Source organism: Melozone crissalis, unplaced genomic scaffold (genome assembly GCF_028551555.1).
Source record: "Melozone crissalis strain CALT ecotype California unplaced genomic scaffold, PUWL_Pcris_2 ptg000004l_1, whole genome shotgun sequence".
NCBI lineage: Eukaryota > Metazoa > Chordata > Aves > Passeriformes > Passerellidae > Melozone > Melozone crissalis.
Window position 1 is genome coordinate 42061730 of NW_026535782.1, and position 115334 is coordinate 42177063.

At 51.9% G+C, this 115334-nt stretch overlaps 4 protein-coding genes across 9 annotated transcripts; all 4 read left to right on the forward strand.

Moving 5' to 3' along the window:
• The first annotated feature begins 14185 nt into the window (after positions 1 to 14185).
• Positions 14186 to 36387, forward strand: PDGFB (platelet derived growth factor subunit B). Of its 3 annotated transcripts, XM_054274307.1 has the most exons (8): positions 14186 to 14254; positions 19162 to 20038; positions 26603 to 26699; positions 29905 to 29988; positions 30478 to 30683; positions 32367 to 32508; positions 32914 to 33083; positions 34290 to 36387. In XM_054274307.1, the coding sequence occupies exons 2-7, from the start codon at positions 19883 to 19885 to the stop codon at positions 33048 to 33050; spliced, it is 822 nt and encodes a 273-aa protein (XP_054130282.1). In that variant the 5' UTR covers positions 14186 to 14254; positions 19162 to 19882; the 3' UTR covers positions 33051 to 33083; positions 34290 to 36387. The 3 variants fall into 3 exon arrangements, with proteins under 3 accessions (XP_054130282.1, XP_054130273.1, XP_054130291.1); XM_054274298.1 differs by lacking the exon at positions 14186 to 14254 and having other exon boundaries at positions 19074 to 20038; XM_054274316.1 differs by lacking the exon at positions 14186 to 14254 and having other exon boundaries at positions 19074 to 20038; positions 32914 to 33079.
• A 21292-nt stretch (positions 36388 to 57679) lies between these two features.
• On the forward strand, positions 57680 to 73693 carry CBX7 (chromobox 7). Of its 3 annotated transcripts, XR_008482825.1 has the most exons (7): positions 57681 to 57807; positions 59115 to 59158; positions 63149 to 63214; positions 63739 to 63805; positions 64405 to 64744; positions 67353 to 68068; positions 70182 to 73693. XR_008482825.1 is itself a non-coding variant. In XM_054271468.1 (6 exons), exons 1-6 carry the CDS (start codon positions 57739 to 57741, stop codon positions 67499 to 67501), a joined length of 732 nt encoding a protein of 243 aa, XP_054127443.1. In that variant the 5' UTR covers positions 57680 to 57738; the 3' UTR covers positions 67502 to 73693. The 3 variants fall into 3 exon arrangements, 2 of the variants coding, with proteins under 2 accessions (XP_054127443.1, XP_054127429.1); XM_054271468.1 differs by having other exon boundaries at positions 57680 to 57807; positions 67356 to 73693; XM_054271454.1 differs by having other exon boundaries at positions 67353 to 73693.
• Positions 73694 to 78874: 5181 nt separating this feature from the next.
• Positions 78875 to 89659, forward strand: CBX6 (chromobox 6). Of its 2 annotated transcripts, none has more exons than XM_054278695.1 (5): positions 78875 to 78995; positions 79157 to 79200; positions 79347 to 79412; positions 79623 to 79689; positions 87691 to 89659. In XM_054278695.1, exons 1-5 carry the CDS (start codon positions 78927 to 78929, stop codon positions 88660 to 88662), a joined length of 1218 nt encoding a protein of 405 aa, XP_054134670.1. In that variant the 5' UTR covers positions 78875 to 78926; the 3' UTR covers positions 88663 to 89659. The 2 variants fall into 2 exon arrangements, with proteins under 2 accessions (XP_054134670.1, XP_054134678.1); XM_054278703.1 differs by having other exon boundaries at positions 87745 to 89659.
• A 10761-nt stretch (positions 89660 to 100420) lies between these two features.
• On the forward strand, positions 100421 to 111071 carry NPTXR (neuronal pentraxin receptor). The gene is made up of 5 exons (XM_054278717.1): positions 100421 to 101180; positions 107881 to 108103; positions 108245 to 108489; positions 108803 to 108982; positions 109367 to 111071. The coding sequence occupies exons 1-5, from the start codon at positions 100608 to 100610 to the stop codon at positions 109589 to 109591; spliced, it is 1446 nt and encodes a 481-aa protein (XP_054134692.1). The 5' UTR covers positions 100421 to 100607; the 3' UTR covers positions 109592 to 111071.
• Positions 111072 to 115334: the final 4263 nt, after the last annotated feature.

A 115334-nucleotide genomic window follows, 5' to 3' on the forward strand; every position in this document is an offset into this window, starting at 1 on the left:
CTTCCTACTGCTTTCCTGTGATGCCGGAAGCCTTCAGGTGTCCCTCAGCTAGGACAGCCACCTGGGCTTTAAGGATGAGTCACCCTCTCTTCCCATGTTCTCCTCAGCCTTCCCTTTGGCAAGGACTGGCAACAAACAGCAGGAGTGAATCAGAGCCCAGGGTGGCTGAGGGACCAGAAGGCCATCCCTGGGCATCCCAGCATATGTGTCCCAGCTGCAGCACCACAGGGGACATTACCCATCACTGAGTGACAAGGACTGGTGATCCCAGCAGCAGAGAAATCTCCAAGCCATCTCACTGGAAGCTGCGCTTAAGTCCCTTCCTAAAAGCACTGAATTCAAACTGTGATCCCTTCCAGCACCAAAGGGACACTCTCAGAATTTCCTCTGGACAGAGTAAGGATCCCTCTCCTGCTCCAAAGGTTTGAGCCCAGGCCAAGGATAAAACACCAGTTCATGCTTTGGTCTTTCTCCATTACCCATGCTTTTCTCATTGTCTTTTCCCCTCTCATTTTCTTCTTCATACCAATGGGTAGACCCTGGCCTGGATGTCTGTGCCCACCTTGAGCTGACAGAGTGTCAGAGTGTCCCTCTGGAGCTGCCAGACCCAATGATCCATGTACCAGCTCTTGTTGAGGGGGTGTAGGCAGCAAGGTGTGGAGCTGGGGCACCACCACAGCCCGAATCTCCAGACAAACCTTGTCAGCCACATCTGCTGAGGAGACAAGCCCAGTCTTGCTCTGGGGCTCCCAAGCACTGTGCAGCTGAGCCTCTCTGCAGAAAAGAGGACACTGGGTCTGACTGCTTGCAAGTCTCCCATCTTCTTCCCTCTTCCCAAGAATCCTGTAACAGGCCCGTACCTTGCTGTGCCACATTGCAAGGATTGGTCACTGGAGGCACCACAGCCACAAAAACATGGGCTGGGGAAAAGGCTTGGCAAGCAAGATTTTCTGGGCTGTGTCATGCAGAGGACAAGGGGATTGGACGAAGCAGTCAGAGTGGTTGGGTTGAGAAAAGGCAGCTGGAAATCAGCCTCTCGTTCTGGAGATTGTTCACACAGTCACAGAAGGGACTTACAGTTTGGTAGAGCTGCTTCTCTGTGCCTCTCTTCCCAGAGCTCTACTCAGTTCAAACCCATCCCATCTGTGGGGGCAGGAGACAGACTCAGGGCCTCTGAGAGCTGAGGCCATGGCCTGGCCATGCAAAGCCTGCACAGCCCAGGCTGGGGAGGGCATGGGCAGGCACTCTGGTGCTTCCTGCTCCCTCTCAGGAGGTTAGTGCCTGTGCTGTGAAATGCTACCCAAATATTCTGCCACCTTTATCAGCCTCGGCTTTACTGCCCATTATCTTGCTCCCTTTTTCCGAATTGCTCCTCAGGTTACAGGTACTGATGTAAATCAGTGGGGTGTCAGGCAAGCAGGCTGGAGGACGCAGGTCAGAGGGTGGGGAAGGAGAGGGGCCATGGCTGGACTGCTCCTGGGGAACCCACCAGGGACAGTGGCAGCCCTGGGACCAGGGGTACCCAGGGGGACGGGTCTGGGGTGGCTGTGGCTGCCCCTTCTGCTGCAGCTCAGCATCAGGTAAGCTGCCCAAGGCCCACATTATCTCTGAAGAAAGGCAAACAGAAAGGGGAAAGTGAGAAGGAATTCCTCATCTGAGAGGGCTCTTATCACCTTTCCGCTTCCCTCCCCCTGGAGAGATAGGGCAGCAGCTCAATGCTCCGTTGTTCCTCAGGGGGCCTCTCCTTCCCTGCTCCCACCCCCGTGGGGATGTGACGGGGGCTCCCGGCCCCGCAGCTCTCCAGACACCCTTGGGGACACATTCCCTTCCATATCTGAGCCTTTGTGCCTGCCTAGTGTCCACCACAGCCCCTCTGGGCTCTGCAGGCCTCATCCAACACACCAACGAGCCCCAGGTAACTGAGAGCCTTTTGCTCTGCCTTGGGAGCACCGTGGTGGTTTCGTGTGCTCCCAGCACACACTCAGGTGCCAGAACACACAACACCTGCTGGCCCCAGCCATATCACCCTCGATCAGCAACAGGTAACTGAGGCCGAGGAATAAAGCCCAGGCTCTTATCAGCCCTGCAGCGAGTGGCAGGGTGCTTCCACATGGCCTAAAGCAATTAACCCTCCCAATTAACCCTCCACAGAAGCACAGCGGGTCAGGCTGGTGGGCTGAGGGCAGGTGGTTGGATGCCCCTGTGGCAGTGAGGTCCTCAGGGCACGCAGAAGAGCTGAAATAGTCCTTGGCGCTGCATGGGGGAGAGGCAGACATGAAGGAGAGCCATTCTCCATCCTGGCAGAGGCAGGGAAAAATGCTGGTCGCCATCATCATGGAATCTCAAGGCCCCTTGAACCCATGGCTGTAAGCAGAGCGCTTGGGAAAGATTTTATGCAGAACAGCAGCTGCCAGAAATGGTGAAGCTATTGATCATCAGGTTACAGAGTGGTGGCATAAAATCATGTGAATCCAAAGAGTGAACAGATGGCCAGCCTGAGCGGGGATGAAATTATTTTTTAGCAGATCTGACAAGCAGCTCAATTCAGTGTTAGTGCAAGAACCGGATTTGATTTGGCAGAGAAGACGGGGTGCTTGCAAGGCTTGGTAGTGCCACATTTGTTCAGTTCTCAGATTTGTCTTCATCCTGAGGTTGTTTCTCTTGGGTTGGGGATACACTCACAACTCGCTCAGCTGTGGTTTGATGCAGTTGCCCAAATATTGGTTTCCAGTTTCAATTTAGATGCAGTAGTGTATCCTGCCTGGCCTCCAGCTGCTACTCCAGACGGTCTTGGGCTCCAGTACCTTCCACGGCAGATCTGCCAGCCCCCTTCATGTGTCTCAGATACTCTAAGACATCTCATATGACTCTAAACCACTTCATTTTGGCAACAGGATCCCAGGATTATGAATACACTGAAGAAACTAATTTTGCATAATTTTTGCCCTTTTCTGACAGCACCTTTGGGATTTGAGGTAGGCAAATCTCCAATGAAGTGATTATAAATCGATCAAAATAAAAGGGTCTGTTCTGCACAGGGTTGGGGGAGAAAATCTTTGGAGAGACAAAGTCAAAGAAAGTGCAAATATTTCCACTCTGTTTTTCCATGCGGGATAGTGTGATTGACCCTTTTGTTGGTAACTGAGGTGTCTCAAAGAAACGCGTGTCTGAAGGAGTTGAGAGTTGAGAAATGCCTGTGGTTGATAGGCTGATTTGGAATCAAATTGATCAGAAATCACAAATGGAGCCTGAAGAAGATGCCAGCCAAAGGGAGTGACTGGCCCCATCACTGCAGGCACCAGGGCTCCTCGCAGGGGGAATCTCCCAGCTGAGAGCAGCCTGCCCTCAGAGCTGCCTCCTCTTGGTACCGTTACAGGAGAATGAACGCCTGGGAAAGTCCCCTCCTTTCTCCATGGAGCAGGAGACGGTGCCAATGTAGAGAGGCCTGGCAGAGCACAGGGGCAGGTTCGAGCAGATTCAGCCAGGGGCAGTGGGGCTCTGCAGGCTTTACCAGCTCCTGCAAGCACAGAGCTCTGCATGCCCAGGGTCTCTGCTGGCAGCACGCTTTGGTGGGCCTCCTTCTGCAGGCAGAGCTTTGCTGGGCCTCCTTCTGCAGGCAGAGCTTGGAAGAGCAGCTCTGCCTCCCCGCTTAGTCTTTATTCCCCTGGCTTGCAGGAGAAGGGTTTGGAGAGTGTTGTGAGGCTGTAGTTTGTGAGGAAGGATCCCAAAGCCTTGTGGAGATTTGCAGGCGTATCCAGGGGCACAGCGAGGTTCCACAGGGTCTGGGCCAAACCCAGGTCTGTGATCTTTCCTAAATGAGGGTGTCTCATAACGTAATGAGCCAGGCTCTCTCAAGAGGTACCCAGGGGCAAACTGCTCTCACTTTTCTCTCTCCCTGCCTGCTGCCCTGCCCACCCTCCAGCTCATCCTGGGCATGTTAAATGAATTAAAATTAAACGCATCTCTAATTTATCTCCATGCTATTCTCCCTGGAGAATGGTTGTCCCAGGGTGATCCCTCTGATAATGAGAACTGCTTTGGAAAATTAAAAAATACTTGTTACAGAAACCCCAAAACCAAGTGCCTTGAGATTAACGAAGAGGCTAAAAAAACCCGGTGAATGCAAATTTGCAGAGATTAGCAGCTGTTCAAATGCAAGATGATCACCCAATGGCATATACTTCCAGAGCATTGACTAAAACCCTACAGAACTATGAATAGATTAGGAAAAAATGCTGGCAATTGCTTTGACTTTGTGAGTGGTTTCATGGATATCCTCGCAGGAATTGGTGAGGCAGACACCCATTCTGGACTGGTAAAGCCAGTGTTTCAGAAACCAGGGTGGGACTCACGACCCAGACATCTGAACGTGAAATTGGAGGAATATTTGTTACTGAAATTCCAGCGTGTCTTCCAGAGAGCTGGGAAGAGGGGAAAGGAATTGACTGCCAGAATGGCTCCAGCCCCACTTTCTTTGTGAAGCTTCAGAAAAAAGCACAAATGACCCAATGCTAACAGGCCAGGGAGCAAAGGTCTTGCTCAACAGGCGTAAAAATCCTTGGCACTATGAGCCAGCACTTCATTGGGATGATAAAGGTGATAAAGGTGATAAAGGTGATGGGATCCCGTGCAGAGGACATTCCTTCACCGTGTGGCACAGCAGGAAGTCAGGCAGAGCAAATCACGGCCGTGTCTGGGGACTGAGAGTGTAAGAGGAGATCAGGTGCTGTGGCTGTAGGTGCGGTGCTAAAGCCATTAAACCCTGCAAGCGCTGCGCTCACGATGGGAAGAAGAGAAAAGCACAGCCAGCTATGGGAAAAGCAGATTGCCAAGGAAAGCCCTGAGCTCTATGGTGTCAGATATTTCCCAACAAGGGTCCAGGTGCTGCCCACACAAATGCAAGCGTAACCCTGTGGAATTCGGCCAGTTCCTCGCTGCGTGCAGACACCAAACCTCCCCCAAGCAGGAGCAACCCAGACCTTCTCGACGTCCTTGCCCCTTGCATCCCCTCATCCCCTGTGCCCTGTGCCCCCTTCCCTTCCCCAGGCTCAGCTGTTCCAGCAGCAGCCTCCCCGCTCGCTGCACTCTGCATGCCTGGCTCGGGTGACCTTTCCCGGGACAAAGGCTGCCATTGACAGGGGCAGGCCAGGCTGGCGGTGACACAGAGCCGGCGGTGACACACACAGAGCCGCGGACACTGCGGTCCCATCCCGGCAGAGAGGGGCCAGCCGGCACAGCTGGGAGCGGGGGAGGCAGCCTGGGAAAAAGCTCCAGCCGTCCATGGCACTCGGTGGCCTGTGCGTCACATGGGTGTCTCCGCGCTCCGACACGCTCCTCAGCCCCTTTAGTCCCACTGCAAGGTGCCAGAACCCCAGCACTGCACATTAAAGCCCATAACAGGACTTTAGGAGCTTACAGTGGTGGTAAAATCCTTCCCATGTGCCCACGCACCAAATCAGCTTTGCTAGGAAAAAAAAATCTTGCATAGTTTGGGAGAGATGCACACTTTGATTCACCAAATCCTTTGTGGCTGGGGTGCCGTGACTGTGTAACTGTGTTTTAGAGGGCACTTTTCACACAGAGTCTTTTGGATGTGGAACCAGAAGGCAGGGACCATTTTACCAACTGCACCCTGGGACTGACCCTCTCTGCAGAGCTTGGGATGTCTGCTTCCCCACATCTCAGCCACAGGATAACAATTCCTCCCTGTCTCACCAAGGGAAATAAATGAGTCAGTGCACACACAGCAGTTGCAAGATGGAAATTGCTATCTGAATGCTGTGATGATGATGAATATTACCATTGTTGCTAGAAGTGCTAATGCCATGCAGGACCAAAGGATCTGTTCTGTATAATTCATGGTCCCTCCCCCAGGCCCCTTCCAGCTTCCCTGCATTTTTACAGAAACATCAGTCCAAGTTTGACATTTCTACCCAGCACCACCTCTCAGCAAAAATCACAGGTCTTTATGATTCAGAACCCATTGCTAATTCCCTGCCTGGAGCTGAAGCAGCACCAGAGAACATCTCACTCCTGACAAGCTCAGTCCCTCAGCTGAAGGAGGTCAGCACCACTCCAGATCTAGGCTGCAGTAAAGGTGCAAATGAGAGGGAGGCCTGCTCCCTCGGTGTCCTCGCATGAGCATCACAGGCACAGGCATTTTGCTAGCCCCACCACAGGCTAGCTGCAACCTCTCAATCCAGAAGAAGAGGCAGGAAAACATATACATAGTATTAGTGTACTGAAATCTCTAGATTGGTAATTTCCATCAGTGCTAAAGGTAAAAAATAGCTCTGGAAACTTGTAGAGTCAGGCAGGAACCTCAGTGCAAACTTTAAATGAAGAAAGACACCATATTGGAAAAATAGACTGATCAGTCCAGCATAGCCAGGTTTTAAATGTGCCCACCACCCCTGGCTAAGCCAGCAGCTGGAGTGCCCCTGCACCTGACAGAAAAGTTCAAGAAGAAGGGACTATCCTCTCTCCAAATCCAGTGTTTTATTCCAAGCCAGTCAGCCAGGCTGCCCTTCAGACACCAGTGAACCAGCGTGTCTGGGGCCAGCAAACACCTTGCTGGCAATGTCTGAAAGATCTCACTGCCCTTATCTGCTGCTGCCCCGTCTGTTGGATGGAGGAATCCCAAAAACATTTCCCTCCCTCTCTTCCTACCATCCTCCATGAGAGTGGTAAATGTCCCTGTGCTCTTGTGTGCAGTGGGGTTTAAAGGTTTAGAGGTTTAAAGGTCCTTATCAACTGGTCCTCGACCTGCAGGCCACTCCAGCCTGAGTTCCCACACACGTCCTTGGGAATGTACCTCCCTCAGAGCAGGGAACAGATACCCAGGATTTGTTTTGCCTGCTGGGCAGTTTCCCTGAAGAGGTGGGAGAAAATGGGGGTTAATTCAGGGTTTCATTAACCTGAGAGTTGATTGCAACAGCAACTTGTCCTATATAGGAACTGTGTCAGGAAACAGGCAGAGGAGGAGGGGGAGCAGGGAGTGGGTTACAGCAACCCTGCTGCTTCTTCCAGACTCGCTTCCCTCAGCCGAGTCCCAGGAGAACAAAGCAGCTTGTGTGGGTTTGATTCCCAGCTCCAGCCCCATCCAGCTCCATGGGGGCAAGGGAAAGGCAGAGTTGTCTATGGCTGCCTCACACAAGGAGCACAGATAATCCCACTGGCCATGTGTCCCATACAGGGACACATGTGAGTCCACAGAGAACCTTCGGGCCACTTGCATGGCATCCATTCCCATGTAAGAAGTTATACAGCAAAATTCTCCCTGCACACACTTAGGTGGCCTTCTGGATGTGTGGAGCATCTTCAGCTCAGAGGCACAGCCACAGGTACATGTATCCCACACAGCTGTGGGGATACTTCTCAGTATGAAGAGAGAGGGACTGGGAATGAGTGGGTTTAGGATTGGTTTCTGCTGGTCTTGGCTTCTGCTGCAGCAGAGGGGCTGGTTCCTCCAGGCTGGCCGTGCCTTCTCCAGCTTCCTATGTCAGTGTGAGTGAACAGGTGGCAGGGTGGCAAGTTGGAGCTGATCAAGCCTAAAACAATCCTTGCAAAATGGATGAACCAGGGGGAAAAAAGTTTTAAAAAAGAGAATGCACAGCTGGAAGGAGAGAGGAGAAAGCAGGAGAGCTGCTTTCTCCAGAAGCTTTTTTCCAAGTGACTCGTGCCAGTTTTTGAAACCACACCCTCAGCCACAGACAGAGATGTAAATATGTCTGTTCCCAAGCAGAGCTGCTTGGTGGGGACACCTCTCCTCCCCAGAAGCCCCCCTTGGCTGCCCTGCATGGCTGTGGCCTGCCATGCTGGGGGAGGAGGGCAGGAATGGGCTTTGCTCAGGAGCTCCTGGAAACCCCTGGGAGCAACTTTGGGAATGTGTGAGAGCTGCAGAAGTGCAAGAAGGAATAGGGTAAGGAAGGAGGAATGGGGGAAGGAAGGAGCTATTGTCACTGGAGAGGGCTTTGTGTGACCAGCATTGCTGAGATTCCTGCATCCCTGCAGAGAGTCCTGCAGGGGGTGAGTGAGGGAGAAGGAGGAGAGGCCAGACAGGTGGACAAGAGGGTCTGTGCCATTCCTGGAGCTGTGTTTTCTTGAGATAAGTCTGACCTATTCGCAGTCACTCTGGAGCAGCAGCAGGAGCCAGCCTTTACGTCTGTCTTGACCTTCTATTGTGGCTCAAACATTGAAGGAGATTATGGCAGTGATCGAAAACTCCCAGACTTTGAGACATTCCCAGTATGGGTCCACAGCCATGCAGAGAAGCCCAGACTTGCTGCCAGGCCCAAAACAGCCCATCTGGAACGTCCTGTCCTGGCCCTATGCAAGGCAGATTGACCGGGGGGTCTGGGGCATCTGGGGGGATCTAACCCACAGCGTGTGCATCTAGGGACTGCTCATCTCAAAATCCTGGAGGACGCTCTCCAAGCAAGAGCCAACCACCCCCAATGGCTCAGAGTCAAGTCTAGGGCACTGTGGCACCCAAACATGCCAGAAGAATCCATCATGCTATTCTTCTCTGCTTAGTTAACACAAGTCCAGATCCAGGTTGTAAATAATTGTGGGGAGAGGGGAGACAGTGAGAAAAAGGATGGCAGAAAGATTGAGATGTAGCAAAGGTACCAAAATCCATGTTTCAGGTATCTCTGACTGGCTGCTTTCAGTGGAAAGAGGAGGTCTTGTTGAACCTTGGGGCACAAGGTCCTTCTCAAAGTGAGGGGCAGTGGTTGTACAGGATGTGTGTGCCATGGATTCTGTCTCCTGCTGTTCACACAGTATCTGGGCAGGTTGGAAAGGCAGAAAAAAGGGGACGTGTGCTCCTTTCACCACTTCCAGACTTTAGGGATCAGGGCAGTCAGCCCAGTACCTTTCCTAAAAAAGGGGCCAGGAGAAGAAAAGCAATGCCTTCAGGGAATATCTTCAGGGGGAACATGAAGAAAACACACGGTTTTACAGGTTTCAGCACAATTTTCAGAGCTGTGAAGAGAATACTGAATCCCCTTGCCATGCCTCAGGCGGTTGAAGGCATGCACCTGTGTTAGACAGTGCTCGTGCAGTGACCACGGTCCTCTGCTGGCACTGGTGGCTCTGGTGGCACTGGTGGCACTGGTGGCAGCATGGTGTACATGAAGGTGGCAGGCAGTCCCCTCTCCTGAGGTCAGGAGAGTTGCCCTGGAATGGCACATGTCGAGTACATAGGGAAGGGCCAATATTTGAGTGCAGAAGCTAAAGACCTGTAGGCTGGCCTTTATTTCAAGTCCAGCCAGAACTTGAGATGGCTGGTATTTTAAACACATTAGTTTTGGTTTTTGTTTTTTTTTTTTTTTAGCAGCAAGAAAGCATCTTTGGATCCCAGCTGGATCCAAGGGCTGGTGAGACGTGAGGGTATATCTGTACCACAGCCCTTTATCTGGATTTTTCCATTCTCTGAGGTATCTCAACCCTCCGTCTGCCCAAGATAATGGAGAGGCAGCCAAAATGGCATTTCAAACTCTTGGCTCCCTCTACCAACAATTGGACAAAGCAAAGAGGCAGGATGGGAGAAACTGGCTTTCTGGAAACTTCTGTTAGATGGCAAGGGGTCACACCCCCTTCAATAGAGATTGGAGTCGGGGGTCATTTTACATCTGCCTTTAATGAAGAATGGTGGGAAGGGAAATTTAGCTCCGATGAGCTAATTAAATATATATATATAATTTCCACTCTGCTAGCAAGGGGAAAAAAAAGCCTTGGACCAGCTGCTAGGTCATTGTTTGTGAATTTAAAAATAAAAGTTTCTTGGCATAGGTTTCAGAGATGGAGGCAGTATCTTGCGTTGTCATTCCAGAGAGTAAGGGAGAGTGAGGGAAAGAAGGATGAGGCCAGGCAAGGATAGTTCAGCATGATTACGTGTTGCTCAGGTGTGTCTTGGCTTTTGAGCCTCTTTTCCCTCTGGCTGGTTTAGGTAATCAACATCCTGCCCAGATGGTGAGCCTCAGCAGGGACAGATTTACAGGTCCCACACCCTAAAGAGGCTGGAAATATCCTGCTGTGGGGGTGGCTCATGCGTGGCAGTGCCATGAGCACAGGCGGGCTCACCTGGGACCCTCACCCCGTATAAGCTCCATTTCAGCTCAGGTCCAGGTACCCAATCCTGAGCTCTGTTGGAGGCGTATTTGTGCCCAGCCTCCTCCTCAGCTGACCTGGATCCTGACTGGTTGTTCCAAGTCTTTAGCTGGTGGTGGCTGGGTGTCCAGGATGCCCCTTGGGCCTGTGCTGCAGCCTTGTCTGCAGCCCTGTCTCCTGCTGCTCCTGACAGTATCTTCCCTTGCCTAAGGCTGGGACTGGAATTTCTCCCTGTTGTCACCTTGGTGGTGCTGATCACCTGTTGGACATGTTGGGCTTGTGCTTGGCCTGAGCTGTGCTGGATCCTTGTCCTGGGCTATGTGTGACCCAGACCCACACCTCCTTCTTGGGGGAAGGCCATGGACCTTGCACCCCACTGCCTCCCTAGTGACTTAGAGCACTACTGCATCCCTTTTTCTGTCCCTGTGCCTTCTCAACACTGGCTTTCCCATGTCCCTTTCCACTCCCTGGCTCTCCACAATGGGGCCTTGGCACCCCTCCCTATGTCTGCCTGCCTCTGGGAGCCTTTTTTCATCCCTGTGTCTCTGAAGCACATTCATGTGCCTGCACTGCTTCCAAGTTATGATCCCACCCTGGCTCCAAATTCCCTGTCCCTGCACTGTGACCTTAAGCTGGTCTTGTGCCACCATCCTCAGCCAGTTCCATGACCCTGCCGTGTGTTATCCAGTGTTTCACAAGGAGCCATCCACGGAGCCCAGACCTCCACGAGGTGTGAGAGCACACCTGGATGTTACACCCCGTTTAGCCCAGCTGTGCTGGAGGGACATCCATGCCTGCTCCTGTCCTGGCTGTCCTGGCTTCCTGGGCAGTTTTCCTAGACAGACCTGACACCTGCTTTGTGGGTCACTTCATTGCCAGCCTCATCTCTGTCTCTGCTTAGGTACTGAGGAGCTACACCTGGACCAGGGGGTCACACCTGGGCTGGAGTCACACCTGCAGTGTCCCCTCCTGTGGAGCAGCCCTCTCCTTGCAGGTGGCAAGCCAGACCACGGTAGGAAGCTCCTCTCCAGGAGCCTTGGTGCTGGATTTTCCCTTCCCACCCTGTTGCATCCATTAGTCTGATGCTTTCTGGCAGCAGCTGCACATGGAACTGGAGACCTGAACTTTTCCATTCCCCAGCCTCCAACCCTGCCAATCCCTCTGAGCTGGGAATGGGCACTAAACTCAGTCTCCAGCAGCAAAGGGGTCCCAGCTCTCCCTCTCACTTGCTGAGCCCCCTGTGCTGTTCCCTCTTTCTGAGAGGGAAGGAAGGGAAGCCTTTCTCTCTGCCCCAGTGGGTGCAGCCCTGCTTGGCTTCTCTGCAGGCTCACACTGTGTTGGTGGGCTGTGGCTGCCTCCCCTTCCCTGTGAGCCCCAAGTGCTGCTCCTTCCCCCTCCTGTCCCAGCAATGGCCCTGGCACACTCGCTGTGCTGTCATTCTGAAGACCCTGTCCCTGAGTGCTTGGCAAAAGGGAAATTAGCAATAATAATAATAAAAAAAAAGACTCATAATCCTCCCAGACACATTATGCAGCCAGGGAAAGAGAGCAAATCAGGGAGGGCCTGGCTTGCCTCAAAGTCCCGTTCCACCTGCTTGTCAACTCAGTGACCAAGCTGGGGAGGTCAGAGGAAGCTCTTGGGAGACATTGTTTGAAGCCAAAGGAGGGTGAGAAAAGTTTTCCTTGCTTTTGAGTCAGTGTCCCAGCCCACCTGCCTGGATTCCACTACTGGAAAAGATCTGTGCACCTCCAGACACCCCACAGACATGCTGGCAAGCTGGAGTTAGCTGCTGGTGTCCATCTTTGTGCAGAAAATGCTGCTGGCCCATGCTTCCCTTTCCACTGACACCGAGCAATGTGGTCAGGAACAGTCTAGGCTTTTTTCCTCTCCAGGAGCAGGGCTGAGAGGATTCCCATGTGTGCACTTAAGACATGTCTGTTTGTCAAGAGGTGTTGGCTCCCTCCTCACTGTGGTTGTGGGAAGGCCTTTTGGTTTAAAAAAGAAAACAAATGAATAGATTCCCCTGACACCCAGACTTATCAGGCAGGAACCCAAGGGAGTCCCTTGTTTAAACATCAGGAGTACATTGCTGGATAACACCCCTCCTCTCCCTCCCCCCTGGGCATTTCTGGGGGTTGTGTCAGGCTTCTTTCTGCTTTTATTTGTTCTCTCTGAGCTTCTTGCTTCTGGCTGGGCCCACCTGGAGGAAGTGGGAGGACAGTGAGGGTCCTACAGGCTTGAGTTTCTGGGCTGGAACAGCGCAGGGGCAGCGCAGCTCTGGGGACTTGCCGTGGCAGAGCTGTAGGAGGGGATGCCATGAGCAGATGGAAACATATGGACAGTGCTTGGGGCAGGTCAGGGCCATGACATCAGGAGGCTGAAGTGGGAGAGAAGGTTTCCTCTCTCCTGATCTTAGGTTTCCCTCCCTTTTCTGCACATCTAAGCTGGTGAGGAAAAAACCAGCATGCTCCCCTCCTCCCTGTCTTACAAAAACAGAGACTAGAGTCAAACTTGGAATTCCCCTCTGTCTCATCACTGGGGAGACAGGGTCCTGGTGGTGATCTCACCCCATCAGAAACCTTTCTGTGCATAAGGCTAAGCAAGCAATGAAGGGGGAGGACGGGGAGGAGGGGAGTTATGGCAGGAAACCAAGAACACATCAGACACTCTAAATTTAGATCTTTTTATTCAGCTCGGACAATATTCCTTGATTTCTTATTGTTCAGGAGAGGGCAGAGGGCAGGGGATCTATTGAAAGGCTTTGTCCTGAGAGATGCCACTTTGTCTGGATATAGGGGGGTGGAGGAGCCACACATCAGGCTGGTCTGGCATGGGGGAGAGGTGCATGTCCCACACTTCCAAATGGTTTGGGATGGGCTGGTGGGTGGGCACCTCTGGCACCTGTGAGGCAGAGCTCAGGCCTGCCCCCAGCCCCACGCTGCCAGGCCAGGTGGGCAGCCATGAGCAGTGAGCGGTGCCTGTGCTTTGGGGCAGCTCCCGTGGCAGCAGGCGTCGGGCCCAGGGCGTGTAGGATAAACACACACCCTCTCTATACGTCTCGCTGCCTTTCCGGCACTGCAGCTCAAGGGCTATTTTTAAACTCCCTCCTTTATTACACAGGCCAGAAGATAGCGCGGCCTACCTCCTGCCAGGCCAGGCCTGCTGCTCTCCCACCCACCCAAAACCGGGGGCAAGCTGTCCCCCACAGGGCATGGCATGGGGGCACCCTGCCCAGTGCCAGGGGTGGGCTGTGGGTGGGCATGACCTCGCTGCTGTCCCCCACAGGGCATGGGGGGCACCCTGCCCAGTGCCAGGGGTGGGCTGTGGGTGGGCATGACCTCGCTGCTATCCCCCACAGGGCATGGCATGGGGGGCACCCTGACAGTGACAGAGGTGGGGTGCAGGGTGGGCATGACCTCGCTGCTGTCCCCCACAGTGCCAGGGGTGGTTGCAGGGTGGGCAAGACCTTGCTGCTGTCCCCCACAGTGCCAGGGATGGAATGCAGGGTGGGCATGACCTCGCTGCTGTCCCCCACATGGCATGGGGGGCACCCTGCCCAGTGATAGAGATGGTGTGCAGGGTGGGCATGACCTCGCTGCTCTCTCCAGGCTCAGGCCACGGCAGGCACAGCAAACTGGGGTGTCTGGCTGCACTTGTGCTGCTGGTACAAGGGTACTGCTGCAGGCTGTTTGGTCCCACTGTGTCTGTGGGATGTCAGCTTTGCTCAGGGCCTGCAGCTCAAGGGAGGTTAAATGAGCTGAAAGTCGGCTGCAGCATCACCAAACCCGCCTGCTGCTGGTGTCAGCACCACCAGCTGGGTGCAGGCGAGAGGACCAGCTCTTGCAGGTAGCACGAGCAGGGCTTTCCGCCCTGACTGATGCCCTGACCCCCAACCAGGAGCGCTCTGAGTGGGTTTTGCTCTGTGACGTGAGCAGCAGCAGCAGGTGGCAGGGGCCGGGGGGAGGGAGAGCTGCTTGCTTTTGGTTTTCGACCCTCATCTTCGTTTCACATGAGTCATGTTACGTTCTGAGCTGAGTAACTGCTGGGGCTATTTTTACTCCAGCTCAGCAAAGCTTCCTTCTCGCTGCTGCCACCGCCACCGCCGCTCGCTGCGGACCCGGGGGCAGAGGATGGGGACACGGTGAGTGGCACAGGGCGAGGGAAGGGGAAGCAGTGTTTGAGGTGGTGCCAGTGGAAAGGGGGACCGCTGCCCACCTAATCAATTTGGAAACAAAAATAGTAAATGCCTTTTGAAAAACAACAGATGACCTGTGATGTGTGGCGTATTCACACACACATACGTATGTATTTATTATACTGGGAGAGGGGAAGGGGGGAGGGAGAGAAATTCCTTTCGAGTGCTATTCACCAGTCTGGAAAAATAAAGAAGGAAAGCAGAACATTTTTTCCTTTCATCAAAACAGGAAAGAGAGGGGGAATGGGGTGGGGAGCAGATCCATAGACATAATGGATGGCTGCCAGTGTAAGGAAATTGTTCCCTTCTACCCTAAACTTGGGGGTTGGGGTGGGGGAGAAATATATGGCAGCATGATCAGAGAAGGCAGCATCGCCTCCTCCCCACTTGATGCAGGAACGTGTGTGCACACGGGAAAGTGCTGGGAAATCAGTGGCCCCCAGCCTTGCCTTTTCTCTTTGAATCCTGCTCGAACTGCACATCCGCAGAGATGTGAAATGCCTTCGCCTTCTCCTTCATCCCAAAGCCCGGGGCAGGAAGGCACAGCCGACAGGAGCCCTCTCCCCCTCTGCCGTTGTCAGGGGCTGGGCTCTGCCCTCTGCATCTGTCTGCATGCTCGGAGCCCTTCCCCATCCTCTCCTCTCTGCCAGGTTCCTGCCAGGGATGGGTGAGATGAGGGAGGTGGTGAGGGGCTGGGGGAATCCCTCTGACGGAGAGACAGGCAGGGGGGGTGGTTCCCGGGGAAAGCCTGGCAGGTCCCATCAAACGCCTGCTCCCCAGGTGACACCTTCCCTTTCCCCTGGAGCCGCTGGCTCTGTCAGGGTTTTACTCATCCTTGGAAAGCATTTTCCCTGCCAGTGCCAGGGGCGGAAAGGCAAATTATGCAAGCCCTGGGTACCCTGAGGCTCTGCCTTTCTCCAGCCCCAAATACAAGCACCGAGCTCCGTGCCCGTCTCTGTCTCCTTCCTTTGGCCTCTCTTCTCCTTCCCTCCTTCTTCCTCCATTAAACCGCGCTCGGTCCTAGCTCAGGGAGGTCGGGGCAGCTCTCGTGTCAGCCCTCCGGGGCAAACGCTGTGTCACACAGCGTGAGCAGGGCGCAGTAACCCCGTCCCTGTCCCCTGGGACAGCCGGGACAAACCCCGCTCAGCCGGGGCTGTGTGTAACACCAAGTCGCCCACAGAGCGGATCTCGGGTGTAAACGAGGTGTAAAACTCGCTCCAGGTGCCTCCTTTGCGTCTCCCCTCCATTGACGGCTGCACCGGCAGCCCCAGGGCGTGGGCGCCGGGATTGCTCATCCTCCTCCCGAACCCCGACACCCGAGCAGCAGCAGCAGCACCTAAGTCACATACCCTGAGTGGGCGGGCTGACTACACGTTGGCTGTCAACACCTCCTAATTTCTTTCCATTGATTGTTTTCAAAATAGGACTCATCATGGAGAGGCTGAGACACCTCAGCTGTTCAGACTGAGTCTTGCTTTCCATTGTAAGCCCTGTTTTTCTTCCTGTTGTTTCATAATTCTCTACCTGCCCTCTCTGACAAAAAGGTAATAAATTTAAAAAAAAAAAATCACCCCTCACTCCATGCTGCTGTGGATGGATGGTGGCTAGTATGATCATTTTTTCCATCAACACGAGATGAGGGGAGAGCAGCCTTGCAGCAAGGAACTGCCCATTGTCCTCAGACACGTGTGGCTCTCCTCCCTGGTGATAACTGAATAACCAGGGAGATGAGTTCAGCTGTTTGCAGGCTTGAGAGCTGTAGTGGTGGGGAAAGTGTTTTAATAAGAAATCCTGGTGCAGGCTCTTAGGAAATCTTGTTTTGTTGTGGTTTGTCTGCGGGCCACATCTGTCAAGTCGTGGTGCTCTGATGGGACATTTTTATGGTCCAGATGCTTCATGTAGCCTCAAAATACCTTCCCAATATATGCCATGGTGGCTTCAAACTCTTAACCTGTGATATCTGGCACACCAATAGGCCAGGTGAGAGGGAGATCCAGTTATCCCCATTAGTTTTAGAGGTTTGTGGGACACATCTCAAACTAATTCCACAGAAGTAAGAGAATCAAGGGAGCCCCCAGCAGGCTCAAGGCACGGCAGTTTTAGGTGCATGCACCCCTGTCAAACTCAGTGCCAGTGAGACCGACCCACCCAGTCTAAAGACATCACTAGAGAAAAATCTCTCCCTGTCTTAAAAACAGAAAAACTGCTGAAGCCTGAGCAGCTTGAGTATCACTTTGCTCTATTTTCAGGCAGGGTCATAGGTAGATGATTAGTCAAATTCCAAACATCCTCTTCCTTGCTGTCTGGAGGTTCTACAGGGATTAGCTTTTTGTTTCTGATGTTGAGCTTCTAAAAACTGCCCAGCATCATCCACATGAAAATAAATAACTCTATTTCTATCCCATCTAGCATGTAATAGAGCCGGATATTCAAAAAAAAAAAAAAAAAAAAGCACACCATATCTCCCCCAAAATCAGGCCCTGCAGCAGCTCTTGTTGCTACCAAGCAAGAAATTTGCAGCAGTCCCTGCTAGCTTTCTGCTGAGACCTTCTCCTCTCTGGCAGCAGTATCTCTCGCTGCTGAGGAATTTGATCAGCCCTCCCACACGCAGGCTGTTCTGTCCTGGCCAGGAAGCCACTGCAGCGTGGGGGACTCCCCGCACAGGTGGCACCAGGCTGGTGGAGCCACCCCAGCCTGTTTGAGGGCAGAGATCCTCAAAAGGCACCTGGGCCTCCGGTGACGCCTTGGGCACCTTAAATACATGACAGGGTCATGGGCATTCAGGAGCCAATGTCCCCAGAGCCCTCTACAGACACAGAAGGACTTCTCAAATCCTCACCTTTCCCCCTGCTGACTGCCAAGGAGCCCAAGGCTGCAGCATTTCTTAGGCTGGTGCCATTTGGAAAGAGGTGAGATGGACTGAGGGCCTTTTAAAACCATTTTTTTCAAGCCCTCCACAGATTTCAAAAGGTGTTTCAGCACCCAGGCGGACATCAGGGTTGCAGCTACACCCCACTGGGGGGTTAGAGCCAAATTATCATCACTTGAAATGGCTGGTACGCTGCTGGCAGGCCAGGATGGAGAATGAGGGGAATTCTAAGAGCGTCCTGAGGAATTTGGGGTGGGACAGGGCTATCATGGCTGGAGCATCTAAGATAAAGTCTTGTTAAGGTCCCTGACGGTGGAAATGAGCAAAGGTATGCCTTGCATTTCTACTTCCTCCCCCTTGAACTCCAATATTGGAACTGAGCCACTTGAGACTCGGTTTGAGGGACTCCCAGGACCCTCCTTATCCCTGCACTCAGGCACCTCAGATGGCCTGGGCTTTGGAGCTGACACGGCTCTGACCAGCTACCCAACTGAGGAGAAATCTGCCCACTCTTCTTCAGGGCTGGAGTGAGAGGAGGTTATCTCTTGTGACCCAAGAGCACCTTGACATGCTGCCCCAGAAGACCCAGGCTATTTATGGAGGACCCCCAGTATTCCTTGTGTCCCTGTGCTTCCTGACCAACACCCACATCCATGAGACAAAAACTAGGTTCAGGGGCATAGCTGGCCAAGCTGGGGTGTGCTGTCAGGTGCCTGCTGCAGACAGCATTTGGGGGGCTGCCTGCTGCTCAGTTCCAGGGTCTGCTCCTCCTGCACCCGGGCTGGAGTGCTGGTGCGAGACCGTGTGTTTTGGGGAGGCTTGGCTGCAGGAGACTCACAGGCACCCAGAGAGCCTGAGGGAGCATGTGTGATGCTGTGAGATGAGGCCACTGGTTTGCCAGTGGGTGTGTATGTATGTGAGAAGGGAAGAGAGAGGGGGAGAGTGAAGGAGAACACATGGATGCCCAGGGATGTGTGAATGAGACAAAATTTGCACGTAGCTGTGCATGCACGGCTCGAGCAGGAGCGTGTGCGTAGCATAGGAAAGGCAGGGGGGATGCTTGGGATTCAGAGCGAGCGCCTGCGGTGCATGACGGTGCAGGAACGTCTCGGTGGATACGAGCCTGCACAAAGATGGTGCAGAGCAGAGATCCCTCCTGCTCGTGCCTGGAGTGTGCTCGGCGCCGGGAGAGCGCTCCTGTGTACGTGAGAGGGTGTTTTTTCAATAGGATATGACTCTTTCTTGAACTCACCTGTTAGCAGCCTTCCCCTCCCCATCCCTCTCCCCCCACAGCAAATATCTGCTGGCTTAATTTCCCTTCAGATGTTTATTACATCGTGGAGATAATCATGCAGCAAAATACCTCCGGGTGCCACGAGCAACACCAGATTGTCTTATAGCAACGTGTAAATTTCTCTGGCTTCTTTTTTTTCCCCTGCACACAAAGAGATGTGAGATATTAAAGTCATCTCTCTCCCTGGAGCTAGTGGTGTAGCAGGGCAGGGAAGGCAGCGAGTGGCGCTCAGAGGAATGGGCTCCAGACTGAAACAGCGAGAACCTGGGGCCAAAAAAAATAACAAACTACCGTGCCGGGAACTCCTCTCTTCTTATCTCTTGCCGAGGAGGCAGGAATTTCTGTCCCCATTCCTCACGCGATATTAAAGCCACATTTTACAGGTTGCTGCAGCATTAGTCATTTTAAATTAATTTATCATTTAAATTAACACACTTTTTATTTTGTCAGCAATGGACAAAATAAAAAGTGCTACTCCCTCACTCGATTTGTTCCTTGATACCCAGCCAAAGAGGAGGATGGCAAGTTATGCTCCACCCATCTCCTCTCCTTCATAAAAGGAGCAGCCCCGAGTGCCAGCTTAGTCTCTCTTGCAGCTCGCAGAAAATAAAGACCCATCGGCTCACTCGCCCCTCCTGCAATTTTACCTTTTCTGCCTTTTTTTTTGTTTTTCCTTTCTTGTTGCAACAGAGTGCAGGAGGCAGCACCAGTGGCTCCACTTTGAGGCTTGTCAAGGCTCAGCGCACGCACACAAACACACACTAACAACCCAGAGCAAAAACATTTGCTCTCACCTGTCTCCAAACCCAAAGCAAACCTCGCCTCCAAGCCAACTCTTGGAACGAGAAGGCACCCGAGCCAGAATCTAATGTAAGGGGAAGAAATTCAGTGCACGCTGGCAACTTTTCTCTAAAAAGCAAGTGGCAAAAAGGAAGGAAAGGAGCATTTTAAGAAGAGGACAACTTAAGGAAGAAGATTTCATTTTTTGGATTTCACTCCAAACTTTGGAAAAGTTTTTTTTTTCCGTTTAGTTACTATTCTGTGCACCTTCTTCTAAGAACATTGAGACATTGTTACCTGCATGTAAAAGCTTTTACAGGTACACATTTTTTTTAAAAGGGAAGAAAACCAAGAGGAAGAATAGCATGTGGACCACCTAGCCAAAGGCACCACTGAAGCATCCCTTGCGCCAAGGGGGACCCAGACTCTGGATGTGTATAATTCCGAGGGACTGCATTTTTTTCCCACCGGGCTTATGAGATAGCGCAGAGGCAGGCGAGTCACCGAGAATTACTTCTGTCTCCCCTCACCACCAGCACCACCAGCATCTCCACGTCCTCCTCCAAGGGCTCCCGCGGCTCTCCCACCTCCTCCCGGCTCGCAGGGGACATGGGAACGCGCAGCGCCCTCGATGCCTGAGGCCGGGCGGCCGCGGGGCTGTCTGCGGGAAGCGCTTCCCTGCCGGGGCTCGCCGTCCATGTGCCCGCAGCCGGCGGGGCCTGGAGTCGGGATGAATTTCGGCGTGGTCTTCGCGTTCATCCTCTCGCTGCCCCTGGCCCGCATGGAGGTGAGTTTCCGCCGCGGGCAGCGGGCGGTGCTGCCGAGCTGCCAGCCCCGCGCTGGGCGAGCATCGGCGGCAGAGCCGGCTCCGGCCCGCAGGTGCGGCGGGCGCAGCCGGGGGCGGCCGGGGAGCGGCGGGGGCGCGGTCCGCGGGAAGGGCTGCGGCGGGAACCGGCCGCGCTAATGGCGGGCAGCGACCGCCGCCCCTCCGGAGGGCAGCGCCCTGTGGAGCGGGCACCCCCTCCTGGAGCGGGCACCCTTCTGGAGTGAACACCCCCTCTGGAGCGGGCACCCCTCTAGAGCAAACACCCCCCTGTGGAGTGGGCACCCCTCTGGAGCGGGCACCCCTTGGAGCAGGCACCCCTTGGAGCAGGCACCCCTTGGAGCAGGCACTCCCGTCGGGACAGGCCCGCCAAGGGGGGCTCGCCTGGGAATCCACCCACCCCCGTGTCTGCCCCGGGCGGCAGGGGCAGGGGTATCAGGCTGAAGCGGCCCCGGTCAATGTGGGAGCAGGGATGCTGCTGGCGAACCCCGGGGAACCCGCAGCCTCCTGCCCTGCCTCGCCCAGGGCTGTCACCCCGGGGCGGGTGCCCTCCTTCCAGCCTCTCACCCCACCCCGCGATTTTGGCACCATGGCAGTGCAGGTACAGCAGGGACCGGGGCCCTCTTGATGCCTCTGGAATAGCGCACAGTGTGAAATCCACCCTGGCATTGCCGGGGGGCAGTGGAGAAAGGGCATGGGGCTTTGGAAAGGGGAAGGAAGGGGATCGTGTGAGCAGAGGCACGGCACCTACACCGGGTGGCAGGGTTATTCAGCAAGGTGTGTGCCCGGCTGGGGGAAGGGGCAGGAGGTGGGTGTCTGCTGGGCTTCCGCAGTCACACAGACATCGTGCCCAGCAGTCCTGAATGCGCTTCTCAGGAAGAAGCTGAGCAGAGGGTAAGGGCCGGGTGGTGGATTTGAACAAACACCCCAACCCACCTTGGTTTCCCTATGTGGAAATTGAAGCCTCATCCCCAGCCCTGATTGAGGAAAAGGAGCCCCAAACTCCCAAATCCTTTGGCCTCTGCTGTCACATTTCATCATCGGATTGCATGCAGATTGAGGGGATCAGAAAGCCCCTGACATTCCCACACATCACTTGGTTCCCACTTTAGCTCCACCCAAGATGGCAAAACTGTGGGTTGGATCTGCAGCTTGATTGTCAGGGGCAGGAAATATCCTTCCACCAAAACTTTCCCTTCTTTGCATCATTTTTCTCTTTTCCTTCCTCATTTTTGGGCAGGGTAAGTGGGTGTACCCCTCGTGAGATGGCAAAGAGGAGGTTGGGTGCAGAGCATCACGTCACCTCGCCGTGGGCCCATTTTGCCCTTGCCACAGCCACAAAAGGAAGCAGTTTGAGCTGTGGGCTACCCAGCTCTGGTCATGCTTGTTTCGGGCAGAGGATGGTATTTCCTCTGTGGATGGCACAGACCTCTTTCTCCCATGCAGCATGAAACATCAGCTAGGGTTGGCACTGGGGATGGGTGAAGATGGAAGTGTCTGATCCCAAGGAGCTGTTCCTCAGTTGCCATAATCAGATTGAAATACTGCACAGCTCTATGACAGCCTAGAAGAGTTAGAGTTTGGTAATTCTGGCCCGAGGTTTCATGGGAGGAATTGTGATATTTGTCACTGCACGACAGGAGAAGCAAGAACGTTTCTGCTTGAGTAGATGCTTCAGGCTGCAGCCAGTGCTCACAGTTACTTTGAGGGCAGTGTGTTGCACCCTCTGCACCAGGCACAGACAGCACAGCTCCCACCAGGCTGCTGAACCAGAGTCATCCTCGGAAAGGGGCTTGCAGCTCCTCCCCAGCCATGCCACAGAAAGTGCATGAGGAGCAGTAGCTCCCCAGATCAGCAGAGGCCCTTAGCAAAGAGATGGAGCCTCCTGAGTCCTCTCCCGCTTTGATCACACCCATCTGGAGCTGGAGGGCCCTGGAGCTCTTCCAGCCGGAGGGAGTACAAGCCTCAGCGGGAAGGTATTTGCTAGTTGGGAAGCGAGGATGCTAAACCCATTTGCATTCGCCCCAGGGGCTGTAATAGTTGCCTTGCAACATTTACAGAGCTGGGCTGAGCCAGCCGTGGTTGTGCCGGGGTGAAGCCCCACTGGCAGCACTTTCTGGAATTCCCAAGGAATGGGGTGCGGCTGGCCGCTTGCTTATAGCCTCGACCTTGCATCTTCCTGCTGCAAGGCTCCCGCGGTCTTCCCTAGCCTTCCTAGCACGAGGCAGTGACAAGGACAAAGCAGCGGAAGCTGGGATGGATGACACGTCTGGGGTGAGCTTGTGGAAGGAACCAGGCGAGCGTCCCTGCCTCCCTCTCACTGTCAGCTGATGTGCAGCAGCAGGAGGGAATGACAGGGCTCCTGCGCTCCTTCCAGTGCTGCTGATACACAGCCGGCCCCGGGGGTGGGAATGCCTCCAGCCCTCGCAGGGGAGGTGTGGGGGGAGTGTGGAGGAGCAGTGGAGTCCCCCTTGAAACGGAAAAAGGGTGGGTAGGTCCGGCTGTATTTTAGGAACACGGACTAGATCAAGCTTTGTTTGATTATTTTAAGGGGGGAAACCATAAGCCGTGACTCCAAGTGGAAGGGGCTCATGTGAAGAGGGTTGTAGCTGCTGCAGAGTGCTCTGGCTGGCGTTTGTCAGGGTCCCCCTGTAGCCAGGAGTGGTGCTGGAAGGGTGGAAGCCCTGTGCCGGGGGAGTGCTGGTGGCAGGTGCTGCTGGTCTTGCCCTCTGCCAGGGAATGCGGTGGAGTTTCCCCTCCGGGTCCAAACATCAGCTTCAGAGGGAATTAAAAAATGCTGTTTGTTTGGGGTTTTTGCCTGGCTGATCACTCGAGACCCTGCTGCCAAGATCCCTTGCCATGGTTGGTGTGGTGGTGCTCAGAAAGTTCTCCTCTCCTGGGCAGAGGAACAAATAGGTGGGTGCTTCCCTGCCCTTCACAAACTGGTGCTGCTGACACCATTCTGTCCTTCTGTGTGCAGTCACACCAGCTTGGAAAAAGGAACTGGAGGAGTCCTCCCCTTGGGAATATCCTTGTCTGACTTCTTTGGGCCCTGAGGGGCTGCCTTCCCTGCTGGTTGCACAATCTTTGCTCCCTCCTCCTCCTCTGTACCTAGCAGGCGTCACACCTTCAGGCGAGACTGAGAAACCCTCACCAGAGGGTGCAGACCACAACACTGCCTATTCCCTGCACCAGCTTGGCAGCTTCTGATGGCAAGGGGACCTTTCAGCATCCCTGGTGCTCAAAAGCATAACTTGGGAAAAAACTCCAGAGCAAGAGGTGGTGAGGCTAGGGAGGAGACAAGTTTGGGGAAAGTGCATGTGTGGGGAGCGGGAACAGGGGAACTGCTGCACCTGCACTTATTTGCAGTGACCAAACAGTGCTGCTGGACATCTGGGAGCAGGGGAGCAAAGCTGATGTGCTGAGAGGCCCCAGTGCAACAGCCACAGTGCAGGAAAGCAGCTGCTCTGCTGCCTTTGTCAGACGTGCCCTGGCCCCTCAAGCACTAGCAAGCAGCGCAAGAAAGGGAAGTGAACGTCCCTGCCAGGGGATCGGCAGATTGGGGGGTGCCCTTGAGACTCAGGGGAGAGTCAGAGTCAGGAACTGGGGAGCAGGAGGAGGGAGGGAAGAGCAAACTTTCTTCTAAGAATTCAGGGCCTCGCAGGAATACGAGGCCAGGCCTTGGGGCACTTGACAGCCAGCCAAGAGTCCATTGAGACAAAAGTCTTCTTTGATCTGCCGCGCAGTTAAAAAAGGAGATTGTTAACCTGTGTTAGACAAATAACTCCAGAGGAGCTGCTGAGCAGGAAAAGCACCAGCTGCTTGGGCTGGTCTCTCGGGAATCCCACCTCTCCCAATGCTCCTCTGCCTCCTGACCCCATGGGATTAGGTGGAGGTGATTAATGGACCTCTGCTTCCCTGTGTCTCATCCCACAAGTGCCCCAGCCCGGGGGTGTGCAGCGCTCCCTCTCAGAGCCTCGCAGGCACAGGGCTGGGGCGGGGGCCGGAGGCATGGCTGTTCCCTGTGACAGACCCCAGAGGGAGCAAGGACAAGGCATGCAGCTCAGGTTTGCCGCTGCTCTTAGGCCAGCCTTGGCCTTGGTTTACAAGGGTAAGGTAAGGAGCTTCACAGGCTTGCAGTTGTCACTGGCAGAGTTGCCTTACAGTGATGGGGGAGGAGGACAGGATTATGAGCCGCGTGGGCTGGTGTTACACCATAGCCATGCTGGTAGTATCTGCAACAAGACAAAATTGGCATCTAAAACTGCTGCCGTGAGCAGGGAGTGGAGCTTATTGCTACAGGCAGTCACCAGAAGCACGGCTCCTGAGGGCCTGCGTTTTCAAGCCCTGATTCATATCTGTTCCTCCTGCTCAGTTAGCAAGGTGACACCTCCCAGCTCGCTTCCAAAGTCGCCGAGTCTGAGTCTCGTAACACCTGCCCACGCTCTCCCCCAGCAAGTGCCAGAGTTTAAAATAAAGTTCCATTTCCTACATGTATTAAGTGTCAGGAAGGTCCAGAGGCATCCGTGCAGAGCAGCATTTGTACACAAACGCATTTGGCTGACAGGTGCAAACATTGAAAGCCTGCAATTTCACCACCCAGCACTGAGCTCTGACTGCAAGTACTGGGAATTGCAAATCATCCTTCTTCCAGTAAATGTGTGTGGCACAAGGCAGGGAAGTGCTGCAGAGCCTCTCCAGCACAGGGCTGTTGGTCCCTCTCTTCCTCACGCAGCAGGAGATGTCAGAAGGCATCTTCATTTCACAGCTATTCAGTGATCCCTGAATTATACAAGTCTCTCTCTCGCTGTGCATTCATCACTGATGCTGCTTCCCCCTCCCTCAGAGACTGAGGAAGTAATGCCTGGGGATGTAATATCTGCTTTTTGCTGCAGGCAGACAGCCAGATCTGTGGTGAGATGTGGCAGTGACAGGGATGGAGCGGGGCAGGAAAGCTCAGTCTGACTGAAGCTGTCTGGTGGATCTGGCTGTGAGAGGTTTAGGACACGGGTGTTGTCTGCTCTGCAGCTCTCTTCAGGAGATTTCTGAACCTCCTTGGGCTGCAGCAACCTTCACATCACTGCCTCCCAGTTGAAGTTGCAGTATTAGAGGGTGGTCTAGCAGGGCTGAGGAGGCAGCACTCCCATTGTCCTACTATGGAAGCAAACGGTGGGTGGCCAAGGACAGGCACGTGTGAGAGAATGCCAGGCTCAAGCAGCCATCCAAAAGTGGCTGCAGGTTTGAGCCAAAGCCCTCAAGGTTTAAAGCCAACGTTTAGCCACCTGCCTGGTGGCTTTTCTCTGCTGCAAGTGGAAGGAACATGTTCTGCACTAAACACAGGCAGGGAGGGAATAGCTGTACAGTAGGAGGACCACACACATGCCACCAACTGTCCATAAAACCCTGCAGGAAAATCCCTGCACTTCACAGGCACACAAGCCAAGCTCTCCTCTCAGTTACAGGGACATGTGGAGGGCTGTGCCTCAGACACCGTCCAGCACCCAGCTGAAAGAGCAGCTTTTCTGCTTGAGTAGCCCTGAATGAAGAGAGCTGGGAGCTAAGCAAACACTTCGGCCAGTCCTTTCCTCTGTCTCTTTTTCCAGTCTTTCGGAAGTATGTTTTAATCAGCACTTGCTTTCCCACACCCCTCCTTTGTACTCTTATTAAGTGCTGTCACTGGGGCCCGCTCTAGCCTAGTGCCAGAGTAAAATTCCCAAGAGACTGATGGCATTGCACCTGCCTGCTCAAACTCTGTATTTGGCCCATTGTCTGATGTTGCTACCCCTGCTCACTTAAGGTTTTTTCGTGCTGGTGTGCAATGACATCCAAACTCCCATATGTTTCTTCCTCCAAATCAGCTCCTCAGCCCATCACCTCCCTGCAGCTTTTGTCATTTCACCGCGGGCTCACGCTGGGGCAGCCTCAGCCACCAAGGTCAATCTTCATCTCCGCCCTCTGCCTTTTTTTTTCCTTAAAAAAGAGTATGCAAATGTTGTATATTATTGGGCCTCTGTGGTTTGAAAACACACGCGCTCGCACACGCACACACACACGATAACTGACGAAGCCCGTGAAGGAGTTTCATAACGGAGGGAAATATTAGGAAGGTTTTATCTGATAGTGTAAGGGAAGTCTGTTAAAACGCCTTTACTGCAAGCAGCAGGAATGAGAAGCCACCTGGAGAAGCCATACACCACCGGAGAAGGAAGCCTTGCTGGCTGCTTGCATAGTGTCCAGGGCTCTGCTGCACAGCCTTTTTGGGCTTTTTTAGTGTCCTGACAGCTTTGTAAGAGGCAGAAAGAGGGTCTCTCTTGCTTTTGCCTAGGTTTCAGGTTCATGTCTTCATGAGGTATAAAGCCCTCAAGGTTTCAAAGCCAGCGCAAGACAACGCACATCTTTGCATTTCACTGGTTCTGTCGTGTTTTCCCCATGCTTGATTCCCTGCTCCTGCTCCGTGACACAGCCAGACTTGCAGATCATCTCTCTAATGCTTGTTTCTCCCCTTCTTTTGTTTTTGTTGTCTGGCAGGGGGACCCCATACCAGAAGACATTTATGAGATTTTGGGTGGCAGCTCAGTGCGCTCCATCAGTGACCTCCAGCGTGCCCTGCGGATAGACTCCGTAGGTAAATCTCCTCTTCACCAAACACTCCTCTATTTTTAATTAAGTCTTTGGGCGGGGGGGGGGTGGGAGAGGATACTCTGTTTTGCAGCGGGCACACTATCAACAGATTTCATTATAAATATAGGAACCACTCAGGAGCCAAGACCTGGCTCTTTACAGACGTAGTGCCCCTGAAACTTATGGGAGTTAGAGGCAACTAGATGCTTTTTTAGATCTCCTGACTGTCTGGACACTGGCTTCTAAAGATGGTAGGAGATGAGCAAGGTGAGTGCAAGGAACTGAGATCCCCGTTCTTCACCCTGAGAGATGCTCAGTCAGCAGGGCTTGAATTGGACAAGGATCAGTTTAGGAGGCCGCAAAATGGGAGGTGGAAATAGGGTGACAGAGGAGGAAAAGGCTGAGTGGGTTTCCAGGTTTGGCATCCACAAAGGGCTCCCAGAGGCCCTTAGGATAAGAGCAGCAGAGCACGTGTCCGTGGGTGAGCTACGGGGCAGGGGCTAAGTCAGGCTAGCGTCGCTTCACCTCCTGGCCACAGATAAGAGCTCCGGGGGCTGCAGGGCCTCGGGGTCACTTGGCCAGGGCCGGCTGCAGGGAGCAGCAGGAGCGGCGAAGCGTGGAGGGGTCGGCACGTGTGGGAACGGGAGCACGCGCCACGGCGGCTGGGCTGGCCCAGGAATTTATTTATAAACGGTCTCTTCAGAGCAAATTCCTTTCTATTCTAACCCTGCTCCCGCCCGTCGTCCCCCAGCCCCCCCAGCTCGACTTCTCTCTCGTGTTTTGTCTGTTTTGAGCTTTGTAATCCTTGCCGAGACACTATCTACGGGGGAACAGAATTTCCTGCTTTTGTTTCCTATGCCAGTCCAACCACTGGCGCAGTCTCAAAAGCATTCCCGCTGCCTTTCAAAACGGCCCTGGAGGGGCAGGGGGAAAGTGAGGGGGAGGGCACCAGCTGCGTTCAGCTATTGTTTGTCTTAGAAAGAGGCGACCAGGCTCCCCACCACTGCCAGGGCCGCTCCCTGCCCTCACCAGCTCCCTCCTCCTCGTACACGAGCCACACAATGGGGCAACTTCCAAAATTAGCCCTGCTGGATTGTCCCAGGCTGGTCCCCCCCACTCCCAAATGTCTTCAGTACTGATCCAGAGTCTAGAAGGACAACCTAGAGGAGGGAGGGACATGGTTCTCAACAGATTTGTTTTGAGTCAACAGTTGTTGCTGGTTTTTTGCCCCCGTTTCTCTCCTCTCATCAACTCAAGTTGTGCACCAAAGGCAGCCCCCACCTTCATCTGATGAAATGCCACAGGATGGAGGGGTGGGCAAGGAGCAGCTGAGAAGATGCATCCAATCTGTCCTGGCCCAGTGTCTAAGGAACAGCTACATCTCCACCATGGCTATTAACCAGCCTCATGATTAAGAAACAAAATGAGCTTATCTGGTTGGCTCCAGAAGCACAGGGGATGAGAGAAGGCTGCAGAGCTTTGAGTCACTGGTTTCACTTCAGGTGCCATATAGGAAAAGCTGGTCAGGGAAACAAAAAGTGGTTCTGTGAAGCTGTTTCTTTGTTTCACCCCGTGGCTCTCATCTGTTCCCAGGTACTGACTGAGGAGCATTGACGTTCTCTTGCCCTGTGAGGAATTAGCGAATTAGTGTGTGAGCAAAATAATCCCAAAGTGGCTGGAGCTATTCCCTGTGCTGTCTGTGCACCCTGTGTGTGTCACAGCTGCTTCCCTCCAGTGACTGCACAAGGAGCCAGAAGGAGGCAGCTCCAGGAGGCAGATGGGTTGGGACAGTGCTCTCCCGACCTTGGGCACTACTGCAGACCCAGCAGCACAAGCCTGTACAGTGGGAGTTGTCTCCTTGACTGTGGCTGCCCACCAAGCAGTGGCTGCCCATGTAAACCAGCCATGCAGACACCTTCTCTAGCCCAAAGAGAACCACAGGCCATTCTAAAGTGTGATCCACCAGTTCTCATTTTGGGAGTTTGCCTGAGGGCGAGACCAATGGTGCCTAGAACTGATCACACCTTTCCAGCCACTTTAAAGGGCGTCTGCCTGTCCGCCTCACACGTAGATATTGACTGCTCATTGACAGGCAGATGATTCCTGCCTTCTGAATGCAGCCTCTGTGCACCCACCCCAAATCTGTCAGCAACTGCTTGAGACCTGAGCAGGGAGCAAAGTCCCTGCTTCCCTTTATGAGAGGGCTGCACTAGGGCAGGGCTGAGGAAGAGGAATGGGACATGATAGGTAAGGGAAGTCTGCTCCACCACACATCTGATAAACAGAGATCTTCCACTGGCCCCTAATTCCCTTTAAGAAAATTGCTCCCTGGATGCTGACGTCCATTCAGTTTCCTTCAGCTGCTAAAGCAGGTTAGAGAAGGAAAGAGCTGTGGCTGGGTGGGAGCTATCTCCGAGCGCAGCCATTGTCCCGAGCTCAGGAGGGGCTGCGTGTTGGAGTGCTCCATGGGGATTATGGGCATTTCTCTATTCAGCACTTCCTATGGGAAAAAGCAGTGGGGTGGGAGGGAACTGCTCAGGGCTGGCCTGAATGCTATCGGTCTTCCTCTCCCATCGCCGACTGAACCACCTCCAGATCCTGCCTCTTACCTTAGAGGAGTCTGGAGGAAAAGTAATTTTAACTTTATTTTTCTGTTCTTCTGTCACAAAACTTCTCTAACCTAGAGCACCTGAGGTGAGCTAGGAGAGAGAAAGGAAGCACCCCACCTACCACTCATTCCCCCCTTCACCTGCCCTCTCACCTCCCAACTCTCCCAGTCCCAAGCCATCCCAGCAAGGCACCTCAGTGTTTAATACCAAGTGTCCTGCTTGTCCCATCTGGTCTTTGATCCCCCTTGGTGCTATCCTGGTCTCAGCTGGCCAATCTGAATCCCTCTGCAATGCCTCTCTGACACCAGAAAGTCCTGACACGAGCCTTATCTTTCTTGAGCTGGAGTTTTCCTCTCCCAGACCTGACTAGGGTCCCCTCAGTCATGATAGGCTTGTTGCTCTGAGCTGCCTAGTCTGAGCAAAGAGTGTCCGTGCCCGAGAACAGCTGTGACCTTGCTTGTGGATTTACACCTAGCATGACGTCCTGGCTCCGTGGCTTATCCCATGTCCCTGCACTTTGCCTGGTGATCTGAGCACAAGTGCCTGCTGTCTTCTCCTGCCTCTACCTGGTGCTATTAAGTCATGTCTTCCCCTCTGCAGAGCAGGACAGCTCGAGCCTGAGCCTGAATGCATCTCAGCCTGATCAAAGCCCTGTGGCCCTGTCTCGAGAGCGACGAAGCCTAGGTGAGCTGGGGGTCTTGCACCTTGTGATTGTTGGGGAGCAGCCGTGGGTGAGCAGCTATGGGTGCTCCAGGTATCTGTCTGAGATACAGATGTAGGGGTGGAGGTTATAGTGCACCTGTGTGTGTGGAGACATAAAAATGAGAGTGTGGGCCTGGAGTGGGAGCAGGGTATTTCACCCTGGGAGGGCAGGAGAGGGAGTCTGGACTTCTGTGCACTGCTCTGTCTTAAATCCTGATGGTGCTTGTTTGCCCTAAAGTGTCACCTGCTGTCTGGGCTGCAGTGAGAAGCATCGCTGTACTGGGGCTTCCTCCACAGGGCATGGCTCTGTACAGGGAGAGAGCCAGAGGGGTGGGAGAAAGAAAGAACATTGGTGTGTGCTTGTGCCCGTGAGAGCCATGTGGGGCCCTTCATTGCAGCAGAGGTGGCTGTGGTGGGGTGGTGGCAGCTGCAAAGCCCATTTCACCCTATTTCTCTCTTGTCCCTCTGCAGATGCTCTGGCAGCAGCAGAGACGGCTGTCCTGGCCGAGTGCAAGACACGGGAGGTGGTCTTCGAAATCTCCCGCGCCATGGTGGACAGCACCAACGCCAACTTCGTGGTGTGGCCGCCCTGCGTGGAGGTGCAGCGCTGCTCCGGCTGCTGCAACAACCGCAACGTGCAGTGCCGCCCCACGCAGATCCGCGTCCGGCCCGTCCAGGTGAGGCACCCGCTGCTCCCTGCTGCTGCCCAGAGCCACCCCTGTGCCCCAAAGCCCTCTGGGCTGGGCTCATGCGGCCATCTGTGCCCTCTGCGTGGCCATGCAGAAGCGTGGGTGATCTCCGTGCCCGATGCTGGAAGGGCTGGTGCTGTCCAGCAGCTGGGGACTGTCCCCAGGCAGAGCTGCAGGGCTCTGTCCCCACCTGCAGCTCCATGCCACGGCCCTTCCTGCGGCTCGAGGCGGCCTTGTCTGCTGTGTTAGAGCAGAAGAAACAGGGTGCTTTCATCGTGGGAACTGGTTTGGATGCAAAAAGAGGAGGGTTTGCAGTGTCAGTCTCCATCCCCCCACAGCTGCTGCAGCTTCTTTCTAAGATGTGCACTGGAACAGCTTCTCTTTCTCAGCCCACAGTTACCTCCTGACCTGCTTCATCAGCCAGCAGACACCTGACAGCTAACCTCTTGCTCTGATCCTCCCCTCACAGCTACCAGTGATCTCCTCACAGCTTCCTCCTAGACAGCTTGTTTAAAAATAATATTCATCCCATACTAATCCCTCTGCCTGAGCCATAAGAGACTCCCCCAGGCAGGCAGCAGAGGTTGGCTGGGAGAGATTGTATTCACACACAGCCCTTTTCATCAGGAAATTCCTTTCTCAGAAAAGCCAGGCTGAATGAGGAAAAAATGGGGGGGAGCAGGAGTTGTTTTTCTGGAAAAAAACAAGTGAGAGGTCAAAAGCCAGCCTGAAAAAGTGACCTGGAAATGGTTTCTTTGAGGACAGAGATCTCTCTATTGTTTGGCTGGAAGTGTTTGTCTAGCAGGCAGCGTGTGGTCTGAAGCGTGTGGAGTGGGCTTTCAAGGAAAGATAAACAGCCTGGCTGCTTTGGCGCTGGCTGAGGGATGCTGCTGGGGGCAGTGGGTTTAGAGGAATTCCATCCCAAACACACAGCAGAGTGAGTATTTATAGCTTGTGGAGCACTTCAGGCACCGCAGAGTTGTTAGATAAGCTGAGTGGGGTCAGGCCTGGCTGCTGATGGAGTGGGAGGACCCCCTAGAAAGCTTGTGCCTTGTGGTGGGATGTGGAGCAATGAGTCTTCCCTCTGAGTCAGCACTGGTGGAGAGTCCAGGGGAATTTCCAGAGCGCCGCCTTTCCTATGAAGAGCCGAGGGCTTCAGCCCTGCGAGTTATTAAAGAGCTTGAGACAAATTCAGGCAGGCCTCAGCAGGGCTACTGAGGCTGTGTTAGCTTGCTTCACACCTGAGTTGTTCTCCTTTTGCCCTTCCTGTAGGTTCTGTAGGAATTATCCTGGTTGCCCCAGGTCCCCGCCATTGCATCTGTCAGAAACAGGCTGGCATGTCCTGCATGTTCCATGTTCTGTCTCTGATCAACCAGTCATCCTGCTTAATCCCTGGCAATGGTTAGGATCAGGGGAACCAACCAGAGACATCCAAACTTGCCTGGTCTGGGTCTGTTCTGCTGCCACATTCAGAATTATCTCCCATATACACCACCTCTGAGTCTGAGTTTGAGTTTTGAGTTTGAGTTTTGAGCTTGAACAGGGCTCTGTGAGCAACCTTCTGACCCTTTAGGAAGAAAGCCAGGAGTAAAGTGCACTGACACTGACTAATTTTACAGAGTGGGAGCCGTGGCTGTACTAAACTTTTGCTTGTCTTCCTCTTGCAAATAGGTGAAAAAGATCGAGTTTGTGCAGAGGAAGCCAAAATTCACAAAAGTCGTTGTGCCTTTGGAGGACCACGTGCAGTGTCGGTGTGAAGCCGTGTTCCGACCGCCCCCCAGGAACATCCGTCCAGGGCCACGGGAGCAGAGACGTAAGGATCTTGGCATTGGTAGAATGAAGGGAGGTGTGAGAAGAGGGGCTGGGGAGAGAGAAAAGAGACCTCCACTGGTTGCAATCTGCTTAGCTCCAGTGAATCCCAAGGGCCTTTGCTGGTTTATACCAGCTGAGGAACCTTTCCCAGGATGTCTGCCTGCCTGGAAGGGGCTGAAACAGAGGCGAAAGGAGGAGGGGAAGGTGAGAGGTGAGGGGAAGGGCATGGTGGGAAAAGGGAGAGGGCAGAGATTGTGGAGAACAGAGGACAAGGAACAGAAGAACAGAAAGAGGCCTTGTGGTCCTGCTGCTGCAGAGCTCTTTGTTGACAGTGTGTGGAGAAGGATATTTCAACAGTAGCCGTTTGCCCCTGGCTGTACAGACACTCTCCCCTCTGTTTTGGCAGGCTTGTCCCCGGCGTTCACCACAGCCGCTGTCTCACAGAGGCGGCGAGTACGCCGGCCGCCGGCACAGAAGAGGAAACATAAGAAGTACAAGCATGTCAACGATAAGAAAGTGCTGAAAGAAATCCTCATAGCATAGAAGTGCTGGCAGGGGAGAGAGAGCACAAGGCAGGTAACAGCGAACTGCTTTTCCATCCAGGAGAGATGTCCTCCTGGGACATGGCATCTCAGACCCTTCCCACACCGCTGGCCGCTCGTTCTGTGTGGGGCTGCTGCAGGACAAAACCTGGGTTGAAAGAGGAGGCAGAACTAGGTTGGGTGCCGAGATGTGCATTCTATTTATGGAATTAAGGCTCTTTGCAAAGTTGGAATGATCATGCTGCAGCCATCCTTGCTCTCAGGCCCCGCCCTCTCCTTTCTCTGCCTCCCTTTCAGGCAGAGAACAAGCCTGGCTTCTCCCTACACCTAAATCCCTCAGGGTCCAGGTAATTCGTCTCTTCTGTGGATCAACTCCTGTTCTAGTTTCTCTATTGGTTCTCCATTGAAAACAGAGAATTAATGTTGCTCTAGGGAGCCCTTTTCCTTTTATTTCCTTACTTGAGTTGGCAGAAAGACTGAAAAGCAGCAACACTTTTGGTTCATCACTCTCCTATAGGGAGGCCTATGTGCATGAGAAAGGTCATACCAGGGAAAAGGAGAACTGGAATCTCTGGCAAGAGATCTGGACTTTGTCAGGCCAGGGTCTGATTCTTCTCTCCATGACTTGTGTAAACAGGAGTAATTCCCTCATCACCAGAAGAATTTCACTGGTACAAGCGAAAGGAGGCTAAGCCTTGGTTCCCCATGAGAGGAAGAGATGCAGAAAAGAGGAAAGAGTAGTCAGGGTGCAGAATGGTGGGAGCTGGATTGTGACACAGCTTAACAGGGAGAGCCCTGGCCCACAGCTCAGCAGTTCCAGCTCTGCTACAGCCACTTGAATAAACTTGGGCCACCACTTCACATTCACTTCCCCTCACCCCGGGAGAGGGGACACCAGGCTTCCGTGTGTGGCATTTCAGGAGCTGGGGACAAGGGGCACCGAGCAGTGTCCTGAGACTGGGATTCCCACGCTTAGCTCTACTAGGGCTCTGATTGTCCCAGGATTCTCCTGGCCAGCCTAAAGTTCCCAGGGTAGAAATGATGCAAACCCATGCAAATCTCAGCTCTGGCTCAAGCTGTTCAGGGGAAAAAAAATAGAGGAGGTCAAAAGTCCTCCCAGGCTTCTAATCTGGCTCTTTGGCATAAATATTTCCAGAGGAGAAAAGGGGATAGGAGGGGAGTTGCAGGGGGCAAAAGGTTACATTTTCTAATGCTGTGTCTGGTTTTGTTTCACTTCCAGGTTTATTTAATATATTTGCTGTATAGCCCCCATGGGGTCCTTGGAATGATAACTTTTCCTCTTTGCCCATCTGCCTCGACGTCTGATTCAGACAGCAATTGGTGCTTCCCTTTCCATCAGTGGACCTTCTCCCACCAAAGCCTCCATTTCATTTATTAGCATAATTTTAAAGTTTAACACACACACACAAAAGGACAAGGATGACCTACATATATATATATATATGAAAAAAGAACAAAGTACAAATAAAACCGTGAATGCCAACAGCCACAACTTGCGATGAGAACAGGACAATTCCTTCCCCGCTACGGAGGATAGGATGGAAAATGTGAAAAGTAAAGCGGGTCCAATTTCTTCCGAGAAAAGGAGAAAAACAGATGGACAGAGGCCAGAAGGGGAATATTCTCACTTTCCCTCATGCTTCTGGTAAGGCTGGGAGGGCCCAGCTGAGATCTACTCTTGTGTTGGACCTACCTTTTGGCAGCAGGCAAATCTCAGACTGCGAGCGGCGACCAATGATGGAAAATGCACTAAGGACGTTCATCGCCCTACCTGGACAGATCTATATTTTTAACGTGCGTGTGTATATTTTATTTTTAAAAAGAAAAACCAAAACCACTAAGGTATTCAACATCTCGGGGAACAGAACAAACAAGCAAAGAAACAAAACAAAGAAGCCAAATGCATTCCCCCACTCCCTCTTTCCCCTGCTCCTGGTGCTGACTGGAAGGTGTTTGGATCGTGGGGAAGGAGCACAAGGTGGCAGAATCGTCTCCACGCCCCCGGCCCCTGCCAAGGAGAGCCATCTTTGCACATGCTGGTGGAGAATTCAACTTTCCAGGCTCGGACTCAAATTATTTTTTAAATTCACTCTGGATGTGTGCGTGTGTATATGTGTGTGTGTGTACATATAGATATATACGTGTGCATGTGTGTGCGTGTGTATGTGTATTTATACATACATATATAAAAATATATATATATATATGTTCTTAAATGGATTTCATTCCCCAGTGGCAGGAAGCTGAGAGGCACGTGGGTGCGTCAGCTTCGCTGGGCTGGCAGAAAAGCACACTGTTACTGCAATGTGCCTGCGAGGCCAGGGACGGGGACGGGGCAGGCAGAGGCATCATCTGATCTCTCTCTTTCTTGTTACCCTCTTCTCTCACTCTGCACCAACCCCTCCATCCCAGCACAACTTCCTTGCAGGAGGTGAAGTGGCACCACAACAAGACCAAGGACAGCCAAACTTAGAAGCATGACTTAATAATCTCAGTGAGCTGTCCTTGCCTGCTCTGTGGTCTTGAAAGCAGAATCATGTCATTCCCATGAGGTCTTTAACCCCTCCCTGGATGTCTTGCACTCTATGCCTCCACTAATCTTTCCCTGCCAATGTTCCCAACCCACTTATCTTGGAAGTTGATCCACAATGTGGACAGCTCTGTGTAGGTATAGAGAAAGTAAGGAGGATGGTCTTCACAGCTGGCAGCAGCTGTCTGAGACAGAAATGAGCTCTTCTAAGTGAGGAGGACTCAGAGAACCACTGGAGGGTCAGTTGCAGAGTTCCTCCTGGGCCACTGCCTGTCTTCGGGCAGGGAGGAGGACTGTGTGGGCAAGGGCTGGTTTTGCACAGGTAATAGTCAGTAACCATTAGCAGAATTGTTCCACATGATGGGAATTCCCAGCATGACCTTGGAGTCAGGGTCTTGGGTTGTGCTGTGCTGGGTGCTGCATACATGAAGAAAATGCCTGCCCAGAGCAATCACATGGCTCTTCTCCCCTTGCACACACACCCCTGCTGTGGGGTAGAGCTTTGGAGGGAGATGGGGAAAGGAGCCAAAGCCACAGCCTGGGAGCTGTTACAAGTTGTGGAGGGAGCCAGTCCTCACCTCCTGCAAGCCCAGAGCGCTTCTCACACCACTGCCAAGGCAGCACGTTGCTCCCTCCCTCCAGCCCCAAGCCCTCAAGTCTTAAGACACTTTCTTACCCTGTTCCAAAATCTGTTTCTTTTGGTTTGTAAATATGGTGAGGTTTTGTTTTATTTTATTTTAAATTTTTTTTGCCTTTTTTTTTTAATGTAAGATTAATTTATACTCAGTACTGTATTTAAAGTTGTAAAAAAAAAAAAAAAAAAAAGGAAATCACCTCTTGAACAGCATTTTCTCTTTCTTTTGTGAGCTGAATGAAAAGCAGAGGCCAAACCAGCTCACTGCAGGGCACAGCAGGATTTCCAGGGCCTCCAGTTTCCTTTTCAGGACACTTGTTCTGAGATTGCAGAAAGAAGCAACCAAAGCTGGGAAAGTCCTGAGAGCCCATGCACAGCCCTGCCCATGGCCAGCCGTGCTGTGCTCCTCCTTCCTCACTTGGGCTGGTTTGAAATGACTCAGGTGCTGGGATTTTTGTCTTGTTCAGGTCCCCTTCTCCTGAGCTGCTCTGCTAGGACACCCGGCCAGAATTTCCCTGTGCTTTCATCCCATCTCCGGATTCCTCTGCTTTGAAGGGCTTGGGACAGTGGGCACTGTTTACACTTCCCAAAGCTGTACAAACAGTTGGCCCCTTCCCTCCTTAGTCACTTTGTCTAGACAACAGCAGTCCTTCCCTTGGTCACAGAGGCCGCTGCATTTCCCTTTCCTCCCAGCAAGGGAGGTCTCACACCATGGATTTGGGGGCCATGCTGTGGGGAGCAAAGGCAGGTGCTGCCCTGTGCCTCAATTTTGGCATCCCCCGGCACAGGCACAGCACCCTCAGTCCATGGCTCACTGTGAGGACCACAGTCCCCAGCAGAGACTTGTGCTGCAGGGGTGAACCTGGGGACAGCAGTGTGTAGGAGTAATCCAGGATGTCCTTAAAGGACAAGCTCGATGCTCGCAGGTGTGCACCTTGCTGGACATGGTTCCTTTTTGGGGAGATGACCTGTTTTCTCAGATTCCCCAAAGAGAGGGAGTAACAGTGAGCTCTATCTGCCCCAAAGAATGGAAACACGAGAAAAATCGCAATCCCCACTTTGATTTTCAGGGGATAATTCAGGGAAAAGAAAGATTTTTGTCAGGAGACCTCTTTGGGCTTGAGGGCTTGTCAGCAGGGACTTTGAGAAAAAAGGGGGGCAAGGAGGGGTACAAGGCAAAGGAAACATGGGAGCATCATCCTGGACTGGGGAGTGGGAGGAAGGGCTTGGTGTCCCAGGGCCCAGCACACTGCCTGTCCATGGAGGTCCCCAGACAGCCCCTTTGCAAGTGCAGCCTGTGCTTTTAACGGCTTGGAATGAACTGGTGCTGAAAGGCTGTGAGCCCTGGCACCTGGAGCCACCCTCTGCCTGGTGTGTGGCACCCCCTGGTCCAGGGGCTTCTCCAGGGGCTTCTCCAGGGGCTTGTCCAGGGAATTGTCCAGGGGCTTGTCCAGGGGCTTGCTGAGGTGCTGCTTGCTCACCACAGCAGCCTGGTGCACATCCAGCACAGCTCAGCGTGGAGCACAGGAGGGAGGGACCTGTGCCCCTTCTCAAGGCTGGAGCAGGTGGTTTACACCCACCCCACAAAGCCAGGCTTTAATCAATCCTGGAAATAAATTTTAATAAAGCCAGGAAATAAATCCTGGCAGCATCTGCTGGAAACTCTTCTGCAGCTTGATGAACCCAGTGCTACAGGTGATCTCAGATGTGCCAGAGACTTTTGGCAACTATCTCTGGTTTAATTGCTCAACTGCTACTTTACCTAAAGGCCCAGTCTTGGATTTGTCATTCAACAGGAGGTTCATCTTTTGGTGGAGAAAACACATCCATCCTTCCAGGCGGGGGAGAGAGGCTGCAGCATGGATCCCCCTGTGATAGCACAGATCCTGAAAGCAGCACAGAGATGGGAGAACAAGGCTGGGGGTGTTCAGGCACAAGGAGCAAACCCCTGTGTTCTAGAGCCAGACTTCCTGGCTTTTAGATTGACAGTTTGCAACACTAAATCTGTCTCATGGGAAAATGAAGTGAAAAATCTCTTTGCAAGAACAGACCTGGGAAAACCCTTGACTGCTTATTTTGTTGGTACTCAGGAATCCCAAGGGCTTGAACTCTCCCCACACCTGGCTGTGGCTCGAAGGAAGAGCCTTCTCCAGCCCAGCCATGTGGCACAAAGCCCATGCAGGTGTTCTCCTCCCTGTGCACAGCTCCTGCCTCCCTGCACAAGCTGTGCCCCCACCATGACAGCCACCGGGTCCTGCCTGTCCAGGATCCACACCTGGCTGGAGACAGCTCAGTGGAGACCAGTGCTTTGCCTCTTTATCCAGGGTGGGATAGGGATGCGTTGGAGTGCGGCTCCGTCTCATTGTCCATGCACCAATATCTGGCAGGCCCCAGGGATGGAGAAGCCAGCTGTGCCAAGGGAAAAGCAGGGTACAAAGAAGGAGGAAAATAGGAAGAATTGAAAGCTATTTTGGAAAAAACCCCACAACAAAAGCTCGTTGCCTGAGCATGCAGCTGTTCCTCGCTTGCCTTCAGCCAGCCCGTGACCAAAGGGTGCTGCCCCTCCCCGATCCACGGGCTGCCCGTGACCAAGTGAAATTGTTGCAGGCTTGGGAATTTCCCATCTTAAAAGACACTGCAGGAAGCCAGGCAGCCTCAGCTGTTTGTGGATTTTGTGACAGGGCAGAGTGGAAAACTGAGTGCTAAGAGGAACAGGAGGTAACCCCAAACGCTGAGGCCTCCCTGCAGGGAGTGCAGACAAGGGTTAACACAAGGGGTTAACAGGCACAGCAGTGGATCCGTGAAGCTCTTGGCAGAGGAGCCAGGAGTTTAAAGATACCAAAATATAAAATTATGGCAGGGCTCACCTGCTATTTTTCCTCCCCCAGTCAGGTAGATTCCACATAGGGCTCTGGCATGATGGACTGCCTTGGATTCAGAGCAAAGTATGGAGTAAAGGCAGCCTCAAGGGAAACAAGCCCCTTTTTTTATTACTTTGTTATTACTATCTCAATAAAGCTGTTTGCAAGGGATTAAGCAGCAGCCCAAACACGGCAGGGACCCAGGCAGCAGGGAGTTTGTGGTTTGACAGTCGATGCACTTTTCTAAATGTTTGCTGTGAATTTTTTTCTGCACATGCTGCAAAAATTCAATGGATGGTGCAGAAACACCAGGCAAGCAGCTTGGCCTTAGGTCTGGTCCCAGCAGCTTTGGAAACTCCCAAGTTCCCAAATGTCCCGAACTTTGGCCCTGGCCAAAGCTGACCTATGCAGTCAGTGAAGGCAGGCTCTGGTCCCCAAACCCAGGCCCTGCTTGGCTCTTTTCTGCATGAAAATAAATGATTTTTCAGCAGGAGTCTCGGCACAGACCCAGGGGAGAGCAGAGGAGATGGTGTCAGCTACTGTTGGTCTCTTCAGCTGTGAGCAGCAACATCAGAGACAAAAGTAAATGAGGTCAGCACAGGAAAAGTGCTGATGACTGAACCAAGGTGTGTTCCCAGAAAGGAGCCCTTCCTCACACCTGCATCCCCCCACTGAGGGGATTTCAGGGCTCCCCAGGCCTTGGGTGGGGATGCCAGCAGGCTTCAGGGATGCCAGCAGGTTGGGAGGGTGCTCAGGAGAGCTGGGATTTGGGCATGCTGGGGTGTCAGCTTCTCCCAGAAAAGAGGGCAGAGGGGTTTGCCATGACGCTGCACATGTGTGCTTGATGTCTGTGAGGAAAAGTTCTGGGAAGTGCCTGCATTTCTGCAGGGTGCCTGCAACGCCTCCAGGGCATCTCTCATGCTGAGGGGCTGTGCAAAGTGGCCTGTGCCTTTAAAATCTGCAGAGGTGACATTTAGGTGGAAAAAATGTTTCACCATGACCACGGATATTGTTTGTATTTCAGTAATTGACCGAGGAGAGACTCACAGAGAGAGAGAGCGAGCGAGGGAAAGACCTTCCTTCCCTCTAACAGGTTCAGGAATTTTTTCCACTAATTAAGAAGAAAAACAAAATGCTTGCACTGGGAGGGGGATGGGAGGAAAAGGGGGTCTCCCTGGTGTCCCATAAACCTGGTAGCCATGGACAAAACACCACAATCACAGCGCAGCCTTGCCCTGGAAATTTTGAGGCAGTTCTGGCCAGTGGAGCGAAGCAGGAGCACACCTCTCACTCACAAGGGATCCTGCTTTCCAGCACCCCAGGCTGGATGAGGAGCAGCTCCCTCCCAGAAGGATGCACAAATCCAGATGAGGCTCCAGCTCCGTGAAGGGCAGCGAGGTGACAGTGGTGCAGGTTGTCCCCTGGGAGGGATGGGGGATGCTTTACACATCAGAGCAGAGCATCTCTGCAGCTGCAGTGAGATGCAGTCAAAGGACTGAAATAGGTGTTCCGTGCACTCAGGTTTGGCTGGGATGGGGCTCTCCTGGCTCCACTGAGGCAGATGTGAACAGCCCAGTAATTGGACAAGGCATTTTCCCAGCATGGCCACCTTCAAGTGTGTTAAATGAAACAGAAAGGAGCAGCTGAACAGGATCTGCAGTTTTTTCCCCATGATACGTATTTTCCCTTTTCCATGGATAGTCCCACCGGGTATGCTGTGACCTATTGTTGTATTTATTTATTTACTCAGGTCTTGTAGATGATTTCAAAGCTCATGGCCAGGAAGGAGCAGCCAGATGCTGTTGCCATGTGGGACACAAAATCTGCTCCAGTTTCCCACTTTGAACACAGATGAGAAGCCAGGTGCAACCCCCAAACCCAGGACTAAGCCCTGTTCCCTTCCCTCCTTGCTCTAACTAGAAAGTGGAATATTTCATTGCAAGTTCATCCTGTGTGGTTTTTCCCAAGCAAGAGGTTAGCTGATTGGAGTGGTTTGGGTTAAGGAGCTGCTTCACTTTTTGGGGAAAGACCAGGATTGGGTGGAAGGGTGTAGGAGAAGCTTTGGGTGCTTGGAGATTTCCTGGTGCCAGGCACCACAAATCCCTGAAGAAGGACAGCCAGCAACAGGGGATTTTTTTTCCCCTAGTTGGAAAATGTGAATATTTACAGCTTGGATAAAAAATCCTGTAAGGAATCTGGGTGCATGTGCACACCCACCCAGGAAATGGAGGCCCTCAGGCCGCTGGGATCTGGCACGGTGCTGCTGTGCCCACTGTGGTGCATTGTCTGGTGCAGATGGGGAAGGATGTCATCGCTGCTGGCCGTGTCCCTGGCACTGGGAACACTTGTGGCCACAAATCCAAAGTGTCACCAGTGCGAGCTGGGAGTAAGGTGGGTGTGTCCTGCACTTCAGGGGTGACCAGTCCTCATGGAACTGCAGTGGAGGGAAACAAGGGCCTGGTGAAGCCTGGATGCCTGTGCCCAGCCAGAGCAGGCTCCATCTGGCCTTTCTGCAGGCTGAGAGAGGAGAGGGGGTCACTGCACTGCCTGAACTGGGGAGAGCAGCAAGGCCTGCTGCTGCTGCCAGTGCTGGCAGGACCTGGCTCCCTGGGGTCCGTGTCACTGCACGGGAGAGGCCACAGTGCCAGGTTTGGGCAGTCTGCAGAGGTCCTTGGATATGGGCATCTGCACCTCAGCTCTCCATGGCTGGAATGGGATGCCCAGAGTTCCCACCCACAGGTTTAGAAAGGACCTGAGGAGTTTGTGAGGAGCTGCCAGAACCAGCTATGGAGAGACACAGCGAACTTGTAAAGGAGTGGGAGGATGAAGGTAAAGCCCAAAGGAAGGACTTGCTTTTTGGGAACTTTTTCTTTCACTCCTTTCCACCCCTCACCCAAAGACCCCTCCTGCTTGCCAGGAAACTTGGTCAGGGCAAGCATTTTGCCACCTGGCTTATGCACGCACCAGTCAAGGAAACAATTCTCCAGCTGAAAGAGGAAATCTCCGTCCCGGCTATTTCCAACCTCTATTGTTTGTTACCCAACTCATGCATTACACAGACCAGTGGGCAAGGCAGCACGATTGCAACACTATGCATGTGCTTTCAGACACTTAATTTTAGCATTGCATCCTCTGATTTGTGGTACTGAGAAAACCCAGTTCTAAGGAAAGAGGAAATCTGTGTTTCTGACGCTTGATTTTGACCATAAAAGGAATCAGATCATTCCAGTGACCTAACAGGTTTAGTCATTCACACTGTAATCCTCTGGGAGTCCAGCGAATCCCTCCTGGGGTTTTCCCATTCCCAAGGAGCTGGATTGCCTGGGAGCTCTGGGCTGGGCTGAAATCCTTGAGTGCCTGGAGCTTTTGTGCCTCTGATTAAGCTCCTGATCTTTGGACCTTTTCTCTGGGCAGTACAGGACACATGCACTCCCCTTCCAAGCAATCTCAGGATTGGACACTTTGCCAGCAAGTGCCACACCTTGACACCGTTTCTCCTATGGACCCAAAAATATCTTTAAGGCACTTGTCAACGCATTGTCCAAAATCTTCCTGCCTTTCCTCAATAACAGGGCTCTCCTCAGCTGCAGGTGTGAGATGAATGTAATGAATTTAGGAGCAAACAACTCTGGAGGGCTGCTCTGTGCAGCACTGGGGGCTGAGTTCTAAGTGCAGAAGCCCCCTTTGCCTTTTCCTGTGCTCAGCACTGTTCTGCAGCACAGCTTGGTCCCCTCCCAGGGAGGGATGAAAAGGCCTTCCATGCTGGGAAGAAATTGAGATTGATGCACAGCAGCTCTTCCCTACAGAAACAGGCCCTGAGACAGCAAGGACCTGCCTCCCTGCTGAGCTAAGGCGCCTAAGCTGGTGCTGCCTGCAGTGCCCACAGACTCCCTGAGCTGGTACTGCAGGGTTCCTCCACCAGCCATGCAGCAGAGAAACACACAGACCAAGATCACAGTGCTTGTGGCCAGTGTCCAGCCCCAGCCAAGCAAGAAGCAAACCCAAACCTCTCCAGCCCCTCATCCCACCAGTGCCAGGCAGAGGCACCAGGCTCTGGGGTGAGGCTGAGACCCCTGCTGCATGCCCAGCCATGGGTGTGGAAACTGCACACGGCAGGTTTTCTTCCCAATGGCTGCAGGGAGGTCTGTCACCAGGACTCCTTGAGAGCTTCCCAAAAGCCTGTCCAGGCCTAGGAATGGCTGTGCTCGCCACTTCCTAAAATGTAGAAGCATCCCTGGGGGTTTTTTTTTGCAATCTTGCAGACATAACATGCTTTCAATTCCTCAAAAACAATGTTCTGCATGTGACCAAAGGCACTGTCCTCTGTCCTCCCTGGGGTCCCTTCCCCTTCCCATAACACATGTGTGTGCAGCTGGTGGTGGGAGCCAGGGAGTCTCCTTCTCCTTCTTTTTCAGTAGTCAATGGGGCTATGACATGTGCCTGTTTCATTGAGAAAGGTACCAAACCACAGAAGGCTGTGAAAGGGGAAAGTGGGAAGCTGGGGGAGGTGGAACAGGGGTGTGCTTTAAAAGAAGAAAGAACTCTTTCTTTTTACCAAGTACCTGGTTGTGCAAGACCTGAGGATTGTGATTTGACTGTGGGACAAAACCATCATGACATAGCTTTGGCCGAAGGTCAGCACTTGCCTTGTTTGGTTTGGCGTGTCAGTGAAAAAAAGGCAAAAAAAAAAAAAAAAAAAACGCCAGAAAGAAAGAAAGAAAGAAAAGAGGTCTTGAAATATCTGAATTGCTGATCCTGGCTCACCTCTGCAAGGGTGGAGGAGCTGGGAGCAGGTTGAGGCAGCCAACAAAGGGGCACTCTTGGGCTCTGTGCTTTCTTCAGGAATGAAGCAGGACTGTGGGGTTTTTCCTGCACCCCCAAGAGCTGAAGCAATGCTGAGAGAAACAGAGGGATGTCCCCTATCCTCCTGTTGGTTCCCAACAGCCACTTGGGAGTAGGGGAAATGCCAAGCATCCTCCACTTGCCTGTGCAGAGTGAGAAGTGCAGTCTGGCCGATGAGTTGCAGGTTGTGGAAGAGCAACAGAGATATGATTATTGTGAGCTGAATCCAAGTGCTCACACCAGGGGAACTTCTGCTCCTGTATGTACCCATCCTCACCATGCCCACACTCCAGTGGGGAAGAGAGCTGGGCTTTCTCATCCAGTGGGTGCCCTGTTCTTCCCGCTGGGCTGTTTTGCAGTTGCAGGCCAAGACAGGAATGCCAGGAATGCAAAATCCCGGCGCACTGCCCTGTGTCCCGTCCGTCTGTCCCCCCCGGCTGCCCCCCACTTCCCTGGACCGTCGCAAGAACAGGATATTCACCCGAGCGACCAGCGACACACACTCACACACGTCTTGTTATCAGGAAAAAACACTCAGTCAGCGTCTGGAATGGGCTCTCATTAACTCTGTGGCCACCAGGACTTCCCTGTAGGGCCGTGGGGAAAGCACTCGCTCATGGTGGGATACGGGCAAGTGGGCAGCAGTGGGTCAGGTCTTCCCAGGCCACCAGCACGGCAAAGGCTGGAGATGAGCGCTGAGTGCCAGCACAGCCCTGCCATCGCCCCCAGTGGTCCCTTTCCTCCTGCTCTCCCTCCTGGCAGAGCCACATGGTGGCAGGGAGAGCCTCTGCAGAGCAGAGCATCCACTCCAGTGCAAGGTTTCACCCCCTCTTTGCTGTGGTGAAGTTGGGGTGTTCAGGCTGAGAGCTGCCCCCAGCCCCATTTCCCTGCCTTGGCCACCCTCAGTCATGTCAACATGTCCCTGCTTCCAGCACAGGCTCTGCAAAGACGTCCTGTCTCAGGTAAACAGGATCTCGCCGGGCTGTGTGACCTTGTTTACCTCCCCGAAAGAATTTGGCTGGAATTTTTTTTTATTATTTTTTTTCTTCCTAAGGGCTGGTGAGTCACCCTGCAGAAATGTGTGCTGCCTTTCCACACTGACTCACCTCTCTGCCCACACTTCTGCTTTTCCCTCCTGCCCCCCAGCTCCGGGGCAGTCGAGAAGCCCCTGTTTAGCTGATGATGCAAGCCACGGAGCGGTGCTGGTGCTGGTGCCAGTGGACCTGGCAGTGGCGGCTCTGCCACAGGAAACACGGGCAAGCGTTAGGTCAGCCCCTGTGCCAAAACACAGGAAAACCACCAAGAAATTACCCTGTGCATTGTCAACTCCAAAAACACCAAAGAAAACAAAACAAAGCAAAAAAACAACCAAAAAAAAAAATTGTCCTCACTAGAACAATTGCCCAGAAGAATAGAAAAGAGAAAAAAAAAAGAGGCCAATGGATCTGGCTCAGTGCCAGGACCCTTGTTTTCCTTTCCCAACACAATGCACGTTAAATAATACTTCCTTCTCACAACAAGGCCCTCCTGGGCCGGTTTTTTGTTTTTCTCCCCTGCCGTGTGGGGGTCGGTGAGCGCACATGGCTCCCGGGAACATCGGCCCTGCAGGGCTGCTGCTCATCCCCACTGCCATGGATCACCCATTCCCAGCACTGCAGAGGAGGGAGGGCCTGGGCTGGGCTGCTCGCCTCCCCCTCAGCTTTCTGGTGGGGAGCAGCAGGCCCCTGAGCACTTCTCCTGACCTCTCCCACCACTTTGCTGGATGACATCTCCAGGGAAGCCAGGCAGCCATCCCAAACCACTGCTGTGTAACCATTCTCAGGCTACGAAGGCATCCATACCAGCTAATCACAGCAGCCATATCACACATGCTGATTTATGGCCAGATTAAATATAACAGAGTAAGAGAACAATGTATATTACCGGGGGGATGAACAGCTTCATGACATTTCAGGCTTCCAGACTGGGATGAGGGGAACCCCTGTTACTTGCACCTTGGCTCTTCAATTCCCATTTGGCTTGTGGTCAGTTTTCTTTCCTTCAGGATTTCTCTTCCCAATGACAGTGTCACTGGCACCAGACTGACTGTATTTAAATGTCTGTGTTGTGGAAGAATCCAAGTAAAACTAGGTTTGTTTATTCTAACTTCTTTCCTGAAAAATTTAGCATCTGAGATACCACGCCTCTCTTTGTTGGCAGTGTCAATCAACAGTCTCCAAGGGGTTGATCAGATCCATATCTCTTTTGTCTGAGGATTGTTGGGATTGCTGATTAAATAACAGGTGCAAGAAAGAAAGGAGTTGTCCTTCTTTAAACCAAACTGAGGCCTTTGTACACAAAATGACATCACTTCAAGTGTATATGTGTGTCGTCAGATTTCTGCTCTCTTACATGAGGACACAGGCTGCTGGGCACAATGGATCCAGTGGCTCAACGCTCAGTCAACAGCTCTCTCAGCTGGCCAGCCTTGTCCTGGCACAAGGCAAGAGGGACAGATGCAGCAGTGGAGCAGCAGGTGGCAGGTCTAGTAGGTATTTGGTGTACTTGCCCACTGACACTTGAAGTTGAGCAAACTCATTTGTTCCAAGGACTGACTTTGTGCGCTGACGATCCTGAGGCAACCCGCAAGAGCCAGACCCAAGGTCCCACCTACCTGCATTGTCTGGGCTCAAATGTCAGTTCCTGCCTCCGAGTAAGGATTTGTGTTCTGGGAAAAAACAAAGGCTTTGTGAAGGTGAGATCTTCTGGTGCTGTTTTGGTCAGTTCTTCTCCCATCACAAGATGAGCCTGTTCACTGCTACAAGGGTGTATGTGGTAAGTCACATCAGCAAGAGGCTGGTCAGTGAAAGATGGTTTCTGAATAAAGTTAACCATGGTGAAGAGGTGCCTGATTCCCTAATTAGTGGGAATTAGGAAGGAAATTTGGGCAGAGCTAGAACATAGCATGCAGCCCTGCAGAAGTCTGAGTGTTTGTACTGCCCCTGTGTTTGCTGTGCCCTCCATGCATTCCCAATTCTGTGTGGCGGACATCAGTGGGATTCACCTTACAGCAGATGTCTAACCACTGGCTCTGAAGTCTCAGCCAGCTGTCTCATCTCCCTCAATAATATACAGAGTGAGATGAGCATGGCCAGAAAAAGAACTTGATGCCCTGGCTTAAACTTTTAAAGTTTGGGATGAATCATGCTGTGGCAGTGCTCAACACTCCCTTTTGTCTAGAGAAGAAGACAAAGGCTGTTAGTGTTTGACTGCTTCATTTTCACTCAGTTCAATTTAAGGTGCTTAAATTTTAGCTGGCAAATGCCAAGAACAGTGAATCCCACCTCAGGAGTACAATGTACCAGTGTATGACAAGCAGCAGCAAGTCCAGGAGCACAGCTCCTCTCTTGATTTATTTAACAGCTACAGTTATTGCTTAAACTTGATCATGGGAACCACTGTCTCAGCAAAAATCCGTCTTGCTCAACATGCAGAGTATGCCTTGTCCTTCAACAGTGCTGTCAAAGAATATGTCCCTCAGGGACCTCAAAACACAGGAAAGAGTTGCTGGGGCTAGCAACTCACATCTGAGAGTGGGGCTTTCCCTGGATCTGGCATGGCACTTGTTTTTATCAGCTGCCAAACCTTTGGCAATTCACCAGCTCAACATAACGCAAGTAAAAACCTGGAAAGGACAAATCCAAACACTTAGGCCAGATTACTGTGTACATACAGGGGTCCTCGTGCCTGGTGGGAACAACCAGGTTGTCCACACTTGCCCCTGTGTCCAGGGCAGCCCCTGGACACCAGGTGACAGTGACAAAGAGCCACACTGCTGGCAGATCTCCCTCCTGCCAGTGAGACTGTGGTGGAAACTTTTAGCCAGCAAGTGTTTGTTGCTTGGCCTCTTCTATTAAGGGAGCAGATGCTGAAGGTTGTTTGGCTAGCTGATTAAATAAATCCCAGCGTTTTCTGCTAGACCAGGTGAAATAAAGATTTTCAGCTCCCTGGTCCTTACAAGATCATCAAGCAGCATTCAGCAGCTCAGTTACTGCTGAATATTTGGCTTTAAGAGCATCATTCTGGCCATAGCCCTGATAACAACCATGAATCCACATTTCAAATGGCACTTGGAAGAACCAGACAACAAGAATATGAAAGGAGTATATTTGGATCAGGCTGTGTATGTGCTCTTTAAACCGTTTTTAATGTTCCTCAGGATTCACACTTGGAGGCCTGTGTAGATAAGTGGTGGGTTTTGCTGGTCAGCTCACATGGGAGCCTGTTCAAGGCTGTGTCAGTGCCATGCCAGCTCATCAAACTGAGGTATTTTCAAGGTGACTATCAGAATGATCACTTCCTATAGCAACCTGGAATATGTGCTATTTTGACTGGGAAAGTCCATCCCTAGCTCTATTTTGTCCCCCACTTGCACCAGGTACACATCTGGGATGTGTGATGTTCATCTGGATGCCAAGTTCATTTGTATCACAGAAAGTGGGAAGCAATGGTGGTGACCTCAGCCACGGCTGAGTGCTGAGAAGTCACATGAACATTTATAAAAGGAGATGTAGGACACTACCCCATCTGTTTGGTGTCTCCCTGCTCCCTTCACTCAGGTACAAACCTCCTGCAGCTGATGCCAACCCCAGTAGCTCAATGATCCACCAGTGCATGACCCCTTGCTCCTCTCTCCTTTCGTGAACAGAGATAAAATTACTTAATGTTTTCATTACTGTGTCTTTTGCACATCCCCTCCTAACAACCTACCAACTCCCAACACTAAAAGAGGATCTATGCAGATTAGATAGAAGGCTTTGTGAGGTGGTGAAACACTGGCAAAGGCTGCCTAGCGAGGTGGTGCAGGACATATCCTTGGAAACTTTCTTTCACAATTAGATTGGACAGGTCTCTGAGGAGGTTCATTTAATTGAAGATGCCCCTGCTCATTGCAAGGGGGTTGGACTAGATGATCTTTAAAGGTCCCTTCCAACCCAAACCATTCTAGGATTCTTTCAATACCATGGTCATGAGGAGCTGCAGCAGTCTGCTTTGGGGTGAGGCACATGCATAGTGACAGCTTTACAGTGACATCTCTAACACTGACTATCTACTTTTTCTTTATTTTTTACAAGTTATCCTACAAAATAATTCTATTCATTGGCAACTTTCTCAACCTGAATTTCCAGTGGTTCCAATGACTATTGATCCTACAGAGTCCTGTATCTTTTAAGGGGGTTAAAACACCCATTTGGCCAAACTGTGCCAAGAACCATCTTTCCATTGGGTTTTTCTACCAGCAAGCAGACAGTGCTGTACCTGTCAATCTTGCTGAAGCAACAGTTTTCCTCAGAAACAAATCTACCTACGCTGCAGTTTCAGGCTCTTCCTAAGAAAGGTTCTTCTGAAGTGCAGTGTAAGGCTGAATAATTTCAGATGGGAAGCATAACTGTCTACTGAGAAAAACGGGAACATACACTCCATTTTAAGCCCATTACAGAAAGAATTAGAAAGTCACGCGGATGCAAAGCTAATATCATCCTCTAGATAGTAACTGCTGCATCTAGTGCTTCTCAGCAATGTGCAAAAATAGAAGTAAGCAGAAATCCACCCAGACAAAAGCCAGGATTTTTTTCTAATGTCAGTCAGGTGCCCAGACGTGGCTCCTGAGCTGTGAACATCCCACTGGCCTGACTGCCCCAGCGACCCCTCCTTGGCCCCATTCTCCCAGACACCTGCAGTTTTCTTTGAAGCAGGGACAAGGCAGGCATTTCCCAGAGACATGTCAGGACGCAGAAGGAAAAGCAGAGGGATGGATTCTATCTGTCAGCTCACGATGAAATACAGTGACAGCCCCCCAAGTCCCAAAAGAAAGCTCAATTTTTTCTAGTTAAAAAAAGCATTTGGCTCCTTCCCTAGACCAGCTGCTTCCTACATAAGTAAGAGGCATGCACAGTGTACAGAAAAGAATATTTGACATTCCTAATCAATTAGATAAGGGGAAAAAACAGTCCATTTTCCTGTTCAAAATAAAATTGTCGTGGTTACTTCAGATTTCAAGGGCATTTATCTTTCAGCTTCAGACAGAGGGGCACTGAGTAGACTGCAGGTTACTGACCCAGGGCTAGAGAATGACTAAGCTGCCAGCTGGAATGGAGGGGCCCAGGCTCAGCTCCAGTGCAGCACTGGGATGGGAACAGCTGTGTCAGCTGTCAGCCAAGTCAGGTGTGCCCTAACAGAGCCAGGACTGTGCCAGGCCAGGAAAAACTGGCAGCATGGGAGGAGGGAGTTAAAACACCTCAAACCAAATTGTTCAAGGGAAGCACTCCCAGATCTTGCCCGCACACTCCCTGGCTTTGAAAACTTGTGTAAACATTTAACCAGGGAAATGCCAAGGAAATCCAGGTGAGGAAGAAGGTGGCTGGAAGGGTTGTAAGAGAACACAGGCACTTCCCTAATTTGAGTTCAGCTCTGGATGTTTCAGTGGAAAAGCCACAACCTGAGATGTGTTGTGTATCTTTTACTCAAGAGCACGGGAGGCTCCAGGCCCAGGGGCAGGTGCCAGGCACCACTGCCAGCCCTGCAGCAGAGGCAAAAGGAGCAGGTACAGTGGCACGGTGCCCTCTCCTTGAAGATCAGGTGTCTCTGGATCACCTTTGAGGCCTCTCCACAGGCCAGTGGAGAATGGACGAGGTCTTTGAGAGGACTGACTGTGCTGTCCCCAGTTCAGAGGAAAGCAGCAGCCCCCTTGCACTGCCTTGGTGCAAGCAGGGTGAGCAGGGTGGGCTGCAGGTCCCTGGTATGGGATTTACCCAAGCAATTACAGGCTCCCCCTGCAGTTCTTGGAGACTTCAATCCCAGACAGCTATATCAGAAGCCTCAGTCGCTGCTGCTTTGCACTTGCAATACCAAGCCTGTGTTCTTCCACTATTTGTCAGGACAGCATGTTTTCCCAGGAAAAATTAGGGCAGCGAAGTGTCGGAGCCTACAAACCCCTGTCCAGACCCAGCAGAGCCCTCTGGAGACCGCTCTCACACGTGGAATCTTGGGCTGTAGTGCCACCTAATGAACAGGCGCCGCGCAGAGCCCGCACGGATGCTGCTGTGTGCAGGGAAACCAGGCAAAGGCACCTGTAGGGCTTGAATGCCTTTTATCCATTACTCTCGAATGCCTTTCATCCCTCTCCCAGGGCTTCAAAAACTACATATTTGATCCTCACAACCCTGCTGTCAGGCAGCAGATAATAATAACCCTGTTCTGTGAACAAGTTGAGGAGCAGCTTTTTGCTGAGCCCAAACACACAAACCCAAATACGCAAAACAAGCCGAGGGTAGTTGAGCGACAAATGAGAGTTAACTCCTTGTTCCATGTCACTTTTGGAAATAGTGTTTCCAAGGGACAAGGCAAAGCAGTGACGTGGAGCATTGTGCAATTTGCACCCTTCTCCTGGGACTCACTGGCTTGTTCATCATGCACCAACAGGACCCACCTGAGTGGTGAGCCATGAACTCCCATCTTTCAGGAGGCAGAAGCTTGGTTCTTTTTGGTTTGTGAGGATGGTCGTCAGGCATGAGGTGCTAAAGGACATTCCCTCAGGAAGAAACCAGCTGCTGGTTGGCTTTTCCATAGGACATTGTCAAGGAGAACAAATATTCCATACAAAGTGTAAGCTTCAGCTCTTCACAGCAACTGCCTTCTCAGATCTAGAGAGCAAAACACTGAGGTGCTTCCCAGGACTGTGCTCTGCTTTCTGACTACTGCTGATACAAGGAGGCATCCCAGGGGACAAACCACCACCCAGGACAGGGAGCTGCCTTGAGGCAGCAGGCAGGCAGTGTGGGGAGTTCAGTCTCTCCCTGGACCTTAGGAGTTAGGGCTCTGCATCCTTCATTCTCCCTTTACTTTTTCTGCCATGATCTCAGGTCAGGCCCCCACGAGAGCAGAGGTCTCTGTAAAGGTGCGGTCACAGATCTCAGACACCCACCAGAGCAGAGGTCTCTGTAAAGGTTCTGTCACAGAGTGCAGCATGAGTGTGAATGGCAGCTGTGTGGTCAGAGCCCTTCCCCAGAAATGGACGCTCTGAGCTGAGCGCTCTCCTCAGCCTGCAGGGACTGTAACACACTCTTTCCAGCAGCCCAGCCTGCTGTACCCCACACAGCATGGCATGCCAGGCCATGGTTTAATGTGGTGGGTCTGTAGCACAGGTGGAGAGCAGCTCCCAGGTTCAGCATCCCAAGGGCACAACCCAGACATATCCTGGTGTGAAGGCTGGGAGCCTGATTCTGGCACCAGAGCAGCAGACCTGGCCACAAACACCAATCATGTCATGACTGCACAGATGCTGAACCCTCAGATAACTGTGAAACAGGCTCTAGCCCCATAGCTGGTTTTGAAATCTTTCACATTTTTCAACGTGCTTCAGGGGTAAAGGAAGTGAGTACTGCCACTCTGGCCCTTCACAAAGGAAGGAACAGGAGACATACGCTGTCTCACATGCAAAGAGTTCTCCGTGAAAAAAAACATTTTTAGGGCTGGATGCTCTACAAACAGGCGGTGCCAGGAGTGAGAGTGGGAGTCATTGGAAGTTTTAAGCAATGAACAGCTGAAGAAGTTTCCACAGAGCATGTGGGAGCCAAGGCTTTTCAAAGACATATCATATGTCCACAGATGGGCAGGCTTTTACTAAAACAACAAAACTCAAATTAATTGAAACAACAAAACTCAATTTCATTGAAACCACAAAAATATTTTAAAAGAAAACAAACCACAAAAGCACTTATTTTCTCTTGCCCACCCACACTTCTAGTCTAGGCTTCAGAGCAATGAAAATCCTACTATAACTTCCTGCAGAGGAATTTATCTGAAGTGTGTGTTTTGTGTACCAAACCAGCAAGGTTCACTCTTGCTGTGACAGTCAAAGCGGCCCAGAGAGGAGGAAGACTGATCTCTAGCTAAGTGTTTATCTTGGAAAGCAGAAATCAGTGTTTCAGCAGCTTCCCTAGGACATGTTTAGGAATTTTGCATGAGTCAGGCACTGGATGACATGTACACACAGCCAGGAGTGGTCGGGACACGAATCTCATCTTGCCCAGGAAAAGCACCATGCCATAGCTGCTCCATGGCCCAGTGAACTCTGAATTTGTCTTGCACTGAGCAAGTGATTCAGTGGGTGAACATGTATTGCCCTTGCTCTTGAAAAAGAGAATAACCTGGTGTTTGGGGGCAGTCTCCCAGAACGTGGGATTTTATGGCTCTGAAGACAGAGGAGGGACAGGACCTTGATCACCAACACTACTGGGTTTGTGCAACAATTGCTGAGCCATCATTTAAAAGGTAGGAAAACAACAAACCCTCTTCCAGTGGCATTTGCAAATGTAGTAGCTGCTATTTTTTGCACTGATCCTGCTCTGGGAAGTAGATGAGCTCTTCAAGGAAGTCTGGGAGGAAGCACCTACCTGGTGGTTCCCAGCCACACTTGCAGGGGAAAACAGCTGCCCACCAGGTTGATCTAAGACTGAAGGACAAGTGCCAGCTGTGTTGGATTGAGAGGAACACAGTCTGGGATTCTGGCTTACCATCCCACTAAAATGGTCCTCTAAGGGCCTTAGATGTGCATCCAAGGCATGGCCACATTTCAAGGGAAGTGCTGGGTGCTCACATCTGAAGAGGATGGAAGGCTGCAGTGAACAGCTGTGTATGCTGTGTAAGGAGGGCGGACACCCCACGCTGGGCAAAAAGTGGTTATGGATGGGAACAAAATTACACGGAAACCATGACAGACCTCAACCAGAGCTCTCAGGGGGTCCTCTGCTTGGGCCTGATGATCTTTCCGCTACCCTCTAGGACCTTCTCCTTTGGCAAGACTGGAGGATTTCCATGTTTTTTTCTCTTGTGTCTGCTGTGTAACACCCGGAGGCAGAGCACTGCTTTGGGCTGGGGCTCAGTGGCCATCCAGCGTGGGGCAGCCCTGGTGCTGGGAGCAGATCAGAGCCAGGTGAGGAACACACAGCAGCACAGATTTAAACACACAGCAGCACAGATATGAACACACAGCAGCACAGATTTGAGCACACAGCAGCACAGATATGGACACACAGCAGCACAGATTTGAGCACACAGCAGCACAGATATGAACACACAGCAGCACAGATATGGACACACAGCAGCACAGATTTGAGCACACAGCAGCACAGATATGGACACACAGCAGCACAGATATGGACACACAGCAGCACAGATTTGAGCACACAGCAGCACAGATATGGACACACAGCAGCACAGATTTAAACACACAGCAGCACAGATATGAACACACAGCAGCACAGATTTGAGCACACAGCAGCACAGATATGGACACACAGCAGCACAGATTTAAGCACACTGTTCGCTGGCTGCTGGTGCCAAGGGCTCCGGGTAAGCCGAGGAGCTGCCAACTGGCAGCAGGGGGCGGCTGCATTCCTTCCACGCGTTTTAAGAAACTAACATTAAAAATGCTAATTGATGTGAGCATACCGACAGGGCAGATTCTGGTGCCCTTGGGCTTGACTGCACTGATACCCGGTGCATCCTGCGTGTGCCTTCCGTGCTTCCATGGGGCAGACGGGACTGCTCCTCGGGGCCAGGGCAGCACCGACCGTGCCTGTTCGGGTTGTGCTGGGTGGTTTTGAAGCTGTGCTGATCTTTGCTGCAGTCTTCTGGGGGACAAAAAAAAAAAAAACCAACTTTGGCAGGATTAGGCTTTGTGGAATATAAATGACCATTAATAATTTTTTAGTGTTAATGTAAGTGCTTGTATCAACTGAAAGCTGAATGGCTTAATCAGGCTAGCAGCAATTAAAATGGTAATTTTTTTTCTGTACTAGATTCTGCTTGCAATTTTTACTCAAGTAGAACTCTTTGAAGTTAATTGGAATTTTGATTAAAGCCTCCTGGATCTGGGTCTCTGAATTTGTACTAAGGAAGGTTCAATATTTGCTTTGGTTTTCTGCACATGAAGTTCACTGCTATATATTAGCGCGACTGTACAATTAGCGGTAACAAGAACAACTCCAATAAAGATTTCTGTAATCTAGTTCTTGATATACTTCAGAAAAGGTCTTTTATCACAGAATGGCTTTTAAAGTGCTGCTAAAACAGGCTGTAAGATCTGAAAACCTTGATTGATTAAATTGTTTGTCTTAATTATTTCTAGCCCAAACGAACGGCTTAGCAAAATTCACTTAATTTGGTAATTCAGAACTTGGATGGGGTGGGAGGATGGGAAGTGCTCCTGCTCTTTGCCTTCAGCGCTCGGGTTTTGGCTGCCAACGCAAAGAAAAGGAAAAAAACCCTACTGAAATTACATTATAACCATCAGTAGAAGGTAAAGTAACTGTGGTGGAGCAGCTTTTAAAGGTAACGTTTTGTCCAAAATGTTGCAAAATAAACCCCAAGCAAACGCAATCCCCTGACCAGACTGCAGTGGGGCACTGCCGCATTTTGTGACAAGTACTTCAGGGCAAAGGAGGGCTTTTCTGAAAGCAGTGACATAACTGGCGCAAATATTGCTTAAACTTCACTTGGGTCAGTTGCTGGTGTGGGACAAGAAGAAAGCAAGAAGGGAATAATACATGGAGATTACAGTGATAATACCAAGCATATGGGTTCTTACTATCTATCTCTGTTTGTAAGAAGAGTATTACAGCTTGTGATCAAAATGCAGGTCAATTTGTTTTTGAGAACCCCTTTGGTATCCATTAGCAAAGTTAATATATCTATATGTATTATTGGCCTTAAGGAGACATATATTAAATAGCAAATTGTAAACATCCTGGACTAAGAAGTACAAAAGCTTATCAAGAATTGAAATAATAATAACTAGAAGTTTGTTGTGACTAGGGGATTTCTTTCTTTTATGTTATCCTAATGTGGTCATTGGAGCACATTTTCTTCCTTTTTCCAGTCTGACACCTCAGCAAGTGGATTCCAATGTGAGGGAAAGGAATACAAGCAGATCTTGCAATTCAGAGAAACGTTCTGTTCTTTCGGTGTCTACTTTTTCTGCAAGTCTTAATTTTGAGAAACAAAGAAAATTTCACCTTAAATATTTTCCCTATTCTGTCTAAAACAGAGACACAGAATACAAGAAAGGAAGAATTAAAAACCAGATCAAAGCTTTTATTATTATTATTAATCACTATTTTGTAATCTAGTGTAAACGTTTTGAATATGCAACAGCTATGCTATTAAATACCAAAACCCTGTTACAAACTGCTAGTTCTGCCTAATTATTATTATTATTATCCAAAGGGTCACCATTCCCTGGCAGTGGACTTTGAGTTCTTAGATGGCTTCAGCACGGGTAAGCACTCTGCCAGTTACCCAACCCATACCGATGGACGCAGTATGTAGTGTGCAAATGAGCACATGCAGAATAAAAAACTGAAATTAACACATTCACACTGTGTATTTGCCATTTCTGCAGTGAGGTTTGTCCTGTCTCAGACTTTGAGTGCAAACAGCACCCAGTGACATTCAGTCACAGCAGAGGAGCAACTGAGCACACTTGTGGGAGAGTAGGTAGTTGCATATGTAGAAATAAGTCCCTGCTCTGATGTAAAAAGTTTCCTAGGAGACTTCAAAGAAAAACCCCTCAGTCTGTTGTTTGAAGCAGTGGTTGGGAAGCAAAAGCTCGTTTCTGCAGACTGGTGTGCGAGGGAGCCTGGATACCTGAATGCCTGCTCATGATGTCCCTGTTTTCTCATGCCTCACCCAAGAAAGCCTTAGTTGCCTTGGTGGTGGCCTGAGGTCCTGCTGGCTCCACGATGACTGATAGCTATACGTGTTACGTTCACAGAGCCCCTTCGCGCTGGCAGAGGCACAGAGGCACCCCCAGGACATCTCATCGGCCGGGTGGGTGCAGCTGGATCGACGCTGAAACCCAGATTATCAACTGGATCAATGCTGAAACCAGGACTGACACCCCATCAGCTGGATTGACACTGGAACCAGGACTGGTGATCCCTTCTTCTCTTTTTTATCCCGTTTTTATATTTCTCATTTTCTTTCTGTCTCCCCTGCCCTGCATCACTCCATGCCCCTTAATACATCTTTTTTCTCTTCCTTCTCATCTTACCCTTTTCCTAAAACACGCTGCCATGTGCTTGTATAGTCAGTCAGGGACTAACATACCAACTACCACGCCAAGTGTGTAATTTACTAGTAAAACTTTCTGATCGTTTGCTGGCCCTCAGACTTTCGTCGCCGCTTATCCACGGGTCATCACTGACAAATCCCGGCTGCTTCCTTCTCCCAGAAGCCGGGCCGCTGCGGGCACCTGGCGCTGAGGCACTTGCGGCGGCGGCTGCCCGGGCAGAGGAGGCGCTCCGGGTTCCTGCCGCAGCGCCGCTCCCGCCTCCTGGCTCTGCCGCTCGCCGCTTCTCCAGCCGCCGCCGCCGCCGGCACGCGACGGCCGGGGGTCGCGTTCCTGCTGAAAACGCCCGCAAATGCCGCGGCTCGGCGGCGGCGGGCAGCGCTCCCTCACGGCGCTGCTCACGGCGGGAGGCGGGCCGGAGGCGGCGCGGCCGGGGCGGGAACCGCCTGAGGCGCCGCTCCCGCCTCCTTCGCTCGCTCGCTCCCTCCCTCCCTCCCTCCGCTCCTCACCCCCCGCTCCCGCCCCCTCGCGCGCGCGCCGGGGAAAACGTTGCGCAGGTTCTAAAGCGGCGGCGGGGGCGCGGCCGCGCGCGAGGGGGCGTGTGAGGGGGAGCGGCGGGGAACGGCGGGGAACGGCGGGGAACGGCCGCCACCGGCACAGCCTCGGCCCGCCCGCTCGCCCGTCCGCCGCATGGAGCTGTCGGCCATCGGCGAGCAGGTGTTCGCCGTGGAGAGCATCCGCAAGAAGCGTGTGCGGAAGGTGGGCAGCGGCGGAGCGGGGCGGGGCGGGGGGAGCGCACCGGGACACCCCCGGCCCCTCCCGCCGCGCACCGGGAGGGGGGAGGCGTGGTGGGCGCGCGCGCGGCCGCCCGGCCCCGTCCCCCGGTCCCCGTCCCCTCACACCCGCGGGCGTCACCGGCACCTGCCCGAGGCTGGCGGGCGGGGGACACACGTGTTGCCCGTGAGGTGGTGCGGGCCGAGGGGCGGCTGCCGCTGCTGGGCTTCGGCCTCTGCAGGATGAGTGCTGGTGACACCGAACGGGAGAGCCCAAACCGGAGCGGGTTTGGGAAAGCTCCCGTGACTCAGTTTCCCCAGCCGTGGAGCGCTCCCGTCCCCGCAGAGTTGCACGGATTAACCTGTAAGCGTGCAGTGTGTAGAGATCCTCCGGTGGAAAGTTCCTTTTAGGGCAGTGTTTGCCAGCCTTGGGAAGCTGATGAGCCCCCCAAGCGGAAAATGAAACTCCTTCTCTGCCTCAAGCACCCGAGTGCTTCCCTTGCTCTGCCTTTCCTGTGAAGGTGTCTGGCTGCAGCAGCGGCTCTTGGAGAGTGGTCGTCCTGCATGCACAAAGGCCTTTGCCACACTTTGGGCAGTGCTTAACAAACCCCTGAGTATAACATTAAATATTTTGGTAGTTGTTCATGTTGCTTGCAGAGCCCTTGAATGCAGCTTCCAATCACAGCACTTTTTTTTTTTTTTTTAATCTTGTACTTAGAGTGAAAAAAAAAAAAAAAGATAGCTCTGAACTTCAGCTGTGAGCTGCTGAATGCTTGGGTCAAAAGGATGAGTGCCTGTGATGGATGGAAGAGTGTTTGAGTAGAACATGTAGCAAATGGAAAAGAACATGCCAGAGATGCTTCATAGGTTCTGATATACCATGTTTCTTCTCTCTGCTTAAAAAAAAAATTCATCTGACATTTGCTCCTGGCTTACATCTCCTTCCTGCATTTATGTGTGCTGACTTCTCGTAGGTTTGCCTGTGAACGTGTGGATGGTTCAGTCTTGCTCTCTGGTTGGCTTTTAGTGTTCTGCCTGCAAGCCTTCTGCAAAGCTATGCTCCAAGCTGATGGTAGTACAAGCAAGCTTAAACACCCCTGTGTGCCCAATTTTTGAAGAAAAATGTATAGCAAGTGTAGTTGGATGGGGAAGTGGCTGTGTTTTGAAAATAAAGTGATGGGAAACAAGCTTTTTGGTTGCAGAGTTCAGTGTGTTGATTGGTTGCATCTTGTACTGTAGCCCATATTTGGTTCCATAGTTCACCTGTTTTCTTCTGCCTTTTTTCACCCTCAGGGTAAAGTAGAATATTTGGTGAAGTGGAAAGGATGGCCCCCAAAGTAAGTTGTGCTTACTTGTCTGTTTTTTCTTTAATATTCCATAATAGCTTGCACTGTGTCTCTGCAATTGAGCATTTCATTCATAGTGGGTAATGGTTTGTCCCTCATTTCAACAACAATAAACAAAATCAAAGAGCCACAAACCAAACCCAACTCTGTTTGTGAATTGGCAGCTAAGGAATACAAACTGCGTGCCAGTCTATTCTGACTGGGTTTTGCCACCACTGAAATATTTCATTGAGATGCTTTCTAGATACAAATGTTTTTAAATTCCTTATGAGTTCAACAAAGAACCCAGATTCTTCTGAACTTGGAATAGCTCCTGCTTTTCTGAGTCAGCACCAAGAGGACCCCACTTTATTTTTAGAGCTGTCTGCAGTCTTTTAAAATAGAAAACCTGTTGATGGTCTTGTCTTCCTCTTCTACTGCTTCCCCTCTGCAATTCACCAACAAAAAGGGGCAATGTTTCAGATTTATTGTTTGTAGCCAAATGCAGGTGACCTTTGTTCCTTGAAAATTCCCGCCATGCCTTCATTTCCTTGTCTGAAACCTCCTGTTACTTTGAGTGCCTTTTCTGCTTTTGTTTTGGTTGCTCTATTGCAAAAATGAAGAAAAGTTTGGGGTTTTTTTCAGCATTGCTGTGCACTGTTTACAGACACTTCTCTTATTAAAATGCAGCTGCTCCTGAAGAAGAGCGATTTCTCTGTGCTTAAGCAGTCTGTGAAATGCTTTGAGATTAAAAGGATTAGACAACTGGAGAATATGACTATGTCAGCTAGCAGCCTAGTGGAGCAGCCTCCTGGCCAGCCCATATGGGGCCGTGTCTTGGCTTTTCTGTTTGTGCCCGTGTGTGTACACCGGCCACGTGTGTGGGTACAGCAGTGTTACACACGCGGTTGCTCCGTGTGTTGCTAAGCAAAGGAGCCGCTTGTCACGGGTTCGTCCTCGCAGCTGCAAAGTGGGGCCTGCCAGGATGGTTCTGTCAGGCTGTACCTGGTGCCCAAGAAGCTGAAATGTGTTCTTGGGTGCCCAACTGTATACCTAAGGCCATGTGTGAAGATAAGCAGCTTCCCCTCTCTGAAGGTGGTGGGAGAGGGTGACTATTCTTGGGAGTTCTGCTGTCAGTGTAACCTTGTGCACTTGTTGAGCAGCAGCTGCCCTGTAGCATGGGTCACTTGCTGGACTGCTTCAGCCTCAAATAGCCAAGTCTTACTTAATCACTGATAGAGGGTGGGAAATGTATTTGGAGTCTGCAAGACCTCATCCCCTCTTGGCCAGAATACTGATGTTTATCCCATTCTCCTTTCAACAAACGCATTGAAGTCCTTCTCTTGTAAAGCCCCTTGCCAAGAAGGTGGGCTGAGGCATGGCGTAATGTTTCTTGGACAGGGCAGGCCTTATTCTTAACTGCTGCCTGTCCTTGTCCTGTGCCTTGGAATACTGGAGGAGACAGAAACACTTTTGGGAATTTAAAGCACAGTTCCCCTGGGTGCAAGGTGATGAGTTCTCTTGTTTTGATGTATGGCATGTCCATGCATCTTCCTTCTTCCCCCAAACTCCAAATCTGAAGACTGTTGTTTATTTTTTTTCCTTCCTCCTGGCTGCCTTCACTTTAAATGTGGCCTCAGTGGTTTGAATTACTTAAACTCAAGATGCTCAGAGCATTGGAGTCACTTTCATCCCACTAGCAGTCTCTGTTCCTTGTTTCTAAACATACCTATGCCCGTGATGGCACGCAGCACCACAAGCTGTTTGTATCTTTGTGTCTGTTTCCTCATTCCACATCATTCCCTTCCTTAATTACCAGCCTTGTTGCATTGCTTTTTGTAATCTCTGTACCTATTATCCCATCATTACCACTGGAAGTATCATGAAAGGGAATAAGGATAGGTCAGTAGTTTACTGCTTTCACATGCAATTCACATTTCACTTTTTTTTCCCCTCTTCTTAATAAAAAATTCTTATTCATGCCCTGCACCTCAGATTTATAGACTGCACTGCAGGAGTCAGGGAAGGAGGAGTGACAATCTGATTCTGTCTACAAGCTTGTTTACAACTTGAGTTGGAGTTAAAAGGAGGGGGAAGAGGAGGAGTAGAAGGAGGGGGAAGGAAGATCATATGATCTGTGTTTTCCAGAGTGCCTGCTCTCTGCAGTTTGCTGCAGCCCGGGCTGTGTGTACCCATACATAGAGCTCCGTGTGCGCGCGCGCGTGGCAAACTCAACCATGTTTTTTTTATATGCAGTGTTTTGCCACTGCAGCGAAGCCAGAATCTGAGCTGCAGAGAAGAAGGCAACACCCACCAGGGTGTTTTTTTTTAAGCAAATCCCTTTTCTTCTTCTGCCTAGGCAAAGCAATCCAATGACTTTTTTTCCCCCTTGTGGTGTTATTTTTCTTAAATTTGTAGGATGTGTGCCAGAATTCCTGCAGCTGGGAGGAAACCTTCCTCTTTTCAAACAGTATCTTGGCTTTGACAGCTCATAGTCAGGTTGCTGCAGGAGGCATGAGCAAAGGAGGGAGGGAGAGAGGGAGGGATCAGCTCATTACGAAGACATGGCTGTTCTTAACTCTCTGATGTACTGTGCACCTTGGGATATCTGAATGTCATATTTTTATTTCTCCCTTTTTTAAAAAAAAAATTATTTTCATTTCTAGACCCATCCTCCAGTATTGTTCCTGTATTACAATATTTTTCTTCTCTTTAATGGAGAGATAAAAGGGAAAAGCATTCCCAAACCACCTCCCTTGTGTACCCTGTGTACCCCATGTCCTCACATGCAGTCTGTGCTTCATCCAGAAATGTAAACATCCTAAAATGCTTTCTTGCTGTTTAAAGGCACTGATACAAATGCACCCTTTTGCACCTGCATGTGACTCCTCTCTGGTCCTCCTTCTGGGGGCCTGGGATGAGCTCTGCCTCCAGGCCTGGATCTCACATTTCAGGAAAGTTGGGGTTGAGACATTTGAGGATTCAGATTTGCTTTCTTGCCTTAGAGTTTCTATGGTAGAGACACAGCACCCATCTTTTCTGGGCAAGCATGACCCCTAAGAAGTAAACATGCCCCAAGGACCAGTTGGTGATTCTTTCAGCTTCCACAGTGGGAGCATTTTGCCTGCTTCTCCCTAGTGTTAAGTGCGTCTGTGCTCTCTGGGAACTAGTTTTGGAGTTGCCTGCTAGGTGGGCTCAGTGCTTTCCTGAGCATCTGATTCCTGTCGCAGCTGTCTGGCTGTGGAGGAGGGAGCTGGGGCAGTGAGTGACGCCGCTCCCAGGCTACTTGGGCAGCGTGAAGCCCGTTCGGGGCAGTGTCGGTGCCCTGCCCGCGGTGCCATTGGGGTACTTTGTATCCATGAGTTCCGCCCGATAGGAGCAGCCTGTAGGGGGAGCCGAGCAGGAGCCGGAGCCGTTGGCAAGTGGCCATCAGCTTGCCCCAGGGCCCAGTTCCCAACATGTTTGGTTGAACGGCATCGGTGGAAAAAATTAAATTCTTAAATGAATCCTTTCAGCTTCAGTGATTAGAAGTAATTAATAATGCAGGTGAGAAAGCGTACTTACTCTTCGAGCACTCTAAATTAAGAGAGACCTATTTTTCAGAAAGATGTATCAGAACGTGCCTCATTGTTCCATGGGGTTTGTGGGATTTGAGGGAGTGCTGCAGATGAGACCTGTTTAGGCACGGACTTACAGTTTGTGAGTGTGTGCACAGGCTTTGCAGCCAGTGTGGAGGGGGCCCTGGGGAGGAAAGTCTTCCCCGTTTTCGTACAAAGAGCCGCTTGATGCTTGGCCCTGCCTGTTTTGGGAAGGGGAGGTGGTGTCTGTGGGAAGCTGGGGAGGGAATGGTTGGGATTCCTCAGAGCTCTCGCAATGTTGTGGCAGGCCCCACCGACCCTTGTGAAGACAGTATCCAGGGCTGCAGCACACTGGTAGCAGGCCTGCAGAGAGAATGTTTCATTAAAATGTTGTTTACTTTTTATTCCTTATGTTTTTCTTCAGATACAGCACATGGGAGCCAGAGGACCATATCTTGGATCCTCGCCTGGTAGTGGCTTATGAAGAAAAGTAAGGACACATGTTCTTTCTCTCCCTGGACACAGGAAAAGAAATAGTGTCTTTATTTCATTGTATGCATAAAGTGCCTCTGTTATCCCTACTTCAGTCAAAGATGAGATGTGTAGCAATCAATCCTGCTTGATTTTTGTAGCCTGGTGTTGATTGAGATGGAGAAGACAGGGTTAAAGCAGCTTTGATTGGCACTCGTCAGGAAATGAGGCCAAGAACAGGCAGCACTGAGCCAGAGAACAATCAGACTCAGGTTTTAATCGGGTCCAAAGCTGGACTGGAGTTATGTGAGGTGGGAAGTTTCTCTAACCCATCCTTGATTAGCTGTGTCAGAGAAATTCCCCTATTGCAAGGTTTTCACTTCTACAGGAAGCAATTCTGGGATGTTTTCCAAGCTCACACTGGTCAGCATTGGATTTTACTGAAGGAAATTGAGGGAGCTATGCTGCAAAAGATTGAAGTCCCAACTAGGTTTCATGCTGTGGTATTTAGTACTCAGTTTGATTTGTATTCCTCTTTCACAGGGAAGAGAGAGACCGTGCATCAGGGTACAGGAAAAGAGGCCCCAAACCAAAGCGCCTCCTACTGCAGGTAGCCTCTTGCTCTTCTGTGTATTTCTAACTCCTTAGCTGCTCTGCTGCTCCCCTGCTCTCAGTGAGGTGGAAACTGTCTGTTTGCTGTTGCATGGACAAAACTGGAGGTAACAAGCTAACATCATAACATAAAATCAGTGTTTAGGCAGATAGTTTTAACCTGTTAGCTGAAGAGATCTCTAATTTGTCTTTAAAAAAGCAAAACAAAATAACACAACAGCTCTTTCTCTCTGAACTAGGATTTTATAAAGTGTGAGCCTGAGTACTTGCAGGTTACCTGGTTTGTGTGCTCTTTTTATTTCATGTTGAGCTTGGATTTTCCTTCAGTCAAAGAAATCCCATAGCTGGAAGCGGAGTTTCAGCATGCTTTTACTGTTGCCAAGCAAAGCAGCCAATCCTAGGAAGCAGATATTAGGAAGAGCTTAGAAGGCAGTTGAAGAGGGGAGAGAAATGGTCTTGTAGAAGCAGCACACTTTATCCTAGCTCATCTAGAGGTTCAGAGACTGAACAAAGAATATTTTCCTGGCTCCCAGTGGGGAGCCCTCACTGCATGATCAGATGTCTGCTCTGACCCTTGCTGCGTTGGTGTCTTGGCAGCGGCTGTATGGCATGGACTTGAGGAGTGCTCACAAGGGAAAGGAGAAGCTCTGCTTCTCTCTTGCACGGAGGTTTGGAGGAGGTGACAGTAGCCTGCCAGGGGCCAAGACAGGGCAGGCAGAGTTCCCTGAGAAGACTGGGGGTGCAGTCCTGCCATTCTCTCTCCGGAAGCAACGCAAAAACCAGAAGTACCTACGGCTGTCAAGGAAGAAGTTCCCGCGCATGGCGAGCCTGGAGAACCGAAACTGCAGGCACGAGTTCTTCCTGAATGATGCGGTGGGCCTAGAGGCCAGGCAGAGCCCTGAGGACTGGGAGGCCACGCAGCACACCAGCAAAGAAGGTAAGGCTAGTCACCCTTTGGTGAAGTTCTGGGGCATGTCAAGGATGTTCTGCATACTTCCACCTTGGTTACATCCTCCTGGGATTGTGGTTTAGGTCAGGCCCGTATTATGTCTCTCTTGTTTGCAGGTTTTTCTTTCTTGTTTTAGAAGCACAGATTATTTTTTTTTGGTCCTGTTGGCTCTATGTAGTCTTACATCCCAGATACCCCTCTCAGTGTTAGAAAATGTGCAGAAGATATTGCAAGTTTTCCTCCTCTTAAAATTTCCTCCCAGCAGAGGTGACACACAAGTGTGACACATGAACTCTGCCTCTGTCCACATTATCCACATGTGCTCAGCCTGCTGCTTGGCTCAAAGGACTCTGGCTGGCTGTGGATAAGCTTGGGCAGCAGCAGTCCTCTCATAGTGCTGCTTTAAGAAGCATACAGGAATGCTGCTAGGAACTCACAATATACTCCCTGCCCCCTCCTTCCCTTTCCTCTCCACACCCCTTTAAAGCCTCTTGCTATAGAGCTATGTGAGAAAGGGAGAGAGAGATGAAGTAAGGATGGTAACTCCTGCCTGATCCCACTGAGTAGGCAGTATGAGTGAAGGCATGGGAGATGTCCAAACACATTTGGCATTTTGGGGAAGGATACCAGTATCTTGTGCAGGAGGGTTGTGGGATGTGTGTGTTGCTCTCAGTTACCAGGGAAACTCTATCCCTGCATTATTAGAGCTTCTGAAGGCGTAGCTTTCCTGAGGAGTGGAAAACTGGGGCTTATGCTGCTTGTAGTAGCTAAGGGAATCCTGTTACTCCTTGCTAGGAGTAGCTGTTAGCCAGGCTGGATTAGGCAGGATCTTAGGGAGAGGCTGTGTTCTGGGCATCAACTCTATTCTCTCCTTTCTGAGAGAGACTGGAATGGTGCTCAGAATCCAGGGAAGCAGCAATGGGAGTAGCACAGAGGAGCCCAGTGTTACATCCTGACAGTGAGGAAATGTGTGGGGCTGTTCTCCCCAGAAGTGTGCGGCACTAAAGCGCTTGGGGATCAGAAGAGTGAGTGGCACTACAGAATTGTAAAACTGTTTTTGTTCTCCCCTTGACACACAGCCTGTGTGGAATCCCAGTTACTGTTAGGGGGAATTGGACTCTTTCTGGGGGGAAAGTAGATACTCCTGGTGTTTGAGACAGAAGCCAGGAAATACACTCTAAAGGGAGCCTCGTTCTTTGCCCAGGTTGGGACAACAAGGTACATAGTGGACAGGTAGAGTGACAGGGAGAGTGGGTGTTTTCCTTCCTCTCTTTTTACATGGCAATCACTGGGAGCTGTGGGGAAATTAGCCTTTGGGTGGCAGAGGGGCTAATAATTATTCTTATAGTGAGAAAGTGCAGGGGTGCTTGGGTTTCTTGTATGGAGCTTTCTTGTCTGGGAGCAAAGGAGGCATATGAGAAAGGAAGAGCAGCTTCTCTGTGGAGCACTACTGAGGGATTTTTGAGAGCATCACACCCAGGCTGCATTGCAGGTGCAGTACAAGGCATTTGTACTCCATTTTGTCTCCCTTTGACTCCCCTAGGAGTATCTGAAGAGTGTGTGTAAGAGATTTTAATTTTTGCCTTTTCAGCAGGGTAAGGCGTTTAGAAGACAGTGGGTTCAAACCAGGGTGAGTGTGCTTTGCAGACACAAAACCAAATTAGAGGCTGAGATGGGATGAGGGATATGGGGGAATTGTGGATGGCTAGATGAACTCGGTGGTTTTACAGGGTCTTTTGGCCTCTGTGTAGGCTGCTCTGGTACTACTCTGTGTCTGGACACCTGAGCCTCCATTTTCCTTCAGCCTCTGAGTGTGGGATCTCAGTCTCTCAGAACTGGGGGGCTCGGGAGTCCTGGAATGTTGCCAGAAATGTCTGGTGGCTGGACTTTGATCCCACATGGGAGATGACATCAGTATGAGGACGGGAGGATTTCACTGGGGTGAATGGTGAAGGGATAAGTTAATTGGAGTGTGAGATACAGGGTTTAAGATCCCTGTACAGGGGGGTCTAGAGAGGCAAGATGGAGGGATTGGGGCGTGCCCTTCTCCTTCTTCTTCTTCCTCTAGGCCTCCATCTTCTGTGGTGGAGTTGGCACTCCGGGATTGGACCTTACTAGGGGAACACTGGTTAATAAGAGTAGAGGGTATTGGAGAAAAATGATAAATATTGTATACGTAACTCCGGGTATAAAGATAGACGACCGCCCCAGGGGCTCTCAGTGTGTGCCCATGGCTGACTGCTGAGCAGAACTCTGTCAGGCCAAGAGAAAATCTTTTAGATAAGCAATTAATAAACACCGAGACCGAGAACAATTCTGAGGCTTCCTCTCGTCCTTTCGAACCCCGGGGGCCCAAGGCCATCTTTGGGCTTTTCCCAGACCATCTAGACAGCACCAAAATCCAACATCTGAGGGTAGGGCTTGCACATGTTCCTTCTTGCTCTGTACATGCAGAGTCAGTAGAGGCTGATTTCACCTACGGTTTGTCAGAAAGGAGACCCTTTTTCCATCTTTCCTTCCCTCTCCCCTTCCTCCTTTCTTCTCCCTCACCTTCTCTGTTTCACTAACATGCTTTTATGTGCCTTTCTTCCTGCAGCAGATGTGGATGCCAGTCTCCCTTGGATCCCCACTGTGCCCCCCAGCGAAGTGACAGTGACAGACATCACGGCAAACTCCATCACTGTCACTTTCAGAGAAGCACAAGTGGCTGAGGGCTTCTTTCGAGACCGGAGCGCGCAGTTCTGAATCTCTGTTTGCAGTGCTCCCCAAAACCAGTGCTTTTAGGGTGGGGCTAGGGGAGGCTTACGTTATCCCTTAAGAGAAAAAAAATTCAAAATGTCTCCTCTTAAAATGTTTACAGAGACCCTTTTTTTTTCTCCTTTTTCCCCTTTCAGATACGCAAAAAAGGGCAGTGTAGGGGGTGTGTATTTGTCATTGCTTTGTCCAGCTGAAAAACTGACAGCCCTTTCCCTGGCAAAGACTCCCCTCCTTGATGTGAAAGCAGCAAGCTGAACAATTCGCCTTTTATCCTGTTAAGTGGCGGCAGCTGCATTTGTGGGGAGAGGGCATGTGGAGGTGGAAAGAGAGCTGGATCTCTGGCCTGCCGCCTTGTTCTGCAATTGATATCCCTTGGATAAAGATACATCTCTGTACGTTGCTCTTCCCACCTTCCTCCTCCCTCTCTTCCTGCAGCAGTGAGAGGCGATGGATCCTACCTGTGTAGATAACTCCAGCCTGTTAAGACTTTCTCTCCAGTGCTGTTTTCCCTGTGGCCTGCTGTCAGGACTTCAGCAGCGTATTTGCCTGTCTGTGGTAAGTCAGTCTTTGCAGCCTGGGTCCATATAGGCAGCAGAGCTTTCTCCCTTTGATTGTTGATCATGCGGAAATTCTGCAGTGCATCTCTGAAATCCAAACTGGCAACATAAATTCAATTTGCCCTCATTAAAAGCTCAGAAAGCCAGCGTAGTTGAGACATACCATTCTCTATATGCTAAACAGGATTTGCAGGCTTGGCTCTGCTGCGTGAGGAATGCGTTATGGAAAGCGGGGTCTTCTTACCCTTTGCCAAATTCAGTATTAATAACAAATCCTGCCCTGAATCTGTGGTAATAAGTTCATTGAAAACTGACTCCTCTCCCCTGGGAGGAAGGACTAATAGGACAACTGAAGCATTGCCTGGCACTGCAGAGATATCCAAGATACTGGCACAGGCCCAGGACTCGGGAATTGGACAGAACTGAGCTAGAAATGGACCTTGATTAGCAGCAAATTCTGTTCTTGGATCCCATAGAGAGATCCAAAATAAACAACGTGTGGGGAAGGCATGTGTTACATCTGAGGAGGGGAAAAATTCCTAATTCTTAGCAATGAGAATTCTTGGATTGTGCTGCCTGAGTGATACTTTTCCATGACTCCAGTATCCTCACAGTATCTGTGATCCTGTACTACTTTACTGATAGGAACTTCCCCTTGGAAGGCTTAAAAATCTTTGCCAAGGAAAGTGGTCTGCATTTCAATAGACCCGCCTGATCTTGCACTCAAAAATGCCTTGTGCTGGACTGCCTGTGACACTTTGAGGTTTTTGAAGAATTGCTGTATTTTGAGTTTGTAGATTAGCATAGCATCTGTTCTTGCACATGCATGTTCCCTTCCATTTTTAAAAGCAAATTTTTTTAAATAACTTAATTTTTTAAATATAGACCTTTTCCAACGGAAAGCAAGAAAAGTAAGGTAGTCTAAAGTGGGAACTGTGGGACAGAGTGCTGCAGGGTAACATTGGCTACTGTCATGATTACTGTCCTCAAGTACTATGTTTCCTTACTCCACCCCACCTGAAGCATCTCTTATCTGCTGTATTTATTCAAAATGAAGCCAGGAGCCTTCTTAGCTCTGAGATAAGGACACCTGTGGAAATCCGCTATGTGTTTGTTTGAGGGGCTTGGCTCCTGGCCTGCAGAATTTGGGAGTTCTAGGGTTTCTGGCCCTCCAAACATTTACTTATTATAAAGTGCTTGGACTGCCACTGTGGGTTTTTACTAGAAGCAATTTTTACCTCATTTAGGATATGGCAGCTCAGTGTAGATTTAGGATTTCCCCTTCCATCTCAGAGCTGTTGGAGCAGGTCTGTCTTTCATGCCATCAGAGCAGTTTCAGGATCGCTGGGAAGATCCTGAATTTCTGGACTGACCTTTTGTCTGTAAAAGAAGTAAGATGGGAGTTTTATTATGGAGAAATCTGAGAGGGTGAGAAGTGGAAGCTGAGGGGGAATTATGTGGTGGGAGGAAGAGTGAGTGGGAAAGAAGCTTGCAATAGCTAGCAAGGGCAAGCTGATGAGGTAAGCATGCAGGCGCAGGATGTTTGTTGAACGTGGGTGTCCAGAGCGAGGCTTCTGTGTCTGGAGTTGCACCCTTTTTTGCAGGATGTGGGGTCAGACGGTGTTGTTACCATCACCCACACACCCCCTCTTCCTGACACCTGCCAAATATGCTGAATACCTGCATCTGTCTTCTGTTGTGACCAGTGGACACACCACGTGGCCCAGTCCACTCTTGTGGGCTGGAGCAGGTCAGGTAGTGATGGTTGCAGAAGTGTAGTGTTTGAGCTTATTTAAAAAAAAGTCTTGAACTGCAGCTCATCCTGCTAAATCTTCATGGCATTTATAGGATCTGTTTTCTTTATTCTAATGCAGCAACTGCTGCCTTTGTCATGTCTTCATCTCAGTGTACAAATGCACCAAAAAAAGCTTCCTATTTAGTAAGTTCCTGGCTTTGGCTGACATTGGAAGCAATATCAATCCTGCAGCAGGAAGGAGCTTGTCCTAATAAACTAGATTTCCATCCTCTGCTTTCCTCTCCACTCTCCACCTGACACTTCTCAACACTTTGCTTTGGCACTTTTCTTTAAGTGTATTTTCTTTCTCTTGCAGTGGAGCTTTCAAAGACCTGTGGTGGTCTTTCAAAGAGGATCCACCCACAGCTTCATATCTTAATCATTTTTTTGGATCAGGCTATCTAGTGTTCTGCTGGTGACTAATCTTCTTGCTACACAAAGTGTGGAACAAAGTACCTGGCTGCCATGCTGCTTTGTGTCAACGAGGAGCTAACCATGGTGGGGTTAAGACACAACAAGCTGCGTGTGCGTGGGTTTGGAGGGAAGGGTGTGAAGAGGAGTTTGTGGTAGGAAACTAAGCAGTTACTTTGTTGGTGTGGACTTTTTTTTTTTTTTGACATTCATGAATTCTTGTTTATCTCAAAAAACTTTTCAAGAAGATTTTTCTCCTGATCTTTTTAAAATGTGGCTCTGTTCCACATTGTCTGCGGACATATCACTGTAAACTTCCTTGGCAGAGCTGGTCTTCAGGGACTTTAAAATTAGCTTTATTCCACCTCTGCAGGTGCAGAGAGGGTTTTACTAGTGATGGAAAGACAGGTTGTCTGGGTTTGTCTCTTCTCCCCAGTACTGTCCATCTGCCAGTTCAAGCCAAAACCTGGCAGTTGAATTGGGACCTCCTGTGCTAACATATCATGAAAATCAGATGCTGTGTTTGGATCTTTGTTAAGCATTCCGTTTGATTAGAGGAGCCAGAATAGCATCCAGCTGAAGCTGAGTTTAATAATTCTATTTGAAGCGCAAGCCGAGAATAGAAATGGGCTAACTCTCCCATACCTTGTTTGGCTCCATGGCTGTAAACAAGAAAAATAAACTTCAGCCAGTGGAAATTACTGAACTGTACACAAGAAACAACCTTCTCAGAGAACTGCTCTAATAGTCATTCTTAGAACTGTTTCCATGTGAAAATTTACCAGCAGTGTTGGGGGACAGGAGTGTTTATTTTATAGATCTTGCAGTGAACTCACTGTATGTGTGATAGACCTGAGGGACTTCATGAGACTGGAAAGCCTTTTCTGTTAACACTGTGTTTAAAAAAAATCTATGTGGAAAGAACTGCCTCTGTTCCTGGATGGTTATAAACTAGATATTATTGCTCTGATATAGAAGTGATGCCTTGGAACAGCAAGTTTTAACACGTTAATAGTGGCATTAAGTAGCCTCCTGCATGCTCCTTATTGTCTTGCATTTGCTTGGGGGCCCTTCTGCTTGTGAAGTCAGACTAAGGTGATTTTTTTTTTTTCCTCTTTATCTTGTTTTTTTTCCAAGCAAGATCAGGATATTATTGTGAGAACACTCAAAAGCGGTTCCATTTGCCAAAATAAGCCCAAATTTGTTAGTGAATTGACTCTTGTTTATATCAGAGCTCAGACATAGAGAAGCTTATTGAGAAATGAATGGCTTTTTTTGTTATTAGTGTTGTGAAACTGTCCAGAATTGTTCTTCTGGTGTTTTGTGACTGGATGTATAAAATTGTTTGTTCACCTCACAGGGGGCCCTCGGTCCCAGTACTGTTTCATGCTGTACGCCAGCTAGTGCTGCTTGATGGTTTCACTGGAATAGAGAAGGGAGGCCTCATACAGGTCAAAATGTAGGCAGGGTAGCTCAGGCAAGTCCCTCCAAGGTAGCCACAACAGAGGCTGGGGTGTGGAAGACAGTGGGGGCTGCCAGCCACATCTATGTATTAAGCAAAGCAAAGTCTACCACCACCTCTCCACCTCTTCCTCTCCTCTCAAGCTTTGAGCTTTTGTTTTCAGAAGTAGGGAAAGTACAAAAAACTCCTTTTCTAAAGCGAATTGGTATCTACCCATCTTCTGTTCCTCCCTGGCTTACCTGCAGCCTAGGAAGAAGAGGGCGGTGGGCCTTTCTGGGAAAATAATAGGGACAAATGCTGGTCAGGGAAGGGAGGGACAGAGTTGCCTTGGAACTGCTCTCACTCGGTGGTTGAGGAGGGGCCTTTGGGTCAGCTGGCAGTTGAGAGAGAAGGTGTGTTGTAAGCAAAGAACTTGTAGTGAAACTGAGCCCTTGCATCTGTGAGTGGAGTTCTGAATGGGCCTGCAGAGAGGTGAGTGCTGCATTTATGTATCAGTCTTCTGCCATTCGGGAATGCGAGGGAGATCTGTACATTGAGAACTGGCATAGGGCAATTTCTGCATAAAAATGTAGAGCATTGGAACACGTTGCTTTTGCCATGCCTGTTGTAAAGGTTTTCCCCAAGGGCATGATAAGCTTGTTTTGAGAATATAGCTTATGATCAACAGGCCACAATGTCCTGTGTCTGAACTTACTGTCTTCACAGAGAGAGTATGAGCTTCTGGGTGTCAAACCACCTGGATTCCACACACAAAGGTGGTCAAGATAGGAAGGCTCATAAAAGAGCCCCCGGACAACTGGGAGGAGAGAGAAGCAATCACTTAAAATGGAATTCAGAGCCTTCAAATCCTTTCCGGTAACTAGCACTTGCTGTAGACATGACCCCATTTTCTCTTCCACTTCTTTCTCTTTCCCCCTTAACTTCTTGAAGTGCAGGGAGCGTGCAGGAGATGATCCCCAATTAACCATGAATGGATGCGGTGCAGGGCTCCATGAGAGCATTTGGGGCTGCTATGGATTGCTATAAAGTTGGGATGGGGTAGAATTCCTAAGAATTGGAACCTCCATCACAGCTTATCTCATTACTGGAGTATCAAAATTTTGGCTGGGAGGGGAATTTTGGAGGAGGAGGAGGAGGTGGAAAACCTTTTTTTATTATTGTTGTTGGTTTTTAACCAGAAAATGTAGTGTCAGCACAAAGAAGCTTTTTGCAAATCTGTCAAAATGTTAAGCAGCTTTTTTTTGCTTTTAAATCTGAAGTATGTTTTGAAGCACTTTGGAAATGCAAAGCACTAGGAGTGCTAAGTACTCCTTATCGTCTGTCTGAAAGTGGCATTTGAAAAGCAAAAGATGTATCTGTTTGAGGCCGCTGGCTGCTCCTTCTCCAGGGCTGCCACCCTGCCCTTTGCCTCCCTCCCATGGGGGAGAGTGTACTCCCCCATGCCGGGAGCAGAGGGTTCCCTAAGGGAGGAGAGCAGACCTGCTAAATCCCTCGCTTGCCTTTGGGGCGCAGGCTGGCTTCTTCCCTCCCCACCTCCTTTGATCGAGGAAAGGGAAAAACAAAGTTCAGTTTCAGTTTGAGTGGTCCTTGTCTGGAGCTCTGACTGTTTCTTCCAGCTCTGGAGACATCTTCATAGAGTTTCCTGTCTGAAAAATTGCACCTTATTAGCTTAATTGAGGAACGAGGAGATGTCTGTCCTGCAGGGAGTGGGGAAGAAGAAAGGAGGGTGAACCAGGAGCTGTCTTCAGTAGCTGCTGGATTTTTCCAGAGGCTGTTTCCACACCTCATCTCCAACAGAACAGCAACAAAAGACCTAAAATAATTTAGATGAAGCTTTTGTTCTGTGTATCTCAAGAACCTTCTGAGCAGGTTTAGGGCAGAGAGCCCTTTTCCCTCACCTAGCCAGCTCTACAGCATGGGGGACAACGCCCCAATCCCCTTGCTGGGTGTTCAGCACCAGCCTTTTCCCTCAGCGTACGCACATGGTTAGAACGCTTTTGCACACTGGCTCACCTCATTTGGTGTGCTCCCTTTCTGTTGCAGGGGGAAGATGGGGGACAGTGGGCTCAGTTAGAGGGAAGGGTCCCTGATTACTTTTGTTCCTGTCTCTTCAGTTGTTGCTGTTGTTCCTGTAAGCACGCTAGAGTATTGGAGTGTTTGCACACAGAAAGCTTCCTTTTGCACAGAATGAGCTTCTAGCTTTTGTACAGACTAATTGAATGTATTTGGGGAGGGGGGGAAACAGGGAGTAAACCAATTCCAAACAAACCAATCAGAGTATAATGCCTTTTCTGAGCGAGTATGTGCTGTAAAAGGAGATTGTAATAGCAAAGGGAGGGCAGGCTCAAGTATAATTTGACACAAAGTGTGGTTTTATTTTTGTACTGATATGGATAAGAGACTGTACAGCATCTATTTATTTAGATGATTTATGTGGTAAATGTTGCAAACAAAATTATTAAAATATTAAATATGAGAACTGACATTTACCTTACGGTATGTTTGTGTGGTCATTTACCCCCACCTTGCTTTAATTCTACAGCTGAATTATTTTCCAACAGTCACAACTATTGGTGTATAAACATGCAGTGCAGCTGGAAAAAGAATGGAGAACATGCATGTGTGCGTGAGGAAGATCAGTAAAGAAGGATTGATGAAGAATGGAGCCTGCAAAAGGCTGCTTCTGACATTACTCGTTACTTTGATTAGAGGAGGTCAAGTTTTTATTAATTTTTAACCCACTGGGTAAGTTAGAGCTGTCCAAGGTTGACCTGGGATGAATTGTCTTTGATGGATTATAATTTTAAGAGGAGAACACTGATGGCAGGGTGGCTGTTGCTCTGGGTTTAGGGAGCTCTCTACATCCTTCATGAGGCTGCAGTGCCAGGACAGCTCTGCCAGCACAGGAGAGTGCTGGTGTGCCCCACATCCTGCATCTCATTGGAATGGAGAAAGTCTGCAGTGAGACCTGGGCTGCCAGGCATGCTCTGCTGTGCTTGCCAGCAGGACAGCAGTTCTCCTCCAAGCCAAAGCTCCAATGGTTTGGCCAGCAAGGCTTCCAGGGACCTCTTCAGGAGCACAGCTGCTCCTGGGTACAGTGTGGCCCCTGGTTCACCCCAGGACTTAGCCAAGGAGCTCGAGTCCCGGAACTGCTGATACTCCATGGAGGAAATCCCAAATGTCATTTAGTCCACTTGGGTGCCTGGCTTGCTCCTTCAAGGTGTGTCCCACTCCATCCCCTGTGGAGGGAGAGGCCAGGTGTTTATAGAGGTATCTGGCCAAGAGAATGGGGCTGTCTCAGATAGCTCTAGTAGATGCAGTGTGGGGGTGAGCCCTGCACCTGAATGCAGCTATGGCATCAATCACAGAACAAGTGGAGCAAAAGCAGAGGGGGATGGGGTGCGTTTCCTGACTCAGCCATGGCTCAAGGCAGCGTGGTTAGGTCTTGCCTGTGTTACCAAAGGGCTGTCAGCATGCTTGCCTTGAGCCAGGGAAGCTGAGCTGAGTGATGGCATCAGAGCAGGACTCCAGCCAGCCACTTACTTTCTGGCAGCAGCTACAGGGTCAGGTGAAGCTGTAAGAAACTGCAGTGCAGAGTTACGGGAAAGCCTGCTCTGGAGATTGTGTCTTCCTACCTCAGCCAAAGCTGCAGAGGCTGGCTGGTACTAGAAACAGCTTGTCCTTTTGCATGCATGTGTTGGCTGGATTAAAGGTTAATCTGGGCAGTCCTTTTTTTAATAATCTGTTGCTATGCCACCCCTCTGTTCTGTGCAGTGCAGCTGACTTGCCTTGCACAGCTCTCCCCATTGGATGCCACAGAACAAGGGCACTTGGCGAAAGGGGAAACCACAAGGGTTGAGCACTTGGATGTTCTCTGAGAAGCAGAAAGTGAAATGCAGCCTGTGTGACCCCTGTGAGGACAATCTCTTCCTGTCTGTTCAGTGCCACACAGCTTCCCTGCCCTTCACAGCATTTTGCTTGCCGAGCGACTGCTTTTGAGATGAGAATGAAGAAATCTGGAGGACTTGTGTAATCATGCTGAGCCAGTGGCAGCCTGGGCAGCTGGGCCTGCTTTGGGATCTCCTAGGCAGGCCCCAGGGATGTCATAGCATCCCACTGGTGGAGGCACAGCACAAACCCCATGGGCCTTCTCTCTCTGCTGCATCAAAAAGTTACTGCACTGGAGGGCTGGTTGTTCTGGCAACTGCTTGGGCCATGCTGAGCCCCCTGTACCTGGTGTGCAGGGTCAGCTCCAAGGGACCTGCCTTTGCCTCTGTGTGCTCCAGAGCTGCAGCAGGGAAATCCCAGCACACATTCACCTGGATGCCCATAGTGCCAAGGGTTTGCTTGGAAATGTACACCACATTGGCTTGAGGGGCTGGGCTGTGTGCAGCTGTTCCTAGCACAGGTGAGGGACTACCATTTGCTTTCCAAAGTGTGCTGCTCCTAACAGTGACCTTGCTGGAGTGAAGAGCAGCAGAGTCACTAAATGAACCCTTGGAGCTTTTCTCCTGGAGACAAGTGCTGCTATTCCTACCAGGTCCACCAAAAATGAGCTTGGAGGCAGCTACTGACTTTGAGCAGGTTAGTTTCCCATTATTAAGTGTCATTTCAAAAACACATAAAAACTCTCTCACACCTGCTGCTGTCCCCCGTGCCCTTACACCGCTGACTAGGGGTTTTGATGTGAAAGATGTTGTTGCTCTCCTAAAGCTTATTGCTTCCAGGCACTGACTTCCTAGTAAGAAGTGCTACAGTGTATCCTATGGCACCAGGGTTTTGCAGGCAGCGAATTGCAAGAAAAATATTTTATTTCAGTGTCTGTAGTGAACAATAGCTTATTCAGGGAGGGCTGGCTTCCCAGGTGGGTTGGGATTTTTTTAAGTGTTTTACTAGAAATGTGAATGAAACAAAGGAAATGCCCAACAATGTCCTGAACAGCTGGATATTCTGTACTATTTTGCTTTGTGAGAGTACAAGGTAGATGAAAGTGTTAGGCCATACCTGTGCAATGGCAGCTCGCAGTGATTTGAGCAGTGGCTGTGGCTGGAAGGAAGGTTCTGCTGACAGGTGAAAGGAGAGAATAACTAGAAAGAGCACATGGAGCCCTCTGAAAAGCTGCTGCCCCTTCTGGTCCGTGGATCACGGTGCCTTTTGCTCCTGTCCTGAGGTGAGCTGTGCTATTCGTGACCCACACATCTGTTTTGTGACAAGGCCACCAGTCTTGGTTGCTGCACATGTGTTTGTGTAGCCATGTAAAGACTTTTCCCCCTTTTGATTTAAGGGTGCCTGCCTTTGGGGGTGGATGATGTTCGTGTTCGAAAGCTCAGTTGCTTCACACTCAGCTACAAATGTAAAAGCAGTTGTTTAAACAAAGTGAACAGTAACAAACACTAATTTAAATGTGGATGGTGTTAATGAACACTTAATGTGCAAAGTTAAAAAGTGAAAAGCAAAATGCAATGGTGTGATAGACTTGTTCTTTTGGAGTCACCTTTAAGCATATGAAGAACTGAGATTAAAAAAAGGTGGTGTCTGGGGAAAAGGGCTGCTCCAGAAGGACTTGATCCACTCCAAGTGAGAGTCGTGGACTTTTGTTCTTGCCTGGCCTGCGATGCCAAACACCTGAGTAAGGGCCTCTTAGAGCCTATTCTCCAAGTGAGGGGTATGACCTAAATGCAGAATTAGCAGTGATGAAGCATGCTGTGTTTCAGTCCCTGACTGGGAAACACGTCCTTCTCCGAACCGGTCACGTGTCCAGAACCAGGGTCTGTGTCGTTGTCTCCATCAGCATCCAGCAACCTCTCCACCAACCCCACTGCCAATGGGGACATGGCAGTGGGAAGCACATCCTCTCCTGAGTCACCTTTCCTCCAGGCAGAGAGCTTGTGTCGGCTGCAATGTTTCAGCTGCTAAGGTGAAAAAGAAAAAACACTCTGAACAGATCTTGCCTGAATCACAGGCAGTGAGGAAAACGTTCATTTTTGAATGTTACCTGCCTGCCTTGACTTTGGGAAATCCATCCCTACTAGAACTATATTATAGCCATAATATAGCCCTTTCCAGAATTTCCTCCTCCTGGGTGAAACCCCTGAGCAAGAGGTGGAAAGGGGCTGTGAATGCAAATGTAGAAAGGGTTAGCAAGGGCCACAGGGTCTGTGAGGAGTCCCTGCCAGCCCAGCTGGGGAGCAGGTAACAGGGGGGTTCCAGTGCTCTGCAGGTACCTTGCTGGTCACGCTGGGTTTAGAAAGAGCAGCAAATGCAGGACAACAACCATTCCCTCTAGCCCTCATCACCAGAGGGTATCTAAAATGCACAGCCTCCTCACCCAAAAGCAGGTGAGAAAGCAGAACGGGCCAGACAAGGTCCTCCAAGTAAGGGTGGACCCTGTGTTCCACACAAATACAGCTGCAGGGCTATGAGCTTCCACTTTGAACCACAGAGAACAGTTTTTGACTGAGATTTTTGTCTTTTTAGCAGCTGGAGGAGAGTGTAAAGTATGCTGCAAATTAATGAGGGGTTTGCAGCAATAGTCAGGGCAGGGAATTCCTCTAAGTGACTTAACATTTTTCTGGTTTCCTTACAGGTTTATGTAGCATGGTTGGCCCATTTACCTCGCACTACCTTACACTGGCTCAAAAATTGTACCTTATACTGGCACACACACCAGCTAAATGGAATAAAACACAGAAAAAGGAAAGAAAATATTTAAGCGCCTTTATTGCTGGTTTTTGCCGTGGTACGTGCTTTAAGGCTGCCTGCCTCCTCGCTGGCGAGAGGGGTGACGGTGCATCTGCAGCGGGAGAAGAGGCTGCCGCCATTGTTTTAAGTAAAAAAAGAGGCCCCGTTCGGGCGGGAAGGGGCAATACCGCCGCCATGGCGGGGACCTGCCGGGCGGGATTCGCTTCCCTTCCGTTCGCTCCCCTCCCCGCTGCGCGGCCATCCCGCGGGCCCGGGGCTCGGCGCTCCCCGCCCCGCCCGGCCGCGGCCCCTTTAAGGGCCCTCACCCACGGGGGGGCGGGTCACGCGCGGCCGCGGCGGGAGGGGGCGCGCGGGCGTGCGCGAGCCGGCGGCGGCACGAGGAGGGCGGGGCCGCGGGCAGGGGGCGGGGCGGCGCGCGCAGGCGGGCGGGATTATTATGGGCTGTGGGCGCCGCCGCCGCTGCCGCCGCCGAGGGGGAGCAGCAAGATGGAGCTGTCTGCAGTGGGGGAGCGCGTCTTCGCCGCCGAGTCCATCATCAAGCGCCGCATCCGAAAGGTGAGGGGCCGCCCCCACTGGGATTGCGGGACTCCCCCCCAACCTCGGTTCTCGCTGCCGGGCCCCGGCCGCGCCGCTGGCCCTCCCGCCGGGCCCCCGCCTCACACCCCCCCTCCCCCCCCCCCACCCCCCCCCCCCGTCTTCTCCCCCGTGTGTTGCAGGGGCGCATCGAGTACCTGGTGAAATGGAAAGGCTGGGCCATCAAGTGAGTGTATCCCGCCCGGGCTGCGGGGATGGGGGGCATGGGATGGGGCGGAGTGGGATGGAGGGGGAGGTATCCGTGTGCGCGGCTGCGGGGGGATTTGGGCGCTAACAGCTTCGCTTGTCCCCTCCGCTGCTCCCGCCCGGCAGGTACAGCACCTGGGAACCCGAGGAGAACATCCTGGACTCCCGCCTCATCGCCGCCTTCGAGCAGAAGTGAGTGTTCATCCCCCACCCTGGGCTGGGGGGGCTGCAGCAGCAGGTTTGACTTTGGGTGGGCGAGCGGGAAACAGCGTCCAGACGTTCCTTTTCTTTTTTTCTTAATTTTTTCCTCTTTTTTTTTTTTTTTTTTCCCTTTGACTTGTATGCTTCTGTTTTTCCCTTTGGGAAAAGTTTTAACTTCTTGAAAAATTTGATTCCCTAAAGGGAACGAGAACGTGAGCTGTACGGGCCCAAGAAGAGAGGACCTAAACCTAAAACTTTTCTGCTGAAGGTAACTCTTAATTAAATAACTTAGGCCTAGCAAAAAAAAAAAAAAATCTCTCAAACCTTGCTGGTGCGTGCCCTTGGAAGGACTGGACTTTCAAGTGACTTGTGCCTGATGCCTGGCTCTGGGAGCGCGGGGAAAACCCGACAGGAAAGGGGGGGTGTGCAGAGGCGCAGGAGCGTGTGAGGGGAGGGCGGTGTGCGTGCGGCGGGGCCTCAGCAGGACGGTCAGCACACGCAGATGTGCGTGGTGAGCCTGCAGTCTCTTCTTCCAATATCCTCTCCTTCTCGTGGCCTTCTGTTGCCGCAGTGGAGAGCCAGCCAGTCTCGTTCCCTCTTCCTTCAGCAGGCTGTTCCATCCAACCCGTGCCCTGCAACTTAGCAGCGTGCTGAGCGGTCAGGCAGCAGAGGCGGGAATCCCACTGCCACTTGTGCTCCTCTGATTGCATTTAAGGATGTGGGTGCTCCACGGGAGTTTCACGAAGGGTTCATGCTTTGATCTGTAAACTGCAGGCTTGTTTAGCTTTTGCAGAGGGTGAGGGCTGGCGAGGAGGAGGAGTGTTTCACCTCTGCATAGGAAGGGAGCTGAAGTTTCCAGTTCCTTTCTGATAGACTCAGCATCTCTGCAAGATGTCGTAGCATCTCTGCTTGCAGAGAAGAGCGAGGAAGGTAGTCCCTAGTGCAGGCCTACTTGCTCTGTATTTTTACCTTTTTTTTAATTAAGAACTCTGGTAGCTGCATGACTGTTATGTGAGCTCTGTGAATTTATTAGTTTACAGATTAAATGCCTTGCTCTACTCCCCTCTTCCCTCCCCTTCCTCTCCAGCTGTCACAATCGCTGGCTTCAAATGAGCATAGAAAGAACACACCTTTGTACAGTTTAGAGAGATGAGCAAGTCTGGAATTCCCCTGGTTTTATTCTGATAGGAAGCCCTGGAACAGCCAGTGTGGACCCTGTAGTAAGGCATCACTATCACCAAGTCATCCTGTGGCTTTGGGCAAGTCACTTAGGCTTTGTGCGTGTTTCCCCATCTGTGAAACAGGTTAATACTTCCCTTTGCCTGGCAGCAATAGCAGCTTTACTCAAGTCAGCACAGCACTTTTAACTGCATGAGCACCGGAAAGCACAGTGAGGGGTAGGGTGTCACCTCTTCTCTGCTTTGAGAGGGCTTAATGAAGTATGCAGAAGAAATGCAGGAGCAGGCGTATTCTGATGCTCTGTGTGAAGCCCAGGGGACCATGGCAATCCTTGGGAAGTCCTGGTGATGGAACTGTCCTCCCTGGTTGCCTGTTTTTCTGCTAACAGTGTTTGTGTCTGGAGCCTGAGAATTACAAACATACCTGATAATGTACTACCTCTTGTGCTCTATTGAGAGAACACAGACTAGTTGGATTTCCTCTTTCTGGCAGTCATGCATTAAATGTAACTCTTGTGTTTAAATTCCCAACAATGCAAAGGAACACTTGAAGGGAAAATCACCAGCTTGAAAGAGTCCTCTGCCTGCATTAAAAAATACTGGTATTTGTAACACCTGACACTGTTCAGAGCTGTAGAGTGGTGACTATGCTATGTGTAATCACTTTCTTTTATTTTTTATTCTGAATGTGATATGGCCACATTTTGTGCCATATCACTCATTTTAAAAAAAAATTACTCATTCTCACTCATTTAAAAACCAAAACCAACCCCCGAACTCAAAACCCACTCATTGCTTCTCTTTTCCCATTACCCTTTAAAACTCCCCTAAACTTAACGTGAATTATTCAGCAGCATCCTTTGAATCACGTCCGTGACACGTTTCTGTGGCACATCTTCCTTCTGCCAGCTCCTCAAATGGTACTGGAAACCTGTAGGTTTGCAGAGCTGGCTTGGTGCTTTGTAGAAGATGACTCGTGATGGGGGAGCAAGATCAGCTCTCCTGAGGGCTGGTGCCACGTTGTGGGAGAGGCTGGCAGGGCAGAGCGCTGCCACTGCTGCTGGGTTTGCACCTCTGGGAAACAGAGCAGCTCTGACTTGCTGTTCCTCTGTGACTTCGGATCCTACCCTAAAAATAACACCCCAGACCAGGCAGTGAGCAGTAACTCTGTCTGAGCCAGCCCCATCTGAACTTGTTTGAGCTCTGTTCAGGCAAACCACAATCGACACAACTGCTGCTAGAGTTACAGCAGAGACAGTGGGATGGTTTGTAACTCAGCTGTTCTGACCCCTGAAGATGCACATTTCCCCTCTTCCAGCCCTGCAGCACTGGTTCTGCTGGGGGAGGAGTGGGATTGGGTTCTGCCTCGGGCATTGCTAACAGTATTTTCAGTTCTTTCAGCTGCAGAATCTCTTGCCAGTGAGAATTTCGGAAGCAGGGGAAGAAATTTGATTCTTGTGTCCCAGAGGGAGTATTTGGAGTTGGCAGTTAGAACAATATTCTTTTTGATCTGTTAACTGAACAGATTAGGCCTGGATGCAATGATGTTTAAGCAGAAATCTGGCCTAGGACTGCTTTGATGGAGTAGTCTGCCCTTGACTGAGTGGTTTGCTAGGATTTTTCACGTGTATTGGTGCTTAAGCCTAGGCTTCTGAGTCTCCAGAATGGCATCAAAATAAGTGCCCTGATATGGCACTCAGTCCCTTGGCTTGTGTGGGTGTCTTAGCTTGCACTTGGGACTAGGTTTATCCTGGGATTAGTTCTCAAAAGTTGCAGATAGGCACCCAGGGGGATTTGCAGAAAGCGTTCCTGCAGGTTAGTGGCCCACGCCTTTGGAAAAGCTTTGAAAAGCTGCATCTTTGACCACCTGCTGCTTTGTAAGCCAGGCTCCTGTTTCTGAGAGCTGTCTAACACTTGCCCTTTCCATCAGACTGCAGAGGCACATCACAGAACAGGCTTTGTAATATTGCTATCAAGATGGCCGGTGTTGAAAGCGACCCCTGCAAACTTCAGCTGCAGAGTTTTGGGCAGGAAATGGGTCTTTATCCTTTGCATGCTGGGGGCAAACTTTCCCACAGCTGAGCTCTGGCTTGGCAGGAGGCTGTGATTCTTGGGAGGCTGCTGGTGTGCTGCAGCCCTTTGCTGAGCAGATGGAATGGAAGTTCTTAGTCTGAAATGGGCAGCACTGTATGTAAGGCTCTTCAGGTGTCTGGCAGAAGTGATCCTTGAGGACAGGCCCTTCAGCATGGATGCTGGTGTGAGGTTAGAGAGAGACATAGCATGTGCTGTAGTGATCTTCCTTTTTCTCCTGCTCCATTTGCTCTTTTGATTTAACTTTTTTCTCCAGGCACTCCAATGTGTGGAATGCAAACCTCACCAATTCACTTAATAAAGTCTAGCAAGTGCTATTCAGAGACAGAGCCCAATCTGCAAGCTCAGTGGGTGGCTGGCAAAGACCCCTAGCTGGGGTGGCCATAAATACTAAGGTGACAGGAGCCAAGAAGGTTAATGGGAAGGAAGAAGTAAGGGAGAACAAGGGTAAAGGGATTCTTAGTAGGAGAGTGGGGGACAAGGGGCTGAGCAGCATGATGCTCTGTCCTTTTGCCCTCTCTTGAACTCCAAAGCTGGAATTGGGTTTCTTTTGATCTCCTCCCTGTTCATAAATTATCCTGAGTAATTTGAAAACAGACCGTTCCCCTTTTGTAGCATTTTGTTCCCAATCCGGAGGGAAACTTTAGTTTATGGCAGTGTTGCTTGGGAGAACTGTGCTATGAACTGGCTTGCTTTTGCCTTGTCACTTGGAAGACTGCAGAAGAAAGAGGGTGATAAAAAGGCAGAATGGCAGCCAAAAAGAGGAAAGAAGAGCTCTTGCAAATGCTGTTGGGAGCAAAGACTGTGGGAATTCAGGTGGAGAATAAAAGACAAAGCAGAGCCAGTAATTTATGAGAGAGTAGCGCTACTATGGTGCAGCAGCACTACTGGAATTGGCGAGATTTTAAAATAATTCACTAGAAATCTATTGCTTTACAAGGCCTTGGGTTTGATTTTTTTTTTTTTTTTTCCTTCCAAATTGTAGAGATTTTGATACAAATCAGGTAGGAGAGGCCTTTCTAAGCACGTGTCTGTGTACGTGCTTGTGTGCCTCGGTGCGTTAAGGGAATGAATGAACAAATATGCTTGCTGGGCCTCGAGGGACACTTATTCAGAAATAGTAGGGAATGGGGGAGATACACTAGTTCCCAGGGGCAGTGAGGGAGAGCTGTACAAGATAAATAAAGGTGATACATATCCCAGACGGGAAGAGGGGGAAGGGAAGCAATCCCAGCAATTGGCTTGCTCTCATGACAGAGCACTGCAGCAAGCTTCCAGAAACTGCATCCTGATGTAGGCTGAGCTGTAAGCAGAGTGAATTACTTCGTATACATGCTGAGTACCTCTTCAGCAGTGAGCACATCCTGCTGGTGAAAGCAGCAAAACCTGGAGAGGTGGCTTCCATGTGGAGAACTTGTGAGCCAAGGAGCAAACTGTGGTGACACAGCTGAAAGGATTCAGTGGCTTTGTTTCTCAAATACATTATCCTCGTATGGCTTGGGAATGATCAAGAAATGGGCCCAGAGCAGGGAGAAGTGCATTTCCAGCAGATAAAACTGAATGTTGAGTCTTCTCCAAACCAAAGGTAGCAAGTTACTTAATCCAAAGTTGGAAGCGGGGGAAGGAGAGCCTCAGTGCTGTCCTCTGCAGTGAAGGGACGAGTTCATGTAGGTGATGCCTGAATAAACCTGATCCTGTGGTAGGAATACTGAGCTTCCCAAGTGAGAAAGCTCTGGGGGCTGGTCTTAGATAAAGCATCTGATACGATTTTTCTTGAAACCTTACCTGGAAAAACAATCTCAAGGTAAGCAGAATACTTGCATAATGCTCTTTGGAACTTGCATTGAAGCTGGCCACTGGGGATAGCAGTGTAGCAGCAGGGAAGGACTGTTGGGCCCTAATTTAACCCTCTCTCTTAATCTGACCAAAGTATCAATGCCGTGTGTAGACCGCCTGGACACTACTGAAGCTGGAATTCAATAAAGGCAGATAGCTGAAACATGAGTTAGAAACAGCTTCAGCTGTGAGAAAGTGCCCCAGAAGTAAGTGGAAACGGAGACACATGGCACATAAATGATACCTACTGGTTTTGGCACACTGGAAAAGTCCAAGCCATGTACTAGGGCTCTGCAGTAGCTGCTGGACAAGCACAAAACCAGGACAGGTCTCTCTGTGAAAGCAGGACAGGAGCTGATTAATGTATGCAGAAAGAGAAGGTAAAAGAACAGGGCTGTGGAAGTGGCCAGGAATTAACCATCCCAGAATTATCACTTTGTTTCATGTGGCTGATGGGAAGCTTTGCTCAGGAATTTTTGGGGTGTACAAGGAAACTGAGGGTGTTTGTGACTGCTTCCCCCACACTTCTGGGAAGCTGCCTTCTTTCTCTCCTGGGTGATGGAGGCGGTGCTGGTAGAAGGTGGCAATTAGATTTGACTTGGAGCAGAATGGCACAGAGGGGGCAGAGCTCCTCACTCGAAGGCATGATTACGGGCTAGGCAATTAATCTGGAAGTGCAGTGTTGGCAATAGGAGAGACCCTGAAGGATACCTGTGTCCATCCACTGAAGCTGTAGAAGGATTTTCAGTGATGCATCTGTCTGTAGCCTCTGCCTGGCTTCCCTGTCCTGGGTTTTGGAATGGGACGTTGTATTGTGCTTTGCTCTTGACTCAGCAGTGGTAAATTGGTAAGAAACCCAAAGCACAAGAGCAGCAATGCTGGAAGGGCTGGCTGTGGTGTGGAGCAGGATGAAAAGGAGCAAATTTGTTAATTCAGGCTGTGCTGGTATGTAATGTCAGAAAGCAAACTTTAGCTTGTCCTTGTGCCTGCCATCTGCTTTAGAGGCAACCGTGAAGAGACGAAGTAAGCACAGCCCAAATGTGCATTTGCCTGTGACCTCCTGACCGGGTCTGCAGTGTCTCCACGTTGTGATTGTGTAGTGATGTGAGGGGGAGAGTTCATGTGTGGTGCAGGGAGTTCACCTGGAGCTGTTGCTGGGCTCAGGCCTGTACTGTGCCTGTGACAGGAACTGTATCTTATTTTCCCAGCAGTTTGGGGCATGGAGTAACACAGGAGGCTGAGCAAGGAGTAACTAGGTGGACATTGGGATGCTTTCTGCTACAGCAGAAAAAGTGTTGGGGTTTGTGTGTGCTGGGAACACTTCCCTTTAGCTAGCTGGGAACACCCTGTGTGTTAATGAGCAGAGTGGCTGTGCCTGACTTGGGGTTGTGCTAACTTTGTCTGTTTCTTTGTCATTTGGCTAACACGTAGTCTAGGTCCCCAGACAGGGTGAGCCTTCAGTTTGTGTGTTCTTGTACAGCCAGAGAAGGAGGCCTCATTTTTGCAGTTCTTTTAAAGCCAGAATACATGTAGTACTGAAGGCTGTGATCATCCAGTGTTAGTCGAGAGAGGAACAAAATGTCTTCACGTCTCCACTCTGTGCTCATTCAGGATTTTCTGTGGTTCCCATGGGTATCTCTGTGGGAGAAGAGGGGCTCTGGCTAACGGCAAAGCTCTGGAGCTGTAGGGCCAGGACTTTGAGCTTTTTGTGCAGGGGCTGGCTGGGCCCCTCGCTTAGATCTGCTAGATCCCTGCCTTTACACGCACATTTTTTCCCCAGGCATTTCTCTGGTAGGAGGCACAGCCTGCAGGGTGACAAAGGAGATGGAGTTGAGCGCTAAGCTCTTAGCTGGCAAGAAGCCATCCCGATCTTGGCGTGTGCGAGGGGCAATGGGATGGAAAAGTTGGGGAGGAAAAGCAGCTGTCGTGTTGTAGCACTGCAGTTCGTTCTGTGCCCACGAGGTGGGGGAAGCTGCTCGCGGGATGGGCGGTCCCAGGGTGGGGGCTCGCCTGTCCCCTCCAGGCCTGCGTGGCTTCTTCCTGTCACCGCTGCTGAGAGGGAATATGGAAGGGGGTTGTCTTGGGCAAGTCCTGGGGTGCAGGTGGAAGGATGAGCTATACAAGCAACAGTGCTCTGATGAGATGTGGTGTAAGAATAGACTCTGGGTTTCCATGCCCACAGGTCATACAGCACCAGCTTATCAATGAAACTGTTGTTCCTGCTGCCAGGAAATGTTCCTGTCTCTGCTGGATAAACCAGGGCAGTTTTTGGCACCAGAAGAGCTTAAAAATATTGTTCCCCTGGCCTGGCTCTTGAGGAGGGCTGGCATAGAACAGTTGAACAGGTGCTATTTCTGCTCTGGTCCACTGCTAGGTTTCAAACAAGTGTGGTGCTCAAAAGGACAAGCCAGTCTCTTCTTTGGAGGTGCAGTTAAATTTTACTTGAATTCCAGCTGGCCTCATCTCTGGCTTTAGACACTGGACTTTACTCCCACCGCACAGTAAGAATGAATGACTTCCATGTGATCCTAGTTAAAAATCAGACCTCTAAATTTCTTGTGTTTAATGAAGACATCTCCATCAGACCATTCTCACCAGCCTCCGTCTGTGTTCCTCAAGACCCCCTTCTACCACCCTTTTTAGAGGCAGTTCTCATTAGGCATTACTCTGCCTCTTCCCTCTTATCTCACGTTCCATTTGTAGAGAGCCTGGTACAATCCCTTTGTAAGTTTGGGTGCTGTCTCAGCACTGACAGCCCCAAGTGCCTAGGATGATGCTGGCTTCTTTGGCTGGCAGTGGAGGGTTGTGCACTTTGACTGATGATGACCAAGGGGGGGCTTTGGAGACCATTAACTTTAACCCTGACATCTGCCTGGGAAGTTGCAGTTTCTCCCTGGGGAAAGCATGTGTCAACAGGGGTACAGCCTAGGGAGACATCAGCTGCCCAAAAATGATACAGACAGTGCCCTGTGTCTGTCTGGGGGCTGTGCTGGAGCTATCAATAGTTGTAGGTGTGTTCCTGTGCTTGTCATTGATGTTGGGTATAAATGTGTCACGGTGCTGCCGGCGAGTGCTTGGTGAGTGAGCAGTGCCCCATTGGAGCTCTGGCTGCAGCTAGGCTGCCTCTCTGACCCTGTTTGTTTTCTTTCTCCCCACCACCGCAGGCTCGGGCCCAAGCGGAGGCCCTCCACATTGGGGATGTACACTTTTCTGTCAAGCCTGGTTCCAGTACCTCCTCTCCCAAGCTCCACTCCAGCGCCGCGGTGCACCGGCTCAAGAAGGACATCCGGCGATGCCACCGCATGTCCCGGCGCCCCCTGCCCCGCCCGGATCCCCAGAACGGCGGCGGCGTGGCCGGCGGGGCTGGCATTCGTCCTCCCGTCTCGCCCTTCTCGGAGACCGTGCGCATCATCAACCGTAAGGTGAAACCCCGCGAGCCCAAGCGCAGCCGCATCATCCTCAACCTCAAGGTCATTGACAAAGGTGGGAAGCCGGCCAATGGGGCCGGGGGCCTGGCCCGGCCCAAGATCCCTTCCCGAAACCGGGTCATTGGCAAGAGCAAAAAGTTCAGCGAGAGCGTCCTGCGCACTCAGATCCGCCACATGAAGTTTGGCACCTTTTCACTCTACAATAAGCCGTCTGCTGCGCCTACCCCCTCTCTGGAGGGCAAGGGGGAGGCCGAAGGCTCCCAGGCAGCCTCCTGTGGGCTCATTATGGGCTCCACCCCCTATGATGCCCCCAGCTCCAGCTCCTCTGGCTGCCCTTCACCTGCTCCCCACTCCTCCTCCGACCCAGATGATTCCCCTCCAAAGCTGCTCCCTGAGACCCTCAGCCCAGCCATCCCCGACTGGCGTGAGTCAGAGGTCCTCGACCTCTCAATCCCCCCTGAGTCGGCTGCCACCAGCAAGCGTTCTCCCTCGGGGGGGTGCACTGGGGGGCAGACTCCCTCCTTGTCCCTCTCCTCTTCTGACCCGGAGCAGGAGGCTGGTGACTGGCGTCCTGAGATGTCCCCTTGCTCTAATGTGGTGGTCACAGATGTCACCAGCAACCTCCTCACTGTAACCATCAAGGAGTTCTGCAATGCAGAGGATTTTGAGAAGGTGGCGGCGGGCAGTGGTGGAGGAGGCAGCAAGTGAGCAACCGGGTCCCCCCACTCCAGGGGTGTGGGGGGAGCTCTGCCTGAGAGAAGTCGTGGTGCGAATGGCTGTCCTTAGTTCTCTCCTTCTCCCCTTGGCTGTCCCTCTACCCTCACTGCCACCCTTCCTCCTCCTCTCCTCCTGCCCAATTCCTCTTGCCTGGAGGCTGGAGTGTGTCAGTGGGGGTGTGGGAGCACCCACTGTTCCTGGGTGTTGGTACTGCTAGGAGGAGGCAGGGAGGGTTATGGTGGGGCTGGGGAGTGGTTGTTTGTCCTTGAATGTGGTGTTGTCCAACGGGCGGTGGAGCCTTTGGGGCTGAGGGATGAGTGAGCACGTGTCTGTGTGCCTGTGCAGGTGGTGAGGAAGGTGCTGCTCTTCCTCATTCCCCTTCTGTCTTTGACAAAAACTGAAGAGGAGCTCCAAACCCGTGAGAGGAGGATGTAAGAGGATTGGAGCCCTTGCCCATGTCCTCCAGACTTTCTCCCGCAACGTGCATGCAGACTCTTCCATTCTTGTTTCCCCCTTGCTATGACTACCATCCTGCCATCCTTCCCCTCTTGGCCTGCGGCCTGGATCTGCCCTCTCCTCTACTGTCCTTGTGGCAGTTGCTGATCCAGATGCCCTCAAAGTGAGGGGGAGAAGGACAGGTTAAATGTCATGCCTGGAAGGTGCTTGAGACAAAGCTGGGGTGCTGGGGGTTGCCCCATGCAGCCTATGCCTCATATTGGCTTCCCCTTTCCTTTGACTGTTGGTGCTACCTTGGCAGTTGTGTGGGTGCTTTCAGGTGCCCTGATCCCTCCTCTTCTCCCTCATCTTCCAACCTGTTCAGCTCCTCAGGAGAAAGGGAAGAAAAGAGGAGTTTGCTTCCAGCCCATATCTTCCTCCTGATGTCCATCAGTGCTCTTGTTTGTGAGAGAGGGACATGAAATGCCTTTCTCCGGCCTTTCTGTGGCAGAAGCAGGAGTGAGCTGTGCCTCCATCCTCGGTCTGTGGGAGGATGATGGCAGCAGCGTGACGCTGCCCAGCCGTGTGAGGCTGCTCCCCCAGCCCTCTCTGCTTCCTCTTGCTCCTTCCAAAGGAAGGAGGGGTGGATGCTAAGGCAGGTTGGTTTTTCTCCTGCTTGTTTTTGCCCCTCCTGCTCGGTTGTGTCCCTCCTGCTCTCCCCTCCCTCTGGTAGGTGGCCCGGAAGAGGTTTCCCCTCTGTCTTTTCAGCATCTGAAACAGCCCTTACAACTGTCAGCCAAAGGTGCTCATATAAGAAATACCTGTCTCTCACATCGCATGCATGTGCGCTGGATCTCTTCCCCTAAAGCTGATCTAGAAATTCCTTCTCTTCACCCCTAGCAAGTAGGAGGGAGCAAGACCACAGCTTGCTGTTTATTCCACGGCTCCCTCTTTCCCTGACCAGCTTTATTCACATCCAAGATAAGCTCTATTTTTTGCCTGCCATTTCTGGCTTGCTCTGTTTCTGTGTGGGTCCTAAGCTTCATGGTGAGAAGCCGTTCCTTTGCTCTCCTTTCGTCCTCTACTTGCACAGGACTGAGCTCGTAGAGGCAAGGAAAAGAGATGCTGATGAACTGGTGGGAGAGCCTCACCTTCTCAGCCCTGTCCCTGGATGGGGCAGAGGGGTGTCACTTCTACATAACATGCTGCAGAGGTGAAAAGGGTGGAAAAAATTCCTCATGCCAGGGCTCATTTGCTTATAAGCCTGCCCTGGACAGGTGAACACAAGTGGAATTGGCCCCTCTGGTGCTTTCACACAAGGATGTTCAGGAGCTGCTGGCTCTGAGGAGTGCTGTCCTGCAGTAGTGATTTTGTGGTTGTAGTGATCTGAGGATAGAAGGGAGGCAATTTGTGGGAGGGAAGTAATATTTGTCTGCCCAAGGGACGTTGTCAGGGTGGTAGAGGGATAGACCAGCTTCTGACCTTAATTAGGGCTTTTGTGCCCAGAGTGTGTCTATTCCCTGCCTCCAGCGCCTGGGTTGGTGTAATAAAATCTTTGCTGCCCTCCCCACAAACCTTGCCTTGCAGTGGGTGGCATTCCAAGCCATGGGAAACGGTGAATTCACACCAGTTGTGGTTGGGTGTCTGCGCAGACAGTCTGAGGGGGATTCCAGGTGCTGTTAGCACCACCCTTGGTACACCTCTTTCTTTCCTTGATTAAAGAGCTTAGTGGACTCTTCGGGGATGTGCTTTCATTCACAGCTGAAGCTAGGGGCAGGGAGAAAGAGACTTCCCTGATCCATCCATTCACCAAGCTAAGGCTTTCTATAACTTGTTGGACTTGTGTGCGTGTCTGTGTTAATACCTGCTTGTATTTTTTGTGGGTGTTGGTTTTTTTTTTTTTGGTTTGGGTTTTCTTTTGCGCATCTTTCCTGTGCCTGGCACACCCAGGGATCCCTTATGTTAGCATAGCCTATCCATTTGACTGCAGCTTCAAAGATGAGCAGTTTGTAGGCATAGGGAAAAGCTCTTTCTTAGGAAAATAGCGAGGAGATTCTTCTCTTTTTCCTCTCCCTTCTGAATAAGAACTAATCTGTATCTGTGAGATAAGAGGAGCTGCTTTATGGGGTGGATGCAAACTGGCCAGTCACTTTAGGTTGTTAAGTTACTGTTTGGTGTGTATGTGGTGCTGTGTTTTGTTTTGTGGTATCAAGGTTCTGAAAAAAGTGTTGAAGCGTTTAAGTGGGAGATAAAAGGGAACTTTAATAGGAAACTCTTGATGTGTTTTGGCCAAGGTGTGTTGCTTGGCAGAATTCTTTTCCCCAATGTCTCTTGTATGGTGTTCTTTGGGGGCAAGGGGCAGGAATTGTTTAATTGAAGGGGTTTTGCCTTTCTTCAGAGTGGCAAGCAAGGGAACTGTCTGTGAAGAGTAAAACAGTGGGTCATTGTAGGGATGCTCCGCAAGGACCTCCTTCCTGCGGTGAGGAGATGAGGGGACTTGTTGCAGCAGAGAAACTCGTGTGGTAGATCCTCGTTGTGGAGGAAGAAAGGAGTATGATCCGGCTTGCAGACACAGCTCACCTGCTTGTGTGACAAATCCCTCCCTGGGTGGGTCACCAGGTGGGAACCAAACCCTGAACCTCTGGATCCAAAATGAGGATCCCGTGCTGGTTTGAGTTAGAGGTTTGCTAACTTGAATGCAGCAGTAGCCTCGAGTTCCCTCAGGTGGACAAGACACTTGAGGCTAGCTAACCTACCTTCGTATTCACGTGGGCTGTGCTCCTCCTTCTGAATTTTTGCCTTTGCTCCTTAATGGAGATAGGAAAGAAGATTCATCCGTGCCTTTTAAAATGGGCATGGAATTGAGGGAGGAGTTTATTTGAAAGTATCCCCTTCCTTTCCCCGTAACCCTTAGGAAAAAAAATCAACAAAAACAGGGAAATATTCTCTGTGTCTGTGCCATGTTTGTTCTCGTTGTCGTGTTTTTAGAGGAGATTTTATGATGGAGTGGAAAAAGTGAAATGATTAGTTTTGCATAAAAAAAAGAAAAGTTTAAAAAAAATTTCTACAGGGAGAGAGCGAGAGAGAGTTTAAAAATGAATAATAAATGCAGTGATTGCACAAACTGTAGTGGTATTAGATGGTCCTTAGAGAAAAGAGTATTTTGTAGTATCGAAGCATGTGTGTCTGGGATGGTGTTTGGCTTGCTTGAACTGGAGGGAAAGGCATTCTAGGACTAAGCAGCGATCTCTGAGCTGAAAGGCAAGTTGCGTGTTGGAGGAACCCTGTCTACAAACCTTTCCCGTCCTTGCCTCCCAAGTGTTGGAGTGAGTTCCCTTCCCTCCCATACCTCTCCTGTGAGCTAAGGTGGAGTCTCCAAGTGGTTTTCTGGCTGAGCAGCCCTCAGAGATGGCCGCTCACGTTCTGGCGGAACATGGATCAGGCCATCAATGTGGAAACAGTTGACTTACTTTGCATGCACAGCAAGCCGCTAACATTTTGGGTTGGCATGTACCTTTCCTGCCAAGTTGCTGTCTCTTTTCCATCCCCTATATCCAAACAGAATTAATCATGGTGGGCTTATTTCCTGGGAAGCGGATATGCCTCTCCTCTGTAAGGTTTCTTAAACTCCTTTGAATACCGGGTGGGGGGTGACATTTTTCTGTACAGAATTCACCACATCAGGACAGAAAACTGAATCCCATTGTTGTGTATTCCAGCACCCCTTCTCTGACAGTGGCCAGATCTCTAGAGGCAGATGAGAGCGCTGCCTTGTGTGTGCTCTGATTGTGTTGCTGCGGGACGTGCACCCTCTTCTCGAGGCCAGCAAATGCTGGAAGTTTTTAGGGTGGAGAAGGGGAGAGGAACACTCTGACAGGACTGGTCAAGTAGGGCAGCCTTCTTCTCCAGCTTCCTTTGGGGTGGTGGGGAAGAGTTGCCTGAATGTTCCTTCAGAGCGATGCTGGAAGCTCTGACTTCCCTGCCCAAGATGTCTCTGGTGTTCATCTGGCGCGTGGGAGTGACTGCAGGGAAGAGGGAAACCACCAGATGTTGGTGTCTGAACACAAGATGGTAGGCAGGGACACTTGAACGACTTTTCTTGTCTGGACTTCTCTGGTGCCCTTTGCAGTGGCAGATGACTGATGTCTCAATGCTTCCCATAGCCTGGGCTGCACTTGGGAACTTCTCTGTCTGCCCATCAAAGTGTCGGTGCTTCCCTTGGCTTTCAACTTGGAACAGAAACCTCCTGTCTCAGGCTCTCCTCCCAATGAGCAGCATGGGACTGGAGGGGCATGAAGCTAATGAGATACAAGCTCCTTTGGGGATGAAAAACAGAATTAGTGTGGTGAGCAGGCCCAGCTGTGGTGAGCCACTGCTTAAATTCTGTTTTCAAAAGAGAATGGGAGCATTTCTCTGTGTCTCCCCTTACTGAAGTTCCCAGGGAAATTTTGTGAAATAAACAAATAAAGAAAAAAAAATTCAAACCCACAATAATGCTTTTTACCAGGTAGGAGCTGTCTCTGAGCTGAGTCTTCCTAGGGATATCACTCCCTTCTCCAGCCCCTCTTTGTAGAGGAGGCTTCAGCAGCTCCCAGCGTTTGGAGATGACCACCTCCCTGGGGACTTCCTGGCAGAAAGAGGTTGCCATGCCTGAAGGATGGTGTCCTGAGTTCCCCATTCTTCTGCCCACCCCAGGCCATGGCATTAGTGGGGCTGCTCAGGAGCAGGTCCTTCTTCCCAGGGAGCTGTAACAAACCTGGAGTGTATGTTTGGCTAAGTGCTTATTTTCCCTTTTGCTTCCTTCCCCACCTTCTGACAAGACTTTTTCCTCCTTGCCTGGCACATCCTTTTACTCCAATGTCGCTTGCTTTTGCTGCATTTTTCAATTGCCCAATAATCACGCGAGAGCTGGGATCTTATTTACTTCTTATATATAAATATATGACTATAAAAAGCCTCCTTCCCCCTTTCTCCCCATCTCACCCACCGCCCCATGTGCAGCCTCCCTGATCTCCACTCCGAAGGTGATCTGTAGAGGATTAATTTGGGGTTGGGGATTTGGTGCCTCCTAGTTCTGTTCCTTCTTGGCTTGCCAGCTGTGTCACTGCCCTGTGCCTCTGTCTTCCTCATGCAAAGGGGGTGGGGGTGGAGGAGACCATCCTGCTGAGGGTGCTGGCAGCCCAGCTCTCGAGGTGTTTGCAGAGAGATGGAGTGCTCAGTGTTGCTTCAGAATCCCCTGCTCCCTCTCTGTGCTTCCTTCCCCAGGTAATTCCAGGAAGTATCTTCATTTCACCAGTGCTCTGAGGTTGAGAAAATAAGTGTCTTTATTTTCTTCTATTTTTGAGATCCTTCCCCAGAGTGCAATGTGTATGGTTTCTTTTTGGGGGTGTAGATGGCAGGAGATGTTAGAGTCTGTCTCCATCCTCACCTTTGCCTTTCCACCTCTGCTCCTCTCGCATTTTGCCATTGCCCTGTGTCAGATGGATGCGGTCAAAGGTATTTGCACCCTTTTCTGAGCAGGGCCAGTCTTGGCACCAGGAGCTTCTCCTGTGTTCTGTGTGGTGATTCTGAGGTGCCCCGTGTCCCACCTGCCTTGCCTGTAAGGATGCAGCAGGGCCCTGAGTTCTTCTTTCTTCCCTTGTGTAAATTTCTCCCTCCAGGAGTGAAGGGAGATAGTCCTGTGGTGGTTGGCTGCCTCTGGCAGCTCTTCTGTCCATTGCAGCTCCTGTGTGGTGGGAAACAATGACTCCAGGGCCATCCAAAAGCACAGTCCTTGGGGTAGGGTCCTTCCACTCCAGCTGAGCTCTGAGCCCACACCCTGCAGGCACTGGCAGGTGGCCCTGGGATGGAGGAGCAGGGTGCCCTCTGTGCCCTGGGCTGGGTGGAGCTGGGAGGTGGGCAGCCAGCAGCATGCTGGGCACAGGGAAAAGTCAGGTGAGAGAGCTCTAGAGAGGTGCCAGCTTCTGCAATGGTTCAGCAAATGGGTCTGCTGGGGGGAGAGGAGCATGGTGGGACATGCAGGCAAAGTGTTCATTCCCATTGCAGGGCCCTGGTTCTTTACTTCATTCCTTGTTCAGCTGAGCACTTGGAGCTCACATCAAACCTCCAGCACACGGCTGGGTGGCTCAAAGCACTTCGTGGGGCTTCAGGGCCTCGTAGGACTGATGGGGCTTTCCCGTGCTCCCCTGTGCCCCCAGCTGGCCCCTGCTCTCTGGGGGTACTGAGGGTTTCCTCTGGCAGAGCAGCAGGTAGGTGCTCTTGCACAGGTAGGTGCCCTGGAGGGAGCCTGCTGCTTCCAGCCCCCAGCTGCAAAGCAGGGGCAGAATCTTAGGTCAAGTTCTCAAACGGAACAAAAAAATTAATCGTTGTGATGACTTTTTTTAGAAAAGAGTTGTCATGCCTGCACCTCCCCCAAGCAAATCAACTCGGTGTGTGCTGTCCTCTTTCCTCTTCTCCCCTGTGCCATTAAGCCTTGTACACTCCCTAAGAATAGAGGAGACTCTCTGCTTTGGGATTTTTTCCCCCATTTGTTTTCTTTTTGCATAGAAAGTTGTCTGCTGGTGGTGGAGGACAGGGGCCTGCTTCATCTGTTCCTTCCTTTCACCTTCCCCTGTGCCAAGCTCAGGCTCAAATGCTGCAGATTCCTGCAAACACTGAACTTGGAGCAGGCGAGTGACCCCACTGCGTTCTGTGGTACTTGGGTGCTTCAGATTCTGCCTGTGCTTGAGCTTTGGCAGCATCAGAGCCCTTCCTTCCTCTTGGAGAAGGTCAGCCCTAACTCCAAGTGCTCATAGTTCTGGTGCAACCCATCTGTCTCTTCATTTCCCCTCACTTGGCATACAGAGTGAAGGTGGTAATTTTTTTTTAATTTAAAATAAACCTAAATATGTATCTTGTAATTTTTTTTTATTTTGAAAAAAAGCATTTAAGGATTGTGCACGGATGAATTGTATATCTATATATTATTTTTTTGTCTTGCAATTTTCATTTTAAATATAGTGTTTGTTCAGTTTTGTTTTGTTTTTTAATCCAGTTCCCAGCTGGCTAAACTCTGTCTAGAGTGGATGGGTGGGAGGCAGAGCCACTGGAAGGGTGATTGAATCACTCCTTCCCTTGGTGCTTCCTACAAGAAACTGGTTTGCTCCAGGTTTGGGGGTGGGGGTTGTGCTAATTACTCTTGTATTCTTGTACATTTTGTTCTTTCTGCTGCTCTTGAATATTGTATCAATGCCAGAAATGGGGAGTTAAAAATTAAAACAAAAAATTAACCCCAATAAATTGTTACATTCCAAAAGCTGTTGTTGTTTTCCTTGGGTGGGCTCTGCCTTGTGGAGCTTGGAGGAGGGCTGTGGAAATGGCTCCCCTGATGCAGCACAGATCAGCTCTGCAATCAAACACAAGCACCTGCACCCTGCTTGGGCACCATGGATCAGCCCTGCTTTGGGCTTTGGACCTTTCTGGACACAGAGAAGCTCTGAAAACAAACAAAGGAGTATTCTGGAACGTTAAGGGAAGAGGGAACATTTGGGAAGGCCAAGCTGTAGCAAGTGGAACCTGAACCCTCTCTTCCCAAGCGCTTTGGAGTCTCCCATAGGTCTCCCATATCCTTTTCTTTTAATAATGAATTTAGATCAGGGTACAGCCTAGCACTTGGTGGCTGAAAAATGCTTTAGGCATTTCCCAACTCCAGAACACGTGCTTAAGGGCACTTTCTCACAAGCTGATCTAAGAAATATGGTGAAAAAATCTTCTCCCTGTGTGTAATTGAAGCCCCAGATTCACTCCATCACTCTCCAGCCTGGAGCAGCTGCATAAAAAGGCTCAGCTGAACTTCTCAGTGGGAAGTGCTGGTGGTGGGAGATGTGGTGGGGCAAGCCAGTTTCTTTTGCACAGAGAGGTCCTGCAGGAAGGCAGCACTTGTGGATGCTGGGAAAGGGCAGTGTCTGGGCACAGCTCCAACCAAAACACCCTCAGGGCTGCCCTTCAGGAGCGTGTGCTGCAGTCTCACCCCGGGGGAGATTGGGCTGAGCTGGGCATTCCTTGGACAGAGTTGCTGCCTTGAGGTACTTCTGCAGTGTGTGAGCTTTGGGAAGCCACAGCAGGGCCTGCTCCAGTGGTGGCATGGCTGGCAGCAGGGAATGCTGCCCACCCAAGCCAAGCACAGTGCAGGTGTCATCCATGTCATGGCACCAGGCTCTCCTTGCCTCTTCTGCAGAAAACACTCACAAAGCCAGCACTCCCCTCCCTCCTCCCTTGCCCCCTGCCTCTGCCCAGAACCCGGTGGGCTTTTGGCTGGATTTGAGGGCACCAAGTGAAGCCAACTCTCACCCAATGCTTTCTGGACCAGGAGGAAGGCTGGAGAGACAGACCCCAGCCTGGCTGAACAAATCCAATGAGGTCCTGCAGCAGTGCCCTCATGCAGGCAGACCCAGTAACCGGGGCAAGGTGATGCAAGTCACATCTGCAGGGCTGAGAAACCTGGATATAAAGAAGCCAAGATTTCCGTGCTGTGTAGATCTGGGAACCTGCAGATCCCCAGGGTCTGAAGGCCCTGATCTAAGGAGATGGTGGAGCTGAGTCCATGGAGTGAGTGCAGAGGAGCCCTTTCATTTCCTTAGGGTGGCCCTGGGGATGTTCCTGTACTGGGTGATGGCCTGGGAGGAGGGAATCCCCCAGCTCAGAGGCATCAGTGTACACGCCCCTGAGAAAAGGTTTCCCCCCTTCCCTCACCCCACCACCCTGCTGGCCTCAGCATCATGAATGGGCCAGGGTTTCATGCTGGCCAGGATGGAGCTGCCTGGTTCCTGTGGGGAGGGTTGGGTGCAGGGCAGCCTTGGAGCAGCAGATGTCCTTCCCCGTAAGCCAGCAGTCCATTCCAAACGTCCCTCTCACCCAGGGGGCACAGCAGGGTGACCCCTTGTCCTGCCTTGACCCTGTCTGCAGCTGCCCCTTGGGGACAGCTGCTAGTCCCAGACACCATTTTGGTGTTAATTAAATGGAAGAAAATCCCTTAATTGCTCTCTCCCAGTCCCTCTGGGCTGAATCCATGAGCTCTTGTTAAATCCAGCTTCTGTCACCAACCCTGCTCAAACCAGGAACCAAAAAAGCTCCACATTGCCTTCCCCACCCCTTCACACACCGTCCTTGCGAGGGCCGGCTGCCCACCGAGCATCTCTGAGTTGTTATTCATGGGACAGGGAGGCTGCTCTGGCCACTCACCGGTCTGAGTCATCACTCCCTGTGAAAATCTATTTTTGTCACCTCTTTGTCTCTGGGAAGAAGTTGTGGTGCCTGCTGAGGGACAGGTCTGGACCGTGGGAGAGGTGGGCCCTGCCCTGCTGCGATACCCAACTCTTCCCCATGCCAGCCTGCGTGAGTGGGGCCAGGCTGGTGCAGAAGGGCTCACCCTTCCCCTCACTGCCAGACCAGCATCAGCCAGAGGTACAAACCTTGCCACCATGATCCTGCAACCTTTGGTAATAAAATCTGGACAGTGCAAAGCATCACTTCCCCTGGCAAGAAAATATGTAGAAGCCTATGGCACTTTTCCCCGCAGGGTAGCAGATAAAGGATACCCCTCCCACCCTGATCTGTACACTGTGGATGGGGTGGCCTGGTGCAGCTCTCACACTGCCCCTGCACTGTGGCCTGGCCTGGTGCAGCTCTCACACTGCCCCTGCACTGTGGGCTGGCCTGGTGCAGCTCTCACACTGCCCCTGCACTGTGGGATGGCCTGGTGCAGCTCTCACACTGCCCCTGCACTGTGGCCTGGCCTGGTGCAGCTCTCACACTGCCCCTGCACTGTGGGCTGGCCTGGTGCAGCTCTCACACTGCCCCTGCACTGTGGGATGGCCTGGTGCAGCTCTCAGATGGGTTCCTTTCAGTTCCGCTCCCGCCTGGGCGCTGCCAGGGTGGGCGTGCAGCAGGCAGGGGGTGACACAGCAGGGTGCAAAGCTCTGCCACTGTCAGCAAGGGACAGGTTGGCGGCTGGGGGCCTTCACTCGTGTCATGGGGTGCAGGCTTCTGTTTCCTTTGCATCCTGCACCAGTGCCCACTTGTCCCATCACACCGAGCACTCACCGTCCCACAGCACTCACCAGCCTCACCACCACCACCAGACGCTGTTGCTTGGGCTTCCTTCACATCCCCCAGCCCAGACTGCTCCATGTCCAGCTCCAATTTTCCTCCTCAGCATGCCCTTCATCTCTACTCTTCCTTGAACCTCCCCATCTGTCTTCCTGTCCTCCTCCCCACAGCCTTGCAGCACCAGGTCTCTTGTTGGCTCCGGGGTGATGGTTTTGGGGGGCTGGGGTACAATGCTCTCTGTGGGGAGAGAGGGTGACTGTACGCTGTCAACAGCCAAATTTGAGGAGTCTTTTGTAGCTCTGGCTCCCTTGCTATCCCCTCAAATATGCCTGGGGGGAAAGAAGAGGTAATCTTTACCGTTGTTTCATACCCAGCACTGGAGCTGTTTTAAACACACATGCTCCTGCCTCCCTGCCTGCTAGGAAGGATTTCCTGCTATTACTGAGTAGACCTTGAAATTGATTTTGTTTGTTTTCCCTCTTCTGCTCCTCTTTTCTGGGCAGGGCTGCGTCGCCAAGGCCCCAGTGTGCCTGGGAACAGGAGAGGGAGGGCACGGCACAGCCTCTATTGGAGCAAGGAGAAAGTGGCTGTCTGGAGCAGCTCGTTCGTGAGCAGTGCAGACTAGAGTGATGGTGGGGGAAGATTAAACGTGTGTCTTTGTTTCCCAAATCGATAACAGGCGTTTGTGGGGCAGAGGGTGAGGCAGCCCACGGCAGCTCTCTGCAACAGTCCTGTTTGAGGTGGGAGGGCAAGACAGCTAGGAAGTTTGTAGTTTAATTTTTAGGAGAAAGGAGGAAAAGACCCGAAAGACCATCACAGGGAATTCGTGATTACGAGGCTCTCACCCTCGGGGTATCAAGCGGCTCTTCACTGCCAGCCTAGGCATCTCGCAGGGCAAAAGTCATCCCTTGGGCTGTGCCGGAGCAGCATCCTCTCGCCAGAGGCTCCCGCCGGGCTGACTCCAGCGAGCGCGAGGCAGGGCTGGCCCCGTCCCCGGGTGCCCCCGGGGCGCCCTCCCTGCCCTTCCCGTTCGCTCCGCCGCTCGCTGCCCAGCGCTCGGACCGCCGCCCGTGCAGCCCGGGGAGGGTGCTCAGCGGGAAGGGGGGGTCACTGAGAGGGGCACGGCCGGGGGCACGGCCGGGGCCGGGCCGGGGGCGGCGGCGGGGGCGGCGCGGTGCGGTGCGGGCGGCGCCGCCCGGCACATATAAGCGCGGCGCGGCGCGGCGGGGCCCCGGCGCCGGTGCTGCTGCCGGTACCGTCCGTCCCCGCCAGCTCCCTCCGGGCTGCCCGTGCGTCCCTCCGGCCGTCCGTCCCCCTCTCCATCCCCGCCCGCTTCGTTTTCTCGCCGTCCGCGGGCTCGGGCCCCCCACGCCGCTGCCACCCTGAAGTTTCTGGCGGTGCTGCTGGCGGCGGGCATGCTGGCTTTCCTCGGGGCCATCATCTGCATCATCGCCAGCGTCCACCCGGCCGGCACCGCCGCGCCCGCCGCCGCCGCCGACAATGACTCGGCCGCCGCCGCCCTGCTGCCCGCCGCCGACAAGGGGCTGGGAGCGCTGCACGGCCCCGCCGAGGCGCTGGCCAGCGCCGGGCCGCGCCTGCCGGGGGGGCCGCCGCTCTTCAGCCGCTTCGTCTGCACCCCGCTGAGCACCGAGTGCCCGGCCGCCGGCACCGGCACCGCCGCCGGCAGCGCCGCCGGCCCCGAGGAGCTGCTGGCGCTGCGGAGCGCGGCGGCCCAGCTGCGCCGCACGGCGCTGGAGCAGAAGGAGCGGATCCGCATGGACCAGGAGACCATCCGGGAGCTCACCGGCAAGCTCAGCCGCTGCGAGGGCGGCCTGCGGAGCCCCCCCGGCCCCGCGCCCCCCGCCGCCGCCGGGCTCCGCGCCGCCCCGCGCCCCGGCACCATGGGCCACCCTCCCGACGAGCCGCCCGCCGTGCGGGAGCTGGAGGAGGCTGTCCGCACCCTCCAGGACCGGATCGACCGGATAGAGGTGCGAGGGATGCTCCCGGGGACTGGGCGGGATGCTGCCAGGGGATGCTGCTCCTGGGGGGCTGGGGGGATGCTCCCACACGTGCCGTTCCCCAGGCCTGCAGCCACATGCACTCCGAACTAGCTCGTTCCCCTCATGAGACTTCAGGAAGGTTGTCCCTGCCTCCCTCTTTCCTGAGATCTCTGCCCAGGGGCAAGGCACTCACCTTGAGCCCTCCTCTCTCCTTTCCATGCAGGGTAGTCCCAAAGCACCAGGGCTGCCCCAGTTTCCCCACAGTCTGCACCCAGGTAGGACACCTTGCTTGCCCCATGGCACCTATTAAGGACTCCTCCAGAGCAGGTTGGCAGCTCTGGCAGCCAGACCCTGCCCTTTTGCAAAAAGGTAAATCCCATCTGATGCCGTCATGGTTATGAATGGGACGTCTCACAAAGTAAAGTGCAGTGCCCCCCACCGTGAGCCTGGCACCCTTTCCCACATGGTCCTTAGGAGCTGGAGAGAGAAGGGCAGAGCTGGAGTCCTTCACTGTGCCCATTCCTGTGGCATTGGGCTGTTGGCACTTGGGATCAGAGCCCTGGTCCCCATTCTGTAGCAGCTGTGCAGCGTGTGCCTGGCAGGCTCAGCCCTGACCCAGCCACAATCCAGTGGCACCAGAGGCTCTGCCACGATGCCTGGCATGGGGCACATCATGAAGTGCATGTGAGTGTTGATTTATTTGGGCTGATTTGGACTCAGCAGTCCCACGGAACTTGGCAGACTTTGCAGGATATGGCTGTGGCACGTGAGAGCTGCAAGAGGAGAGATGTCTGTTTTCCCTGTGGGAATTGCTCCAGGTAGGAGCAATTCCCTGAGGTCTGTCAGGTGTCAGAGCCACCTGCAAGGAGCCTCCTGCGAGTCCTCAACCTTCTCATCTTCCTGTTCAGTTTCCTGTTGCCCTCTCCACTCTCCCCTGGAGTGTGGAGCTAGGAGGGGGATCATGCAGCACCCTTTGGGGTCCCTCTCCTCTCCTCTGCCCCCATCACTACAGACATGTGAGCACAGCAACAGGCAGTGGAAATGGGAAATTCAGAGCCACCAAGGTCACTGGCTGAGAAATGAGACTGGGAGAGAGGTTATTGTAAGCAATGAAGATATGAACAGGAATAAAAAGACAGAGAAAGGCAAATAAACACATGAACACAAGAAGGAAAAGAGCTGGAAGACCAGAGAGGAAACACCTGCGAGCTGCCAGAGTAATGCACACACAGGCACAAGAAGAAACACGGAGGGATGCCAGGCACATGCAGGGACAGTGAGATGTGCAGCCTGTCTGACATGTTGCCCAGAGCCAAATGCAGCCAAAGGGAGCCCCCAAGAAACCCAAGAAACTGTGTGGAATAACACAGCAGGTATGCTCACCCAATGATAAATTGGGGAAATAGGTCTCTGCACACGTATCCCAGAGGATGCAGGTGGGATGGTGCCCAGCACATCAGTTTGGATCTTGGGGAGTATCAGGTCACAGAGCCATGCTCTCCCTCTTCTCTGTGGGGCAGCATCACCCACGAGCTGCCCTGGCCCCTCTCCTCAGGTTTCTGGGGGTGGTGGGAGCTTTGGGTGGAGGAGGGGGAGGGTGAAGCTCACCAGGGTTGGAGCAGGCTGTCACGTATGCTCAGCGGTGCTGGGACGGGGCTCAGGCACACAGTGACAAGGAAGCCAAGTGGCACAGGACCAAAACTGTTCGGGTTTGTGCTGCCAAGGGCCTGGGGGTCCCAGGTACACTCTGCAGGGAGACACAGCACCCTGAGGCTCAGTGAGCCCTGCCAGGTGAGGAAATGGAGCAGCGTGTTACAGGTGGGCTGGTCTTTGTCCCGGTGAAAAGTGTCACCGGTGGGCACCACAGCCCTCTGAGGGCTGCGGCCCAGCCAGCTGAGCCTCGTGGTCACACCTCAGCCATCCAGGGACAGTTGCCTGTGGTGTCCCTCTCCAAATTGCCTCCCACCCCAGGAGCAGACAGCTAAAACTTCCTGGTGGAGCACCTGCGTCTTCTGTCCCGCATGGCCTTGGCTGTCAGCCCTGGGAGCCTTCCTGGGGTACCCATGGCCTGGGAAGCACTCTCAGCCTCCACAGCTGTCCTGGATCATGGCAGTGACCGTCCCAAAAGGTGACCTGGTTGGGGACAGTCCCGGGGTGGCCCCCATGTGCTGAAGACTGCAAAATCCATTGGGAAAGAGAGGAAATGCTGCCAAGTGTGTGGTGGCTTAGTCTCAGAAGAGAGATGACACAAAATGCCACGAGCCGCTCTGGGAAGGCTGCGTCCCAGGGAGTCTCCAGGCAGGTTTGCCAGCAGGGATTACTGCTGGATGCTTCAGAGCTGGGACTGCAGGGAGGGGGCTGGTGGAAGATTGCTGATCTAATCTGGGCACTCTCAGCCCTGTCTGTAAGGCATAACAAGATTTATTCATGCACTGAAAAACCTATTAAGGCATTTGTTCCTTAATTTTGTCGGCATGGCAGAAGAATTTCCCAGGATGCAGGGAGGGCTCCCACAGTCTCGCTCTTTGTCCCCTGCCATTTCTGTGGGGCTGGGCTAGCATCAGAACAGCATTCACACATCTTCCCTCACCTCTTCCTAACGCCACCCCGGCACTGATGGTCCTTTCCTCATGCACAGCAGCCTAGTTAGGCTTTTTCATCCTGGTTTTGAGGGTCCCCCCCTTTGGCTCAGCACGTGCTCATGTCTGTACACCCTGGTGCATCTTGGAACACAGAGCTGAGGGACCCAGGTGCTCCTTCTCCATGCTTTTACTTATTGATGCAAATGGAAAGGGATCGGGGAGAGAATCACCTTGGCTGCCTGGGCTGTGCCGAGATGCAGATGCCCCCCTTCTCCCCATCATCCCTTGCAGGGGAGAGGGGATGGCCTGATGGGCTCCGTGGGGACCTGGTGGAATTGCAACAGCCTGTTTGCTCCTCAGCAGGTTCCTGGCTGTGCCATTGCAGCTGGGGGCCTGGCTGCTGGCAGAAACCCTCAGGTAAGGGAATGGGAATGGTAGTGACCGAGCTGCTTCCCTCTTGTCTCAGTCTCCAGCAGTGCAGGGATGTAAGCACCCAAATTGTGACAGTCCCAGCCCCTCTCCGCCGAGTGAGATTTTAGGGAGACAGGAACAACAGTGAGCACTTCTCTTGTGAGGAAGAGGGAAAGGCTGATGCATCCCTGTTTTTCTTCTACTCCATGCAGTCCCTTTTGGAGTTTAATGATCCCCAAGGTCCTGCCTGGGTCCAAAGAGGTGGCAGTGTCCAAAAGCCCTGGTGCAGCAGGTGTGCTGTCCTGCAGCAGGGAGTATCCCAAGGTAGCAGCTGCTGAGGAGTTCTGTGCAGCCTGTGAGGATTCATGGGTCCAAGGAGCAGAACGGGTCTGCTGTGTGTGTGTGCATCCTGATCCCTGGGATGTGCCAGAGCTCCACCCAACAGGCATCCCCCTGTGCTCCTGCCTGCCCTGTCCCAGCAGCCAAGGTGGGCACTGGTGAGCTGGGGGCCCAGGGGGAGCAGCAGCGCCCAGATTTGCCGGTGCATTAGTAAATGAGGCTCTGATCCCCTTATGTAAATGAAAGTGCATTTGCTGACGGAGGGCTGCGGCCCCAGAGAGCGCACGCCGGCGTGGCTGCGGCAGCCCCCTGCCCCCACCTCCCCCTCCCCACCCTGCCAGCCGCTGACATTTAACGTGATTAATATTACCTGGCATCTTTCAGTCTTTTTTGCCGGTTCTGGTGGCCAAAAAGCGTGGAAGGAGCCTCCCCCACAGGCACTGCCCACTCCCCTGCTGCCTGTGCGGCGGCAGATGGGAAGCCGGGTGCCTGCCGAACAGCCAGGGAGAAGGAGCTTCCTCCCCTTCCCCTCCCCAAAGGTCACCAGTAAATAACAGCTGCACATCAACCATTAATAATTTTGCAAATAATTTGCCTTGTGAGAAAGATGCTCGAGCAGCAGCTCGGAGATGAGGATCATGGCTCAGGGATGCAGCCCAGCCTGGCATCAGGGGGATCACCCAGCACAACTCAGCTGCACGGGGCAGAATGGGGAGTCCAGGCTCCTGTCCAGCCATCATCTGTCTGCAGGGATATGGATGGTGTTTGCTGGGATGGCCCTGAAACCCTGCCAGATGGGGGTGCAGGCTATAATCCCTTTCCAGAAGGAGCATGGGGGCAGCAATGGTTCAGTCGGCCATGTGGCTCCGGCTGTGCTACCCTGGCTGCCAACTGGGAAGGACCAGCAAGAGCTAGAGAGAGGGCTGGATGGGGAAAAACTCAGGAGGGGGGAAGAAAGTGAGCAAAAAGGGAAAGACACAGTGTGTGAGCATGGAGAGGGGCAACAGGAAGAGATGCTCCAAAGCCAGAGAAAGGAAAAAGCCATAGGGAGAAAAGTTACAGAGGGAAGAAAATAGCAGCAGGGAGAAAAGCAGGAGGAAGAAGGAGGTAAAAAAAAGTACTCAGTCACTACTGAATAATGTAGGGCAGGCTATCGGGGGCTAGTGAGAGTGACAAAATCTCCCAGCTTTTTCTTTTTTCATCATTAACAGATGGAGCCATGCATGAAAGCAGGGACGTAGGCTCCAAACCCGCAGCTCGAGCAATCAAAGCGTGCGGCAGACAGGAGCGTGCCAGCCCCCGCTCTAGCCAGGCAGCCTGAAAGGACAAGAAAAGCTCCTGGAGCCCACAGGATGTGGCCATGGAGGCAAAGGCAGCCCCATCCCACCTGCGCTGCCTCCTGCCAGCGCAGCCAGCTCAGCTTGGGTACAAACGCTGACAGCTCAGGTGGGAACTGTCCCTGCCACGAGGATGAGAATTAAACTTTGCACTTCCCTTCCCTCCTGCCATCTCTACCCTGCCTGTCATGCAGTGCCCAAGACCCCTTTAAAGAACCCACCCTGCAAAAAAAACCCAAAACCAACAAAAAACCCAAAACACCAAAAACAACCCCACCAAAAACCCGACAAAAAAACCACCAGCAAACCCCAGCAAAATAGTTAAAGCTCCTTTTCCATCATTCAATTTTGCAAAGACCAAAGGCAGGATGCTCTTTGCTGGGCACTTTTCGCTTACCAGAGAGGTTTTGTTCTCACTGCAAGAGCATCCTTAGTGCTGCCCGGAGCAAGCTGGCAGTGAGAGCTGGCATTTGGTCAGGGCTGGCAGATATCCCCTGCACAACCTCTCTTTTTGTGCTGGGTTTTGCTTTTCCAGGTTGGTTTTCCTCACAGAACTTGTGGGTTTGCCCTGGCAGACCCTACTGGCAGCTCTTGCCAACCTTGGGGCATCATAACTTCCATTTTATTTGTAGCCTGAGCACTTTGTTGCCCAGAGTGGGTACATTTGTGCTCACACCAACACCATCTTCTCACTTTTCCTTCCCCTGCTGTTCCCATCCACCAAGGCTGCATCCTGCCCAGCCAAAGCTGACTTTCCTCCAGCCTTCCCCTCCCCTCTGTTGTTCCTGATGGATAGCAAAGATTAGGGGTGAGGTGGGCAGGCATCCCTCTCCTTCAGCTTTGTGTGTGTGATTATGAGATCCTGTCCAGCCTGGAGAAGCTGGATATAAGAAGTAAGAAAAAACAGGGAACCACAACCACAGGTGAGTGTGCTGACCTCCCCCAGGCCAGCTCTGAGGCAGGAGGGAGTCTGTTCAGATCCACAGGGATGGTATCCCCCATGTCCTGCCAGCAGCAGCCCTGTGAATGTCCAGGGCTGAGCGGGCATGCAGATCCCTTGGTGCCAGAGGAGCCAAGGCAAGGGTCTCCATGGCTGCTTCAGCACCTCTGGGAAGGTCTGGCAACACAGAGAAGGTGGTTGTCATCTTTCAGAGCCCATGGCAGAGACACTAATGCACCAAGGGCACGGGGAAAGAAGAGGGCTCCTATTTACAGAGAAACTCCAGGAGCATGGTAAAGGGTCACTTTCTCCTTTTCAGACTGCTGTTCTTCCAGCTGGGATGGGGTCTCCCAGTAAGGTGGGATCTGGGGTCTTTGCAGAGTGCAGTAGCAGCTGGAAGCATCTTCACCATCTGCTGTGTTGGATTTGCCATGGGAAGAGCTTTGGTCTGAGTGTTAACCCTGATAGGACAAGACAGGCTCGTTGTCCCCAGGTGATGGCTCATGCCTTCAGGGCCAGAGACACAACAGCCTGGCACCAGTCCCACTTGTCCCTGCCATCCTGGTGCACCGGGAGAGGTTGGCTTATGGAGAGCTACCTGGCACACGTGCACACACCCCCGCACGCCAGCTGAGCTCGGCTAAGAGGATTACAGCCCCATTAAGTGATGTTAACTTGCTGGCCATAGGTAAGCAGCCTCACGAGCAGCAGGAGTGGCCGGGAGCTCCAAGGTCCTGCCTGCATCATTTCCTCATCGTGGGAGGCTGCCTGCAGGAGCAGAGCCAAGGGATGACCCAAACATCCCATCCTTGCTCTGTCTCTGAAGCAGCAGAAAGTCATTAAGAGCAGCCAAGCTTCGTTTTGCAGGAATGAGCTCAATGGGGGCTCTAAGAGGGGAGGTACAAAGTCAGCTGGAGGCTCTTGGAGAAGACCCCAGTGCGGATATGGGACTGTCATCCCAGCACTACCTGTAGTGCTGCAGGCTGGGCATGTCCTTATTTTAACTCTTATGGTGACACTGTGCTGAATTTTCTCTTTTGTCCCTGCCATTCCCACTGTCGTGGCTGCCGCAAGTGCAGCAGGAGCTGCCAGCCCGCACCAATGGCTCAGCACCCACTGCCCCGGCCCTTGCCCGTGACGCCCTCCACACCAAGATGGAGCAGCTGGAGGAGCAGCTCCTTTCCAAGATCCTGACCCTGCAGAAGGAGCGCCAGGCCGCCAGCACTGACCGCAGCCAGCAGCAGCACAACATCGAGAAGGAGCTGAGCTCCCTCCAGAACCGGGTGACGGAGCTGGAGCACGGTGAGTCCTGCCCTGCGGGGATGGAGGTGAGGCACAGGGCTCCTACCCTGAGGTACATTGCCAGGAGAGCCCCAGGACAGGTCACCCTATCCCAGTTACAGGTGCTGACCTTCCTCTCTCCTCCCCACCCTTGAAACGTAGGACCACTGGGCTACAGCCCTCCTGATGCCTTCAAGGTGACCATCCCTGTGCAGAACAACTACATGTATGCCCGCGTGAAGAAGAGCCTGCCGGAGCTGTACGCCTTCACCATCTGCATGTGGCTGAAGTCCAAGGCCCTGGCAGGCATTGGCACTCCCTTCTCCTACTCTGTCCCAAGCCAAGCCAACGAGATTGTGCTGTTGGAGTGGGGCTCCAACCCCCTGGAGCTGCTCATCAATGACAAGGTCAGCCCAGTTGCAGGAGGGGCAGGAGAGGAAATCCTGCCCTCATCTTCCCTGCTTCAGTCCTGCTAGGAAATTATACTCTTAAGGGCACTGGTGTGGGGGAGCTGGGAGGAAGGGGCCCTAGGTTTAAGGTGGGAGGCAGGAGGATTGGGAGAATGGCTCATTGGGGTTAGTTCTGAGAGGGAGAAGCAGCACATCTGGATGTCTGTAGATTTTGGGATGCCTCCACCACCACAGGAGTGCAGTGCTTGCCCTGCCAGGGGACTTCCCCAGCAGTCCTACCAAGCACGGGGATCTCGCTCCTCTCTCACAGGTTGCCCAGCTGCCGCTGAGTCTGAAGGACAAGGCCTGGCACCACGTCTGCGTGGCGTGGACCACCCGGGACGGCAAGTGGTCGGCGTACCAGGATGGGGAGCAGCGGGGTGCCGGTGAGAACCTGGCCTCCTGGCATTCCATCCGGCCCCAGGGCGTCATCATCCTGGGTCAGGAGCAGGTAGGTACCAGTTCAACACTGAGAGCTGCCTGTTAGCATCACTCTGGTGGGAATTGGCTGCGGGAAGAGCCCCCAAATGGGGCGAGGGGAGAGGGCAGCGTGGGCAGGAGCGCTCAGCAGGGCAGTTGGCTCTCCTGCCTGTTCATCCAGCCTCCAGGCTGGCCATGTGCCCTCATTGTCTTCTCTTCCCTCTCCCTATCCCTTTGGTCTCCCTGCCTCATCTTGAATCTCTTCCATGCATCCATACCCTCCTCTCCTTGCCATCAAGCACCTTGCTCTGCTTCTCCCCAAACCTCTCCCTCTCTCCCTTGCCGTTTCCCACTGGATGCACGTTCCCTCTCTTCTCTTCATCCCTGTCCAATTGCCTCTCCTGCTCTTTCCCAGGACACCCTGGGGGGCCGCTTTGACGCCACACAGGCCTTTGTGGGAGAGCTGGCGCAGTTTGGCGTGTGGGACCACATGCTGGCACCAGCAGAGATCCTGGCCTTGGCTAACTGCACCTCCCACCTCCAAGGGAATGTGATCCAGTGGGACGACCAGGCGGTGGAGGTCTTTGGAGGTGCCAGCAAGGCGGGCTTTGCCGCCTGCGAGGAAGGGAGGAAGGCATGAGTGGCCCCAGCCCTGTCCCCAGCGCCGAGGAGCCCGCTGGCAGCCCTGGAGCAGGGAGCCCCTTTCTCCCCTCCCAGACCAGTCAGCCTTGGTGGGGCAATGCTTGAGCCCCCCGTGCTGGTGTCCCAGGAGGGAGAGGGGCCCCTGGAAGCCTCTCTGTTGTCCCTGTGCTGGTGCTGTGGCTTGTCCTCATTCCTGGTAGGCTGGCTCCTGAGTCTCATCTTGCCCCACTTCTGTTTTGGGTGGAACTCGCTGTACCTGCAGGTGTCCCTGGTACGGTGAGGGTCGTCACCTTGTCACACCTAACCGGAAGTGGGAAGGAGAACTCCATCCACTTTAAGTGCAGTCCAGCCTCAGTGGGATGCCAGGATGCAGGCATCACCTGAACACACCCCCTTTCCTTATTTATTTCTAGCAACCTCACTGTCCAGTCTTATGAGCCTGCATTCCAGGATCTCACCTCTAACCCCATCCTTCTCCTGCTGCCCTGGTTTTTTCAAATGTGGCCCCAGGGAAGCTGAAGGAGAATGGCAGAGAATCAGTGGCACAGCACTTACCCCCCTGCACCCCTTTCCCTGCCTCTGCTGCCTGTTTGGGCAGGACTCCCCGAGGGGAGCCAGGCTTTTAAGGCAGAGGGGAGAGAGCACTCCCCACCACCTCCAAGCTGGGGAATGGGTCAGCCACCAAGGCAATGGGGGGAAAGGGGCAAAGCATCTCCCCCAGCGCTGGCCGAGGGGGAAAGCACTGCCACTGAAGGGAGCAAAAGCAAGAAAAAGAGAGATGGAGGATGGTGGCAGTCAGAGGAGCCCTGCCATCCATTCCCCAGTCTTTTGGTACTGGATTGGGCTACTGTCCTTGGTTCCACCCAAGTCCCCTTCTTTAGCCGCACCTTGCCAGGAACAGGGCTGCCACTGGCCTTGAAACTGGGAGGGTGAAAGAGCAGGCTGGTGTTTTCCCTGTGGAGTGCCTGAGAATCCACTGTTTCCACATTGCGTGGTCACCAACATCTCGATATGTGAGTGTGTGTATGTGCACATGTGTGTGTGTGTGTGTGTCTGGGGGTGGGAGGGTTATTTCGGGGCTCTCATGGTTGCTCAATGCAGTGTTCAGCTTCCAGTGTTCCCCCTACCCCAAGTCCCACTGTGGGTGACAGCTGCCCCCTCCCCTGGGGGAGGCAAAGGTGGCAGAAGGGACAGCCCTGCCACCCCCCCATCCCCGCCCAGGGTCTGTGCCAGTGCTGGGGTGGCTCAGCCCACTGGGAATGACACAGTGGGGACGGGGGGCAGCCCGTGTGCCAAGTGGGAACACTGTGACCTCCGTGTACCCTGAGGAGCTGCCCCCTCTCCCTCGCCCCCTGCCTCGCTCGCTCGCGCGCTTTCTCCAATGCACGTTTGTGAAAAGGGCCCTGACGCGTGCCCGTGTTGGGACGTTTCTTTTGTAAAGCTGATCGTGGACAATAAACGTGATGTTTTCTGTTCCAGCCTCCTGCAGAGTGCGAGGTTGCTGGGGGGATGGACGGGACAGGTCAGCCCAAGATGGGGTGACCTCCCCAGGGTGCTTAGGGTTGCACCACTGAAGGGAGCTGGCTGGTCCCACTGCTGGCATTACAGGAATATCAGCACAGGGGTTTGGTACTGTTGCCCCAGAGGGGCAGGGGATGGTGTCACAGTCTGGCCACCTTTGCTCTACCCCACTGCAGAGCAGTATGGGGAATAGGCTGCTGCTGGTGGGCCATGTGGGCTGAGGGAAACACTCTCCATGGAAGGAAGCAGAAACAAGTGAGAGATCCTGGCCTCTAAGTCAGAGCATGATAGCAAGGATATTGAGTGTAAATCTAATTAAGTACCAGTAATGAGTTTCTGACCTAGCTAGGCACAAGATGGTTCAGGCATGACTCTTGGAGCTCCTGTTGTAGAACAATTCATGACCAGGTCTGCATGGTGCTTTTGCCTCTCAGTGGGTCCTGTTCCCCCTACGAAAGGCACAGCTTCACCAATATTTGGGGGAAATGGAGCACAAAGCCAGAGGACTGAGTTTTCCCATTGCTGGCATGCTGGTGGGATCTCCTCTCTGAGTCAGAGCTGCCCCGTCTTCTGGAGGGTGTTTAATGCCATAAAAGAAAGGCTGGCACTCTCACCTTCAGCACATCTTCACAAAGCTGAGGGCTGGTTTTGAAGAAAAAGCATGTACTTCAGCTGGAACACTGGTTCAAGGGCCTTGGCGAGCTGGAGGCTCACACCCATCACTAAGAGGAGAGGGTTCAACAGGTGCCATCTGCTTGTGTGCCAAATAACACAGCATCATTAAGGAGCGCAACATTTTCTAGAGGAGGAAATGTCAAAAACCACTGATGGGATCAGAAACTCAGAAAGAGGTTTAAAGGGGGAGGGAAGCTGGTCCAGAACACCCTGCTATCAAAACTGCAGAAGCACTGTGAGAGGGCTCTTGGGGCTGCTGGCCAAGGCAGGAGAAACGTGAGAGGATGAACAAGGATGGAAACAGCCTGGCCGCTGATATAGGCTATTGGCAAAACACCCATCTCCTCCGGAGCCTGGAAACCCAGCCCACGTGTGCAAATCCTCTCCAGAAAAGCAGGAACAAAAGGGACAGCAGGAGATGCTTGATCAGAGCCTCTGGTGCTGCCCTCCTCATCTCTGCCAAATGAAGCTGGCATGATCCTAATCCCAGCCATGTGCATGTCCCCAGGATGTGGATCTGTCACTTCTGGAACAGGAGAATGGGGGGATCCCAGTGGCAGAGCTTCTGCAGGGTGAGCTCCTCTCCCCCAGAGCTTCACAGCCAGTTAGGCAGACCTGGGGGCACACAGGAAAACTTGGTAGAATTTTCCCAAACCTTTTAAAATCTTCCAGCAAATGCCTCCACTATAAGGCTCTTCAGGAAACAAACGCATTATGGAGAGATTAGAAACTGGATGGAAGACACAAATGAAGAGCAGAAATAAATATTTGATTTCCATCCTGCCCTGGCTCTCTGCAGGAAGCAATGTCTGCTTCTTACCCGTCTGAGGAGGATGAGAGCAAGATGAGACCATTTCTTTTCAGTAAGCTGAGCCTTGCAAGAGCTGCAAACCTGCAACAGGGCTTAAAAGGTAGAGGAGATGACAAATCAATAGCTTTGCTGGCTGCAAGAAGTAATTACAATGACTTACACATATTGCTTGCTTCTAAATTAACCAGGAGCACTCAGGAGTAGCCCCGTGTCTCTCTAAGGGCAGCTGGCTGGAAAACAACATGTTGTGCACAGAAGAGATGAGGAACAACAAAGCCAGCCTTGGGGGAAAGAGGAGGGTAAGGAAGGAAATATTTAACAGTGGTGTGGAGAAGGCAGATGCTTCAGCTGGTTGGCTGTGTTGTACCCAGACTTCCAGGATAGGGGGGGAAGGAGGAGGGCACCCAAGAGCTGGGCAGTGCAGGGCAGGGGCACAGCTGGGCTGTGGCAGCTCAGCAGGAGCTGGCACAAGAGGAGACGGTGTGGGAGACAGGCGGGTGTGATGGATGCTGCCCACGTGCTGGCCTCTCTCTCCCTGCCAAGGGCTGTAAGCACGCTGCAAGGAGAGGAAAGGAGCTGCCATTTCCTTTCCTAATCTGCAGAACTCGCTGCTGCAGGGCTTTCTGCTAGCCAGGGGCTTAGCCAGACTCCAATACCACCCAGCCCACACTCCCAAAGGGGTTTGTCTGGCAGTGAAGAAGACCAAATTGAACAGGGCAATGGGAAACCTTCAGGCCTGATGGTGTTTGAAAACTTTTGTGTTTGGAAAGAAAATAGTACTGGCATTAATGAACCCCTCCAGCCCCTGCCCCTCTTTCCAGAGGGCACCACTGGCCATGCAGGCTCTGCCTTCCCAGGGACATGGGCTTTGGGGATCTCCTGTGCTCCCCAATACCTGCAACCTTAGCTGAGTTTGCATGTTACAGTTCTCTGCAGTGTGTCAGCCTCCTGGTGCCCTCAAACGAGGTCAAGCCAGCCAATACTTGTCCCCAGGAGGTGACTTCCAAAGTCCCCACTACCTGCTCAGCAATGGGGTGCTGCCTAATTGCCTCCTTTCACCTCCCGTCCTGCTGGGAGCCTCCCTTGCTCCCTCCCAGAGCCAGGAAGGCTCATTAAGACTTGTGCAGTGCTTGCACAGGGAATGCGCCACGATTCCGGAGCATCTGGCGCAGGAACAGCCCCCACACGGCTGCTAGTGCTGCAGCAACAGACCTTACTAACAGTAGTTGTTCTTACTAGAGCTAGTAGCTACGGGAACACGTGGGGCACTGTGTTTTCCAGCAGAACAGGGGATGGGGCTGTCCCAAAGCGAGCTGCCGTGTCCTCTGGCACAGAGGCTGCCACCCACTCCTGCACACCAGTGTCCCCATCTCTGCCTTCCCTCAGCTCAGCATGCTGGGGGTTCTGATCCCAGAGAAATGCGCCTTCAGCATTCCCACAGGGCCTCCTGAGAGCTGCCCCCACCCCATCCTGCGGCAGCTGCCCCCAGCCTTGGCCCTCTGTTACTACCCAAGGCGCTGTGGAGCAGTGCCCAGTGCCTGGGCTGTGCTGGCAGGCTGGACAGCAAGCTCCAGCCCCCTGCTTCACCACACAGAGGAGCTGGGGCACGGCAGAGCCCACAGGGACAATGGGGAAGTCCCCAAACCTGGCCAGAAGCAGGTCAGAAAAGAAAGAAAACAAGGATGTTCTCCACCTGGTGAAGAGCCAGCCTGCTGTCTGGGTAATGAAGATGACTAAAAGAAAGCATGAGGCTGTGTATTTACTACATATATGCATATTTTGCAGCCAATGGTTACTTTTCTGTGCTCAGCTAAGGAGTACAACACACCCTCATGTCAGAAGGTAAAAAGTAAAGGTACTTTGTTTCAATGTATTTCACCATGGCTGCTGAAAACAAAGGGATGAGAGAGTTTCCACCTCTGATTAGTGGCAAATAAGGCATGAGCAGCCAGAGCAAAGCAACAATTTCACCTCCCTACAGACCCACAGGGATGAATTGAACCCTTGCTCTCGACTTGCTTTCACCTACAGAAGGGTACCTGGTCCACTAGTACTGGAAATTAAAGATCAGGTGACGTGCTGTCTGTGCCACCAGAGCCAGCAGCAAAAAGAGCAGTACACGTAACCTTTGCTGGCTCAACAGGGCTCTCACTGGCTTGCAGTTATACAGAGGCAGCCTGTGGAACCCTGCACTTGGGGCTCCAGAAACCAGCTGCTCACATTTTGTTAAGGCACAGTAGGTGGAGGCAGGCCAGCAGAACGCTCTCCTTCCTCAGGAGGCATCTCTGTCTTGCAGCCCCACCGTATCACCCACCACAATCACAAAGTCATGGCTTTTCCTATCTTTGGCCCGGTGCAGTTTTTTGTTTGGCTATTTTCCTTTAGCTTCTCACCTAGGAGCCACTGATGAATAACCCTCACAAGCAGTCCCCACATTCCGTGAGGGAAACACTCCTGGGGGTCACACTGATCAGAACCAAAGCAGGTTTAATTGAACCCAGAATCACACAGGCAAGCGTGCTCTGCCCTGCACACGCACACAAACACCCCAGCTCACACTCACTTGCTGCTTGGTAGTAAAAGTGGGTGAACTACACAGGGATTAAAGCATTAAAAAAGCCACAGCGAGAACACGGTGCTTGAAAGAGCCGTGTCCCTGGAGAGATTAGAGTAGCTGCCTGGAGATAAAGTAATGATGATGGAAAGATCTTCTTCCTCACAGAGATTCTCTTCC

Excerpts from the sequence above, each read along its gene's own strand:
- CBX7 (XM_054271454.1), top strand. The coding sequence starts at position 57,739 with ATGGAGCTGTCGGCCATCGGCGAGCAGGTGTTCGCCGTGGAGAGCATC. Across the intron at positions 57,808-59,114 it reads GCAAGAAGCGTGTGCGGAAG|GGTAAAGTAGAATATTTGGT; the intron begins GTGGGCAGCGGC and ends TTTCACCCTCAG. Across the intron at positions 64,745-67,352 it reads GCAGCACACCAGCAAAGAAG|CAGATGTGGATGCCAGTCTC; the intron begins GTAAGGCTAGTC and ends TTCTTCCTGCAG.
- PDGFB (XM_054274307.1), top strand. The coding sequence starts at position 19,883 with ATGCCTGAGGCCGGGCGGCCGCGGGGCTGTCTGCGGGAAGCGCTTCCC. Across the intron at positions 26,700-29,904 it reads CCTGCGGATAGACTCCGTAG|AGCAGGACAGCTCGAGCCTG; the intron begins GTAAATCTCCTC and ends TCCCCTCTGCAG. Across the intron at positions 29,989-30,477 it reads TCGAGAGCGACGAAGCCTAG|ATGCTCTGGCAGCAGCAGAG; the intron begins GTGAGCTGGGGG and ends GTCCCTCTGCAG.
- CBX6 (XM_054278695.1), top strand. The coding sequence starts at position 78,927 with ATGGAGCTGTCTGCAGTGGGGGAGCGCGTCTTCGCCGCCGAGTCCATC. Across the intron at positions 79,201-79,346 it reads TGGAAAGGCTGGGCCATCAA|GTACAGCACCTGGGAACCCG; the intron begins GTGAGTGTATCC and ends CCCGCCCGGCAG. Across the intron at positions 79,413-79,622 it reads ATCGCCGCCTTCGAGCAGAA|GGAACGAGAACGTGAGCTGT; the intron begins GTGAGTGTTCAT and ends GATTCCCTAAAG.
- NPTXR (XM_054278717.1), top strand. The coding sequence starts at position 100,608 with ATGCTGGCTTTCCTCGGGGCCATCATCTGCATCATCGCCAGCGTCCAC. Across the intron at positions 101,181-107,880 it reads ACCGGATCGACCGGATAGAG|CAGGAGCTGCCAGCCCGCAC; the intron begins GTGCGAGGGATG and ends CCGCAAGTGCAG. Across the intron at positions 108,490-108,802 it reads AGCTGCTCATCAATGACAAG|GTTGCCCAGCTGCCGCTGAG; the intron begins GTCAGCCCAGTT and ends CCTCTCTCACAG.